At 43.4% G+C, this 144,179-nt stretch overlaps 2 long non-coding RNA genes across 2 annotated transcripts in view; both read right to left on the reverse strand.

Moving 5' to 3' along the window:
• Nucleotides 1–159, reverse strand: part of LOC116582413 — a 1,002-nt gene extending 843 nt beyond the window's left edge. Inside the window, exon 1 of the long non-coding RNA XR_004282422.1 lies at nucleotides 36–159. This is a non-coding gene — a long non-coding RNA (uncharacterized LOC116582413). The remainder of the gene's footprint in view (nucleotides 1–35) is intronic.
• Nucleotides 160–219: 60 nt separating this feature from the next.
• Nucleotides 220–3,715, reverse strand: LOC116582414. Its single transcript, XR_004282423.1, has 4 exons — nucleotides 2,609–3,715; nucleotides 1,207–1,324; nucleotides 669–782; nucleotides 220–256 (listed from the first exon to the last, which is right to left on the reverse strand). It is a non-coding gene; the product is annotated as an uncharacterized LOC116582414 (long non-coding RNA).
• Nucleotides 3,716–144,179: the final 140,464 nt, after the last annotated feature.

Here is a 144,179-nt window from a genome sequence, read left to right on the forward strand (position 1 = left end):
TTGATTTCTGAGTTTCTAAGAAAACCAGTCATTACCAGTAGGGAGTGTCGGTCCTCTGGAAGGAGTGATGTCTGGTCAGTCTAATATTGTTTTAAGATAAAATTACAGGGGCGTTTGGGTGGCTCAGTCTGTAAGCATCTGCCTTCAGGCCAGGTCATGATCCCAGGGTTCTGAGATCGATCCCCACATCGGGCTCCCTGCTCAGCAAGGAGTCTGCTTCTCCCTCTGTCTGCAGCTCCCCCTGCTTGTGCTCTCTCTGTCAATATAAATAAATAAAAATCTTTTAAAAAATAAAATAAAAAATAAACGTACTACATTGGAAGGAGAACAATATGAGAACATCAGGGAAAAGATAACTAATCCATCACCTTACAACCAACAAACACAATTCAAAGCTACTTCGACATATATGTAGCTTCCTACCAGTCGCATCTAGGAATATAATGCAATGCATAAAATATTATTTTATAGTAAGCAACACTAATGATAAAAATACGTCCTGTTGAAATATATATATATATATATATATATATATATATATATAATATACACACACACATATATATATATAGTTTTTTTTGAGAGGCAAATTGTTTGAAGACCTAAAAAGTGACAGAGACAGCAAGTGGATTGTAGATGGAAATGACAATATTGTCGTGTGGACTTACTAATTATGGCTTTTGGAAGTTGCGTTTAGTGGCCATAATACAACTCAGAGCTCTTTTCGGTGATGATCCACTGGATGGAAATCATCCTGGAAATCCCACTGGTTCGGTGTTTTTCTTGGAGGTGGTGGGGAGGAATACCACTGGTGTAGTTAAACCAATTGTTCCCATGCCCCCGACCTCCCCACACGTGACCGCCTTAGCAGTGGAAACATGTGGTCAGGGACTATAGGAACTCGTGATAATGCGGTCTGGGTGGTTATTCTATTTATAACAAATTTACTAACAAGGCACATGGGATCTGTGATCTCTGCTTAAGTCTCAGGAGAAGTGCTGAAACTGAAAAATAACCTCAAACAAGAGCCCTTTCTCTCTCTCTCTCTCTCACTCACAGACACACACACAGACACAGACACACAGTAGATAAATAGCAGAACCTAATTTGTTTATTTCTCCAATACTTTTCTCTTTCCCCCAGACTCTGCCAGCTCCCCCACCAAGGTGGTTAAAATAAACAAACAAACACAACTGTAATCATTACCACCACTCCATCCCAAGCAGTGTGTTTCTAGAACCTGGAACTCCACAAAGGTTGTCTGAGGTTGGTGTCCGTTTGAAAGGCGCTGGTTTCTGTATCTTTGTAATATGCGTCTGCCTCCCTGCAGGAGGAAATGATCCCTATGGCGATTAGGATAAAATATGCGCAATATAGCTGATTTTTCTTTGTCTACGAACTTCTGTCCAGTGCTCGTGGCATTGACAATAGGCTCCGGGTGGGAAAGGAAAGTTAAGTACTCGGGGAGAGACAGACTGAGGAAGCAAGAAGGAGGCGTCTGGGTGGCCACCACCACCAGATTCCATTTCATTTCTAAAATTGGAATTTCTGTGTTCCTCCATTTGTTTGCATAGGGCTTTCTCATTTTGCATTATTTTCTCTTGTTTTTGTTCTGGAATCCAATGCCAGCCCACTGTGAGGGGGAAGCTTCTAGATAGTGTTTATGAACAGCCGAAGGCAAGCATCAAGTTAAATAGCATATATAGGGCGCCTGGGTGGCTCAGTGGGTTAAAGCCTCTGCCTTCGGCTCAGGTCATGATCTCAGGGTCCCGGAATCGAGCCCCACATCGGGCTCTCTGCTCAGCGGGGAGCCTGCTTCCTCCTCTCTCTCTCTACCTGCCTCTCTGCCTACTTGTGATCTCTGTCAAATAAATAAATATAATCTTTAAAATAAATAAATAAATGAATGAATGAATGAATGAATGAATAAATAGCACATACACCTCCAGAGGGATTTGGCTCTTCCTGCTTTGCAGTCTTCACATCGCTGAATGCCCTAAACCCTGTTCGATTCCCTCTGTAAGAATGCATTTTTCAGCACTGGAGGTCCTCTGACTTTGGCGAGAGGTTCAGCGGGCAGTGCTGACCAAGGCACTGCCAGAGCAAAGTTCAAAAAGCTGGAAATGTGATTTTTTATGCAAATATAGGGTAAGCATGTATCAACAACATCTGATTCATCAATTCATTAATGAGCAGGGCGCCCGATGTGGGGCTCGATCTCAGGACCCCGGGATCAGGACCCGAGCCAAAGGCAGACACCCAACCGCTGAGCCACCCAGGCACCCCAGAAACACACTTCTGTAGAGAATTGAATCCCCTTGGCTTGAGTATGACTTGGAAGGGGTACACAGCCATCCTTTATTTACTTGCAAGCATTGTACAAGTTTTACTCACAGGGCCACACAGAAGGCATTCGGGCTCAAGTTTGGTGGCAAGGGGTTTTGATGGGTGTTGGTGTCTGAAATTCCCTCATAATTCTCCCAAAACTCTATGTCATGAAAAGCTTCAGCCACCACAGGAAAACCCCGATATTTCAAAAAAAAAAAAAAAAGAGAACTTTTGGGGGAGCTTGACTCTGTGCATTTCTCAGTATTGAAAATCGTCTCACCTCGGCCAGAGGTTCAACCGGCGGTGCGGACCAAGCAGGCAGAAATGGAATCAATCACAGCTCTGGACACAGGCTTGAAGGTGTAGGAGTCAGAGTCCAGTTCTGGGCTGACCATGTTCACGCAGCTGCCCCTGCTGCAGGCTCGGTTTTGCAGCCATCCAGTGGGGGTGGGGAGACTTCTCTTGCCTGCTCCACGGAAGTGCTGATGTCAAGACAGGTTGTGATAATGAACAGAGCTGCTGTTATTATCAAAGCTACCCTGCGTGGGACGCTGACTGAAGCAGGGGCTTTCTATCCCCAAAGTCAAAGCCTGTAGCAAGCCACACAGCTCTTGGTTATGGCAACGTGCGTCAGAAATACTGTTACTTGCACGCCGGTGCCCAGCGACCCCTTTTTTGGTGCTAACGCTGTCTCAATTTTGTTTGCGGCCACAGACCACCTCTGTCCCACAGATCCTGTTGTACTGGGAGTTCTCGTGGGACCTGATTCTGGGCGGGGAGCCTTAAGCAAAAGTCTTCTTAGGACAGGGGTGAACTCTGGACAGCTTTTGCTTCCAGGACAGAAAGAAACTGGGCTGGCTGGTGGGATCTTCCCCTCTTCCAGTCCCATTTTCCCTTGGATGCAGAAGCGATGCTTGGAATCTGGAACATGAAAGAGAGACCAAGGGAATGGCAGGCATATGGGTCCAGCTGTGATAGGGAGGAGTTGTTCGATCTGAACACACAAGGGCCCGTCTCCGAACTTCCTGTTCCGTGAAGAAATTAATTCCTCTAGGCTGAAGTCACTCAAGTCTGGTTTTCGACTACTTGCAGCTGAACACAACACTGAGCAATGTATAGGCAGCAGTGGGAGAGCTGAGTCTTCCGAGGTAAACTGTAGATTTTGGGCGATGAGCTTGCATCAGTGTACGTTCATACCTGGTAACAAATGTTACCTGATGCACATTGTTGATAACAGAGGATGCTGTGCTTATGAGGGGGAGGGGCCGGATGGGAAATCTCTGTACCTTCCACTCAATTTTGTTATGATACAAACCTAAAACTTTAAAAGTTCTAGTCTTGGGGTACCTGGGTGACTCAGTTGGTTGAGTGTCCAACTCTTGGTTTCAGCTCAGGTTGTGATCTCAGCATCATGGGATCAAGCCCCGTGTCAGGCTCTACTCTGGGCGTGGAGCCTGCTTAAGATTCTGTCTCCTTCTCCCCCTGCCTCTGCCCCTTCTTTGCCTGTAAAAAAAAAAAAAGAGAGAGAGAAAGAGAGAGAAGTACACCAAACTTGTGATTCGCAAACTTCCGATTTGCAAACTTCCTTTTCAGCATTTCGTGTGAGAAATTGCTCGGGAACTTCCAGACACGTCTGTACTCAGCTAGTGGTGTTTTGCAGGAGGCAAGTGAGGCCTGTCTGGTGGGCCTTTTTGGAAAACACCAATCTGTGTGCTATCCAAAACATGTAACATTCGTGCCGAATGACATCCAGCTAGCACACTGCACAGGCGGGAGAACATGCTGAAGAATCCACTATGATCAGGGCACCCTACTGGTTCAGTCGATAAAGCCTGTGACTCTTGATCTCAGGATTATAGGTTCAAACCCCACGTTGGGTGTAGAGATGACTTAAAAATAAAATCTTAAAAAGAAAAAAAAGGAAGAATCCAGTATGATGGAAAACATTTCATTCTTTTAAAAAATTTTTTTTTATTTTTAAAGATTTTATTTATTTATTTGACAGAGACACAGCAAGAGAGGGAACACAGCAAAGGAGTGGGAGAGGGAGAAGCAGGCTTCCCACTGAGCAGGGAGCCTGATGCGGGGCTCGATCCCAGGACTCCGGGATCATGACCCGAGCTGAAGGCAGATGCTTAATGACTGAGCCACCCAGGTGCCCCAACATTTCATTCTTTAAAAAAAAAAAATTCTCTTCTTTTTGTTACTGGTAGTTCTATATGTTAGATTTTTTTTTTTTCTCCATGGGGTCAAAAAGTACCTAAGTGTATGACTACAAGTGGAAAAATAGGAGACAGAAATAGGGTACTGGCAGTTTTTCCACTTTCATTTGTGTGTACATTTTTATTTCTATTTATTTAACAAAATTTTGTCTTAATTTTTATTTTCTGCATGTGTATGAATTTTTAATATAAATGCAGGGGTGTAAAGCATTAGTGCAAGTCAAAATACTTCAGTGAACCTGTTTCCACAGCTCAGATTTACAACAATTACAACTAAGCCTGTTAAATTCTTCTGGACCATGCCACCATTTGGGTTTTTTACCAAGTACATTTCTTATGGGCGGCAACTAAATGGTGTTTGTGGCATCTGGATTGTATGGTGGATTCCATCCGTTCACTACACTTTTCTAACTGGGTTGGTTGTCCTACAAGCAAGCACATGTTTTTAATGTCTGCTTTCTGGGCTGTTCCTGTAAGTTTGCTACTAGAATACATTAAACCATTAAAAAAAAAAAAAGTTAAAGTCTAAAAAGACCTGTATCTGTAGGAGTTTCAAGTTTGATTATTCAACTAATGCCACTTTCTTTATGAAATCCCAGACCCTCTCATTTCTGGGGCCTGGCTTTTCTTATGGAAATGCAATGGTTTTCATAATCCTCTAGGCCCTTCCTCCTAAAAAAAAAATCCTTAAAGATGATCTTCAAAGACCAACTCTTCAAAATTGTGTATGTGATTATTACCCTAAACTTGACATGGGGTTACTGTTTTAAATCACTTTGCCTTGTTAGTCCTATAAATTATAGAAATACCTTGGAACTGAAAACATTTTGCCATGCAGATTTAATTGATTCATTAAATTAAAAATAAAAAGAATATTGGCTAAGTTCTAGGTGTTGGGAAGATAAAGTTTAGGGAAGAAGATAGAGTTGGAAAAAATTAATTTCAAAAAGACTGGAAGAAAAGCGACCAAAATGTCTTTGTTGTTATCCTGAATGAGAAGGATCCGTGAGCAATTTCACTTTTTGAGGGAGGGGGTGGTGCTAAAAAGTGGTTTTATTAAAGGTATGAGGATATGACCCGTGGGCAGAAAGAGCTGCCCCAATTTTACTTCTCTATGTATTTTTAAACATTTCAGTCTTTTTTTTTTTTTTTAAAGATTTATTTATTTATTTATTTGACACAGAGAGAGAGAGAAAAAGAATTCAAGCAGGGGGAACAGCAGAGAAAGAGGGAGAAGCAGGCTCCCCGCTGAGCAGGAGCCCGATGTGGGACTCAATAGTAGGACCCTGCGATCACGACATGAGCCAAAGGCAGACTCTTAACCAACTGAGCTACCCAGGCGCCCCCATTTCAGTCTTTTTATATTGACCATACATAGTGGTAGGAAACCCAGGCAGCTCCTCAAACATAAAATATATATATATATTTCATTGTATAATAACCTCTGCATTTTGGTTTGAAAATGGCTACTAGGTCTGACATGGCCCCTGGCACGAAGATAGATAGGTATGGGTCACATTTTTGAAGCCAAAATTACATAGACTTTTGTCAGACTCCCCCCCCCCAACCCCACCCCACCGCAGCTCACAGACTGGCAAAGTGAAAGGGGCCTTGGAAATGACCTAGACCAATTCCCTAACTCTCAGATGAGGAAACAGTCCCAGACAGATGAGTGGCAGACAAGGATTTGACCCCAGGGCCTGGGCTAAAACTGGTAGTCCCGAAACTGTCAAGTAGATTCCTGACACATGGACACAGCATTTCAGGGTTAAGAATCCTGCTAGGAGGAGACCAGCCCTGTGCTAGGTGGGGAGCGGGCAGGGGCGAGGGTTGGCGGGGAATGGCCAGGTTAGCAGCCATTGTTTTACAAGTACTTTCTGAGTGGCAAGGACTCTACTGCAAAATGTTTTAAAATCAACTTTACTTTTTGAGCCGTTTTGGGTTCACAGCAAAATTGAGGGGAAGGCACACAGATTTCCTATGTTCCCCCTTCCCCCCACCACATATCAAGCCTCCCCCAGTAGCAACATCCCCCACCAGAAGGGACATTTGTTACCAACTCATGAACCTACACTGACACGTCATTATCACCCAGAGTCTGCAGTTGATGTTACATTTCACTCAGTGTGGAACATTCTATGGGTTTGGACAAAGCTGTAATGACATGTAACCACCATTATAGTGTCGTACAGAGTAGTTTCACTGCCCTAAAAGTCCCTAACCTATTCATTCTTTCCTCTTCCCAACCCCTGGCAGCCACTGATCTTTCTACTGTCTGCATATCTTTGCCTTTCCAGAATGTCATCCCGTTAGGAATCTCAAAGTCTGTAGCCTTTTCAGACTGGCTTCTTTCACTGAGTAATAGGCATTTAAATTCCCTCGATGGCTTTTCATGGCTTGAAAAGTGCAGAATAGTATTCCCTTGTCTAGATATATCACAATGTATCCGTTCACCTACTGAAGGACATCCAGAGGCTTCCAAGTTTTTGGTCGTTGGGAACGAAGCTGCTACCAACATCCATGTGCAGGTTTTTTGTGTGGATTGAAGTTCGTAGGTTAAGAGTGTTCGGTTCTGTGAGAAACTGCTAGACTGTCTTCCAAAGTAGCTGGGCAAGGACGGCCCAAGAAGGAAGAACAGTGTCCCACCCCCTACCCCAAGAACCCGAAAGTAAATAGTCTTTGTTCCATCAGCCAAGGCACAGAAGGCCAACTTCTTGCTATGATCCAGTGTACACGAGTGTTTGAGGTCCTGGAGACATGTTATACAAACAACACACAAACAACACGGGGGAGCTCAGAGCTCAAGTTTCAGCTCAGCACTATTCTGCTCATGGAGAAAGAATCCCCGGAGCTATGGTTGTGTGCAGTGGGGGAGGTCCCTAGGATACGGTTTATCTGGGCAGAGCCTGGCTTTACTGGGTACAATCTGCCTGGGTTCCCTCTTGGCCAAACTTCTGGCTTTATCTCTTGATAATACAGTGTGTTTACTCAACCTGCCCTTGTACCTGGGAGTTGTTGTAGGCAGTGGCTGTGTTTTACTGCTCTTATTCCAATCTCTGGGCCTCTATAAAAAGAAGGAAAGTGGGAGGAAGAGGAGGAAGCTGGATCCAACCTTTCAAAAAACAAAACTCATAAAAATCCAAGAGAAAAGAAAAGAAAAAAGACGTAATTCTTATATTTTAGAAGGAGATCATCTTTTACTAGGTATTGAGGTTTTACGTTTCCTGGCATTTCTTGAACTTGTGGAAGAAAGTTGTAAAAACACCCACCAAATGTCACTGTGAAAAGAAAGAAACACAACTCATGAGACAGGGGTCAATAAAGACCAGGGCAGATATAAATTTTATGTTTCCACAGAACGGACTGCTCCTATCTAAGTGAAAACTATGGCGGAAAGGGAGCCGACATCTTGAAATCCGATGAAAGATAGAGTCGACCCTGCCGGTCCTCTACCACGTCATAAAAAAGATGGTTAACTTCAGATTAAGATGCCATTTACAGACCACAGAAGTCACTCTTTTTTTTCTTCAAATTTTTATTCAAATTCTAGTTAGTTAACATATAGTGTAATACTGGTTTCAGGAGTAGAATGGAGTGACTGACTTCATGTTTCCATGGGTTTGCCTATGCTGGATATTTCATGGAAGGGGAGTCATAGTATAGTATAGTATGGATTCTTTTGGGTCTTCATATGTACTTGTGTATTTATGTATATTCTTCATATATTATTTTCACTTAGCATAACATTTTCAAAATTCATCCACACTGTGTACTTCTTTCTTTTTTATGGCTAATAATTCTCTGCTGTAAGGACACACCAAAGCTTGTTTATCCAGGATGAGATAAGCAACAGGAGGTCAGTGACTCATTTGCCTGGATTGTCAGTGGTGTTTATGATATAGTGTAAAAAAACAAAACAAAACAAAAAAAACCTTAGTATATTAAGAGCTATATTTAAACAATACAACCTCCTTTGAGCCAGGCCTCCAGACACCCACCTGGTCACCCGAGTGCCAGTTTAGTCATGACAGCTAAAAGAATTTCCCTGATGGGAGTGTGCACGTTGCGCTGTTTTTCAGGTGCAAAATGTCACTCAAAGCATATAGAGATGTTTAGATATTCAGGGACTGGAATGTTTAAAGTTCTGGCAGAACCAAAGAAGACATACAGATGGCCAATGAGCATATGAAAAGACGTTCCCCACTGTTTAACACAAAGGAAATGCAAATTAAAACAGCAAAGAAATACCACTACATACCCATTAGAATGGCCAAAACCTCAAACACCAACACAGCCAAATAAATGCTGGGGAAGACTGTAAAATAATGAGAACTCTCACTTTTTTTTATCCCGATCTACTTTCAAGCTTAAGATGCATCATTTTTTTTTAAGATTTTTTTTTTTTTTTAAAGTACTAATCTCTACAACCCAATGTGGGGCGTGAATTTACAACACTGAGATCAAGAGTCACACACTCTACCGACTGAGCCAGACAGGTGCCTTGAGATGCATCTTATTTTATCATATGGATACAGTATATTTTATATTACCACTTATTTTTTAAATAAAATTATTGATTTAATTATTTGACAGAGAGAGAGAGAGCGTGTGCGCACAAGCAGGGGGAGCAGCAGGCAGAGCAGGCAGAGGGAGAAGCAGGCTCCCCGCTGAGCAAGAAGCCCGATGCAGAACTTGATTCCAGGACCCTGGGATCATGACCTGAGCCAAAGGCAGATGCTTAACCAACTGACCCACCCAGGCATCCCTATATTACCACTTCTAAGAAATCTCTGAACTGTTGTTGTCATTACAAGAATTACAGTGGTAAACATCCTTAAAATCAAGCCTTTGGGAGTATCTACAAGTATTTCTCCAGAGTAAATGTATGAAATTCAATTGCTAGGCCCAAGGATATGCCCAACTCTAAGTACCCATGCTCTTTTTTGCTAGAAGATCAAAGGGTCAGCACCAAGTTGGAGTGCAGTCTGGAGCCAATGTCTTCTGTATGCCCAACTCCACGATGCCCTTGTGCCCGTGACCTCATCAAAGATGTGAACATTCAAATGGGAGAATTTTGAGCAGGCTCTGGATGTCCAGATGCCAGCGTAGGAAACCAGTAGATTTTGAGAAAGGTTCTGAGGCTTCAGCGAGTGGTGGGGAAGGTTAGATGAAAAGCCAAGAGTGCTGTCCATACATAAGCAAACAGTGGAGGCATTTATCACAAATCCAGCTCCTGAGAGTATCAACTGTGATTAAATGCAAGGGAAGTATAAAGCCAAATTTAAACTTCACAGTGATGAAGAATTTCATATTAGCTATTAAATGAAAATGGCTCGCTGCATACAGATCAGGAAATTATTAAAACAAAACATTCCAAGCATTGTAAATGTTTCCAGAGACATCTGAGTCATTTTATAAAAATAGGTTATTTTTCTCTTATGACTAAGAGTTGGTATGAAATGTTAGAAATATAAACCAGAAACCCCTCACTGGGGCCGGTGATACATGACAAGGAATTTCAAGTTTCCTTGAGCAAGGCCCCGATCAAATGGGGGTACTTGTTTGAACTTTATAACTACCAAGCAGAAAAAGGACATAGGATAAAACCCAGTCCATGACAAAGAGCTGTGCTCAACAGTCATCAAGCACAAAGGGCTCAATCGTAGCTTGCAATTCTCAGCTACATCTTCTGACCTGTAGAAATGGCACCCCATGGAACAAGGCTCTGGTCTCAACTATTTTATTTCCAGATGTTATGACCTCAGCCAGATCATTCCCTTATCTTCCGTGTCAAGGGTTTGCCAATCTCTACCCTTGTCTATCTCCCAGGATTATAGTGGGCATGAAACTAGGGAACAACTCTGAAAATGTTTTCTCAACGATGGCGTAATGGTCGGTGTTGCTGTTATAAAAAGTGGACGTAACGAGCCAGTGGCAAGGCTGAAAGATGGATGGCCTTTTGTCTTGACTGTGTACCAACTACTGTGCTAGTATGTAGCTTTGGGTAGCAACTAGAATAGATACCGGTGGTGTCCCACTTGGATCCCCAAGTGCCGACGCGGAGGCATCGTCCCCCAGCGGCAGACAGCTGTCCCTGTCTTCAGGGAACCGCCATGGCCAAGGGGAGTTGCCTTGTCTGGGAGGTCATGCTCCGCCCTCCACCACCACAGCTCCCAATGAGAGGGATCCCACAGGGAGCTTCTCTTGCTTCAGGGTGCAACTCAATGGCGTTCTTCATGCCCTGGAGCTCCCCATGGGGTCAGGCTGGAACTAAGCTGAGACTGAATCCTTGCTTTCCTCCTTTCCCTTCTCTATCGTGTCTCCCATGGTCCTTTTCTTCTAAGAGCGCTACTTCGATAATTCCCATGTACCTAAATCCAAGTCACAAGTTTTGCTTCTAAAAAATTCACTAAAGACATTATACTTTCTTATCTTCCCTCCACGTGTTGCTCTACAAATCTTCCTCAACTTCCAGTGGGGTTCCATCCTGATAAAGCCATCGTAAACTGAAAATATCAGAAGTCAAAAACGCGCTGACTACAGCTAACCTCCTGAACATCACAGCTTAGCCTAGCCTACCTTAAGTGTGCTCAGAACACTTGTAAGCGGCTTACGGTTGGACAAAATCATCTCACACAAAGCCCATTTGCTCATCAAGTGTTGACAATCTTATATAATTCATTAAATACTGTACTGAAGGTGAAAAACAGCCTGCTTTCCTGGGGACACAATGGTTGTCAGCGTAGCATTTGCTCATTCTCATGACCGTGAGGCTGACTGGGAGCTGTGGCTCACTGCCCTGCCCAGCATCATGAGAGAGGACCGGACCACATGTCGTCAGCCTGGGAAAATATCTAGCCTCAAAAATCCCAAGTTCAAGGGCCTTGGGTGGCTCAGTCGGTTAGGCATCTGCCTTTGGCTCAGATGGTGATCTCAGAGTCCTGGGATCAAGCCCCATGTTGGGCTCCCGGCTCAGCAGGGAGCCTGCTTCTCCCTCTCCCTCTGTGATCTCTCTGGCATTTGCTCTCTCTCAAAGAAATAAATAAAATCTTAAAACAAAACAAAACAAAACAAACAAACAAAAACCCTTCCAAGTACCATGTTCATTGAATGCATATCACTTTTGCACTATCATGAAGTTGAAAAACTTATGTCGAATCATAGTTCCAGGACGCTCTGCAGTTTTATTTCAGAGCAATTTCTCAACACAAAGAGTTGAAAGTTTGGTCAACGGGCTGTTCTGTGGTTCCTGTGCCAAGACTAGTTAAATATTCATTTTTACACAAAATGTTGCTCTTTATGATGACCTTGGTGGTTCTCACGTTACCCCCGTTCTGTTACGTTGTACTTTTCATGCAAATCGCCTCCCAAGAAATGACTTGAGAATGAACTCCCGTTCTCTCTCTAGATGAAACACAATTCTTTCTGAGCAACTCAGAGCTGAACAGTGAGTTTTGCTGATGCAACTAAGTCAGAGCCTTGTTGATTCTTCTTCCACTGTGCAAACGAACAAACGTCCTGGGTTTTTTGTTTTGTTTATAAATTGGTTTTTCTTCCTGGCTACCAGGCTAACTTTCTTCAGGTTGGATGAAATCCCCCGGGGCCAGGTCCCTGAGCATAATAGAGTTGCTCCTGGGACCTGCTGGGCTACAGACACGACTACTATTTTGGTCGGGAGTGCTTCACCTAGTAACATAACCTTCACATGGGATCTGGTGAAGGGGAAGATAGGAAAATGGTCTAGGCTGTAGCATCTTGTCGATTTCCCACAATTACCTTGCAATGGCCCATGATAAACACAACAATCCTATCAACGTGTTAGCACATCACATCGTTTCTTCTGGGGACTTGTGAATGTCCTTTGTGCAGTCCAAAGACGGGCAACACAAGCCTGTGGGGCTAGAAGTCTCTCCTTCGCTGGCTGTTGGGCAAAGGGATTCCCCAAGCCTCTGAGCTTCTTGTGAATTTGGCTTGCTTGTGCAAACATTGTTCTCTCTGCTGACAGTCACAAACATTGCTGCAATCCTCTGTCCCTAGGCCAAGAAAGCACAGAATGGGGGGGGGGGGGGATGGGAGAAAAGTAATTCAGAGTTTTATACTTCTCCTGAAACCTAGAGTCACTTCTTCCTTTGTCTCTTTCTTCCTCCAAACTCCAGTTCTGCATGTATTTACTTACTTTACTGTGGTGCTCAACGGGTTAACACAGAGGAAACCAAATGGAAAGCTTTGCCTGGGCTTTTCTGCTGCAAACAGTCAACTTGGAGAGATAAGACCCTGCTTGGTTGGATATTGTTACGCACAATTCTTAGATAAAGAAGCCGAGGCTGGTAGAGCTTAACTGATGTTTGGGGTCACCCTGTGGCTACCAGAGGTCAGGCTAAACTCAAATTCAAATCTGATTCCTGGTCAGCCCTCTTTCCACTGCCCCCATCCCCTCGATTCATGAGTAAGGCCTAGGATTGAGAATAGGGAGAATCAGAGTCACAAGAAAAGTCCAGCTAGTGACAGGGGATCTAGAATATGACTGCCTCACAGCTATCAAAGATTAGTATTCAAGGCAGTTTTTCTAATCAGTGAATAAACCAATTCTACTGTCCAGGGATTCTGTTGTGTCTTTCTTTGAGTCAGAAAGGAAGTATACAACAGCTGGACCTCAAAGAATTTGCACTCTTCTGGAAAAGAAGTTTTCTAAAACTAAAACAATGGTTTTAGTTACCAGGTTTAGTTTAGTTTAGTTACCAGGGAGAATTCCCCAAATGCCCAGAGCATTTGAAGCCTAATCACACCACTCATATCTGTACAGAAGAGAATTAAAGAGCTATTGCAAGGTGGCGGTGGGGGGCGGGGGAGGCAAGCAGGGGGTCTTGTGTGTTGGCCCAAGTAAACTCTTGGGAGGGTTGTTAAATGCAGGTCGGAGAAGCACATTACATGCGCCTGCCAGCAAATCCATCGTGTTTTTTTTTTTTTTTTTCTGAAGCAAGAGGACATTCTTCCCTGGCATTTTTATTCTAGTGGATGATTTAAGGTCAAAGGGGCAACTCAAGGTCAAGTATCTGAATAATTAGCAGGAGTTGCTCTCTGAGTAAGATGGGCTAGGGAGGTTGGTATTTATGCTGTAAGATGTCTGGGCTGGAAAGTACTAATCGGAGGGAACAGAACGGCTCCTTCTTGCCATTGCACCAGCTAAATATTCAGCGAGCAATCATTCTATCCGGTACTTCGTGAAACGGCTTCTTAGAACATTTCGTGCTACAACACCGGTACACTGGATTTCATTCCTTCAGGATTTATGCTACAGTGTTTTTGATTTGAAAAGCTCTTTATTATTTAGACTTAATTCTGCGAAAAATAAAAAGAATGCAGGACTAAATATTGGCGGAGCTGGACTGACAGTGTCTGAAATGTTCTGTGAAATTTCCTCCGGTCTTGCCCAAGCATGTCCGTGCAATAGCCACTCTTCTTTTCCTATCGTAACTTTCCCCCTCACTTCCTTAGGTGCTACATAAATGCAATGAGCAGGCAATACATTTTATCAAAGATGAGCTGGGTCATGGTTCCCAGCAGAGGCTGATGATTCCTGCTTATTCTGGTTTGGGCGAATCCCTGTGTTCGACTCCCCCCACCCCCACGCCCCCGCCCCCAGTTCCGAATCCCACTCACTGTAGGAGCCCCGGCCCACTGTTCAGAAACATCACTGGACCCAGAGTTAGACAAAAGGGTCTGGAGGCTAGGACCCCCAGTTTACTACATAGAGTGTGAGGCCCTGGTATTTTTTTTTTTTTTTAAATTACAATATTTCCCAGGGGATCTGATGACCAACCAGGGTTGGTAACAAGTCGTTTGTCTTATCAAAGAGGACTAAGGCTTTAACCTCCCCGGGAACTTGTGGTAGATGCAAATTCTCAGGTCTCCACCCCAACCCCTCTGGATCAGAAACTCTGGGAGTGGGGACCAGCATTCTGAATACTAATGAGCTCCAGAAGATTCCAGTCTGAGAACCACTGGTTGATCACTAAAGGGGCCTTTTTTCTAGCCTTAAGGGATATTTAGGTTTTAAGTATTCCATAGACATCTGTGATGTCCATGTGGTCTGGGAGGCACTTAGCAAAGAAAACCAAGACCTAGAAAGTTGCATGGCATGACCAAGTTCATAATCATGCGGTGACCCAAACACGGACTAGAAGCCAGGCCTCTCGATCTTCAGAACTAGGGCTTACTCTGCGTCCCCCAGCCCCCACCCTTCAGCCTCTGAGGGGTCCAGACGGGGAGAGCTTTCCCATCTCTGAACTCTAAACATTTAGCAGACTCTTAATCGCCAGTTTGAGCGCCAACCAAATTCTGCCTTGCCCTAGTGAGTAACCTTTCATTGAGGCAGGGTGTGGCGCCCCCCCCCCCCGGGGGGGTTGGGGGGGGGCGAGGCATGCGTCATTGTTTGTACCCTACCACGCTTGCGGCCTTCTGGGCCAAGCAGCTGCCCCAACTACCCCTACTTCTGCCACCGTGTTCCGTCCTCACCACAGCACTGCTGGTTTAAAGCATGGCTCTTTGAGATGAGACACAGAAATACCACTTAGTGTTAATAGAATGAATTGAGTACACTTGCCTGCCAGCCTGCTTTTTTTTTTTTTTTTTATGATTTGATTTTTTTGAGAGAGAGAGACAGAGAGGGAAGAAGAGGAAGAACACGCACAAGACAGGAGGAGGGTAAGAGAGAGAAACAGACTCCCCGCTGAGCATAGAGCCCCATGCAGGGATTTATTTCAAGACCCTGGGATCCAGAACTGAGCCAAAGGCAGAGAGCCCAATGTGGGGATTGATCCCAGGACCCTGGGATCATGACCTGAGCCAAAGGCAGAGGCTTTAACCCACTGATCCACCCAGGTGCCCCTAGTTTCTGTTTTCTGATTGGCTATCCTGGGTACCAATCACCATGGCCAGGTAGGTAACATATTCTGATTGGCTATCCTGGGTCATGTGTCTATCCCTGAACCAATCACCATGGCCAGTTGGGTATTGTATTCTGATTGGCTATACTGGGTACCAGTCAACATGGCCAGGTAGATAGTGTATTCTGATTGGCTCTTCTGGGTCATGTGCCCATCCCTGTTTGTTTGTTTGGGAATGGGGGAGGGGGACATGATTAATAGAATGACAGCCTTACCTGAGGAGGAAGGTATAGTTCCTAAAGGAGAAGATGCTAGGAAAAGTAGCATGTCAAATGCATGTGTACAAGCATTTCCCTGAAAAAAGAAACCTCATTTTGCAAAATAATACACTAAAATTAACAAGACTTATAGAAAAAAAGAGAGAGAGAGTTGGGGTAGATCACTCAAAACTTTCACAACTTTATTAGCAGAGCATTGAGAAGAGAAATAAAAAAAAGCATCAGGGACAATTACTTGAACAGCCCCTACACACATCTTTGTATGCTTAGAGGTTACCTCTGGGGATATTAAAAATGCAAGGAACCAATAGAGAGAAAATTCTGCCTTGGTAGAACTGAAGTGGAAGCAGTGTTCAACAGTGGGCTACTATTAAGCTGGTCACAGGAAGAAGCACCATATCTGAAGCAAGAACCCGGCAAGGCTGGGGTGTACTTTCTTGGGAAGGAAATCCTGGGTAAGAACCCTCACCTTTAATTTTTTTTTTTTTTTTAAGTAAATCTTGAGAGGTTCCTGACTGTGGTGCCTGGGTGGCTCACTGTGTTAAGCGTCTGTCTTTGGCTGAGGTCATGATCTCAGGGTCCTGGGATGGAGCCCTGTATCAGGCTCTGCGCTCAGAGGGGAGTCTGCTTCTCTCTCTCCCTCTGTGTGTGCACATGCTGCCGAAAACTAACCACTTTCAAGCATACAGTTTAGTGGTATTTCATGACTCTTTGGGGCTCTATCTCAGGACTATCAGGCTGAAGGTGGGCTGAATTTGGAGGAATAAGGAGAAAGTTATACCTTGAGATATCCCCTCACCCCCAACCCCCATAGCACATGTTGTGGGTTAAGATGCAACAGTGAGACTCTCCGGTCTCAGATGTGAATTGACCTCATGGTGGTTGACCTGAATGTGAATTTCAAAGTAGACTCTTTGCTGGGGATGCAGGGAGATTTGAGATGCCATTCAGACAAGTGGTGGCTAACCACCCTCTTCTCTATGCCCTTAACTCCTCCCCTCTGACTGGACCTGTAAGAGGATGTCGTGCAATGTTGTGCACTGTCACCACTATCTACATCCAGAACTTTTCATCACCTCAAAAGAAAATCTCATTCCTATTAAGCAGGTACCCCCAGTTTCCCTTCCAGCCTCTGACAACCATCCGTCCACTTTCTGTCTGTATGGATTTGTCTATATTTCATATAAATGGAATCATCCAGTATGCAACCTATTGTGACTGGCTCCTTCCATTTAGCTAGCTTAACATTTTGGGGTCCATCCCTGTTGTAGCATGTGTCAGGACTTCATTCCCTCTTATGGCCGAATCACATTCCATTGTGTGGCTAGATCCCATTTTGTTTATTCATTCATCCATTGATGGACATTTGGACCGCTTCCCCCTTTTGGCTGCCATCAACAGTGCTGTGTAAACATTTGTGTACAAGTATTTGTTCATCTATTTTCAATTCTTCAAGGAGCCCGTTCACTTTTCAGTGTAGAGCAGCTCTGTATTTTGGTGCGTGATAGAGGACAATAGGCTCCTATTTCACGAGAGAGGCAAGCCCCAAATGGGCGCTTTAGTGCCATGCTTGCCTTTACAGGTATGGTCCCATGTTTTGGTCCTCTTTTGGGGAGGTCTCATGTCATTATCCTTCTGCAAAAGTCCAAAGGGCTACCATGGGGATGTTTTATGGCCCAGCTCATCTTCTGTAACTGAAGGCTAGGGACCCTGCCCAGCTCTCACCTTGGAGGAGAAACTCATCCCTGGTGAAGGACCTACAGTTACAACGAATACAGTGTTGAGGGGAAGGGTTTGAGGGTTCCTTCACTTCCTCACAACCTCCTGTTTCTTCAGAAAGATAAAAAAAGAGGCTTGTTAATAGAAAAAGCCACCAGATATTAGACAACAGCTAAGAAAACATGTTCCGAGGATGATATTGTTAACAGCTGAGGAAAACTGTTTCAATCTGATATTGCCATTAGCTGAAGAATCCAGACCCAGCTGTGGTAAGTCACCATCTCCCGAGTGTGGCAGTGTATGAAGATGACACCGGGTATCTCCAGTAGCTACTGAAAGGAAACAAACCCACATGGACATGGAAGCTGGGGACTGCCAGTATCCCTTCAGAGACTTGGAGTCATTTCTAGAAGCTCATGCTTCTCTTTGTAGTCTGGTTGCCAGGGCTCTTTGTTGTTGGAAAATATGGTCGGTTCTACTCCAGTAAGTGGTTAATGAAAGAGTTGATAACCACAGCGACATTCCAGATCCCGATCTTTCAGGCTCTCCTCCCAGCCCAAAGCTCTCTGACTAAGCCTTTACTCCCACCTTCTTTTTTTTTTTTTTTTTTTTTTTTTTTTTTTTTTTAAGATTTTATTTATTTATTTGACAGAGTACTCCCACCTTCTTATGGCTTCTGGAGCTGCTGGTGATTAAGGCAGTGCAGGAAGAAATAAAAGAAAGCGCCACTCAGAACACAGCAGTCAGTTCCCGCTGAGGCTCTCAGGGGCTCTATGTGACACAATGCCAAGCTGAAGGTGGGCTGAATTTGGAGGAGTAAGGAGCTTAGTCCTTGCAAATATTACCCCCTCACCACCATAAAACACGTTGCAGGTTAAGATGGGACAGCAGAAGCCTCCTGTCTCAGATGTAAACGGACCTCATGGTTGTTGACCTGAATGTGGATTTCAAAGGAGACCCTTTGCTGGGGACAGTGATGCAGGAAGAGTTGAGATGGTGGCTAACCGCCCTCTTCTCTCTGCCCCTCCCTTCTCCTCTCAGAATGGAGCTTTAAGAGGAATTCCTCTTCCAGCCCCTAGAAACCCAAGGAGCTTCCCCTACATCTCTTTGTAAATCACCTTTCTGAAGTCTAACTTCCAATACAGTAAGAAACATCCATTTAAAGTATATGGTTTGTTCAGTTGTGACACCCTGAAACCACTGCCACAATCAGGATACAGAATACTTCTACAAAAGCTCCTTGTACCTCTTTGTTATTCATTCTAACCTAGGCAGCAGGGATTTACTTTCTGTCACTCCAGATTCCTTTGCATTTTCTAGAATTTCATGTGAGTGGAGTAATGCGGTGCGGGCTCCTTGTTGCCTGGCGTCCTTCACTCAGCGTTGCGATCTTGTGATGCATCCAGATTGTTGCACGTAGCGGTCAGTCATGTCCTTTCCTTACTGAGTTGTGTCGTGGTGTATGGATGCACCTTTTTTTGTTTCTCCATCTTCCTGGTGGTTGGGTTGTTCCTAGTTTGTGACTATCATTTCTCCTCTATCCTTAATTGCTTCCTCTCTCCTGCCTCTACCCCCTACATGCAGAGATATGCACAGTCTCTTCCATCTTTAAAAAAAACACTCTCTTGGCGCAGCAACCTTATGTGCCCAGATGGGAACAGGAAGGAATTGGGCTTCTCTGTCATATTCTGAGGATTTGTAGGCATAATCCAAACAAACGAGACAGGTAAATTTTAAGTGGCCTGTCACAGTTGTGGCATAAGCCAACCTTTGCAGGTATAGTTTATCCAATCTGTACATTTCTCAGGGCTGGCTCACAGTCTCTACAAGTGGCCACTTTAGACTGGGATCCCCCTGAGACATTTTTCTTCCTCTTTGGTACCAAATAACTATTCTGTGCCTCAGTTTTCCCCTTGGAAATCAGGAAGAACCTTCATTTATAATTATTTAAAATTAGTGAACCGAGTAAGAGTCAAAGAATACCGGCTTGGGTAGGGAAAGACATAATGACTAAATGGTAGACAAATATCTCTGTCTTGCTTGTGTGTTGTAAATACACTTGCATTAGGGTCAAGGATAATTACTTGTTTTAAATCATAAAGCATAGGACAAGTTGTTCTACTAAAACTATAAGGGCTGTAGATGGAGTATCAGCAATATACAGAATAGTTTGAGATAAAATTGGTAAGCTGCCAGGGCTTGGTCCCATGCCTAGTGCATGGTGGGCACAGAAAAAGTGTCAAGTGACTGGCCCCACCCCCAACGAGGCAGACAGCTAGGCTAGGTGCTGTGTCTGTCACCCTTACCCAAGGAGCTCCTTGTTGCACATAGGGTCACCAACCAGACCTGGGGCCTACACCAGAGCTTTCACCAAGAGACTAGACAGAAGGTAGAAAGGTGAGGACAAGGCGTTTCCACAGCCCCAGCTGGGCAATGGCAGTAGTAATTGTGAGAAGCCGCACAGAATTCCCTGACAGTGTTTAAAGTCATGGCCTTTGTAGGAAGAGGGGACTGTATTCGAAGCAGTGGGCTCAGTAAGTCATTAGGCCATTCAGTTACCATGTGTAAAATGGGTTTACCAATACTACCCTCCAGGGTGGTTTAATGGAGTACATGAAGTAATGGACATAGAGTTTAAACCCCTGCGACAGTCTGGGCACGGACAGCGCACACTCTATGTCCATCACATCATGTCCTCATATTTCAAGGAGGCTCTTCTTTGTTGTGTTTCTGTAGTGGAATAATGGCCCCCAATGATGTCTGTGTCTGAATCTCTGAAACCTGTGAATATATTACCTTAGAGGACAAAGGGGATTTCTTAGATTATTTAAGATCTTGAGAGGTGGAGATTATCCTGGACCCAGTATAGTCACAAGGGTCCTTTTGCAGGGAAGATAAGGAGAGACTAGAAGATGGAACTCTTTGAAGAAGGATGGGGCCACACACCAAGGAATGCCTGTAGCTTCTAGAAACCAGAGAAGGCAAGGAAATGGATTTTCCCCAGAGCTTCCATAAGGAACAGCCTTGCTGACACCTTGGTCTTGGCCCAGTGGGATCCATGGCAGACTTCTACTCTACAGAATTAAAAGATAACAAATCTGTGCTCTTTTCAGCCACCAAGTCTGTGATAATTTGTTACAGCAGCCATAGGAAACCAATACAGTCTCTAAGGCAAAACCAGTGTGATTAGCTAGGATTCCAATTCTTGAATACTTTGCCATCACCATTTCAGGTTCCACAGGGGACACAGAGAGGATATTGCAAACAAGTAGATAATATTTTTTTGCTAGCTATGCTATAGCCCTACACCTCTGGGTGGGAACTCCGGCTTTGGCCAGCTTGTCCAGGCTCTGGGTGGCCCTTCAAAGAGTTGAGTAATCTTGAAAATAAGGCTCTAAAGCAATCGGTGTAGAGTTGGCCTTTCAAGGGCCCTGCTTTGCCTACAGCTTTGACTTTCCATTTTCATTTGCTGAGAAGGTCATTCAAATTGAGACACTTGAGAGGCAAATTATTTCTGACCTTCTCTGAAAAGATACTTCCCTGATACCAAAACTTATAATGATCTAATATATCACTGAATCTTCTGAAAGCATGTTAGGGTAGAAAATTCTTCTGGGAACCCTAGGATACTATTAAGGTAACTTAACCCTTATGTTGGGAGCATTTACTTGGATATAATTTATGGAATGAATCGTGGATGCACTCCAGAGAATGCTAAACATGAACAGGATTGTAGTCATTTCTGTATACTTAATCTCTTGCTGACCTAGGCAATATATTTTGAATATAGACCTATGATATGCACTTTAATATTTTATTAATTGGATTCTTCCAAGAAACCATGTGCCAAATACAAACACTTAGAAAAAAACAGATTGTTAGCAAATGGAATTTAAAGTACCATATGTTTAGTATGTAGAAAGCTGACAGCCATGATAGCATGGTCATTTATTACTCACTGAATTTGCTTAAATAGTCTTTGGATCCAATGCTACACATGCAGTGGGCTCATAGTAGTCATAAATTATAGATAGTAAAAATGTCTATGCTTCCATCATTCTCTGGCTTTATGAATATGGAGAGTTCAACATAAGCATAACCAAGTGTCTGACTTTCCAGGCCCTTTGCAATAGATCAGAGACCGAGCCAGTGCCTAGTTTAGCAATATCCAAGGGGTGCACAATGCTAAAAGCAAGACATATAAATTCACAAGTGAAGCCAAATTTTTTTTCCCTAATTCATCTTCTCACATCAATAGGGTAGCTTGTGAATTTTGTTTGACACATGTTCTATAAACTATCATCTCCAGCTCTGATGATTTAAATCACTATATCTTAATTACTCATAATCATCTTCTGAATTCAATCAACCAACACAGGCATCCTAATGTAAAAATATGAGTGTTTAAAGTATAATTGGGAAATGAAAATATAGGCAGAGAAAAATCTCAAGGTACTATATACTATCAAGCGAGTGGAACAGATAATGTGGCTACAAAATAAAGATGATCTTTTCTTCGACAGCAGGGATCTGATTTGGCCATAATTTTTTTAACAATTTTATTGAGATATAATTCACATACCATACTAGCCTCCCATTTAAGAGTATACAATTCACTGATCTTTAGCATATGCACAGGGCTGTGCAACCATCCCCACAATTTGAGAACATTTTCTTCAGTCCTAAAAGAAATGCTGTACCCATTACCAGTCACCCCTCATTGCCCCCATTCCTTCAGTCCCACCCCAGACCTAAGCAACAACTAATCTACCTTTTGGCTCTATAGATTTGCCTTTTCTGAACACTTCATATAAATGGAATCATATAATATGTGACATTTTGTGTTTATCCATTCGTGGGTTGATGGCCATTTGGGGTGTTTCTACTTTTTGTTACTCTGAATAATGCTGCCATGAGCATAAGTATACAAGTGGTCGTGTGGGCGGACTTTTTCATTTCTCTTGGGTCTGTACCTAGGAGTGGAATTGCTGGGTTATATGGTAACTGTAGGTCTACCGTTTTGAAGAACGACTAGATTGTTTTCCCAAAGTGGCTGCACCATTTTCCATTCCCACCAACACCATATGAGGGAATGTCTTGTGCAGGAGAGAGGGACAGATGCTAGAAGCATTGCAAGTGGGTCAGTAATCACATTGGGATGCTGGTTTCGCATGAGGGGGTGACAAGTAGAGGCTAAGGTGATCCTGAGAGTGACAGCCTGGGTTCCTGGGAAAATTCTGGTGTCCTAAGAGAAGTAAGGAAGTTAGGTGGAGCAGCTATTTTGTGGGCTGGATAAAGGACAGGGTGATTTTCATATAATAGATGTCAAGTGTGGTGGTGTGTTAGACAATAGGAGGAATGGAACATGGAGAGAGGTATTGGCTAAAACAGGGGTCTACAAACTCTGGCCCACAGACCAAATCTGGATCACAGTCTGCTTTCATGAAGGTACGTGAAGAGTAGTTTTTACATCTTTAAATGGTTGAGGAAAAAAGTCTGAAGAAAAATAGCATTTTGTGATAAGTGAAAATTACATGAAATTCACATTTCAGTGTTCATGAATACAGTACTACTGGAAAACAGACAAGCTTATTCATTTACATGTTGTTTCTGGCTGCTTTCATCCTGCAAAGACAGTGTTGAGCAGTTTCAACAGAGACCATATGTCCTACAAAGCATTAAATATTTATTATCTGGCCTTTGGCAGGAAAAGTTTGCCGACCCTTGGGTTAAAGAGAAATTGGGGAGGTGTGGCCTCCTAATTGTGAAACCTACAGCTGGAAGAGTGAGAGTGACCCCAAGTTGAGAAGGTGTAGAGGGAAAAGCAAGCTGGGGCCAGTCCTTGGGGCTGCTTCTATTTAGAGAGCAGAGGGAGGTAGGAGAATCTGTGAAGAGAATAGGTAAATAAGTTTAAGTACACCTCAACTTAATTGAACATGTCAACTCCCAGACTATTTTATTCCTCGGTATTTTAAACACATTCCCAAGAGGAAGATCAATGAATAAGGTGGCAAGCTGGAGGAGCCATTCAGCTGGACTCAGGACCAGCTTATAACAAGGAGACATTTGTCTTCAGCAAATCCCCACCTCCCCTCTTTTCCTTCCTTCTCCCTCAACACCCTGAGTTGTCTCACTCCCACTTTGTTCTGGGAAGGCCTGGCTACCCACTAACTCTCTCAGGAAGGGGTATGAGGAAGTATATCCCACTGAGGTAGATGTTTGATAAAAGCTCAAAGAGCTATTCCTGCCCTACCATTTGGATCTCAGTAGGGGAACTTTTAAGACACTGTAAGGACTCTCAGCTCTGGAAATTTCAGGCACTGTGAAGGGGTAAACAGGGAGTTGTGTAAGAATACGGTATCTGGCAGACGGGGTTTCACAAGTGAAACCAATTTTTTTTTTTTTTGCACTGTTGCACCAACCAGGCCAGTGATGAGTGCTAGCCATGTAGCTGTTGAACCCACAAGATTGCCAGTGGCCTTGGGTAAGTCACTTCAATACTCTGCTCTGGTGACTCATGTGGAGGTAGGGAATAAATTCTAAGTCACTTTATAAAATAAATAAATAAATAAATTTGTTTATTTTAAAGATTTATTTGTTGATTTTAGAGAGCGAGCAAGCACTGGGGGAGGGACAAAAGGAGAATGAGAGAGAAGCAGGCCACTGCTGAGCGTGGAGCCCAATACAGGGCTCAATATCACGACCCCAAGATCAAGACCTGAGCTGAAACCAAGAGTTAGACTTTTGGTTTCAAAAAAAGAGTTGTTTTGCTTTTTTTGTTTTTGTTTTTCTTTAAAAGATTTTTATTTATTTATCTGACAGAGAGAACAGGAAGCCATTCCTAGGAGTTGCCTCTCCCTCCCACCCCTGAGTACACGGTAGGGCAATAGCTGTGGCTGACTGCCCAGGCCCAGAACCACGAGTACTAGCCTGTGCCCTTGAAAGCAGGAAACACATTGTGTTCATGGACTCTGATCTTTGGGAGCAAACACCACAACTCTTATAGGAGGCCCTTGTGGGCACAGAGTCAGTAGAGCATCAGCTCTCTCCAGTCATTGCTCCATCTTATGTTTGTTTCTGGGGCTATTCAGGAAGTACCAGCTGGGGCCAGTCACCCCATGAAGTACATATGTAATAATTTATCCTCTATCCATAAACATATACCCCTGCTCCCTTGGCTTATCTCACCCAAGGAACTAGGAGAGGTATAGAGGAACAATATTAACAGGGTTTACAACTTTGCTTGGGGAAATCAGACCCTGATTCTCCCTTGACTGACTACCCAAATTAGTATAGACTCTGTACTCTTCTGAGCGTGTGCCCATGGCAAGTTGACTGGTGACTGGTAGCTGATGAACACGTCTGAAGGTCTATCCAATATGGAGCCATCAAAAGCTTCATAATACATTGCAACAGCTGAGCTGGGAATGATCTCAGCAAGCATCTGGTCCACTAAACATTGACTCCCTCCCTTTTATAGAGAAGGAAACTTAGGGTACCTGGGGGGCTCAGTCAGTTAAGCATCCCACTCTTGATTGCCTCTCACAGCGTGATCTCAGGGTCATGAGATCGAGCCTCGTTTTGGGCTCTGTGCTCAGTGCAGTGTCTGCTTACATTTCTCTCACTGTCTCTCTCTCCCTCTGCCCCTCCCCACCTCTAACGTAAATAAATATTTGTATATAGGGAAACTAAAGCACGAAGAATTTAAGTGATTGTAAAGGGTAATAGTTGAGACAAAACTTGGAACAGAATTCACGGCACCTTGACTCACAATCCAAACTGTCTTTCTACCAATCCCAGCTGAATTAATGAATATAAAAAACTTTTTTTGACCCTGGGATCATGACCTGAGCTGAAGGCAGATGCTTAACAACTGAGCTACCCAGGCATGCCAATATAAAAACCTTTGTAAATAAAATTATAACACCGATGAAGATGGTAACCACCATTACTTATAGCTACTAGTCATAAATCATCTGTCCTTCAAGATGAGGATCTTGACAGATACACTTGTAATCCTGTACTAAGAAACAAGCTCTCTGAGACTCAAGGAGTCACCAAAGCCCACATCTGGAGAGATGAGGGAATGAGCAAAGGGGATGCTGTGGAACATAATTTTGCCGGCAGATATTGACAAGAAATCTTTAGTAAAAACATCTCTGATGCCATATGATTTTATGTTTTTGTTTTAATGATACTAAGAGAAGCAAGTTCTTGATTGCAAAGAATTTTTTTTTTTACAAAGAATAAAAAATTCCCATGCACCACCCTGCCTAGAATAGGGGCCAAGGGCAGCCTGCCCCAAATGTGCCACTTCGGTATATTGATTATTTTAAATAAGTGACCTACGGGGCAGCCTGCCCAAGAAGGACTCTCAGACCATCTTCTTCCCCCACCCCCAAAGCAGGAAATGAATCTCCGCTGTAAAAATTGTCCTCCCTGTACCAGGAGGTAAAGAGATTTTCTTATCACCAGAGATAAGGAATTTACAGCTGACAAGGCTGTATAAACAATCCTTATTACTTCTTACTAATTTATTACTCCAGCCCAAATTCTGTTTGGAATTCCTTACTAATTGAAGCTGTCAAAGTTAGGTTTGTTTCTTTTCTTCCTTTCTTTCTTTTTTTTAAAATCCTGTCATTTCCTCACAGATTTATGGTCTCTTTGTAAAAACATACAAAAACTGCGTGCTTGGTCACGTCTCTAGGATTCAATTTCGTTGTTAGGCCTCTTTGTTAGGGCTCTGTAGGCACATAATAAAACTTTGGTTTATTTGCCTGTTAATTTGTCTTTTGTCAATCTAATTCCTAAACCAGCTGGAAGAGGCTTAGAGAGAAGTAGAAAATTTCTTCCACCCTACATTAGAAAAGCCAGAAGGCGCCCTGGGTTAACAGGTTTTAAGTTAGAGAAGAAGAGTCAAAACAGGTGAGGGGTGCCTGGGGGGCTCAGATGGTTAAGTGTCTGCCTTTAGCTCAGGACATGATCTTGGGGTCCCACAAATGAACCCTGCCTTTGGTTCCCTGCTCTGTGGGGAATCTGCCTCCCCCCCAACCCAGCCCCACCCTGCTTGTGCTCTCTCTTTCAAGTAAATAAATATAATCTTAAAAAGAGTCAAAACATTTGAAACTAAGTAACAATGCAAACTGTATGACAGGCCATGGGGTCTGCAACTAGATAAGGAAAGAGAAGTAGCTGGGTAGAAAGAGCTGTGTGGGTAACAGGAGGGTGGAAGGATGGACGGATGGACAGATGGGTACAAAGGAAGGAAAGCAGGAAGGAAGACACCAGGTTAGAATGTGTGTTATGGCTGATCTGTGCGTGGCAACTTTCATTTCCCAAGTTTTACTTCTCTGTATTTTAGAAATTCTTGTGCTTTCTTATAATCAGTCAACAACAGCGATAGCAACTCTGAAATAGCTGCAGTTTGGTAAAAGGCTTGGTTGACAGTGACAAACACAGACCTCTTGAAATTTCCAACCAGGCTTGCCAGAAGTTCTACCTTCCCTGGGGCTCCTTTCTGGCCCTCATCCGCATCGAGGTTTCAAGAAATGCCACTAGATGATGTCCAGACCACATCTAAGACAGGACCCCATACTCTTAGACTTTTCTCTGATGCTTTCAGCTACTTGGATCTGCTGGAGATAGAATGATGACAAATCTGCTGTGTTGTCGGCCATTAGATTCGGTGGGGGCAGTCCCGTGCCCCAGTTCCGGCATTTGGTTTTCGTTGTACTGGTTCAATTCCCCTGGTTTTCGGTTTTCGTTGTACCAGTTCAACAGCATTAAAATGAAGACCTTCACTCAGTGCCCCCCAGATTAACTTCAGGGTAGGGACTGAAGAATCTGAAACCATCTGACAAACCTAATTTGAATCGCAAAGAGCTCTTGGCCCAAATACAAACCTTATCTCTTGGCCCTCAGAAATAGCTGTTTTGATATGTTAATCATTTAGCTATTAAGATCTCTCCATTTGCTGTATTATCTTTTATGGACTGATTGCTTAACAAAATTCTTCTACAGTACTTTCTTAGTATTTCTTTTTTAACGCTACAGTACTCTTAAGGCTAAAATATATGATATCTGTCCCGGCCACCAAACACATCAGGAAATCATACACTTGGACTCTAAAGAATGTGAAAACAGGAGAATGAAGGTTTTCATGACATTTGGATAAAATCCATTTTTAAACCCAGATCAAAGAAAGGCTACTTATCCCAGGAAACATACATGTTACCCAGCATGTTCTGGAAAATTAATTCTAGGGTCTTAGAAACGCTTAGGTGGGATGGTAGGAATCTCTAAGAAGTATGAGTTATCATTTTTTAACTTCTGTAGAATTTATGACAGTTGTGTTTAATTTTGTTTGGTTTCAGAGACTGAAACAATAGATATTTTAATTTCTAAACATGTGTTTTGCTCTTCACTGTGTGCTTGGAAATTTTCTATTGTAATAAGGGAATTAAAGTTGAATATGATCTGGCCCAGTGTGTGGCACATTATAGAGACACAATTAATCATTGTTCAATGAATGAATGACAAAATCTGGTCTTGTTCACACAAGATTGAAAGTGTTACCCACCCTATTCAGAGTAGGGCTTCAAGATTTGTACATCAGGTTCTTGGCAGTGTCACAAGCCACATAATTTCTTGTAGAAGATCATCTAACTATAGTCATGGCTCAATTATGGTGTAATGAATGAGTGTCTATGATAAGAAATTTTAATGTAATAACAGTCATAATATCATCAAGCATTTATCAAATGCTTACTTCTTGGAAAGTATAGTCACAGGTTTCCTTTCTAGCTCATGTAACCCTCCCAATACATGTATTTGTTGTTGTGGTTACAGATGAGGAAGTTGTAGCTACAGATGGGTTAAGTGACTTCTTAACACCCAGCATGACAAATTGTTGTAGAAGAACTCTGTCCATCAAGTAGAAAATGGACTAGCGTTCTAGGAGACTGGGGGCGAGGCGAGCAGCATTGTGACTATGGCAGGAGTGCAGGGGACAGAGCAGAAGAATCTAAAGAGAGAGCTTCGAGAAAATGGGGCTGATTCAAGCAAGAATCCCAACAGAATTTGGTAAATCCATTGAAAGGAGAAGAGGAAATGTCTAACATTACTTCAAGGTTTTTAGGGCAAATGCCTGGACAGTAGTGGCGCCACTTTTTGAGAACATTGGAAATAGGATGGGTGAGAAGAGGGAGTTTGGGGATGATGGGCACAGGGTGGCAAGAAACCTGGTTTGGAAGGAATGTCTCTGGGAGTGATTCTCCAATGAAGAGGCGGGATGCACAGAATGCAATGGGAATGCAGAGCTGGGGGATGAGGGCCATATTGCCTACAGAGCGAGAGTTCTCTCATCCCAAGTAGCCTTTCCATCAGGAAGTAGAAGATCGTCAAGTCTACTAGATTGTGGAGTTTAAAAAAATTAACTTTCAGTGACTCTAGGTCAGCAAGCAAACTGAATGCTAGAGTTCAGTGCTTTTCTACCCACTCCTATTCCGAAACAATGAGCTGCTTTCCATCAGCCTGGAGTCATACAAAAGCCTTTCCTGGTGGTTTTGTCTGGAATGTTTTTGCAATTCCTCCTCTGAAGCATCCACTCTCCCAGATTGGAATAAAATTTCTCTCCCGAGGGAAAGGAGAGTTTTAACCTCCCGAGGTCTGCCTGCTGGCTACTCTGTGTCCCCAGCCCCTTTGCTGCTGCATTATGGTATCCTGTAATTTGGACTTAAATTTAAAATTACAGTGTAGGTTGCAGCTGCAGCCTGGGGCTTTGTGCAAAGCCTGGCACTCGGGCCCTTTTCTCCATGACATCATCGGCCTTCTAATTACAGAGAGTTTCGCTTTTATTGAAGACGAGTGACAAAAAAGAACAATGGGCACTGGCAACAGCGAAGCCTTGGTATAGAGCAGTCAAATGCCAGCCTTCGGTGGGCAGAGTGCAGTACCCCACCAGGGGCTCTCCAGAAGGAACAGTTTTCCTTCATCCAGTCTAAAGGCCCAAAAGCCTGGTTTTGACCCTCTGTGCATCGTGATGCATTCTGGCTCCTACTGGAGCTGAAACTTCCCTCAAGTCCCCTGGGGGCAGCTGTTTCTCATTAAGAAGAACCCATCCCTGACGAAGGTGATAGTGTTTCCAGCCAAGCCTGTGCCCGACTCCCTCTGCAGTGAACTTGTGAACCCTTGGACTTCCTGCTCCGAGAGGAAGTCTGTCCTCTGAAATGCTCTGATGTTTGCCCTCTTTACCTAGCCGTTCTGTTGACCGTGGAGACTTTCCAGAGTTCTTATTCGTTCTGCAACTACCCCGCTCTCTCAGCAATGGCAAATGAGAGAGGAAAAACCCACTGGTATTTTTACAATCCATTTAAAGTTATAGCAAGCCAGGCATTCACAGCTGAATTTCCACATAACTCCAGGGTTTATAGGGAGACCAGATGTCAGTTTGGGGCAAATATTTTTGGTGTGCGTCACACTATGATATAATAGCAAGGCCATCAAAAGGTTAAAATACCTTCATTTGTGTCTTGGGTGGGCATAAGAAATCTTCTGTCTCCAAAAATTCCTTACTGTGTAGCTTGTGGTTTGCTCCCCTCGCTGTCCACCCCCATTGCATCTCCCTGCAGGAATCTTCTGTGGAATGATCAGTTAATGAGGTCACAAGAAATCTAGCTGGATTTATGGCTAGGAATCAGGAGATGAGGCCTTCTCCCAGCAAAGAATAAGTGACTCTAAATAAATAAATTCTTTAAAAAAAAAAAAGAAGAAGAAGAAGTTACTCAAGATAGGGAGCAACTAATTGAGAATAAGCAAGGAATTTTCTGTTGACAGATACAAGAATTTATCAGTTTGAGGAACAGTTATCCTTTTAACGCTCTCAGGGCATCCTTCCCATCTCGGGGCACCTGGGTGGCTCAGTCGGCTAAGCATGTGCCTTCAGCTCAGGTCATTAACCCTGAGGTCCTAGCATTGAACCCTGCATTGGGCTTCCTGCTCAGTGGCGAGTCTGCTTCTTCCTGTCTCTTTGCTGCTCCTCCTACTTGTGCTCTCTCCTGCTCTCTCTCTCTGTTGAGTAAATACATAAAAATACTAAAAAAAATAAATTCCCATCTGGCTTGGGATAGTATGGACTGTTTTTATTTGTTTGCTACAAAATAATTTAGATATGTCTGAGTTTTTAATATACCTCAAATACTTGGATAAAAATGCAAAATGTGACAAGGTTTAAGATGCTATAAATTATTTCCAGTGAAGGAAAACGGAGAACAGGTGAACTCTAGTTCAAAGGAAAAAATATATGGGGTTCTTTACAACACACAACATCTAAGAATACTATGATGGAAGATGTCTTCTGAGAAAGGAAGATTTTTATGAATAATATATTTATTACAATTTATGAAATTGTAATAAAAGTATTACTCTATGGTATACAAGGATAGAGAGAGAAATGACTGTTTCCACAGCTCTGCAGGGGAGTCAGTGGAAATGTTTGGGCTAAACAATGGATGAATGGGTTTGCCAAAAGGCCACTGGTTAAGGGAGAATTCCCTGCAGAGCGGAAAACATATACCAAGATATAAAACTATGAAGAAGCAAGATGTGTTCAGGGAAAGCCTAGAATTTGAAATGGCTTCAGCACAAGGTATGTGGAAGTTGGCTGTGAAGGGCCATGTTGAATTTTATCCATTGGTCAACCAATAATGGTTGGGGTTGTTTTTTCCTGTATAGGTCAATCAAGCATATCTATATTTCTTTGGGTTTTAATTTCAGTGGAATAACAGAGAATGAACAGAATAAAAAGTCATGGGGATGTATTTAAAAATCAAATGGTATTATAAAACTTAGGAGACAAAGAGTTCCTTGCCCAGCCCTTCCACATCCTCAGTCTTATCCCTACAAGCAACTGTATTCAACTATTCTGGCTCTTTCTTCTCTTGTATCCACCTTCCACCAAATGCTTAATCCTTATGTGTCATAGTAGGAAGTCAGAATAATGTGTCTAAAAATCAGCCTCCTTCATTATATCATCCCAGTTCTCCTAACAATGGTATCACAGTTTTTAGTTCAGTCTGTAATAATACCGTTAGAATATGATATATCATATATACATTTAATGTAAAATAAACATACATTTGCCCCTTAGAGTCAAAATCACATCAGTTTTCACTAGTTCAGTTTTTTATGTACCTATTGCTAATTCTTCTCATTTATTCCAACATATATATGGTCAAAAATACAATATAGCAAATTTATTTATTTGTTTCTCATTTATTTCCTCCCTCCTTCGTGTCATCCTTCCTAGAATCTTTCGTCTTCCTGCTTCAATCCGAACTAGTTGCTTTCTAGACTTGGTGTATGACTGTACTCCTAGGATTGTTTCTTCCTACTCTTCTCTGTTGGATCCCCTGATTCTCTGATGCCATGTGTAGTGGCTTTAAAACATGATTGCAGATTCTTTGGCACTCTTCCCACCAGTGGCTGTATCCATGTCATATCTGCCCCCACCTCCCCAACCTTGAATCTGGGTGAGCTTATGATGGCTGCAAAAACAGATAGTAGCAGAAGTAATGCTATATGAGTTCTGAGGCTAGATCATAAAAAGCCTCTGCCCTCGTTCCTGGGAACACTCAGAGTCCTGAGTTACCATGTAAAAAGTCCAACCACCCTAGGACCACTGGCAAAAGAAAACATGTAGAGGCCCCAGCAGACAGTCCTGTCTCATCCTAAGTGCTAGATGTGTGGGAATGACCTGATTGGATTAGAAATAGATCCTCTAGTTCCTGCTCTTCCAGCCTCCAGCCATTCAATGCTCAGTCACCCAAGCCATCCCAACGGAGACCTCAGATATCATGGAAGACCAAAGAGCCATCCATGCTGTGTCCTTTTGCATTCCTGACCACATAATAATTTTTTTTCATTTTATGCCAAGTGGCATAAAAAATCCTTGGGTGGTTTATTACACAGCAAAATATAAACAGCATACCATATTTGCTTTCTTCCTTCCTTCCTCCCTCCCTCCCTTCATCATGTTTGCTTGTTTATTCCCTTCTTTCGGTGGAACGTATCCACCACAGCTTTTCTAAGAAAGCTATGGAAGGTAAATTTTTCAGTGTTTTTCTGTCTGAAAATGTTATTTTAACTACTTGTTTTTTTTTTTTACATTTTCTTTTCTTTTTTTTTTTTTTTTTTAAAGATTTTATTTATTTATTTGACAGAGAGAAATCACAAGTAGGCAGAGAGGCAGGCAGAGAGAGAGAGGCTCCCTGCTGAGCAGAGAGCCCGATGCGGGGCTCCATCCCAGGACCCTGAGATCATGACCTGAGCTGAAGGTAGAGGCTTAACCCACTGAGCCACCCAGGTGCCCCTTAACTACTCATTTGATTGATGCTTTGACTGGGTATAGAGTATCTATTTGACATTTTAAGACATTGCTTCTTTGACTTCCAGCATCCTGTGTCCCTACTAAAAACAAGATCAATTCAATTCTCAGTCCTTTGTTTGTTATCTGCTCCCATCCACTGCTTCCACCAGGATTCTTTTATACTTAAAAAAAAAAAAAAAAAAATTCCCACTGGTAGGGAATTTCACAATGCCTAGTTGTCCCTCATGTTTCTTATTTATTGTTGCTCTATTTATTTATTTTGCTCTCAGTTTTAATCTGGACATATTTCTATTTTAGAATATATTCACATGTTATTTTATGATTTCCCTCCTCTGTTTTCCCTGTTCTTTCTTTCTGGAACTTCTATGTATTAGATAGTTGTCCTGCTAGACAGGTTTTTCTTCATCTTTCTCTCACATTCTCCATTTGTTAGTGTTTTATTCCCCTTTGGGCCACTTAGTTGTGGCCCATACACTGTAGTGTATGGGGCACTAGATAGCATCAGTGGTTTTCCACGAGACCGTTGGTAGGACAGTATGGCTGGGAGTCACTGTTACCATCTGAACCTCTTACTGAGTTTTACATCTGGACTATAGGAACATTTTCTTCTGTTCCTTCTAATATATCATGCTAATGTTTCATATACAATCTTATTTAATATTTACTATCCCTTATGATTCTAAGAAAATTAATTTTAATTTCATTCAACTTTTTCTTCTTTGTGATTTATCTTTGTCTCCTACAAGCTCCTTTACTTGTGTGGGTTTTGGTTTCTGTCCTTCATATCGCAGGCTTTCCTCGGTTATGTGTTCCGGTTTTTGGCTAATGCCTGAAGAGAACAATGAGAAGCTTCGTGAGCAGGGATGGGGCTTGATAACAGTTAACTTTCACTGTGGGTGTGCAGTGATTTTCTGTTGAGTTAGAGTTGATGTTGGTGGATCTCTAGGTATTAGCATCTATAGATTTAGGATTTATAAATAATTATTTATAGATCTATGAGACATTTGCTTTCTTCTGTTATCACCCACAATGTGTTATCCAACTTGCAAAAAAACGTTAGTTTCTATATGAATGAGTTACTGCTATAACCACAACCCCCGCCCCCCCCAGATCCTCAGAAGCAATGGCTTCCAGCAACACTTTTTTTTTGCTCTAAGTTACATGAGGGCTGTTGTGGTTCCATGAGGGTTCTGCCGGGCTTGGCTTCATGTATTTTTAAAATCTGGGACTCAGACTTATGAGCAGATACCATCTGGGGGATTTTTGTGTTTCTAGTAAAGGACCGAATCAGAATGAAAAGACCTGAACCCCAGAAGGACACTAAGGCTTCTGTTCAGACATGTGTTAGGATTTATTTGCTCACATTGCAGTGGCCAAAGCAAGGCAAATGGCTGTGCCCAAGGGACATGGGGTGAAGTTTTTCTACCTATAAGAAGGCAGCGCAGGTACAGGCAAGGAACAAATACGCGTGAATAAATAATAAAATCTCTCACGGTATCTCGCGTTGACGGGTTTCACTCTTCCGGTTTTCTGTATCTTTCGGAGTTTTACTCTTTTTGTCTCTTACTATCATTTTAATGGGCTTGTGGGAGTATCAGAGAGCAATGTAGGTGTTTAGGCTTAAATATTTAACTAAAAAATCTCTTGATAAATTCAAGGTGCTATTAGTGTTGTTGGACCCAACTTAGTGTTTGTCAGAAACTCTTATGTGAAAGCGTGGAAGTAAGCATCAACATTCCTATTTGTTTGGTTGAAATTCTGGGGAGAAAACCGCATACAAAACAGAACACAGTATTTACCTGGGGGTGGCAGTGGGCATCTGAACTGGATACGGCAGACAGGAATGCTGGGGACCTTTCCACTGCATGACAATGGTACATTCTTGTTTTTCTACCATGTGAATGCATTCCCTCCTCAGAAAGTGTTATTTACCAGTAAATTCTAGCAATGCTAAACCTTAGAAGAAACAACATACATTTTTAATATTGTTAAGGCTAAACAACAATATAATCTCTTTCTTTTACCTACCTGAGTCCAGGTGCCTAAATCGCAAGATGAAAGTGTTTTATTTAAGCTCAACTGTCCCTCCTCTTTCCTATTGTTATACTTGGAATTCCTTGTGGGTGAATAATAGATTTTCAGTTCAGAGTAGTGAAGTAAATCCTTCCCTAAACTAACTCTCAATCCTCTGTTTGAAAGTAGGCTTTAAAAATTCATATAGTGCCATTCTTCTAAGTGAAAAAATGTGAGAGAAAAATCCAGAAAGAGAAAAGAAAAGAGAAAGAAACCTGTTTTATTGTTTCCAGTACACTAGTGGGGAGCACTAGAAGGCAAGGGGAACTTGGGGAAAAGACTCACTTCCAATGTCATTTTCTGAAGACTTTCTTAACCTATCGTCTACCCACTCCTACCCCAGGAGAACTAATATTTTGTGTCTCTGCAACAGCACAGCTTTGCTTCTGCACTAAAGCCTTCATAAATCTCTAATGAGATCATTGATCTGTATGTCTCTCTCTACTGGAGTGTGCTTCTTATGGCTGCATAATGCTAGGACCTAGCTTGGTGCCTGGCACTTAATCAAATGTCAGTGAATCATTAATGAATTAGTATACACTCTATATTTTTTTCAGAATCCAATCTATTAAAACAAATAAAATACTAACAAAGGAAACCACTGTCTTTTTGTTTCATGATACTTTAAAGTGTCAATGCTAACTTTTATTAAAAAAAAAAATCCATTTCATTACTCCTACCTATGTATTTTCTGTTTTATTTATTAATTTTTTAAAAGATTTTATTTCTAAGTCATCTCTATGCCCAAGGTGGGATCCGAATTTACAATCCTGAGATCTAGATTCACACACTCTGTTGACTGAACCAGCTGGGGACCCCTCTTTCTAGCTGTTTTGTTTTTACTGAATAACCACAGGAAATCAATGTCAGTGATGCATTCTTTTGTTCAAAATAAAATTTGTTTTAGATTCTAAAAATAACGCATGCTTATTGAACAATACAAAACAAAATATTAAAATGGTAGAAAGTGCATGAAGTGGAATGTGAATAAACTATGTCATTATCCTACCAAAAAGTAAACAGCTATTAACAGCTGTGGAGACAACTGTAATTAACAGATATACACAAGCTCACATATGCACACACACATGCACACACATAGTGAAAATTAGGAAATAAAAATATAGCCATTAAAATAAAAACTTGGGGCACCTGGGTGGCTCAGTCAGTTTAGCGTCTGCCTTTAGCTGGGGCCATGATCCCGGAGTCCTGGGATTGAGTCCTGTGTGGGGCTCCTTGCTCAGTAGGGAGTCTGTTTCTCCCTTGCTCCTTCCCCTACTCATTCACTCTCTCTTTCAAATTAAAAAAAAAAAAATCTAAGAAATAAAATAAAATTAAAACTCAATAGATATACTGGCTTTCTGGTTAAATGTAGGAAATTGAACACTCCCATTTACGTCTATCCCTCATAAAACCCTACTAAAATGGAAACTGAAAGGCTATTTTTAAAAGATAAAAACATATAAGACAGAGAATCGGATGAGAGATGAAAGAAAGGGACATTGTAGGGGCACCTGGGTGGCTCAGTCGGTTACGTGTCTGCCTTCGGCTCAGGTCACGATCTCAGGGTCCTGGGATTGAGCCCCTACATTGGGCTCCCTGCTTGGCGGGAAGCCTGCTTCTCCCTCTCCCTCTGTCCTACCCTTTACCCTACCTTGCTCTGCTTGCTCTCTTTCTGTCTCTCTCAAATAAGTAAATAAAATCTTAAAAAAAAAAAAAAAAAAAAAAGTAAAGGACATTTAGATGGTGAACAAGGGTTACATGAGTGTAAACTGACCTAAAACTCCCAAACACTGGAACCTAAGCTTAGTAGTGGTGCAAGTCCCCAAAGAACATGGCTGTTGTTCACAAGTCCACATGGGCTCAGGGTCCAAGCTACCAGCTACTTCCATGGCTGAAGCCGCGATGCAGCTGAGTGAGAATCCAAAGCCCCTCCCCCTCATGACAGATGATTGTGGGTAAAAACCAGAGGGATTTTGAACTGGGATATCAAGCAGAGCTAAGAAAATGATGGTAAGATACACACACGTATACACACACACACATATATATTTTTTTTAATAGGGGAGGAGGTTAAACATCTGTGCAGTTAACAGTGACATGTCCAGCTCCCTCTCTCCATACTTGGAGCCCAGAGTTCTGCAAGCGGTATCATATACCCCAGACAAGAAATGAAAGAATTCTTCTCGGGAATCGCTGCAAATACCTCAAGACACTGATTGCAGGGCATTTCACAACTGAGTGAGTCAAAGAGAATGTGCTTTATCCAAGTCGGCAAGCAACAGAGAAACTTACTCATCAGCGGATGTTCCACCCTGCCTTGCCCTTGAATATGAGCAGACAGTCAAAGGTCACCAGATATTTGAGGGAAGCCTGTAACATGAAAGTCAGAGACCACAACAGAAAAGGAACTTGGAAGAAACAGAGACAGTGCAGGAAGAAGAAAATACCAGTAATAGCAAATCTATAACCATAACTAGCGTTGTCAAAGATATAAAAGAAGGTATTACAGTCATGAAGCAAGAACATCACACTATAAAAAAGGAACATTCACCACATGCTTAGAAATTAAAAGCAAAAATAAAAAAATAAAAATAACAGTTAAATTTCTGGCAGATAAAATCAAGGAAATCTTCCAGGAAGTAGAACAGAAACATAAAGAGATGGCGTGAGGCCAAGAAAAGATGAGAACATCGGACAAGCAGTCCAGGAGACGTGCGTTAAACCACGGCCATCCTAGGAACAAAGGACACAGAAAATGTAAGGGAAGAAATCCTCAAGAAAGTATCATGATATTTCTCCCAGAACTGAGAAAATATGTGTCTCAAGATTGAAACGTCTCCCCTAAGTGAGCAGCATAATGAGAGAAAACCCACCCAAACCAGTGCATATGGCTGTGAAATTTTAGAATACCAGGATTAAAGAGAAGATTCTAAACATTTCCACACAAAGTTATAAAATAGGTCATATAAGCAGACAGGGAATAAACAAGACAGTGATCTTCCTCGATAGCAACCCGTAAGACTCTGATGGAGCTTCAGAATGCTGCACGGATGTCACGGGTCAAGGACCCTGCCATCAGACAGTCAAGCGTGAGGATGAGAAAAACAGAGTTAGACCTGAAAGTGTTTGAAATTTCACCTTCTCTTTCTTTGAAAGCCACTTGGAAAGAAGCTGCACCAAAATGAGGCAATAAACCAAGAAAGAGGAAGTTATGGAGTTAGAAACCACTGAGCCTGCCCGAGAAGGAGGTGAAGGCAGTCCCCGAGGTGAGGATGAAATAAGGTTCTGGGCTGGTGATGTGCCGAGGACCACAGGGTGAGAGTCCACGCTGATGGCTGGTACTCCATGTTTGAATTTACTGAGAAAAGAGTCATCTTCTAGCAGAGGTCTGAGGGGACAAATCAGTGGCAGATACATGTGCTTTCTTCTTTGGTTTTGTCAAAGCAGCACAAAGCTACACATGGATAGTTAATTAAAAACATCACTTCTCTTTTCTCATCCTACATGCTCTGCCAGAGGCAGCCATTTTCTCCCTCGCTCGCTCCTACCGTCTCTCTCTCTCTCTCTCTCTCTCTCTCTTTCTTTCTTTCTGTTTTATTTATTTGAGAGAGACAGTACACATGTGAGTGTGCAGGGAGGGGCAGAGGGAGAGGGAGAGAATCTCAAGCAAACTCTAGGCTGAGTATGGAGCTGGACTCAAGGCTCGATCTTGACCCTGAGATCATGACCTTAGCCGAAATCAAGAGTCAGACACCTGGAGTGCCTGGGTGGTTCAGTTAGTTGGACGTCTGCCTTCGGCCCAGGTCGTGATCCTGGCTTCCTGGGATTGAGCCCCAAGTGGGGCTCCCTTTAGGGAGCCTGCTTCTCTCTCCCTCTACTGCTCCCCCTGCTTATGTTCTCTTTCTGTCTCTGTCAAATAAATAAAATCTAAAAAAAAAAAAAGGGGGGGGGTGGGTCGGATGCTTAACTGACTGAGCCACCCGGGCACCCAGCCCTTTTTATGTCTTTCAGATGTTTCCTCTGCTATTTAATTCCTCATTGCCAATAAAAGACAAAATCCTGATTATTTGCTGTTTGTTATTATTCAGCTTTAAGTATTATCTGTTCATTTTCCAATAAGAAAATTCTCTGTTCCTCTCCTATCCTCCTAACATAATTACATGATAATTTCTTATCCATCCATATTCACTGTTAATATTTTTATGGCTATATACATATTATTCATAGATAGCATTGCATCTCCTTCCTTTTGTACTTATTTCTAGAGTTAATACTTGCCTTCTTTTATTGTTTAGTTTTTATTTTTTGGTTAGAGAAAGAGAGGGATTGAGGTTTTTAAAACAATTAGGGAAATTTTGATTATAAACTAGGTATTGGGTACTAATTTTGTTCAGCACGAATGGCGGTGTGGTTATATATAAGAAAATACCTGTATTTTTTGGAGATGTATATGAAAATATTTAGCGGGAATATGATAAAATATTTGGGATTTGTTTAAAATAGTCAGCAAAGAGGAAAGGGAGATATACAAAGCAAGTGTGGCAAAATCTGTTAATTGTTGAATCTAGGTAGAGGGTACGTAAAAGCTCAATTCTCTCTACTTTTGTGTATCTTTGAACTTTTTCCTAATTAGAGTTTGGTATCTTGGGGCACTGGGTGGCTCAGTTGGTTAAGCACATGACTTCTTGATTTCAGCTCAGGTCGTGATCTCAGGGTCGTAGGATCAAGCCCCACAGCAGGCTCTGTGCTCAGCATGGAGTCTGCTTGGGATTCTCTCCCTCTCCCTCTGACCCCTCCGCCTGACCTCGCTCAAATAAATAAATAAATAAAATATTTTTTTCAAGAAAGGTGTCTCTTCATAGGGTTACAATAGAACCACATTGAACAGAAGCTCATCAATAAAGTTTAGAATTGCAAAGAGTGTCTATGACGCAGAAAATACAACGTGAATTAGGTATGTCTATTGCCTAAAACTACACCCACATATGGACTAGCAATACTGAAGTTCAATATCACAATCTCAGTTTCGCCACCCCCAGAATACATGACCTGGGCACCATGAATAAAACTGGACCTGGTCTCAGCCCTAAAATGGGGAGGATGGGCAAAATGATTGTTGGGCCTTTTCTGCTCAAAGCATCTTAACTATGGAGAGCTCCATCTAATATATTTGCCTCCGTATAAAAATTCTCCCTTGGGGATAGAAATAGATGCCAAATGGCAGACTGAAGATGTCAGAGACTCTGAACACTTCGATTCCAACAGTACGTTGGAAATCACACGGTTTATATTTGTACCCAATGCAGGAATCTTCTCTCCAGTAGATATCCAGCTGGACTTGAATTCTCCCAGGAATGGACATCTCACTATTTGGTGAAGCTGTGCATTCTTCTGGCAATTGCTTTGATCCTTAGATGAAACTTATAAATTATTTCTTTCTTGAATTGTTTCCACAGGAGCCCTTCTCCTGTTGGATAATAAATACCATCGTTTCATTATGCTAAAGAATTTTTAAGGGTTTTGGAAACACTCACTGAGTGTCAAATACTGACAGATAAAAATCTTTTTAATGCTAAGAAACTCACTCTATCTGTACAAAAAAGATGGTGGCAGTCTTCTTTCTTCTGATGGTTTCCTTCTCTTCAATTACTCTCCTGCTGTCAGGGAGGAAGACCTTCCTCTATCCTGTGATCCTTCTCACAGGACTTGGAATCAAATTGACATGGGACAGATTAACAGGAGAAAAATCAAATTTAGTAGCTCATGTAGGTAGGAGGAATCCACACAGACATGGAAATTCAAAAGACAATGAGACAGCAGGAAGCTTATATGGGCTCAGGAGATGGGCAGGGGCCTGAGGTCACAGAGAGGAGAAAGCTCATTAGCAAGAAGGTGACAGATGTTTGGCAAAACAAGGTTGCCCTTTTATACAGAGGAGTGTCTTAGATAAAGGGGAGAGTCTCTTAATAGCTCTCTTCCTGGTACAGGCTCTTCTTTCCAGCATAAATATAGGCAGTCAGTGGGGGAGACAGAGAACTTTTCTGGCATCTGTTGGGTTTTGATGACTGGAAACAATATGAAAATAATCTTTATGCCAAAGTGGCACATTTTGGGGCATCTCATCCTTGTCTGGTGGTGAATCAGTTCACCACCAACTGATTTCCCCCCGTCCTTGTCAGTTTCTGAATTACGGAGAAGCTAGGTGTGGATTTAGAATTCCTTTCACGGTAATTCCATCTCGGAATGCTGTACCCAGTCTATGTTCTGGGTGTCTTCCATCTGGTTGGGCCCAGACCTTCGTCTATCCTGTTTTTAGAAACCGAAATTCTCTTTTCTCCCTCAATTATGTGTTCAACTTCATTCACTGGTTAACCCAGTTTCATTCATTGCCTATTTTCTCCTTTGGATTAGAAACCTGGTTTTCTCGGCTCAGTATTCTCCATGAGGAGCAGGCAGGCTTTAGGAATGTCCGTCTGTAATCGACAGTTGTTCTAACCCTAACACTTGCAGAGAGATGTGTGTAGAAAAGCATTCACCCGCTTGTAGCTTCTTTGGTCATTTTCAGCCTTTGGCTCCATGAATGGAGATAGACAGAGGGCTCAGTGATACTGCCGGCTCATGTAAAACTGTATTATTATAACCTTGAAGATCAAGCTCAGTATAAAATGCCTGCGAACAGAGCAAATCAGGCTTATTTTGTGGGGTTCCCCTGAGCGCTAAGTGGCCTGTATTTGAGCTTTGGGCCATCCCTTTAGCTATAGATTAGAATAGTCTAGAACTCTTTGCTGAGGGAGATACTGACCTTTTCCACAGACACGCTCTTTTTTTTTTTTTTTTTTAAAGATTTTATTTATTTGACAGAGAGAGATCACAAGTAGGCAGAGAGGCAGGCAGAGAGAGAGAGGAGGAAGCAGGCTCCCCGCTGAGCAGAGAGTCCTATGTGGGGCTGGATCCCAGGACCCTGGGATCATGACCTGAGCTGAAGGCAGTGGCTTAACCCACTGAGCCACCCGGGCGCCCCACAGACACGCTCTTAATTCATCTTCCCCACACGATGGCTGTGAGGACATTCATCCCAACACCTGTCTTGAGTTAGCATTTTGTGAGTTTCCCTAATTGACCTAAACTCCACCCTCTTTTTGATTGGTTGAATGACATGGATCATCCGGTATTTGGCAGCAAAAAATGTTCACATCAGAGACACTAACCTTGAACAATCTCCTCTGCTAAACTTATCAAAACCACACGGACCATGGTATTGTTGGAGAGTTGCTTCAAAGAAATGAAGCCCATCCTTGGATATTCTGAGGTTTTACCCAACTTGAGGACTGGACCTAATTTACCCTTGGACCAATGACCTTCATTGCTCAAACCCTGCACAGATCACTTAGTGAATGGCCTTTTGCCTTCTGCTTTTCTTCTACCACAATGGACCCTTCTAGGAAACAGCCTGATGAAACTTACTGGCAGGTGTTTGAGAAAAGCTGTCAAAGATGACTTCCGTACTTACTTTCCGCAGTGTGGTCCTGGGAGCAGCAGTTTGGACATCACCTGGAAGACATCACAAAAGCAGCCAGGTCTAGGGTGGGAGCACCTACATGTCACCTCTCCACACGGCCCACCTGTCCATATGGCCAAGGGCAAGGATCCCGAGATAGGGAAGAGTGGGGCAAAAGCTGCATTGCCTTTTACAACCTGCTGTTGAAAATCAAACAGCATCACCCCTGCGGCCTTTCTTCTTAAGGACTGTCACATGGTCGTTCCCAATGAAAGGAAATAGATTCCATCTTTTTAACTAGGGAATGGTAAGATTCTGGAAGGGAGGAGAAATATTGCTGTGGCTGTGTTTTAGAAAATAAAATGTGCTGGGGTGCCTGGTTGGCTTAGTGGGTTAAAGCCTCTGCCCTTGGCTCAGGTCATGATCCCAGGGTCCTGGGATCGAGCCCCATATTGAGCTCTCTGCTCGACGGGGAGCCTGCTTCCTCCTTTAAAAAAAAAAAAAAAGAAGAAGAAAAGGAAATGTGCTACAGTAATCATATTTTTTAAAAATTTTGTTTATTTATTTGAGAGAGAGAGAGGGAGAGAGAATGAACGGGAGAGGGGGCAGAGGGAAAAGGAGAAGCCGACTTCCCGCAGAGCAGGGAGTCCTAAATCCGGATGTGGGACCCTAGGATCATGACCTGAGCCAAAGGCAGATGGTTAACCAGCTGAGCCTTTCACTCATACTGCTCATATTTTTTTTTTAAGATTTTATTTATTTATTTGTCAGAGAGAGAGAGAGAGCGAGCACATGCAGACAGAATGGCAGGAAGAGACAGAGAGGAAGCAGGCTCCCTGCTGAGTAAGAAGCCCGATGTGGGACTCAATCCCAGGAACGCTGGGATCATGACCTGAGCTGAAGGCAGCCGCTTAACCAACTGAGCCACCCAGGCGTCCCTGCTCATATTTTTAAAGCTATTTTAAATTGTTTTGGAAGAGAGGGGGGACATACATTCATAATAATGAAGAATATTTATTAGAATTCAATAGTCCTTGGTTCTTTTTTCCCCGCTGAGCCTGTTGAACATCCTTGCTTTCTAGGAAAGTGAATAACCTGGGAGGAGCAGGAAAACAGTTAAAATTGATGGAAATCAATTTCTTGCTCCTGATGTTGGGGGCTGATCTAATCCCAGCAGCTTCAACCCAATGTATTATTTTGAATCCAAATTAGAGACCAGAGGGCCTGCTTTGCGGTCTCAAGTTTCAAGGGCAGGGAGCTCTGTCTGGAGAGTCTTGTTAAATGCAGATTCAGATCCAGCAAGGCTGGGGCTTAGGGCCTGAGACCTCCTGACTCACAAGCTTGGGGCAATGCTGAGGCTGCTGACCTGCGGACCACACTTTGAGCATCAAGGCATTCGACCGAAGTATCTCTAAGATGCGTGGCTATGGGAATCTCATTTGCCAGGACCTCTGCCCCGTCCCTGGATGCTAACCACAAGGAAAGTTCTATTTAGAAGACTGAGACCGGGGTGCCTGGGTGGCTCAGTGGGTTAAGCCTCTGCCTTCAGCTCAGGTCATGATCCCAGGGTCCTGGGCCTGAGCTCCATATTGGGCTCTCTGCTCAGCAGGGAGCCTGCTTCCTCCTCTCTCTCTGCCTGCCTCTCTGCCTACTTGTGATCTCAGTCTGTCAAATAAATAAATAAAATCTTAAAAAAAAAAAATAAAAGAAAGAAAGAAAGAAAAGAAAAAGAAAGAAAGAAAATTTAAAAATAAGAGGACTGAGACCAATTCCTTAATTTCTTTTTTTTTTAATTTAAATTTAAAAATAAGAGGACTGAGACCAATTCCTTAATTTCTTTTTTTTTTTTTTTTTTTAATTTAAATTCAGCCAGCAGAGTACATCACTGGTTTCAGATGTCCTTCCTTAATTCTGAGAGCGAATCAGAGGCCCATTGGAGATGGCTGATTCTACCCTAAGTCTACCTGGAAAAGGAGGTTCTAGCTTCCTGTGCTGACCTCAAAGCCCCTCGGCCTGGGTGACGTCGCTTGAAGCTCCCCGAGACCGACTATAGGTCCTTCTTGGATCTTCTCTGTGGCTGTAAATCTCATCGATGCTGGGTTTTCGGACCGCAGACTGGCAGCTGGACTGGCAGCTCTGAGAACCTTGGTCTTTCCTGGAATGTTGTGTTACCCCTTTTCCTAGCCCCCCAAACCACGCTGACCCTACCTCCAAGCTTTTCGTCTGTGCCTGGAGCTGTGCTACTCTCCCCTCATGTTACCCACATTCTCTACGGAAGACAGAGACAAGTCTGATCTAGTCCCAAGGCATTCTGTTCTCAAAGACCCAAGAAATTGTGTGGATTCTATACATTTGCACTTTCTTTGCACGAGCTGTGACCTAATGGGGGCAAAGCGCTGACCATGTGCTCGGGAGGTCTGGGTATTTATCTTGGTACAGGGAGCTTGGCCATTTATTACCACACAGGAAGTGTTGTGAGCCTTTATCGTTGCCAGAGAAGTGATTATACACTTCCTACCTCAGAACACTGTGGGAGGAAAATTATTGCAAATCATAGTGCAAACGTGCTTTTAAGATTAAAAATGCTAAACAAATGGAAAGGTCCAGGTTGGTGGCCTAGCCGCTGCTGTGGCCCTTACAGGCACGATAATAAGGAAGACATCATTTTCCCTTTTTGAGCCCAGTCTTTCTAGAAGCATGGTTCAAGGACCCGTGCATCAGAATCACCTGGAAGGTTTTAAAAATGTCAGGTCCCAAGCTCTGTTTGGACTTTAAGTGAATCTGAGTTCCTGAAGAGGGGGTCCAGTAATCTGTCCCACTGGATGTCCCCCAGTGATGCTTAGGCGTACAGAAGGTTTGAGAAGCAGGCTGTGATCGCCTCTGCCGGGTGAGGCTTCCTGGGGCAAACTTACAGACAACCGGGACTTTTCCTGCTTGTTCCCGAACCTCAGAGCCTGATCTGAGCTCCAGCTGTGGCTTGCTTTCTCACAGCCTGGCCGAGCTCTGTTCTGGTGTGTCTCTCTCTGGCTCTCATTCTAGAGCTTCTCCCAGCTTCGAGCCTGCCTCCAGCTTCCACTGCTAGGGTGTGCCCGCTGGATCCCCAGACGGAATTCTCAGGCAAGTTTCTGCAGCCCCCCGGGAGTCATTAGCACAGCCTTCCCCGTCGGAGCCAGCTCTGTGGCCGTCTTGGCTACGATACACCCCATGAGTCAGCCCTGCCAGGGGAAAAGGAAGGCTCACCAACAAGTCAGGTCCTGTGGGAATTGTCTCTCCCCTTGGAGAGACGTGCGGTGACAGCCTGGGCTCACCTCGGGGCTTGCCGGGAAGCCAGCGCCTCTCCAGCAATGAGCGCAGAGGTGGCTCTCGGCACTTCTCTCCTGACTCATTTCGGAGCAAAGTCGCAACATCATATACAGGGCGTTGCAAAAATCGAGCCAGTGCACAGCAGTTCCCATCGGGCTTCGGCGCCCCAAAACCAGGGAAAACTGGCGGCCGTTCCTTGGGAGCAAGTTCACTTCGGGGACCATTGGCCACATCAGGCCTCAGTGAGGCTCAGCTTGCTTAGCTTTCAGAGAAAGCAGTATAGGTTAGGAAAGCGAGGCTTTGTGTCCTAGAGAAGATCCAAGCCAGCTGCCCTTGGCCTTGCTAGCAGATGTGTGCATCGAGTTCTTGTCCCAGCCCCGAATCCGAGCACTGAGATAATTCTACTTGGCTTTTTGTCCTGGAATCAATTCTTCACCCGTATATATGTTCCCATGGATGAGAGAACGTTCGAGATGTAGGTTTGATTCCAAATCACGCTCATTCCTCTCTTCCTTTCATGGCGTCTCTATAGGATAATACGATCAATGGTCCTTGTCAGACTTTGCCAAGGGAAAGGGCGGTAGAGTAATGGAGGAGACTCTTTAATCGGTTGGCATTTAAAATGCTGACCTGTTGGGTCTGTTCAGATTCGGGGTTGCTAATTCAAGCTGCATAGCTGTTTTGTCCATGAAGTTCGATTGGCTCAGAGCCGTGCGCACTTATTTACATATGGTCTATGGCTGCTTGCCCCCCAGTGGTAGCAAGAGTTCAGTAATTGGGACAGGACAGCAGGACCCTCAAAGCTCAAGGTATTTACCACCTGCCTTTTTACAGATAAAGTTTGCCCACCCCTGGTTTGGACTGTAAGCTTCTAAAGGTCATAGAACAGGCATGGTTAGGTTACTTGTAAGGAGCTGAGCCCAGCTCTGCGTGCCTGGCAGATCGATCCTTGAGTGTTGATTTCCAGAGCTGAAGTACATAGGACTTCAGAACTTTGTGGAGGGGGTAAAAAAATGAAGAAATCAAAAATGTTAATCATGCTTATTTTTGATGAGTAAGATTATGGATTGGTTTAATTGTCTTCCTTTTCCTTTCTGGATTCCTCAGATCTCCTTCAGTGAGTATTTCCTACACACACACTGTTGGGGAGGAAGACCTTTCTCCGCCTCACTGTCCTTCTAGGCGGACGGAGAATCAAACTGACACGAGATGAACAGGAGAAGAACCAAGGTTAATAGGTTGACCGACAGGGACTCCACACAGATATGGAAATTCCGAAGACAGGGAAGCAACTGTGAGGCTTGTCTGACCTCCCGAGCTCAGGCAGGGGGCCCCAGGACACAGAGGGGAGACCCTCATTGGCAGGAAGGTGAGAGGAGGGGTTTGGAAAAACAAGGTTGCGCTGTTGTGCAGAGAAGGTTCTTAGGTAAAAGGGAGTCTCTGTTAAGAGCTCTCTTCCTTTCCAATGTAAATTTAGGCAGTTCTGGGGGAGGCAGAGAACTTTTCCTGCATCTGCTGGGTTTTGATTACTTATAACTCAAAATAATCTTTATGCCAAATGGTCCATTTTGGGGGGCAACCTGCCCCGGGTCCCTACGACATATGCTCACACACACTCCAGGGATTACTCCTTTAAGCAAAAAAGATCTAAACAACATGGAAATTATTTTTTGGTAAGTCAGCGTGGAGGCAGGAATAAAGGCGGAACTTTTTTCCTAATCAAATTCTAATTAAATGAAAACAGTAAGTCTCTCTTTCAGCCTTATGTCCCTGTGATATCTGTGAGAGTCTGTTAATCACAAGAAACAGTCATGACTTAGGATGATTCTACGAGGTAGTAGACATTCCTAAATCCAGATCGCAGTCCTTAGTAGGTGCCAGGCAATGGTATTTGCCAGATGGCTATCACTGAACTGGGTATTAGTCAGCACTTCGTGGTTGGAAGTGACAGAAAGCTGACTCAAATAACCCAAGGCAAAAAGAGGAGGCACTTATTATCGCACACGCAAGCCCCTAGAAGAATATAGAAGCTACTGGAAGCAGCTCAAAACCCAGCAGCTGTGCCCATTTTTACCTTTGCTTCTCTCTATCCATGAGAGTCATTTTTCTCAAGCCCACTTACTCGACCTTGTGTGAACGATCACAGCGGGTTCCCCTAGAGGCTTGGCTTTTGAGCTCCCTCCTGGTTGGGGGAGGGGAGGCGGAAGAATGTTCTAGTGCAGAGAATGGCGGGAAGGGTGCTGAAAAGAAAGCAAGTATCTGTCATCAGAAGCAGAGGAGGTGGAGGCGTCACAGTCCCTGGGGGGATCGCTTTGGGACCGGCAGCCACTGTGATCGGCATCTACCTATGATAGACATATGGCCCAACTGCACTAAGCGAGCCCGGACGTGGCCAATAAATGTGTGTTATTTAAATCCTTAAAAGCCGTTCATTAAATGCCCATAAAATCTAGGCCTCCTCTCCCTTCTTTCCCCTCTCATGGAGGAAAACCGGAGTAGGCCTCTGGTGCTCTTCCTCCAGCATTTTGCTGTCTACCCTAACCGGTTAGAACCCCGACGGTTCTCATTAGTCATCACCTCCGTTCAGGAGGGCAGAAGCTTGAAATGGTCCCCCAAGAATCCATCCCAGTGCTGCTGGGCGTCATTCACCCGGATGGCCTTCTAAAACGCTGATTCCTAGACCCTATCCCTGCAGCGTCTGAGTCAGTAGGCCCATGAACTTGCATTTCTAACAAGCTCCCCTGTAGCACTGGTGCTGTGGGTCCATAGAGCATATTTTAAATAGCACTGAAATAGTCCGTGCCTCAAAACCCATGTTTCCATAGTAACCGCAGAAACTCAATGATTTTCACCTGGGGGCAATTTTGCTTCCTGGGAGACCGTGGGCAACATATCCGGCACTCGGCACTTGTAGCTGTCTGGAGATACATGTTATTGCCACTACTTGGAGAGTGGGTGTTGGGGCTATTGGAATCTAGTGGGTAGAAACCTGGGGTGCTGCTTAACATCTTTTTTTTTTTTTTAAAAGATTTTTAAATTTATTCATTTGACAGACAGAGATCACAAGTAGGCAGAGAGAAAGGGGGAAGCAGGTTCCCCGCTGAGCAGAGAGGCTCGATCCCAGGACCCTGGTATCAGGACCTGAGCCAAAGGCAGAGGCTTAACCCACTGAGCCACCCAGGTGCCCCTGCTTAACATCTTATAAAGCACAAGATAGCTGCCCAAGAAAAAATTATCTGGCATAAACCTATCAATAGAGGTAAAGAAAGCCTACTTTAGTCCTTGGGGTCAACCCATGGACGAAAGATGAAATTTGCCAGCGGTTTTGTGAATCTTTTACCATTCCCTAAAAGGCAGCGTCAGTAAAAAGGTCCCCCACATTGTAGGTCATCAGGGAAATGCTGATTAAAACAACGGTGAGATACCAGCACGCACCTATGATAATGGCCAAAATCGAGAACACTGACAGCACCATATGCTGACGAGCATGTGGAGCGACAGGAATTCTCACTCGCTGCTGCTGTGAACGCAAGATGGCCCAGCCACTTTGGAAAACAGTTTGACAGTCTCTTGCAAAATTAAGCATACTCTTGCCATATGATCCAGCAATCACGCGCCTTGGAATCCACCCAAAGGACTTGAAAATTTATGTCTGCACAAAAACTTGCACACAGATGTTTATAACAGCTTTCTTCGTGATCGCCAAAACTTGGACTCGACTTCCGTAGGTGAACGGATCCATCAACTGTGGTATGTCCAGACGATAAGAGTATCATTCGGCTTTAAAAAGAAATGAGTTCTCAGGCTGGGAAAAACCATGGAGGAACCTTAAATGCACATTACTAAGTAGGAGAAGCCTATCTGAAAAGGCTATATACTCTAGGATCCCAGCTATACGATATTCTGGAAAGGGCAAAACCAGGGAGCCAGTGAAAAGATCAGTGATTGCCAGGGGTTGGGGGGAGAAAAGGATGAATAAATGGGATGTAGAGAATTTTTAGGGCAGTGAAACTACTCTGGTACTATGATACTACATATGATACTATGATGTTGGAGGCTTGTCTGTTATACATTTGTCCAACCCCCTAGAACGCACACCGCCAAGAGCAAACCAGAATGCTGTAAGGTGAACTGCGGACTCTGGGTGACAATGACGTGTCGCTCTACATTCATCATTTGTAACAAATGTCCCACTCTGGTGGGGGACGATGCTCCTGGGGGAGGCTGTGCATATGTGGGGGTAGGGGCTATGGCAAATCTTTGCTCCTTCCTCTCCATTTTGCTGTGAACCGAAAATTGCTCTAAAAGTTGTACTATAATCTACTTTCTTTTGCAGTCTTGAAATAAAGGCTGCATAAGAAAGTAGATTATAGTGCCATCGGCTGAACATCTGTTGTTTTATATTGTGCTTACCTGCTCGTGTTACCAGCCCAGCCCCTGGAGGCATCTGAATTTGCAGCCATCTGACCTAAGCCAACCTCTTGATGGGTGAGAGAGGAGTGAGGAGTTGAGCCAAATAATTTGCCCAAAAAATCCAAGCCTGTGACAGCGGTCACAGTGCCAGTGTGAATCAATAGACACATGCCAGCCCTCTCTAGTACATTCAGGTAACACCATATTATGCATTCATTCATTCTTTCTTTCATCCGTCATTCTCCATACACAGCATTTTTACTTGCGTGCGCGCACACGCGCACGCACACACACACACACGCACACTCAATTAAATGCTTCAATACATAAATCAGAGATTCTCATGTATTACCTAATAACAGCATCGGACACGTGACATATCTGGCCCGTGATATTTACTTAACATCCCTTCCAAATGCTTAAAGATAGAGATGTTCCAGCAACAAGTTCTATTTTGGAAATACCAAATTGAAACTTGGAACTTATTATGAGACCGGATGGCTCTTCCATCTATCAATACAGAGTAAAAACAGCTGCCTTCCTAAAAATGTGTGAGCTATGGCCAAACCGTTTCTCTTCCGTTCAAAGACATTTGACACTATCTAGGGTTGTTTTTTTTTCTTTCTTTCTTTTTTTACCTTTATCATTTTAGCATTAAAAGAATTGTAACAAACAAAAACAAAAGCAATGAGCTGGGGTGCCTGGGTGGCTCAGTGGGTTAAAGCCTCTGCCTTTGGTCCAGGTCATGATCCCAGGGTCCTGGGATCGAGCCCCGCATCGGACTCTCTGCTCAGCAGGGAGCCTGCTTCCTCCTCTCTCTCTGCCTGCCTCTCTGCCTACTTGTGATTCCTGTCAAATAAATAAATAGAATCTTTAAAAAAAAAAAAAAAAGTCCCATAGTTCCAGGAAGCTCCATTTAAAAAAAAAGAAAAAGAAAAGAAAAAAAAAAAACAATGAGCAACAACAAAACCACAGAACAAAATATTCAAAACATTAAAAAGCATAGAAAGACGCTAAATTACACTTGAATGCTGCCTCCAAGAAAGGGGTTGGCAAACCATGGCCTGCACGTCAAAGCCAGCCAACCACCTGTTTTTATAAATAAAGTTTTATTAGAAGACAGCCATGTCCATTCCTTTACATATTTTCTGTCACTACTTTCATGCTACAGTGGCAGGATGGAGTAGTGGAACAGAGACCTTATGGCTGGTAAAGCCCAAAATACTCATGATCTGGCTCTTTGTGGGAAAAGTTTACCAAACCTGCCCTTGATGCTGTATTGGGTTGTACCGTATGAAATTGCCAACATTTGGCAGTTTTGACCTATACTTTCATATGGTTCATTCTCTCTCTCTCTCTCTCTTTTACTCTCTCTCTCTCTCTCTCTTTTTTAAAGACTTTTTAATGTATTCATGTGAGAGAGAGAGAGCACACAAGTGAGAGTATGGGCAGGGGTGAGGGTCAGCAGGAGAGGGAGAATCAGACACCCCACTGAGTAGGGAGCCCAACATGGGGCTCCATCCCAGGAGCCTGGGATCATGACCTGAGCTGAAGGCAGATGCTTAACCCACTGAGCCACACAGACACCCCTTGTAAGGTTCACTCTCAAAAGCAAAAGATATTATTCAACTGAAAAAGGGCATCTTTTTCTTACAGGCCAAAGTTTGTAATGACTCTTAGACCATGAAACAGAATTTCACATGGCCATGCTTATCAATAAAATCACTTCCTCATCTAAAATATAAAATAAAATTTAAAACATCCTTCCTTTTCCCAGAAAATGGAGAAAGACTAGACTACCTCACTGGCCTTGAAACAGAATTTTCTAGTGAAAAAGTTTGCAGCTCTCTGTAAACAGATCCGCTCTTCCTCACCTGTAAAATCTCTCTCAACGGCAGTTAGTCATTCCTAAGGACTTGTTCTTCACTCCCTCTGCCCATGCCATTTTATGCAATTGCTTATGTCTATGTTTCACTTAAGAGATGGCACTAATATGTTTGCATAATGTGGGTCGCTACAGGTCATGGCTCACGTAACAGAGTAAGCCTCCGCTCAGATGGCCTCAAGTTACACCACACCCATAGCTGTCAGTTTCCATCTTCCTGTAGAAATACGCAGCATGGTGAGAGGGAACGAGCTTAGGCATGTGACTTAGGTCAACTGACTTTGGAATTCTGGCACTACCTCTTACCGCTATATGAACTTCGGCAAGATTTTTTAGCTTTGATGAGCCTCACTATGAAATGGGGATGGATGCCTATTTTGCAGAGGTTGTTATAGGGCTTAATAATTATGTGGGGGGCACCCAGGTGGCTCAGTCGATTAAGTGTCTGACTTTTGATTTTGGCCCAGGTCATGATGTCAGGGTTGTGAGATCGAGTCCTGCACTGGGCTCCATGCTATATGTGGAGCCTTCTTAAGATTCTCTCTCTTTCTCCTCCTCCCCCCCTCCCTCCTCTTCTCTCTGTCCCTTTCTCTAAAAATAATAATTGTTATTATTTTTATTATGTGAGCAAAGTACATGCCAATGAGCAAATTAGCTGAACCACACAAAATCAGTACTTCCCAAAATGGCCATAGCATGTCATTTGACTTAAAGTTGTCCTTGTTGGGATTGGTTGCCATTATTGTATGTACATGAGCCAAGCCCAGATAAAGTAGACAAGGCACTGTGGCCACCTAGAGCTTCTAGTCAGGGTCTGGGCTAGGGTGAGGCCGGTAAGTCACTCAAGGCACAAAATTTAAGAGGCACTCACTGTCAGGCGCAGCGCCTGTACTACCACGACTCTGAGAGCGTGTGCTTTCTTGTGTTTTCCTCCTGAGGCATCTTTCTTGACCCTCCATAGTGCCAGCTCTGAGAAATTCCTCATCTCCTTAGCTCAGGTGCTTTGTGCCTCTCCCTAACCTGAAAACCATCTCTTGGGTGACCCTTTAATAACTAAGGGATGAATGAGTCACAGCAAATTGTAACATGACACCCTCCGCAAGATGCTTGCTTTAAGAGAGGATTAAAATCTTAATTAAAAAAGAACTAAGGCAGGATTTAAGCCATGACTTAGTCGGTGGAACAGAATATCACAGGAGACCAGCAGCCTGCGGGGATCCTGAAAACTCTCTCACTTGGCAGATAGTGTTTCAAGGCACCCCACAGGTCCAAGCACATAAACATGTTGCCACAGGGAAACTGATGCACCAGGGACTTCAAATGTGTCTTGAAGAATGGTTATGTGGTCAGCTAGATGAGAAGGAAGAGCATTTTAGCATGACTGAAGGCATTCCAAAGGGTCTCTTCCTCAGTCTTTCCGTTCTTCCTTCTCCAAAAATGACTTGATATGACAAAGGACTCCTGTGGTATCCAACTTCCAAGATGGCCGCCGGTGATTCTCCCCTCCTGGTATTCATGCTCCTATGTAGCGAGTCCCCTCCCACACTGTATCAGGGCTGGTCTGGGTGACCAATGGAATATGATGGAGGTGAGCGTATGTGACTCTTCAGGTTAGCACAGAAAGGAGATTGTGCCTACTACTTTGTTCTTTTAGAGTGCTCACTCTTAGAGAAGCCAACCACCATGTCATAAGGGTTTTCAAGCAGCCCTTTGTGAAGAGGACCACGTGCGAAAGGAGCTGAAGCACCATTCCAACAGTCAGCACCAACTTACAAGTCAAGTGAGCATGCCATCTTGGAGGTGGAGCTCCCAGTCCCAGTCAAGCCCTCATATGACTGCAGCTCCGGCTGACCTCAGTCTACAACTTCCTGAGAGACCTTGAACCAGAACTAGCCCAGTCTACTGTTCACAAATTCCTGACCCAAAGAAAATCTGAGTTAATAAATATTTCTTGTTTCAAGCTGATAAGTTTGAACTAACATGTTACATAGCAATATGACTAGGATCCAGACCAAAAAAAAAAAAAAAAAAAAGCCAAACCCAAATCCCTCCTTAAATGAGTCAGAGAAGGACAAACAACACGATAGAACAATAGGCGAATGACTTGAAGAGACACTTCACCATAAAGAAATATCCAAATGGCCCGTAATTGTGTTTTTATACACTGAACATGTCCCCCTAAAATTCACATGTTGAAACCTCATCCCCAACACGGTAGCAGTTGAAGGGGATAATATTTGAAGGGCTTTGAGAAGTGATTAGGTCATAAGGGTGGAGCCCTCATGATTGGTGTTCATGCCCTTGTAATGGAGACCCTGGCGAGTTCCCTCACACCTTCTTACACAGGTGCACACCGTGAGAAGACGGCTGTCTATGAACCAGGAAGCCAGCCTTCTTCTCCAGACATCAGATCTACCGGTGCCTTGCTCTTAGATGTCCAGTCTCTAGAACCATGAGAAATAAATGTCTGTGGTTTATAAGCCATTCAGTCTACGACATTCTGTTATGAAGGCTTGAACTAAGATCAAAATTGGTCCCGAGAAATGGGGTTGCTGCTGTAGTAAATACTTTAAAATGTGGAAGTGGCTTTGGAAGGGATGATGGGTAGAGGCTGGCAGAGCGTAGTGTGGCCTGCTAGGGAGAGCATGGATGGTCAGGAATGGGCCATTTTGGAGCAATGCTGAGCACCCGGAAAGGAAAGAGGAGCAGTGTGCAGAAAACTTCAGACTTGGAGAACCTCGAACCCAGAACAGAACGATGGCAGGAATATGGATGGGAAAGGCTGATGGCGTCTTGGCCAGAAATGAGGAATGTGTTATTGGAAACTGGAGGAAAGGCTCTCGTTATAAAGCAGCGGAGAACGTGGCTGAGTGTGTTCATGTTCAAGTGTTTCATGGAGGGCAAACCTTGCCAGCGACGCGAGCAGAGAGGTGGCTGAAGCTATCGGTAAGGCAGGCGTCGAAGGTGCTGCAGAGCTCCTCCTGACACCACTCACAGCACCCCACCAGCAGAGGGAAATGACTTCAAGACAGAATTGTTACACGAAAAGGAAGCAGAACCTAAAGACTGGGGAAATTGTCAGCTCATCCATACTGCAGCAAAGGGGAATGTGAAGGGCATTCCCAGGTGACCTGGATAAGGTCAGTGTGACTCGGCCTTCTCTCCAGAAACTGGGAGCTGCTTCCAAGACAGCGGAAGAATGATGCCCAGGGCAATTCAGAGAGGCTCAAAGTGGCCGCTCCCAGAGCTCCCCCAATACCCCACTGAGTGTCGGGGGTTGGGGGGGACCCAGCACCTGCAAGGCCCTCAGCACTCACTGCCCCAGGCTACCTCACCTGGCAGGCTGTGCTCCCCTCACTCTGGCGCCCTGTTCCTTGGCTGCCTCTGTCTGGCTCTGGCACGGGGGCAGGGGGTGGGTGGCAGCAGCTGTCCCTCTAGAGGCTGACGGCAGCAGATGTGGTGGCCTCTCCCAGAAATGCCCTTTCAACCAGTTTGGAACCACCTGTTACTGCTGGTGAGGGATCCACCCAGCAGACCCTTTCTGTCCCCTGCAGGAAGGTGACCTTGGCTGAAACAATCCACTTTTTTGCTAGAAACTTCCTTTTCTCACCTCTTTCTGCCTATGAAAGCTTCCATTTTGTACAGCTGCCTGAAGTTCCTTTCTATCTGCTGGAAAGGATGCCGCCTGACTTATGTATTGTTGAATAAAGCCAATGAGACCTTTAAAATATACTCAGTTGAATTTTGGTTTTTAACACCGGCAGAGCCTCAGGCCTGGGACAGAGGTGGGGACCCAGACCCTGAACTGCCGTGGGCGGCGTCCCCAAGCTGTAAGGTGATGCTCCCCACACACGGAAGCCCTCTGCGGCAGGACCCTTGAATGAGTAGCCGGGACACACCGCGACGGGGCGGTCTCGTCGCATAGCGTTGAACTTCAGTGGGGAGGGGAGCTGGGGGTGGCATTTCTCTACTTTGTAATCTGGATGCAGATGACACGGATGTGTTCAGTTGGTGCATAGCAGCCTCAATGTGAAAACAGATTTTGAAAGCACCCATTTTCCATGATGTATTAGAAGGCAAGAACCTCCCAGTTCAGACCCCGCCATCCATAGTTCTGAAGTCCAGGTTTAAGGTGAAGTCACATTTGACTGCCTGTTCCTCTAATTCAGTGGTGAGCAAATTTATAGTTGGTAGGCAAAATCCAGCCAGCCACTATTTTTTTGTAAATAAAGTTTTATTGGGGCACGGACACATCCATTTCCGCATGTGCTATCCGTGGAGCTGAGTGGCTGTGACAGAGACCATTTCCTTGGCCCACAATGTCAACAGCTCTGATTGATTGAGAAGCTTCTGATGGTGCTGCATTTCTCACCTCTTCATCCCCCCTTCCCCTGGCTGGAGGCTGTGGGTGGAATGCATGTTATCCAAGTGCAGACAAGTCCCCGTGATGCTTTGGACAAAGAACAGGTGGGGCCAGGACCTTGCTGGCCATTGTTCTGCCATTCCATTGCCACATACCCCAGGTTTTCCTGCAAGGTGCACCCTGAGGTGGAACTATCAGACTGTTCATTTGGCTCATGACTAAGGTGCTCCCCGGGGCGTGACTGAATCTGACAACAATGGCGATTCAATTCAAACTCCTAAGCAGAAAGAGAGCTGTGAGTGCGTAGTTTTTGAAACAGGACATCTGGATGGAATCGTTTTGATCGCTAACTTCAACTCCACTGTAGCATGGGATCAGAAATGGGTTCTGGGTTCTGACGGCTTTGTTTTGTTTATAGCCAAGAGTTTGTGACACACGCCAGGTGTTTGGCAATTATATCTTCCTGAACGCGGTCACCTACATGGAAATATAAAAATCATTCACTGAAAAACTGTCACTGCCAGACAGGTTCCAGACGTTCTTTCTTCTGAAGTATTTTCTCTCCCCCGTCTATAACCAGCTGTCTTTTCGGCATCGTTTTTTCCCTTAAGAAGGGAGTCATTGGAATGAAAGAAAACACTTTCATGAAGGATCATCCTGTAGTTAGAACTGTGAGTTTCAGCTGAAAAAGTTGGCCAGCTTGTCTGCATTCTTCCAAGGCTTTGCTCTGTGACCTTGGGCTTGCTTAGCCTATCTGGTCTTCCATCTGTACAAATAAATGTTTTAGTTCATGCTCACTGGATGTTCTCAACTGATGTAGGGAATGATAGTTGTCCATGAAGTTCTTTCAGCTGTCTAGGTGGACTAGAGATGGAATTAGCCCCGGTGACAAGGGCCAGTACAATTCTACTGCCAGTACTTCGTGATAAAGAAGAAAGATTAGTGTCTAGACTTGGTCTTCACTTGCGCAGTCTTGCGGAGTGATAGTCATTGTGTGACTTCACATATCTAGGGGAGGTGAAGAAGAGTCTGGGTCAGGAGAAAAATCCACTTCTGGGAGAGAGAGATTGTACAGAAACACAAAGGGAAAGGCCTTCTAAAAGTATTTGTTTTTTTTTTCTTTTTCTTTCTTTCTGTCTTTCTTTTTTTTTTTTTTTTGCTTGTATTGGTTGAATGTTCAATTAAACCAGAAACACATATTAAACAATATATCATATTCAGCCACTATTAGAAACCCACCTTGTGAGATACACAAGCTTTCAGATGAAGAAACCACAAGGGGTGGGCGCCTGGGTGGCTCAGTGGGTTAAGCCGCTGCCTTCGGCTCAGGTCATGATCTCAGGGTCCTGGGATCGAGTCCCGCATCGGGCTCTCTGCTCAGCAGGGAGCCTGCTTCCCTCTCTCTCTCTCTCTGCCTGCCTCTCCGACTACTTGTGATTTCTCTCTGTCAAATAAATAAATAAAATATTTAAAAAAAAAAAAAAAAAAAAAAAAAGAAAGAAACCACAAGGGCAAAATCTCTCTATACCTGTTACCGGATATGTGATCCGGGGGAACCTACTTAGTTTATCTGAGCCTTAATTTTCTCATTCAAAAAATGGAGATTATCATCCATTATCCACGCATCCCTTAGCACTGCAGGGAGAAGGGAATGAAATAAAGGAGCGCCTGGAAAGAAACCAGCAGTAAATCTTAGCCATGTGATTGTTGTTGTTATGTTAAACCGGGTTTCACAATTGAATCTACTTTTGTTAAGAAACAATTTCCAAAACATAGAACACAGAAAGATTACAGTGTGCCCGTTCAAGGCTGCTAGAACATTACCTACAGGCCCACCTAAGGAGCAGCAAATGTAGGCAAATTTGCTTATTATTTATTTGATTAGATCCAGGTCTTTACCAAATTAAGTGGTAACTTGTAGAAAGTTGGTCAACTGAAAAAGGTTTTTGTCAAGTGGAGATGTCAATGGTTTCTAACAGAAAAGTATGGTTTTAGTACTCCGTCAGATATTAACCATGCTGTCTCTAATGTGGAGATCTTCTGGCATTCTTTCAGAGACTACAAATACACCAATCTTTGGTATCCTCTTTTTGACCTGCTACACCATCCTGCTGGCTGAAACATGCTTATTCACTGTAAGTATGTACGCTTTGTTTTTAGCTTTTCAAAAATTATAATCTGATGGTTTATAGCTTCATCTTTTTGCTCTCTTCTTTGAACTGAGAAGGAAGGTATTTGAATCGTCCAGGATGCTCACTGGAGTTGCTGAAGTTGTTCCAGTATGAGAGGGCTAGAGTCTTTCGTAACGAAAGATCCATAGTTAAGGCAAAAAGTCACTGTACCTTGGTGCCTGACATACAGTAGATGACATGTGTACTCGTCCACCCCCGACACCTACCCCCATCCTTACACATTGACGTACCATCACATTTTGAATCTAAACTGTTTCTCTTGTGGACAGCATAGAGTTAGATCTTGTTTTCTTGATCTCATCTGACAATAACTGCCTTTCGACTGCATTGTCGAAGCCATTATAGTTGTTATCAATACGGTTAGATTTATGTCCGCCATTTTGTTTTGTTCTCCAAACGTCTCAGATATTTTCTGTTCCTGTCTTCTACCTTTACTACATTCTGTTGCAGTAAGGGGGTGTTTTCTAGTATATAATTTTCATTCTCTTAATCATATTTTTACCATCTCTCTCTCTCTATCTTAGTGGTTGCTCTAAGATTTACAAAATATATTTTATCATAATCTGCTTCAAATATACTAATTTAATCCCAGTAAGATATACAAACTTTATTCCTACACAGCTTCATTCCTTACTCCAGTAACGTGTGCCATTACTGCTCTACATATCATGTCTATATATGTTAGAAACTAAAACAATACATTGTTACAATTATTGCTTCATATAATTTTATGTCTTCTAAAGAAGCTGAGAGAAGAAAGGAGAGCAAGTATATATTTACAGGATTTGTTATATTAACCTTATTTACCAATGTTGGATTTCTTCCTTCCTTCCTGTGGATTCGGGCTAGCATTTGGTGCCATTCCCTTACTCCATACCCTCACAATTTAACTTCTTTATAAGAAATAGACTTTACATTCTCAGCTCTGTGTGTGTTGCGGGGGAGGGGTTCAAGAGAAATGAACATGCCTTCTCCGATGCAGTGTGAGATCTTTGTCAATAAATTTTAACCTTATATCTTCACATCTAGAATATCTGGATGTTAGCTCTTCTACACACAGGAAGACAAATAAAAACGTTTCTCATTACTTAATCCCACCCTAAATCCTTTCTTTTATAAAATCTGTTTAAAACATGAAGAAATCAGAGGTCTTTTTATGGACACTGGCTTGTTCAGACAAACGAATGATGGAATGTCCTTTGACTTCAACCTAAAAGCTTTTTCCTGGGAAAAGACAAAAGTAGTTTTTTGGAGGCTTTTGCTTTAATCTGTTTTTCGTAAGTTGCTGGGAGTTTTGATAGGTGACCACGCTGTCTCTTAGCACACTGTGCATTTTAATTACAAAAAATCTAGCTCTGGTGACACATTCTTGCTTTCTACAAAAGAAGGTCTGCACTTCCTTGCACCGCTAGCTATGTTTCTGGTTAGATGAAGAGGTAAGGCAAGGGAAAAGGTGTCTCTTCTTTGGGCTAAAATATGGGAATTGATCCTAGTGTCTCTCCTCACAGAGAGGCCGCGCTGAGTCCGTTTTGAAGCAGGTCTTCCAAACCTCCTGCGAATGACCTGATAAAATGCAGGTTCTGATTCAGTGCAAGGAGGGTTTAGCCCGGAACGCGTAACTGGAGTTAGCTCGCAGACAATGCAGGTTTCCTAGCAGCTGGGAGACCACAGCTCCAGCAGCAAGGGTTAGAGCACGCATCCTTGAACTTCCAGGGCCTTGTAATCCCCTGTGGAGTTTTCAAAAAACTCCTGGGGCCCATGCTCAAAGTTTGCAATTTGAACAACTGTGATTGTGATCAGAGTGTGAGGACAAGTTTGGGAAACTCTTGGGAGTTGCAAGTCTAGCAGCCAGGGAGTGATGGTCAAGCCAGGAGTATCCTGTCCCGGTCCCCGTGTAACCCGCCCCAAGCTGGGTATGCTTCCAGGGTTGAGTCTCTTCTTAGTGGGCAGGTCCCACCCTTGGCTACCGTGTACATCTGCCGTGTCTTTGTCTCTTTGGGGAGACAGCTCTCTTGCCCCTGAACTTGCTGCCTGTTGAGCCCACTGTCTCCGCACCAAGGGGCTCCTCCGCGTCCTGAATCCTTCCTACAGCTGCAGCCCTATTCCAGATCACATCCCTCCCCCCTCAAGAGGTCGCAGCCTCTGACTCACTCCTCTCCCCCTTTCTTCCCAGCAGCACCCCCCCCCGGCCCCGCCCCCCCAGAGACCAGCCCAGGGAGGGGGGCGGGGGCAATGCTCCAAACCTCAGCCTTTCACTTGGGTTTCTGTTGTTCTCTTTCCTGCCAATTGATCCCTGGCCCAGTGAAAATTAACATTTTCAGCCTTGTGTAATTTACATGGGATAATCTAAGTGGCTCTTCTCTATGAAAATACTCACAAAGTATGTAATTTAAAGTCAAAAATGCAGGTCAGGAGCTGCTTCCAAACCAGCTGACTGGTTTCTCTGTTAGGGTACATTAAGCCTATAGTTATGTGTTTTGTGTTGTTTTTTTCTAAGCCATTTACTTTTGTTGTTCCGGTTTGCCTCATTCTCCTTCCCCAAAGCCACCTATCCTCACCGCCCCCCAAACCCATGTAAATTCTTCCCATTTCTGGGGTGTGTTGAAAACTCTCACATCGTGAAAACTAACTCACCAGCACATTCTTCCCACCATCTTGATTCTGCATCAATGCAGGAGAGAAATAATGTGTAAAGTGTTAAGAAAAATGATCCAAGTCTCAGCAAAAAGGCCGGGCGCGGTCAGGATCTCCTTTCAATGTCATCGCGGTGCCCTTTTCAAAGAGCCCAGCCCAGGACCACGCAACTGGCTACAGAAGGTATCTTTGTTTGACTTGCTCCTTACTATTTGTTACACAGGAAGCCCAGACTCTGTGAAGTTATGTGTTCACGTGTGTGTTTTGTCTGGAAGGCATGCAAATCACTTCTGGCTGGTGGAAAAGATCACCCGAAGGTCATGGTGGCATAGGCCCATAGGACACAGAGCCGCGTCGCATGCAACCCGGCGAACTCATTCAAACATCCTTCTTTTTTAATGCCTCCAAAATACACAGTTCCTCCCGGGCTCCTTGCGATACCTTGACTGTCTCATTGATCCCATCATTAAGGAAGAGCAGAGAGTCTTTGATGGGAACCGTGTTTTTAACATTTTGGAAATTACACTTTGAAAAGAGTCCAAAACAGCCAGCGAATGAACGTCTCGTGGCATCCAAGTCCTTCAGTGCAGCTGTTCAAACCCTCTCATCGAGCCCCCCTTGCAGTTTTGTTTTGTTTTTTTTTTCTCTTCAACCTATACTAGTAACATCCCTCCAGGGAACCAGAGCCCCGGAAAAGCTTTTCCACAACATTAATTAAAAGGGGAATCTGAACACGTAAATAACATTTGTGGCCTCCACTGTGCCTGGTAAAGCATTTCTGGCACACAATGAAAGAGCCCCAGAATACAGTGGGTTTTCCAGCAAGCGGCCCACCAGCAACTAGCGCGAAGGGGGAAAGGTAACTGGTTTTCCCAGAATGATGAGGGAGGAATAAAGCAGAACCCACTCAGGGCTAAGCATCAGCCACAAACACGCGTGCTGGAGCGGTGACAATTTCACAGCAATCTGGAAAAGCCTAGGCCCCCAGCGAGTTCTGACAGCAAAGCCAGGCCAGACGGACAGACCCTCGCCTCCGGGAAGGGACCCAAACTTGCTTGGGAAAATCTGTTGGCAATAAAATATTTGAACAGCTGGGGTCCCGCGCTGAGTTCTGACACGAGCTGTTTTACACAAAGGAGTCTTTTTTTGTTCTTTCCACTCCAAAAACGGAAAGGTCTTTTCATGTTTGTGTTGAAAAAGTAGCCAATCGTCCCAAAAGGTCAGTTGGGCTTTTCGTCTTCTGGCTTCTTTAACACAATTCCTTTTATTAGCTGTGTGTTTTCAATCACCTGGCGTGCGTTTAAGTGGATTTTACGAAGATAAAAGGCGTTTTGCTTTTTGAAGATAATAGAAGGCACGTTGGTCTCTTTGTCGTACTGGTGGTATTTGGGCGTTGTTGGCACTGTGGGCCAGCGTTTCCTGGACTATTTCGTATCCATCTGCCTCTAAAGGGTCAGATGTCAAGGACACGGCTGCTAGGGAGAGACTGATACTGTTGATCTCAATCATTCAGCTCTCAGATCTTTGGGTTTTTCCATTTTGTTTGGGTTTGAAATATTAAAGTGACCGAGTGAGAACATACGCTTATTTGAAAAAGCTTATTTGAAAAATAGTCTCCTTCTCTAAAAGTACCCGGAATCCTTCCGTGCTTTTTATTTATTTATTTATTTATTTATTTGAGAAAGAGAGAGCATGAGGTTTGGGGTGAGGAGGGCGTGGCAGAGGGAGAGGGAGAAGCAGGTTCCCCACTGAGCAGAGAGCCTGAAGCAGGGCTCTATCCCGGGACCCCAGGATCCTGACCTGCGCTGAAGACAGATGCTTAACCCACTGAGCCACCCAGCCTCCCCCATTCCCTGCTTTGGTAACTCTTTGGTGAAGCTGTTTTGTCTTTATTAGCAGAAACACAAAAGGATTAGCCAGGGCCTAGGACAGTGCCCTTGTAATTGCTGGTTGAATTTTCTTAAATAATAAAACAACCTAAATGGTCGATTTGTATGTATTTCATTTTGCCTTAGTCTAAGAAAGTTTCTGTGCCCAGATAAATCTAGAAAGCTGAGCCCAGGAATAGTGTAGGTCAAGGGTTTTACTGTTACCCTTCTGCAGGGCGAAACAGTACCTTCATCCATCCTTGGACCTGAAAAAAGATTTTTTTTTTTTTTTTTTTTATTTGACAGAGAGAGATGACAAGCAGGCAGAGAGGCAGGCACAGAGAGAGGAGGAAGCAGGCTCCCTGCTGAGCAGAGAGCCCGATGCGGGGCTCGATCCCAGGACCCTGAGATCATGACCTGAGCTGAAGGCAGCGGCTTAACCCACTGAGCCACCCAGGCGCCCCCTGAAAAAAGATTTTTTTGATCAGGGGTTCCCTTACCCCCATGGCTAGTCCCCAGATCAGTGATGTGTGATGTTCACTGTCTTCCAAGCTGGTGACAGGCTGCGCTGTTTGCTTTTGGCTTTCCCTGGCTCCCCCTCCTCCCGTGTAGTATGGCTACTTGTCAGGAAGGAAACACAGGGAGTTATACAAAGATCGCAAACTTACAGCCTTTTCCTTAAATGACTTTAATGCTGCTTATTTTGCAATAGATTGAGAAGAGCTCCCTGAAAATGTGCTGCTTCCTTTTGGTGGTATCAGCTCAGGCTTTGCCCTTGCATTTTCCAGAAAATTCCATCTTCAAAGAGTTGAACATTCTTGCCCCGTCTATATAACAGGTTCAGGTTCGGGGTCTGCCTGACCCCCTCTGGCTTTCGTGCTGCTTTTGATACTCAAATTACTTGTTCTTGGAGATCTTCACTTACTGCTTCAAATCGGATTTGTAAAGGCTGTATTTATTCAAGAGGAGGAACTTGTCTGTTTTTTCCTTTTGCCTTGCCATGAAGCTGAGATTAATGGCCGCACATAAATTGTTGGTCTGCTCCTTTATCTGCAATACCTGAAAAGTTCTGACCCCATAATACAGGTAATGAAAGTCAGCGGTAGCAAATAAATCAGCTTCAAGGGGGTCAGTCCATTAGAATAGCTGGCTTTGCTGCATGTGTCTTGAACCCCTGAAGTCTCGGCTCTACCCTTTCTGGTTCCAAGACACTGTCAGGATGTCCTAGCCCCCGCCCGTGACCCTCCCCCTTCCTCAGGGCAAGCTGCTGTTGGGTTTGGGGCCGGGGGGGGGGGGGGGCTCCGTGCAGGTTAGTGGCAATCTTTTCCTTTGGCCTATTCTCCTTCTCACAAGCCTCTTGGACTGTCGGGGGGACCTGGCATCCTCTCACTGCCCGGAGGCCTAAAGGAAAGACTGACCTCCTTCCAGGGGCCACCACTTCCGTGGCTCCGCTCCTTTCCACCATGACAGCCATAAGCCACACTGTGGCTACGGGGCACTTGAAATGTGGCCTCTCAGAACGGAGATGTGCAAGAGATGTTAACGTTCATACCAAATTCCAAAGACTTCATACAAAATAAATAAGTAAATGGAAGACTAGCAGATACTGCAATAATTTTTACAGATCATACATTGAAATGATGATATTTTGCATCTATCAGCTTCAATAAAATGTATTATTAAAACTAACCTCATCATCTTCTTATACTTTTTTTTAAAAATTCTTTTACTTTTTTTAAAGTTTTTTTTAAAAACTTCTTATACTTTTTAAAAAATTATTTATTTATTTATCTATTTATTTGACACAGAGAGAGGAAACACAAGCCCGGGGGATGGGAGAGGGAGAAGCAGGCTTCCTGTTGAACAGGGAGCCGGATGCGGGGCTCCATCCCAGGACCCTGGGACCATGACCTGAGCCAAAGGCAGAGGCTTAACTGACTGAGCCACCCAGGCACATATATATATATATATATATATATATATATATATATATATATATATGGTTTGTTGTTTTTTTAATGTGGCCACCAGAAATGTAAAATTCCATATGTGGCTTGCATTTTTGGCTCCCATTCCATTCCCATTGGGCCACACTGCACCCCTCCCCCATGTCTCTGCCTTTGCGGGTCACCCCCTGTGGTGCAATGGCTTCTTTCCACCCGCCGCTTGCCCCCCCCCCCCCCCCCCCCCGGACAGTCCTCGGTTGTCCTCTGAGCTGGGATTCCTGCTCTTCCCCATCCAGTTCCTAACTCTGGGCCAAGACGATTGTAACTGTAGCTACGGGAGCGTTCATTTGGCACTTACTGTAGTCAGGAGCTTTCAGGCTCTGGATCTATATTTCCTTAAAGAGTAAGAAACAGATTTTAAAAAAAAAGAAAGAAAGAAAAGAAGTAAGAAACAGATTGCAAAGAACATACCACCTATGGAGAAAGAAGGGATTATGAACCAACAGGACAAAATGGGAAAGGTTCTGGGACACGTCTATGTATAAAGGACTATCAGAAGTGACAGGAGTGCAGTTAACCCGGCCTGTGGTTATGGGGGGAGAGGGAGCCCCAGGAGGAGGCCACGGTCAAAGCAGACCAAGGGAGACAGAGGTGGAAAGTGCCTCGCAGGACCAAATGAGCGAGCTCCAGGAGGCCAGGATGGCAAGGCTGCGGGGCGGGGAGGGGGCCAGCTACGCTCTGGCCGGTACACTGGGTGGTCTGCCTGTAGAAGAGCAGATGATGGCGGGAGAGGAGGATGGGCTGAGGGGGCCGCAGCGGGGAACACAGCTACAGTCCTGCCGGCTCTGGAGGCCGCAGAGGAGTATTTGGGTGTTGAGGCTGGAGCAGTGCACGACACTGAGGCCCTTACAGGAGAGGGGTGGAGGCCTCTGTGGCCTCAGCACCCAAGCTGGATCAGTGCTGACCTGGTCACGCGTCTTTGTGAGCATGCACCGGGCACTGGTGGCAGGGGGAAGGGCCTGGAGAACTTACTCATGGGTCACGGCTTCTAGAAAGGTCTGCAAGTCTCCTCTTTGACAGGAGAGCTGCTTTTGCGCTCCAAAATTGAGCAGAAACCATGACTTAGTTTGACCGGTCAGTGCAAAACACCGATGTTTATTAAAAGTGAAAACTCATTTTCCAGGAAACGCCTTACTTGTCAGGACCTTCTCCCCACCTCTAGCTGACAGGATATCCAGGGCAATGAGCAGTGAATGGAGCCCGTGGATTTTCTTGAAACCAGAGACAACATGTTGGAGGATCCACCCTCTCAGCTCCGGATCTTGCAGACCCTTTGCTGGGGGCGGGAGCAAGACTGAATTTCAGGCAGCAGGAAGCTCCAGGTCCCTGTGCCCAGGAGGAACACCCCCAGCCCTGCTGGCTTTCCCTGCCACATGCAGACAGGGTGCTCAGAGGAGAGAAATGTCTTGCTCCCCCAAAAAAGTCAACACTGGGGTGAAGTTTATTTTATAACAAAAATTAAGGCAGAATCTCTCCATGAAGCCAAGGCCAGAGCATTGCTTAGAGACTTTCAGCTCATGGGATTACATGGGGACTTTAATAAAACAACCAGTGCAGCAAAGAGCTGCATCCTGCCCCTGTTCTCTGATGTCATTGGCCTGATCTGGGCTTTTTTTTTTTTTTTCTTTCCTTTCTTTTTTTTTTTTTTTGTTTTCTTTTGAGCACTCCCAGGCGATTCCAGTCTGCAGCCAAGGTTGAAAAGCTGAGAACCCCTGAATTCGATTTTAAAAGTCCATCTTTAAAAATTTATTTATTTATCTTTATTTTTATATTTTTAAAATTTATTTATATTTTTATCTGATTTATTTTTTAATTTTATTTATTTATTTATATACACCTTTATTTATTTAGCACTTTACTCGGTTCTGATTTTCTGCCTGAAGTGGGAAATTCTGAGGGGAAATTGAGGTGGTTGATTCAAGGCTTGGGAAACCCAACGGAGCAGTCCAAAATGCTGGAGAAAGTCCAAGGTGTGTCCAGGCGGGAGAAATCAGGACCGCAGCTGGAAAGCTCACCTGGAGCGGGACTCCCCACTTCCTGGACTTTTTTAGTGCTCAGCAAAAGCCACGGCAATTGTCCTGAAAGAGCCAGAAAGACACAGTTGCAGATCAATTTCTCTAAGGCGCCTGGTGCCCAAGTAGATCCCCGCAGAGGGGCTGGAGAAAACACTGATCGCTCCATCCCACGCCCAGAATTGCATTCTCTATCTAGATGGGCGAAGCCAGAAAATGTGAATTTCCAACAAGATCCCAGGTGATGCTGCTGGCCCCTGGAAGGCAGAGGGAAAAGAGAATTATTTGGAATGAAAACTCAGCAGAAAGCAGCAGACCTTTGCACTGAGCACCCGCCCTGTCCTGGCAGCATGCCGCACCCGGAGGTCCGGAGCCAGAGCTCGTGCCCCGCCCCACCTTGACTGTCTCTAGTCCCGGGAGGGGACTTCCACTTTCTTCTTGGAGATGGACAGGGCTAGAAAAGGCCTGGCTCACACCCTTGCAATATCGAAAACCCAGACAAACTGCCAAGTTCAAACTTTCCTTGACTCTCTCAGACAACTGAGGCTGCGGGCCAACCAACCAATCCAGAACGGAGCAATGGACAGACACCCGCAGCAAGACACAGGACACAAGCCCTCACCCACTTCCTTGGGGGCAGATGCTGTAAGAATTTTCTAGATTTTTTTTTTAAGTTTGTTTTTAAAATTATTTTTGTGGAGGTCCTCCGTGAGTTTTGGGCCCCAATTTGAAATTAATTTTGAGGCAAGGTCCCCAGTTCTGCCACTTCCGGTTTCCCCAAATGACAGCTAGGCCATAGGGTAGGAGTGACAGAATATGGAAAGCCCCCAAACTTTCTATTGTATGAGGGTCCTTCAAGCCAGGAATGAAACAGGATGAGTTTGAATAGTTGAAGAAAGCCCTTAGTTTGAGGGTGCGAGAAAGGCCGGCTGGAGGCAGCCCAGTTAACAACGCCCACACTAAAAAATGGTATTTGTGCCGACAAGCTAGGCAAGTAGGATCAACAAGGATTCTTTTTACTGGCGATGTCTACCACCGGTGGGCTCGGCCCCTTGCACCTGGGGGGACATCGCTAGAGCTTTCCTCTCCTGACAGTGTTGGCTTTCTAGCACCATCCACGCACGGCCTCGCAGTAAATCCAACCTGCGTCCTTATAATAAAAGAAGTTGACTAAGTGCAGTCTCTTAAAAATTGCGAACTGCTGGGCAACTCCTGTAACTTTTTCTAGATATAAAGTTTTAGCCTTGCATGTCTGAGATACATCTGGAATGTTATTGGAAGCTCTGAAATCTGAAAATATTTTTACTGGACTCTGAATCCTTTGACATAAAGCCCATGAAAGTATATCATTTTTCTTTTCTGGGGACTTTTGCATAACGTAAAAGAATTTCATGGGAAAAAATGCTCGTCTTCCAGAAAGCACTAATAACCAGGATTTGCTGCTTCTTTATGAGAGGCCAAAAGAAGTCAGACTAACTGGACAGGGGAAGGGTAGTTCTTCACCTCCTTTTTGTTCCTTATTTGTTCTATCTCATTCTTCATAGCTTCCAGGATTTCTCCATCTCTCTGTAGCCCATACTCACTGGAAAGATGCCCGACTCAGTTCTTCCTCTCAGAATTTGTGTGGACAATTTTTGCTTCCTGTGAAGCCTTTATTGCCTAAACCATCCTTTCTGCAACGCACAGCTTGGCCCGTATACCAGGAACCCAGGGGGTAGGGGGAGAGATGTAGGCCCTAAATTAAGAAATGTTCTCTCTTTCGTTGTCAACATAAAATAAACTTTCTAGAATTTCCAGGAATTCATCAGGAATCTATGGTGAATCCTTGGCATTTCCTGGAATCATTCGCTTTCACTCATCCTCCCTTCAAGCTAATCGCATCATTTAGAGAGGAATCAAACTCATCTTCCAAATATCTGATGTTGTGAGTCTTCTACATTCTATGCTTAAACGGAAATATTGACTAACTGTCCCGTACATGGTCCCTGGTCTCGCTGGCCTTGGTTTGGACCTGCTAAAGGAGTCTCACATCTACAATCTTTAAACTGGACAGTTGTGACCCTGATTCCCAGTTCTATATTCTGGGCTCCACATACACTGCCCAACATACAGATTGACATTGGGTTTGAGAACTCTCTTGCAACTGGCCAACTTCTCCCCACCAGTAGTTAACCCAGGTCCAAATCAGATCTCCTGAGCTGCCATCGACCTCAAGCTGACCCCTTGTGTCTACGCTTACCTTAAAGCCGGTAGTGTGTTGGTATGCATGACCGAGGTGCCGTGAAATAGGCTTGGGCCAAAAGCACCTGGACTAACTCCCCACCCCGTTTCCCTGGCAGCTGGCTTACCATTTGGGTTGAAGGAGATGATCTTTGTGAGTGACCAACCAAAGCTAGGCATGAGATGAGATGTCTTTCACATACATTTTCTAAAAGTCCTTACATACCCCCAGAACCAAAAGCCTCATGTCCCAGGAGAATAAACACATCTACCCACCCACCCACCCACCGCCGACACAATCACTCACACACACTCACAAATAAGTCACGGAGGAGTATCACCACACGGGAAAGGGATTACGTTAATGAAACGCTAAACCAAGGATCGCTCCATTTGCTCATTCTTCTTAGGATTAAACTGAAAGCCGTTTATCTGCCGCTAGTCGCTCAGGGATAGATCTTGGCTTTACTTTTGAAAGAGCTTCTTGGCACAGTTTCATTGTTAGGGATACAGGATCCAAGACAAAAAAGAAATTGTCCTGAAGGAGTATAAAAGAGTTACGCTCCTCAGATCTTTATCTGTCTTGATGTTTGGAAAACTTGCTCCGAGAGCAATAACATGGGGCTGGAGAAGGATGGGCAGGAAGGGGAAGCCGAGAGAGCCGCCAGGAAGCGGGGGGCTAGCCCCTCTTCTCTTTTTCTTAGGGGAATACAATTAGAGAAGAGCTATAAATACACGAGCGTAAATACACAGTGTGTCTGAGCCAGAGGAGGGCGGTGCTCAGTCCATATGGCTCATGCATGAGGGACAGTTGAAATTTGTTCCTGGAAATTCCATGAAGATGACTAAAGTTACTGCGCTTAGCAGGGTGTTGGTCCCTAACATGGGCTTCCCCAAGTTGTATCAGGTCTCTGTCTCTGTCGATTTCCACTGAACCAGCAGAGCGAGTACCAACTTCTCTTGATTTCCACTTTTCAACATTAAACTGAGGTGTGCTTCGTGGTGACAATAGCTCTGAAACCAAGGCCGCACGGACAACCTTTCAGGTCTCAGTGGTGCATCCCCCTGGATTGGTCTTTATATGAAGGTCTTCATTTATGCCTTTCTTCTTGGCTCTTGGTCCAAACCCAGTAGTCTCTGTAAACTACACAACGTGGCTGTTTATATTTCACTTTTTAGAATCAGAGTAAAGGCAGGGGCGCCTGGGTGGTTTAATTGATTAAGCAGCTGACTTCACCTCAGGTCCTGGGATGGAGCCCTGAGTCGGGATCCCGGCTCAGTGGTTGGAGTCTGCTTCTCCAACCACCCTCCCCCCCCTCCCCAGTCATGCTCTCGCTCTCAAATACATAGATAATTAAGAATCTCAAAAGGAAAAAAAAAAAAAAAGAGTCAGAGGGCAACAGCCATCTTAGACATTTGCTTTTTCAATATAGATGTCCTAAATATGCACTCCCTCTTGCGTTTGTTTGCTTTTCGCTCAGGGCCTGTCACTGTCCAGATGTGTAAAGAGTATGTCTTAACGGGGAAAATTACTACTAAAAAGAGTCTTCTTGTCGATTTTTTCCAACACCCGATGGATAAAGGGCTTGGACTGCATTAAAATCAGTTCGATCATTTATCAAAATTATTGAGTCCATGATATATACTAGACACCATCTTGGGCACTGGGCACCATGAAGCAAATAAAATAGGACAGAAATCTCTGTTCACCTGAAATTTACATTCCAGTGGTGATATAGGGAAAGATGAAAGAAGGGAAGTGGGTAGGAAACGCCAGTGTTCACGGGAATAGGACGATTTTTATAGAGGTCAATCCCCAGAAGCGATGTTTGCAGAGATGTTTGAACAAAGAACAGAAGGAGAAGAAGAGTAAGAGAAGTGGATGCGTGGGGCAGCAGATCGCTGGAAAAGCAAGTAGCAAGTAGGAAAGCCGTGCAGTAGAAGGCTGCTGGGGACACAGAGGCCAGGGGGGCTGTAGGGAGTGAGGGAGGAGGGGAAGTAGCGAAATAATAATTAATATTTCGAAAAAGTGTTTTTTCTCAATGTGATTCTTAACCAAATTACTTTTCTAATTTTTCCTTCTTCATCATGACAAGATAAATGACTTGAGGAGTCGGCTGTATTGTCACCAGAAATATTAAAAATTATAATAAGGGTGTGCTATCTGATCTGCTTTCCTGTATTACGTTGTGTATTAGAGTGTATTACATGGCATTGATTATTATCCTAATCACAATAATTTCCACTGTGATCACCAGTAATGCAGTGGCTGCACGGTCTACATTGTCTCGTTTGACCCTGCAGTAATGCCTGCATAACGGTTATTTCCCATTTTGCCGATTGAGAAATTTTTCAGACTCATTAGGTGACTTGCCTAAAATCGCTCAGCCAGTAAATGCTGGTGGATTGTGGACTAGAGATTCATTGTTATTTTTGCTTGGTACTACATACTGCTTCGATGCCCACAGCATCCCGTATACATGGTCAGAATATCTTTACCTTCTATAATTGTTCCTTTCAAGAGGAAAGATTTATAGCTGGAAAAAATTGGTTTACCAAATAAGGAAAAAGTAAACTAAAAGACAACATTTATTTCAGTGTTCTAGTTCATAGTGAAAAATAAGAAACAACCTGCAGGTCCAATAATGAGAAATGGAGAAGGATGGTAGGCAGGATAATGGCCAGCCGAGGAGGTCCACGTTCTAATTCCTGGGACCTGTGAATGTCCCCTCACACGGCACAGGGGCGTGGGGCTGGGCTGAATTAAGGCCATGGGTGGATTTAAGATTACTAATCAGAAGATGATCGAGCAGCCTGCTACAAGCATGAATGTCCTTAAAAGTAGAAGCGGAAGAAAGGCACAGAGGAAGGCCATGGTGCTGGCGTTAAAGATGGAGGAAGGGCCACAAACTGAGGAATCCAGGTGGCTTTTAGAAGCTGCAGAGGACAAGGAAATATTCTTTCTGGAGCCTCCAGAAGGAACGCAGCCTTGCAGACTCCTGGGCTTCAGCCTGGTGAGACCCAAGTTGGACTGCTGAGTTGTCAGATAGTAAGTCCATGTGTTTTTGTGGTCTGTTTGTTTTAAGATTTTATTTATTTATTTGGGAGAGAGAGAGAGAGAGAGAGAGAGAGAGAATGAGCAGGGGGAGCAGGAGAAGGAGAAGCAGACTCCCCACTGAGCAGGGAGCCTGATGCAGAACTCAATCTCAGGACCCTGGGATCATGATCTGAGCCGAAGTCAGACACTTAAGTGAGCCCCCCAGGCACCCCAAATCCATGTGGTTTAAGCTATTTTATTTGTGCTAATTTGTTAGAGCAGCGATAGAAAACTACTACAGTAAGTCAATAAGGACTGTGTACTTAAGGGTCTATCGTGCACACATTTCAATATGTCTGAGGTCTAGGTGGTAACACAGAAAATTTTTAGGGTCTACATTTAAAAAGCATTACACAGACATGTACACACAGTGGTTAAAGTTACACTTGAAAAACATAAAAACTAGTTCGGTGGATGAAAAATCTGGGAGAAAATTGGCAAAAATGTGAAAAATGGATAATGTGGGTGGTGAAATGATGCCAATTCAATTTTCTTTCAAATTTTATATATGTTTCAAATTTCCTTTACTGGCTTGTATGCAAAAAAAATATGAAAGTGAAGTTTTAGGTTGATTTATGCGAGTAAAAATCTCATTCAGAAAACTGTAATGATGTATGTCGCCCGGACAGAGCACTGTCCATCATCGCATCTGTGGGAAACCAGTATTCCTTCCTATTTTATCTAGGAAGCCATATGGAGAAACAGTTATCATTTTAGCAGCTGGTACCAGAATTTCTAGGTAGGGAGAGACCTGCCTTAATTGAGAAGTTGAAAAAAAGCTTTGTCAAGGGCACGAGAGAGAAGGCCGTCCTCAGGCCTGTGTGTTGGGCTAATGCTTACCTGGCCGAGTAGAGAAGGAGCTGGAGGAGCAGGGGACCGAGGCTGTTTGGGGACGGGGTCCGAAGAAGGTGGGGTTGGAAGGTCTTTGAAGGAAATCATATACCCACAGTGTGTTTTCAAAGGAATTCGGTGTGTTGTAGATCGGGCAGCTTCTCGTCGGCCCAGATCTTCAGCGAAACTGCAACTTACCCGCACTGGATTGGATTTCAGGGGGAAACGCTAATATGGTGTGTGTGGCCTGTGTAGATGGGGAGAGAGCTGAGATCTGAAACATACAGGCCTTCAAAATGAGGCCAGACATCCGCTGGTGGTGTGCCTACCCTGTGCCTTCAGTGTGGCTCAGTCACCAGTGCCGCTGAGGGGGATGTCTCCCCTTCTCAGGGTCTCTCCTGGGCCTCCCGTCCCACACGGGGCAGGACAAAGTAGCAGGTATGTACAGAGCTATTTCACCGCCTCGAGTTGCATTTCCTATGTTAAAGCCATCTTAGAAACCAGCCCTTGCATTACCTGGGATTTGTACCAGCTTGTTGTAAAGCAACCACTCATGGGGTCCCCTAAGAGCCTAAGGCAAGCTCCTCACTACTGTTCCCCAGGCATCAAGCTGCTACTCATTCCCCAGCTTCAGATGGTTTCAGGGCAGGGAACCTGCTGTTACTCCGAGGAGTCATGGCGCTCAGGCTGTATGCAGAAGCCCAGAAGGTGCTGGAAGGGGGAGGCTGTTAGAGAATCCACTGAGGGCTGTAGAGCTCCCAGGGTCCTCTTGAGAGCTGAACCAACTCAACTCCCCTAGACGCTCCAGAAACAGTTCAGAACTCCTGAGGCGCCCATGGCTGAAAACAAGGAGCCTTCCCTAGAGGTCCCTTGGGTCAAATCCGTCTTTGTTCACACCGGTCTCTCTAGAGTTGCAATGGCTTCTTAGGTTTTCTCCAGTCCTGTTTGGAGGGCTCAATGCCCCAGAACTCACTGGGGATTAGATGGTGTCCCAGAGGCCTAGTGTCTGCGGAGGATGGCCAAACTTGTTGCCAAAATGTGGGGAAGTAGCAATGGTAATGCCAGAGTGTGTGTGTGTGTGTGTGTGTGTGTTCACTAGCAAACACATGTATACACTTAGGCTGACTTGTACCTGTTAGGCAGATAGGGGCAGATCCAGACTTCGTAGGCCTAAGACATGATTTTGAGGGCCCTTTTTTAGAAAAAAGAACACGATGTGACAAATTCAAGATTAAGTATAAAAAGTCAAATGCATATTTAGAACGAGAAAAAAGATTGCAACAAATGACAAATATCAAAAAAAGCTCGCAAATACCAAAAGCATCACAAAATCTGGTAAAATAACATATGTTAATGAACTCTCTGGCACACCTCTATGATATTTTTTCCTACATTTTTAGCTGCATTTCCTTTGATCAACTCTTCAAATGACAACGCTTTTTTTTTAAAGGTTTTATTTATTTATTTGACAGAACATACACATGTGCACACACATGTGGGGGAGAAAGGGCAGAAGGAGAGGGAGAAGCAAACCCCCCCCTCTAAACAGGGAGCCCAATGTGGGGTGGGATGTGGGACTCGATCCCAGGACCTCGAGATCATGACCTGAGCCAAAGGCAGATGCTTAACTGACTGAGCCACCCAGGTCTCCCAACAATGCTTTTGTAATGCTTTCTGTAACAGGAACTGAAAGGCTTTCCTTTATCTAGCATGATTGATTTTTTAAAAATTATTGATAATATAGAAATGGATTTCCAGTTTCCCAATTCATTTTCAACTTGAAATGACATCCATTGCAAAAAATGTCACTTAAATTTTTAGAATCTGTTGCCAAGCTTGGAAGACCTATCAAGTTTCTTGCATGTATGAGCTCTCAGATTTCAGGGCATTAAAGTTTCCTTACACAGGAACTAACCTTAAACATTCTTTGAACTGGTGACCCTCATTAAACAATGTATCACCACTGATGGCCTTGTTTACTGTTAATGGTTGTCGTTATCAGTATTTATCAAAATGACAAGAAATTCCATTTTCTTCTTCTGTGTTTATATGATTCACTTTTTTTTTTTTTCATGAACTGGATTAGCGAACAATCCAAGGGCCTATTCACTGCTCTTCTTCAAAATTTATTTCTTCCTCTTCATGCATTATTGATTTTGTTAGGATCTAAAAGGATCCTTCAATTGTAATTCCTCTCTCTGGGAGAGAGGCAGAGGGGGAGGAAGAGGCAGGCTCCCCGCTGAGCAGAGAGCCCTGTGTGGGGTTCAATTCCAGGACCCTGAGATCATGACCTGAGCCAAAGGCAGAGGCTTTAACCCACTGAGCCACCCAGGCGCTGTTACAGGCGCTCCTGTATCAGTGTAATTTCTATTGATTTCAAATATATGTCATATACATGGTATATTTTTCTATTGATTTCATATATATTTTACTCACACAGTGAAATTATATATATGAGATATATACATAGTGAAATCTATATCATATGAAAGTATATTTCATAGATTTGAAAATAAATATGTGACATGTTTCATATATACATATGATTTCACTGTGTAACGAGTTTGTAACTGTATACACTGAGCCGCCATAGTCGGCTCCTGATGGCAGAGAACTTCCATTTCAACTTGAGGTTACTGAGAACTAAGTCTTCTGCTTGTAATTCAACTCACCTCATGATTGGAAGGTTTTCCACAGAGCCGCTTCTGGCTTTCTGTATTTCAAAGTTGCTTTCTCCTCTACCCCATACTTCTGGTGTTTCTAGGCATGACAGCACACATTAATATTTTTGGCCTTTGGCCCTAAATGTCATGAATCTGGGTTACTCAGGCCGGGAGGAGATGGAACTACTCCTGAAAGCCCTTCCTACATTAAGATGACTAGAAATAACTTGGGTATAAAATACAAATATTTCCCACTAGCCCCACTCTCTCTTAGTCAGGTTTCAAAAATGCCATGGCCATCTCCAGGGCCACCCAATACAAGGACGGGGAATCACAGTGGAAAGAGACAGTAGACTTAACTAATTGTGGGTGAAATGTATTACTTTTGCAAATTTTACCACAACACATGAACATGTGGAGACGTTGCCTTGGAGGGGACCCAGGTGTGCTATGGAGCCTTTAAGCTTCATTAGTTTTCTGACTGATCCACTTCAGGGAATAAGAGTAGGTAACTGGATGATGCATTCTACTAGAACCTTCTCTATCCCCTATTGTTGAAGCCACCTATGGTTTTGCATATGCATATATATATATTTTTTAAAGATTTTATTTATTTGACAGAGAGAGAGAAATCACAAGTAGGCAGAAAGGCAGGCAGAGAGAGAGAGAGGAGGAAGCAGGCTCCCCGCGGAGCAGAGATCCTGACGTGGGGCTCGATCCCAGGACCCTGGCATCATGTCCTGAGCCGAAGGCAGAGGCTTTAACCCACTGAGCCACCCAGGTGCCCTGCATATGCATATATTTTAATTACATACTCATACACCCCATATCTCTTTTCACTCATTGTTCCAACATTTCCAAAGGAAACAGGTATGTTAGAACCAGAGTTCAAAGCAAACTATTACGGGGTGGGGGGGCCTGGGTGGTTCAGTCAGTTAAGCCTCTGCCTTCTGCTCAGGTCCTGATCTCGGGGTCCTGGGATTGAGCCCCGCACCCCCCAAATCAGGCTCGTGCTCAGCAGGGAGCCTGCTTCTCTCTCTGCCTCTGCTCCTCCCTCCTGCTCACACTTGCTCTCTCTCCCAAACAAATAAATAAAATCTTTTTAAAATGTTTAAAACCATCTATTACAAACAGAACCAATTTTTAAGTTATTTTTCTCAAATGAAGGAAGTATCATACTTTCAAGTTGAGAAAGAAATTTTTATGTGGTGATTTCAATAAAGCTAATACTTTGCCAGGAATATAGGAGACTTTAAAAGAAATAAAATTATTCCTACACTACCACAATGATAAAAGTTTTCGCCTATTATGGAAACAAAACTTCTAATAAAGAGTAAAACAAGCCACCAGAAAGTTGTTTAAAAGGCTTTATTCTTTTGACTAACCGTATTTGCCATTTGAATAAGATTCATGTTTTCTTTCAAATCTCATTTACAAAGCTTTATAGAATGAATCTAGATTTATTAATCATCTCTATATCTTTCATCAGTAGCCTGAAAAATCTTAATAAAGACGCTGCTGACATACAGGGAAGAAAATAAATCTGTGTCCCCTTGGTTCTTAGTGAATTCTTTCTGGTCTGTGTGTGTGTGTGTGTTTCTCTTACACACAACCCAACCAAACACTTCCTTTTGCAAATATTATGATTATCATTATCTTTGTAGCACCAGGGGAATTTTCGGCATGCTAAAAATAATTTCAATTCTATGGAGTCCGAATGTTTTTAGTTACTGCTGCGCCAACAGTGGGGTTTCACATCAGATCCATTTTGAAATACTATTAAAGACTCGGAAAATGATAAAAATATGAACAGTGTTTTGAAAATTAGGATAACTAAACCTGATTAAAATCAACTTCTACCCTAGCGCAAGAGTAAAATCCTAGTGTTCATGGTTGCGCTCCAAGGCCTGATAAAAACCCGTTTCCTTTCTCTCTTCCTCATCTTCCGTTTGCTTCCTTTCTCGCTGTCTTTTTCTCTGTTCCACATTAACAGCCTCTAGGACTGGCTTCAGCCCCAACACTTAACCCCTTGTCTGCCAGCCTTCATCAGAAATCTTGGAGTAAGGAGCCAGGAAGGCTCGAGGCCTAAGGTCCACTTTAAGGCAACTGATTTCCTTCTTGTTTTCTTCCCAAATCACCCGCTGCTGAATTTAGATTTTTGTATAACTGGATGAATGTTTCCTCTCTCACCTATACACAGTTCATGATAGAGATAAGCAATTTGTTTTATTATCACCTTCAACCAGGCAAAATTAACTTTTTCAATTGGATTCATTTTGCATATCAATGAAGACTAGTTACTGAAGTCTAAAAATTGCTCAATTCTTATAAAAAGCTTGAGTCATTGCTGACATTAGATATTCATGGAATATCTAATTCCATGAATTAGAAAGGGAAAGGACCTTTGCGGTAACTGGTAGCGTATGTTCGTTATTGCTGCATAACGATAGTTCAGGGGTTTACAACAATTATCTATTTCTTCATGCATTGCTCTGGGGGTCAGCTACAGCTTGGTGGCACTCCTCTGGGATTGGGGCAGGCTGGTTTTAGGTCTGTTCCATGTGTTTCTTCAATTTCCTTGAACCAGAGCTAGTTGAGGCATATTTTTCTCATAGTAAATCACAGGGGCCTAAGAGGTCAAGCTCAACTGTACACGTGCCCTTAACATTTGAAAGTCCAGTCAAGTTTGTGAGCTTTCCGCTGATTAAGCCCAAACTCAGAGGCCAGGGACACAGACTCAGCCTCCTCTATGGCAATGCGAGGCCATGTGGCACAGGGGAGAAGGAAGAATTAGAGACAGTGAGCACTGACCATTTTTTGCTGTGACTTGACATTCCCATTTGTTAAGTAAAACAAAACGCAACAAAAATGGAAAACTCTACCTTCTAGAGTTGTAAGGATTAACGTACTTAAAACAGTGCCTGGCATACATATTTTAAAAAACAAAAACTTTAAAAAAAAAAAGATTTATTTGTTTATTTTAGAGGGGTTGGGGAGGACAAGTGGGGCAGAGGGGGAGAGAGAGAGAGAGAGAGTCTTAAACAGGCTCCACTGTGCCCAGAGTTGAGCCCAACTTGGGGTCTAATCCCACGAACCCTGAGATCATGACCTGAGTCAAAACCAAGAGTTGGACACTCAACCGACTGCATCACCCATGTGTCCCACACCCCCCAAAACTTAATAAAGTTATTGTTGTTGTCATGTCCCAATTATCCAATAAGAAGGAGAAGTTAACTCTTATGAATAGTCGTGCCTTCAACCATTATGCAGTTATCAAAAACAGCTGTGAAGAGATGCAATAATTTGGGGAAATGTTTCTGCTTTCATAGTAAGTGAAAAAAATGGGATGTACAAAAACATGTGGATAATGTCATCCCAACAACGTAAAAAATCTATATGAATCAAAGATTTAAAGGAAATACACCAATCATTAAATCAGCTGACTCTGGGTGGTGATGGTTTTCTTCTTTCTAGTTTTCTGTAATTCAAAATTTTCTCTCTTTTTTTTTTTTTTAAGACTTTATTTATTTATTTGACAGAGAAATAGAGAGAGCCAGAGAGTATGAGCAACAGGGAATGGCAGAGGGTGAGAGAGAAGCAGGCTCCCTGCAGAGCAGGGAGCCCGATGCGGGACTTGATCCCAGGACCCCGGGATCATGACCTGAGCTGAAGGCAGATGCTTAACTGACTGAGCCCCCCAGGTGCTCCCCTACCTCCCAATTTTCTATAATAACGTGTATTTTTCTCTAATAACAGTAACTTTGGAAAACATTGTTAAAAATAGAAAGAGAGGGTGCCTGGGTGGCTCGGTCAATTAAGCTTCCAATTCGTGGTTTCAGCTCAGGCTGTGATCTCAGGGTCTTGAGATCAAACTCCACATGGGGCTCTATGCTCAGCAAGGAGTCTACTTGGGATTCTTTCCCTCTTCTTCCCTCTCTCCTTCTGCCCTTCCCCCCATGCATGCTCTCTTTCTCTCTCTCTCTCTCTCTCAAATAAACACATAAATACATACATACAGAATGAATTAATTAATTAAAATCTTTTAAAATAAAATAAATAAAAACAAAGAGACCTAGGGTTTGAGCCATTATATAAGCATCTGATCCTGGCCATTAATTCTTTGTTCTGTGTTTTGGGGTAATTCTTGAGCTCTTTGACTTTCATCTTTTTGCCATGGACCAATACTATTAGCTTGATTGTTCAGTTTTTCAAATAATCCGGCTCCTTCCCATTTACATCTGGCTTTGGATTATTTCAAAGGTTAAATGAGGCACTTTCCATGATTGGACAAATACACAGCAGATGTTGGGGATGCTGTAAACTTAAGAATGCAAGGAGATGAAACTTCCCATAATAACACAATTCATCCAAACACCTGATAAGTTCTGGGGGGATAGCTCTAAATATTAATAGGTTATTTTTACATTTTTTGGTCTGTTTTAGTTATTTGCCTTTTTCTTGAGTCTTTGAGAACAATGGTACTAACTGGGAGCCTGACCCTTTTAGAAAAACGCTACACTACTGTAATTATATTTTAGAGATACAATATTATTTGAAAAGTCACCTCAATACTATTCAGACATACTGTATTATGCCGGGGACTAAGAGCTTTGACGAATGCAAACTCTTCTGACATAACTCGTTATGTTTAGTGTAGATAGGTTGGCTGTGTGCATATTTTTTGCTCCATTAGATAAATTAAACTGGATTGTGTTTTTTATGTTTTGGAATTTCCAGACCTTCAGTATTTTCTGAAATCCAAAGTCTGCTTATGAGGTAGCTTGAAAATATGTCTACCAATTCTTTGGGATTGTTTCCTTAAGAGGTTGAGTCTAATTCCTCTCCCCTTGAGTGTGGGCTCTATTTATGACCCAATTCTAACACATAGAATGTGACTAAAGTGATGGTATGTGACTTCCTAGACTAGAAGATAGAAGTGTGGCCTCCTTGCTCTTTCTTTGATCACTCATTCTCAGGGAAGCCAGCCGCCATGTTGTGAGAGCACTCACACAGCCCTACGGGGGGGCCCACTCAGCAAGGCCCAGAGACCTCCTGCCCGCAGCCATGTGTGCACACCATCTTGGAAGCAGATTCATCGGCCTAAGTCAAGCCTTCAGACGACGGCAGCTTTGCCGATGTCCTAATTGCAAACTCTCAAGAGACTGTGAGTGGGAATCTCCCGGGTCAGCTGCTCCCAAATTCCCATTCCACAGAAACTGTGAGGTGTTAAATGCCGATTGCTTTGAGCCACTGTTTTGGAGTAATCTGTTAGCACCAATAGATAAGTAAACCAGCTTACCACATAACTTGACTGCTGGAAAACTCTCTTGAAAGATTTCATATCCACCCCATGTAGTGCCTACCATAAGTAGGGTGTGAACTTCGTGGTAGGTTTATAGTGGTGAGGAAATCTAACCTAGGGAGCGCCTGGATGGCTCAGATGGTTAAGCATCTGTGTTTGGTTCAGGTCATGATCCCAGGGTCCTGGGATGGAGTCCCGTATTGGGCTCCCTGCACACGTGTGGGGAGCCTGCTTCTCCCTATCCTTCTACTATTCCCCCTGCTTGTGTTTTCTCGTTCTCTCTGTCAAATAAATAAATAAAATCTCAAAAACAAAAAAACACAAAAACGGAATCTGCTCTGGGGCACCTTATCTTTGAATTCCACAAACATGGAGTGAAAGAAAAGGAGCCAAACCTTTGTGACGTTGAGGAAGTTACTTAATATCACTTGCCCTTGATTTATGAAACAGAGGATAATATTTATTTTGCATCATTGTGAGGTTGAGAAATGATTCTAAAGTACCTAGCACGAGTTGTCACTCAGAAGTGCTTGCTGTTATTAGTACAGAGGTGATTTTAAAAACCAGGTTTTTGTTGATTTTTTTTTTTTTTCCAGACTTCAGGTTAGAGCCCCTGCCTGATCCTGAAAATGTCTAATCATTGCATGCGTGTGGACAGCGCCATGGTCACTACTAGTTCTGGAAAGTTAGCGACTTTACCAGGAAGAACTCTCCGCCATCTTTCTCAAAACTGTTGGGTTGAAAACCTCTCAAGGAAATGATGGCGCCATGGTTTATTTTTTGTTTTAAAGATTTTATTCATTTATTTAACAGAGAGAGAGACAGCGAGAGAGGGAACACAAGCAGGGGGAGTGGGAGAGGGAGATGTAGGCTTCCCGCAGAGCAGGGAGCCTGATGAGGGGCTGGATCCCAGGATCCCAGGGCCACGACCCCAGCCAAAGGCAGACACTTAACAACTGAGCCTCCCAGGCCCCCCCCAGGGGCCATGGTTTAGATTTGACTCAGTACCTCTTAGAAGCTGGTTATAAATAGATCTTCTCATTACGAATCACTTCAAATAATAAATAAGCCAAGTTTTCACTCTGACGTGCCAACATACTAAATGCCATCAGCCATTTTGTTGAAAGGTAGAGGAATATTTCTCCTGCTAGACCACGCGTGTGATATTTTATTCCAAAGCAATCCTTTCATCATTTAGATAAGTACTTATACACCATCGCATAATTTAATCCAAAATGGCATGGGTTCCTCCTTTCCTTAATTATACTGTGGCTTCAACTCCATCTCTTCCATGATGATGATTTCTTAAGCTGTTGAGACAGAGGGATCTGACACGTGCTCACTTTATCCTCCTCTGCTCTAATATTCTGGGAATTATCAAGAGAAAAAGCTCAGAACCTATAGTTCAGGTAGACGATCAGTGATTTTAAGAGCCCAAATCTAGATAATCGAAGTGTGAGGTGAAGGAACTAGATGGCAATGAACGAGACAGTCGCTTCTGACCAGAGAGCAGCTCTCTCTCCGGCTGCCATTTCCTTATAAGCACGATCAGAGCCCCTGGATCGTTCTGTTGTTATGGCAACCACCACTGCATATCACACTAGAATCTGGTATTGAAATGTACTAGAAGCACAAAGCATACATTTTTCATATTTTTCCCAAGTTCTTTTTTCATGGTTTCATGGAGCATCCAAAATGAAACATTTATTGGAGCTTTAAAAATCATAAATCCATCATCTCCCACTCTGAGATTTACAGCTACCTTCTATGACTGTAATAGCGATTCCCCACCAAACGGATCGAATACATTTCAAACCATTAGACTTTGTTCTCGAAGAAACAAGGGGAAGGATTTGCCGTTGGCGATCTTCTGTGACGCGCACCTACATCGCTCCCTGATTGATAGAAGCAGAATTAGTCTTCAGATTCCAAACTGCCGAGAGAGATGATGTGGGGAGATTTTAAATGAGGAGTGACATTTTTGCCTCTGTTCTACCAGGAATGGGTCGATGTCGAAATTCTCAAGGTGCTCTGTTTAATTCCTACGGTGAAGTCAGAAGCTTCTTGAACAAAGACTAGTTGCTTCTCTCAGAACAGCCACTAGCTACTTCTGATTGCTACTTCAATGAGACACACTGTTATTATCAGAATTGCTAGCATTCAAATAATGCGAAGAAGCCTGTAGATTATAGTTAGATTCGGAGCACTGAAACTGATTAAAAAGAAAAAAACCTTTCAGTAACCTAATTCAGGAACTACCAAGGATGCCTCCTAGAAAGAAATTGCATTAAATGTTCAGATCAAGAGAAAGACCGACATCCATTTAGCTGACACATTTAATCTACAACATCATTCCTCTTTCTCTAGGGAAAAGATTATATAACCGAAAATATCATAAAGAATGGAAGTAGGACACAGGAAAACCCTGTTGTCGAGTACATTGCTGACCTGATGTGAGTTCTTGCAAACATTTCTTAGCTGCAAACTTCACAGCTGTTTTCAACATTAATATTGTTATAATACTCATTGCCAAGATTAGACTATATTGCTAAGAATTTGTAAAGAACTCAAAGATTTGGAGTTTGCAATCTGCTTTTTCAATATTGGAGATAATCCGCTGGTTGCAACGTCCTTACCTTATTGTTTTTTTCATGGAAAGGCCATCTTTCCATGGAAAGGCAGTCATCTGGACAATCTCATCAGAATACAGCTTGAGAGGAAGGAGAGATTTTTCTTTTAATAGCTAAACAGCCCTAGGATTGCATTTATAAACTTTGGAAATGGAAATAAAAGTAAAGGTTGAGTGAATTAAAATGTCTGTGAGCCAGAAAGGAAGACAGGATGGAGGGGAGGTTGTCATCCGATTTATTTTGCCTCCATTCAAATACCGTAAGCAAACTCCAGCCACTCAGAGGCCTCATTAAAGAAATACCCCCAACTAGAGGCCCTAGAGAATGGGACTAGGCCACAGCAAATCCCAATCAGGCCACTGTCCAGGAAGTTGCTGAACTCGTCAGTTTCTGGAACGAGTATGCGGCATCGTCAGAGAAAATCGCCCTCTGCCTCTACAGTTAGCATCTGACTTTCCTCTTGAGGACTCACATCAATCAAGCTCCTGATTAAACAGTTTCTGCATTCTTGCTCGGTCTATTAAACCAGGGACTGTGTTCTTGGTACCGGGGCACCCAACCGTGATATCAAATCACTGTGGATCAAGGCACACCCTGGACAGGGTATGCTAGGGAATTTTCATCATGGCTAAAAGTTCTGTTCTAGAAGCAAAGCAAGCGTTGAAAATTAATCAAGATGATTGGGTTGGCTTTAGAAAGATTTCTTGGGATAACATGCAAGCTTCAGATGCTTTAAATTCTACGACATCTTAGAAACGAAACATAAAATGCTTTGGTGGCGAAGGGAAGAAATCAATAAGGAAATAAAGGCTGCCTCTAGTCATAGAACCTATGAAATCTTTTTCAAATTTTTAAAAAAATGTTTTCAATGAAAATGCATGGCTCTTCCGCATACCAGAGGCTGTGCTAGGCATGCATTCAGAACCAAAGAGATACACATCTTAGCCTTATGGTGTGCTCTAAGAAGGTCAAACAACGAGATATGAATGAGCAATATGGTTGATCAAATCTCACAGGCGTGTGTGTACCCTGGGTGTACAGAATTTCCCTGGACCCCTTCGCAGGAAGGGGACATTGACACTGTGGCTTTTGGGAATGTTCCCTACTAATTGCTCTCAGCTCTTGACCTCCCCAGCAGGGGAGCACCCCAGCTTAGCCCTGTTTTTGCATAGTAAACCTATCCAAAGAGAAAATGAAGGATTTCCTCCCTTCTCTGTGACCTCTCAGAATTTTCAGGAGACAGAAGCCACTGGGCAGCAGTCAAAAGCGCAAAGAGAAAATTCAAGGGAAGCAGTGATTAATGTTTAAGAGCAGGAGGTCATACCAAAGCAGGTTTTCCTTATTTAATGTACCTGATTTTGTGATGTTTGGGGATTGGGATTGCAAAGGAAACAGAGTTTAGAGACATAGTGAGTTCAGAAGGAAAATCCAGTGTTGGCCAGAAAGAGATCGGAGGCTAAGCCAGGGCGGTTGGAACAAGGCGCTCGTATCCCTGTGATGGAGGAAGGTCTTCCTTTCTTTATTTTTAGTATTTTATTTATTTATCAAAGAGAGCGCACAAGCAAGGGGAGCAGCAGGCAGAGGGAGAAGCAGGGTCCTGGTTGAGCAAGGAGCCTGATGTGGGAATCCACATCTGAGATGGGGCCCAAGAATGTGTGTTTCCAGCCCATTCCCAGGTGCCGCTTGTGCTGCTGCTGGGAGGGTGGGGGGCCTCGCCCTCTGACTAGCACACCTGTAACTCCTTGTCCTCACGGAGTGGGGGACCCGGGTTCCTTTCTGCCACTCACCCGCGGCGTGATGCCGGACGCTCTCCTGACCCCTCCCAGCCCAAGCTGCTTTTCCTGTTCCACGGAGTGCTACTAACTTCATCGTGAGAACGCGAAGACGGTTCGAAACGCCAAGCACCTCCCCCAAGGCCGGCCACAGAATATGCTCTTCAAACTGGGGTCCGCAGACCAGCAGCATCGGAATCCCCTACGAGCTTGGCCGAACGGCGGTGTCTGGTCCCACCCCAGACCCGTGCAGCAGAATCTGCAGCTTCACGACACCCTCAGGTGAGAACTATGAGTGTTAAAGTCGGAGGAAAGTTCCACAAGGCCATGGCTCCTCATTCCCCAGGGCCAACTGAGGGTACTGAAGCCCCGAGAATGGGGGTTTCTAGCCCCAGATCGGACATCGGAAGCTTGAACCCCGAAATCGAACCCCAGTGTCCGCACTCTCTCAGATTCCAGCCGCACCCTGAGGGTTTGACTCCTCTTATAGGGCGGGGAAGGCTCACCCTGACTCTGGGCACACGTTTGCCCAGAACGTGCGTCCACAGTGAACTTGCCCCCTAACTTGGGGCTTCGCCAAGAAATAGACACAGCCTGTGAGGAGAGAAAGGTGATTGTTGGTTTTGGCTTTTTCACACCGAGGTTCTGCATGAATCCTTGTGGGCAGGAGAGGAGTAGGAAAGAGATGGGATGAAAGCAAAAGCCACGCAGGGGATAAAGAGTCCCGCGGGGAAAGAAAGAGTCTGGGCTGCCAAGGAGAGTAACTCGCTCACAGGGGGAAACTGGGTTCTGTTAGAACACACGGTGCAGCCGAGTTCCCACCACACGTCAGCCCCCTCAATGTTCTGGTGTGGGATTCTTTGTGAACAAAGTGCTGTTTGGGAAATCATTACCATTTGTAGCTCTTTTATTGTGCCAGCCAAATGAATCCTTCCTGAACATTCTAATGAGCCCAACAATATGAAGTGACTTTAGCAGAGCTGGAAAGGCGGCGTTGCTTTTTTTTGCATACTGATGAGTAATGACATCTGAAAAATAATCTGACAGGAAGCAGAAAATAACCAAATTTATCAGATAATGAATACAATTTTGGAAACTGTCCCTCCCCGGTAAGTGTATGGCTAATTTCGTCATCGAACTTTCTCTTCGACACCTCTAGCGCTGTCACTGAAGGAATCTGCTTTCATTTCGTGGGACCTCATGGACCCAGACTCCTTGTTGTTCCTTGAAGCTGAAGAAGGCTGCATGGACATAAATAAGCCATCATCCCAAATACCATGGCTGCCAGATTTACACTGCCCATTAGAGTGGAAATCAATACAGCAATGCTCACTTTATAGCTGGAAGAAGTTCAGAGATGGGAAGTGATTTATCCAAAGTCATAGCCAGTCCAGGCTGGGGATATGCTTAAAATTTAGCTCCCTAGTCTGAGGCCTTTTCATATAAAGCATAGACATAAAAATGCTGAGTTCCAAGGAAGAGCTAGATTTCAAATACTTAGTCTTGATTTCTTTGCCTAGCTAGATTTTCTCCTCCCTCACCCTTAAGTCCTGACATCTCCTGGATTTAGCGCCAGGGTCATGTCCGTGAAAATAGAAGCTTATCTTTGGGGAAAATGGACTTCAGCTAGACCTTAATCAAAAGCCCACTTGTGAAAATTCGGCCCCCAGTTCAAGACTGGGCAGAATCGCTTTGGATGAACCCCCAACTTAGCTCACTTAGAAGGAGGGATCTCAGAAGTTTGCCTCCTCTCGCTCCAATCCCCAAATACACTTCGAGATTCAGTGTGATGGGAGAATCCAACATTGCCTGCCTCGAAGCAGGAGAGGATAGTGATTTTTGGCTGGGAAGGAAGGAGTAAGGGGGAGTTTTCTGGAGGGGAAGTCCTGACCATTTTCACTGGGGTTTGGGTTAGGTGGTGTGGCACGCGATTGTCAAAACGCTCCAAACGATACACGGAAGATTTGTGTGTTTCATTCTGTGTAAATGTCAGCTATCATCAATCCTTGGGTAGCGAAACAAACTCCCAGGGAAAATACTTGGGATGGTGATAGGGTTAAGAGCTACATGTATTGAATTTGTGTTTTTATCATCTCTGTCCTCATCCTCAACCAACCACAAAATACAAAAGTCTTTAGACCACGTCTTGGGGAGGAGGGTGCGGCGTAGGTGGGTGAAAGTAAGAAGCCAAAACCTGTATCTGAAGTACAGGATGCAAGTTCCCAGGGCGATCGTCCTTCTGGCAGCACTGCCAGAAAACCAGACCTTTGCCCTGAACAGAGCCTGCTTCCTTTAGTAGCCAATCCTTAGATAAAAGTAACTGCTAGAGTTGTGGGGGTGTGTGGAGGGCGGGGAAGCTGAAGACTGGCAGGAACTCCATTGTGAATCCCCTGGAGGAGACCCTGCGCTGGGTGGTGGAAACTGGGCATCTCCTGTTCTCCGATGTCTTCCTCTAAGGAAATGTAGAAATGGGTCAAAAACTGGTAGGGAGGAGAGGCCCTCCTTCAAGATAAAATCCATTACGTTATAGGTTTGGGAGAAATTTAAAAAGCATGTGGGTAAAGAATAAATGGTACTAAGATTGTACTGTTTGAGGGTCTTCACCCTGTTGTTCCCACTTTGAAGATCACTCTCTTTCCCCAGCTTACCAATGTGGTGTGTTTCTTTTATTATTATGCAGATTTCAAGCATAGAAAATACAGAGAATAATATACGAAGAGTAGTGTATCCATGATCCAGTCTGGGAGCACTTGGCTGGCTTGGCCCATGGAAAATGCAACTCTTGATCTTGGGGTCCTGAGTTCGAGCCCCATGTTGGGCATAGAATCCACTTAAAGAAAAAAAGTGTATTTCCATGATCCAGTCTTGTCAGATTACTGTTTTTTTTCTTTTTTAAAGATTTTCCTTTTAAGTAATGTCTACACCCAACATGGAGCTTGAACCTACCACCCTGGAGATCAAAGGTCACATGTCGCACTGACTGAGCCATTACTTTTTTTTCAAGATGGCAAATGTGTTTTACTTTGTGATCAGTGGTTATTAATAACTAAGTAGTTCAAATGAATCAGAGTTGTCCTCCTAGGAACACTTACCCTCTTGACTTTTTCCTCACCTTTATGTCATATGTACTTGGAAATAGACGTTTGGATACAATAATTGGTAATTGGATACCACTCCTGTTTTCCTAAACAGGTACATATAACTGTACAAGTGACAGCTCTTAGCTTTTGTGATTTAAAATTGATAGAGTGTTGTTTTGTTTTGTTTTTACTTAATTGGACTTACTGTTAAAGTAATTGAGGTGTATCTGCTTTTCTGTCTTTACAGAGTCTATAGTCTGGTTGCTTTATAATTATATATTTTTCTGCTTTATAGAGATGTAATTGACATTTAACAGTGTATGAGATTAAGGTATACAACGTGATGATTAATACACATATATCGTGAAATGACTACCACAGTAATGTTACACACCTGCATCACCTCACATAATTACTTTTTGTTGTGGTGGTAATACAAGAACACGTCTATTTTCTTAGCAACTTCCAAGTATGTAATGCAGGATTGTTAACTATAGTCCGCATGCTGTGCATTAGATCTTTAGAACTTATTCATCTTATTACTGTAAGTTCATACCCTTTGACCACCATCTCCCCATTTTCTGCACCCCCAGGTCCTAGGGTGCACCAACAATCTACTTTTTTTTTTTTTTTAGATTTTTTGAAATTTATTTCTTTGAAAGAGAAAGAAGAGCACACACACGAGTGAAGGGGCAGGGAAGGTGGGGAGAGGGAGAAGCAGACTCCCCGCTGAGCTGGGAGCCTGATGCGGTGCTCGATCCCAGGACCCCGGGATCATGACCTGAGCCGAAGGCAGATGTTTAACTGACTCAGCCACCCATGTGTCCCACCAACTACTCTCTGTTTCTGAGTTTGGCTTTTTTAGATTCCACATATAAGTGAGATCATAAAGTATTTGCTTTTCTCAGACATATTTCACTTAATGTGATGACCTCAAGGTCCATCCATGTTGTTGCAAATGGCAGGACTTCCTTCTTTCTCATGGCTGATTAATACTCCATTGGGCATTATATATCCATGTGGAGATATATATATATCTATATATATATACATACACATAATATAATATCCATTTAGAAACATCTTCTTTATCCATTCATCCATCTGGGGACACTTGAATTGCTTCTGTACCTTGGCTACTGTCAATAATGCTGGAATGAATATAGAAGTTCAGATATCTCTTTGAGATCCTGATCTGATTTCCTTTGGATACGTACCCAGAAGTGAAATTGCTGCATCGTAAAGTAATTCTATTTTTAATTTTGTGAGAAACCTCCATACTGTTTTCCACCATGGCTGCCCCAAGCCACACTCTCACCAAGAGTGCACAAGGGTCCCTTTTCCCCACGTAGCGATAACAGGTGTTATCGCTTGTCTTTTTGATACTAGCCATGCTATCAGGTGTGACGCGGTAGCTCATTGTGGTTTTGACTTGCATTTCCGTGAGGATGAGTGAGTGACATTGAGCATCTTTTCATGTGTCTGCCGGCCATCTGGATATCTTCCTTGGAAACATGTCTATACAGGTCTTCTCTTCATTTTTTTAAAAAAGATTTTATTTATTTATTTATTTATTTGACAGAGATTACAAGTGGGCAGAGAGGCAGGCAGAGAGAGAGGAGGAAGCAGGCACCCTGCTGGGCAGAGAGGTTGATGCGGATCTCGATCCCAGGACTCTGGGACCATGACCTGAGCCGAAGGCAGAGGCTTTAACCCACTGAGCCACCTGGGCGCCCTTCTCTTCATTTTTTTAAATTGGATTGTTTGATTTCTGTTATTGAGTTGTATGAGTTCCTTATATATTTTGAATATTAACCTCCTCTTACAACACTATCAGTAATTTAAAAATTTTTTAAATGGAAATCTTTATTTATAACATAAATCAGTTCTCCAACTGGAGAGGACCAGTCTCGGGAGTCATTTAGTCTTAAGAATCATTGAGGACTCCAAAGAGCTCGTGTTTGCATGGATTTTATCAATTGGTGTTAGTGGGTTAGACATTGAAGTGGAGAAAAATTTTCAAATATTTATTAAATTTATATAAAATCACAATAACAAACCCAATATATGTTAACATAACACATTTTCATGAAAATATTTTCTTAAGTAAAAAGTATATTAGGAAAATGGCATCATTATACATTTTATTTTCTTAAAGATTTTATTTATTTGACAGAGACACAGCAAGAGAGGGAACACAAGCAGGGGGAGTAGGAGAGGGGGAAGTAGGCTTTCTGCTGAGCAGGGACTCCATGCGGGACTTGATCCCAGGTCTCCGGGATCATGATGTGAGCTGAAGGCAGACGCTTAACAACTGAGCCACCCAGGTGCCCCTCATTAAACATTTTTGCGATCTTTTTAATATCTGCCTTAATAGAAGCAGCTGCTTCTTATTCAACAGATTCTTTTTCTTTTAAAATTTTGTTTATTTATTTTGCAAGAGAGCACAAGATGGGGGAGGGTCAAAGGAAGAAGCAGATACCCTGCTGAGCGGGGACCTCGATGTGGGGCTCGATTCTGGAACTCTAGGATCATGACCTGAGCTGAAGGCCGTGGCTTAACCAACTGAGCCACCCGGGAGCTCCTGTATTCAATAGATTCTGAAACACTGTTTTGTTTGGAAAATATGGAGAAAACCCAGCCTCCCACAGATACGTATTTGGAAACAGGAATATATTAACAGCTTTTTCAGGTAGATGTGGATATTCTTCTCTGGTTCTACACCAAATTGTGATGAGTCGTAATTTCTTGAAGAAAATATGCATTATGAGATTTGAAACCATAATAATGATGTTTTTGTACTCTTACATTAAAATTCATTGGTTTTACATTTTGAATGAATATTTTATCCATGCATAATTTTGTAACATCATGTGTTGATCACAAGGGAAATATTGTTTCACTGCGTTATGCAGATCTTCCTTATATAGTATAAAATAAAATCACACTCGTTAATACCACTGATCTCCTCAAAGAAGTCTTTACGTGATGGGAAGCTGTCAAGCCCATGAGGACACATTCAAGTTTTCTAAAATTGTAATCGTCACTTGAAAAATCAAGCTCAAACTAAAATTTTATTACTGGCAGAAAATACCATCAATTGTTTTCCTCAAACTGACAAGCAATCTTGTTCATTTTGGAGAAAATGTCCGCCTAATCCTCAACTCTGTAAAAATCCCTGGTTGTCAATTAGCCTTTTCGGTTAAAATAGTATCATGTGAAAACAGCGGTTAGTTTACCTGGCAACTCAAAGATTGACACTTTAAACAGTCACTAAGTGCTTTTCTTTCCTTTCCTTTAAAGATTTTATTTATTTGAGAGAGCGTGAGAGTGAGAGCGAGGGAGAGTGTGAGCGGGGCGAGTGGCAGAGGGAGAAGCAGTTTTCCCACTGAGAAGGGAGTCCGCCTGACACAGGACTCAATCCGGGGACTCCAGACCATGACCTGAGCTGAAGGCAGATGCTTTACCGACTGAGCCACCCATGTACCCCCAGTCACTGAGTGCTTTCTCTTGAGACAATATACAAACATTGGTAGGCTGCAAAAAAGATTCAGACATGCTTCTCACTTTGTCACACAGAATTTAAGAAGTTGTGTACTCAGGGATTGAAAAGTAGTAAAAGTAATAATTTTACTGGCATTTGTGTTTTCTGCAAGTGTGTGGTGGTGAAGAACACATCACCCGCTAATACAGCATGGCGCCAATTCCTTGAATCAAGTTCAGGTGCCAACAGCTTTACTCTCCACTGCTTTGTAGCACTAGTACAAATATCAATATGGTGAGAAAGACAAATAACATCTTTGGGGCATTAGGAGAATAGTTTTGACTTCACAGAACCCTTGAAAGGGTTTTGAGGACCGGCCCCCCGACCCCGCCCAGGTATCTGGGGACTACACTTTGAGATCTACTTGTAAAGGCTCCCAATACTTTTTATCTCCTTTAGGTAAATTTAGTGTCAGAATTTTACATATTTAGCATTACAGATGAATTTAGCATTCTTTTATTTAGGAATTACATGCGTATATACACCAAAATGTGCTGGCAATACAATGGTGAGCAGAAACAATGTCTTTGCCCTTATGGAATTTCTATTCTAGTGTGTGAGACAAACTGTAATCCAATCATCAGGTAACTGTAAATGGATAATTGTCATAAGTGCCATGAGAACCACAGTAGGGGCGGGTGGCTTCATCTGTGGGTGGGAGGTTAAGATACAGTGTTCCTAAGGACCTATGTTTGCCTTAAAACCTCAAGGGTCCGAAGGTATGAGTATGTGGAGGAGGTGGTGATAGTGTTCCAGGCAGCAGGACCAGCATGTGCGAAGGTCCTGAGGCAGGAGGGAGTTTGGTATGTTGCAGAAATGGAAAACAGCTCTGAAAAGGAGGGAAGCTGATGGGAGATAATGCCAGAATGGAAAGTAGACATGAGAATATTTCATAGTCTCCACTAACATTTTGGCTTTTATGCAGAGAACTGAGAGGTGCCATTGAAGTGTTTCTAGAAATGGTGGCTTGATCAAATTGGCAGTATGAAAAGATCACATAGGGTTGAGAATCAATGGATGATGTTGGGGGTTGGGCAGATGAATGCAGGGAACCATTTTTCAGATGGGGAGGCTTAGAAAATGCTGATGTTTGCCAAAAATCACAGAACTCCCAATCTTAAAAACTAGAATTTCCACACTGTTTTTATTTTTCAGCTTCATTTAGGTATTATTGACAAACAAAAAATGTAATATATTTAATTGCACTATTTTGTTTCTTCAAGCAACTGAATGGTATTTCTGATATAGAAGCTTCTATGTTTGGGGAGAGGGTGCAGTCATGGACACCTGTGGGATTCTATGGACAACCAAAACCTTCTCCCTAGCCACGTTCACATTTGGACACACACAAGACTGACACGTTTCTAGAGGTTTTCAGGTCTTTTGAAACCCATCCAGAGATTGCCCAAGACCATTTGAAACCCAAGATTAACAAGGCTGATCCTAGGCCCTTTCAAAACTATTAGTGGTGTTAAGTCTGGTCACTGGTGGGTTTTTTTAAACAATCCTCGAAAATACCAACCACATTCCGCCTTAAAAATGGGCTCCTATTCATGGAATTACCATGTAACCCAGCAATTCCACCTCCAGGTTTGTGTTCAAAAGAACTGAAAACAGGTGTTTAAACAAAAACCTGTACATGCATGTTCACAGCAGCACTATTCAGAATAGCCAAAAAGTAGAAACCACCAAAGTGTCCTTCAAGGGATGAATGGATAAACGATCTGTGGTCCTGGTCCTACAATGGAAGTATTTGGCAGTAAAAGGGCATGAGGTCCTGCTGCATGGTACAACATGGATGAGTCTTGAGAAGATTATATTGGAAACATGTCTATGCAGTTTATGTATGTATATAAAGATAGAAAAGGCCACATGTTGTGTGATTCCATTGATATGACACATTGAGAATAAGTAAATCCATAGACAGGCAGAGAGTAAATGGTGGTTGTCTACGACTGGGGAGGGGGCAAAGGGAATGTCTGCTTCATGGATCCAGGGTTTCTGTGGTGATGAAAATGCTCTGGAATTAGATAGAGGTGATGGTTGGACAACATTGTAAATGTACCAAAAGCCATGAAGTAGACAGTAATCGCTGGGCTTTTTGAAGACTTTAAACCCAAAGCATCGTTCTTTGTATTTTATCTCTTTGGCCTCTTTCCTGAGTTGCTCTGGGTCAGCTCTTCCTGCCTTGTTGACTATAGCAGTGGTTCTCAAATGTGGGGGCAGGGAAGGGAGAGGGTGGATTGTTGGGACTCCCAGGGGACATTCCGTGATATCTGGAGACACTTTGGCTGCCGAGACCTAATGCTATCCAGTAGATAGAGGCCAGGGGTGTTAAATATCCTGCAATGCACCAGACAGCCCTCATAACAAAGAACTCTCTGACCCCAAATGTCAATAGTGCTAAGGCTGAGAAACTCAGGAGTTTAGTATTGATACCCTATAATTGAAAATGCCAATAACTACTTCCTATGGGTGTTCTTAGGGATACAGCTCCCATTCTCTGGGTCTCTAGGGCTTGGGATGCCAATGGCTGAAACAGCCCCAAGGAGAGAGTTCTAGAACTCTATAGGGAAATCAAAGACCCCAGCCTTGTTACTTATGGACCCCACAAAGGCTCTATCCCATAAGGTCCTGGGGACATCATGGAGCTAGAAAATTGAAGTTAACCCTTCCATGTCCGGCCGTCTGCATACTAGCCACCTGGCAAAGATGAGTGGGTAAAGAATAAGGATGTTTTCCACAGCGTAAGAACAACATGATCTATAAAAGGAAGGAAATGAGTATATTATCATTTTTCTTTATCGTTTCAGTTATTCTCACTAAGAATTGCATTGTCAGTGATTTCATTCTGAACCAAGGTTTATTTATTGGTTTTTTTTTTTTATTAGACTACTTACAGAATGTTGGTCCTTTTATCTTACAAGGGAAACACTGGATATATGGAACAGTATCATTCTCCTTAATATTATTCGAATATCAGTAAAAACAAATGCTTTTAAAACAGGCATGGTCTTGTATGAAAATCAGATCCTCCATTTTAAACATCTTGTCCCTGCCTTTCTTGAAGGGAGTAAACCCAGACTGCATAAAACAGCAACAGATTCTTAAATATTCGCCTTATTATTTCGCAGAGAGATGACATTTCAAAACACCCTTAACTATACTTACCCATACTACTTTAGAAAATACCTTAGGGAAAACCTTCAGTAATTATTTACCTGCTGGAAATTTACTCTCCAAAAAATTATGCCTGGTCTCTCCCTAGCTGCTGAAAAATGTCACAACTAGGAGATATCAGATTGAGCACATTGTTTGACAATTTGAGGGTCACACGGGGGAGGGGCTTCAGTATGGCTCCTCTCTAATGGGTTTGCCAAATGTATCTGTACCTGCCCCTGCAGTGATAAACTTTCCAACAGTGGCCATCCAGAATAAATGGAAAAATCAGGTTCGAGGACAAGGAGCACTTGCTTATGTGAATTCACTCATACTGAAAATGCCAGGAAGTCAAATTCACATTTTTCTTCCTCTAGGGGTCTGGCCAACCCTTTCTAATAACAGTGCACACTTCCGTGAGGCCACAGAGGCCAGGACTTCATATGTTTGCGATTGGAAGACCATTGCTACAATAGGAAGTGACGTATTTGAAGGAAATTAACAAATACACAGGAGGGTGAGTGTGAGTTTCTTAGTATAGAAATGGATTCTGTCCTCAAATGGTTGCGTGGAAACATCTGTTTCAAACCATTCTGAACTAGGAAGAATGTGGGGACCAACCATATCGTTTGCCTGGAAAACGCTTACCTCACCCTCTTGACCCAAGGGATGGTGTCTGGACAGGGGAGGAAACAGAAGTGGCCTTGGAATCACATCCTTTTCAAAACAAAACAAAACAAAAACCATGTCCTTATGCTTTTTTGAAGGGTTTCTTCACAGCATAAAATTCCCCAAATATCCTCTTTGTGTTTATTTTTCTAACCCCTTACACAGTTTCCCCACGGTTAGTATCTTTCATGACCGTGACACATTTGTCAAAGCAGGGAAACTGAAACTGGAGCATTATAATTTAACTAAGCCCCAGACTTTATTTGAATTTCACTAGTTTTTCCATACTGTCCTCTTTCTGTTCTAGGATCCCATCCAGGACTCTATACTACATTTAGTCATTATTTCACCTACTCTTCCTTCTTGGCTTTTGATGACTCTCTCTTCTTTTGCCTGAGACTATAAGCTTCAAAATGGGCTCTTAAGAAGACCTTCTAAACATACCAGGGCCAACTTTTCAATTACACCTATTGTAAGGGAGAAAAAAAACCCTTTTCCTCTACCTTCTCAGTTCTGCAGTTGGGTTCCTGGAAATTAAACTGACAAGAGACAGGTCGACAAGAGAAAAACTGAGTTTATTAACATGAGCGGAGTGCATATGTGTGGAAGAAATTCAGTGAAAACTCAAAGCGATGGTTAGAACTTGAGCTGTTATGGCATCTTCACAAGAGCAATAGATTTGCAGAGAAGTGACAAGACGAAAGGAAAAAAGGCTTAGGCTTTTAGGGTTGACAAGCCATGGTAAAGTAAATATATGGGCTGGGGGGCTAATGGGAGATAATGGTTAGCTAGTGAAGTTTGTTATGGAAGATCCCTCTCATCTATGGGCTGCTAAGAGGCTAGCTTTGTCCCTGGTGCTTGGGAGTCTAAGAACTGTCCTTCTCTTCGTGGTACAAGAGAGAGACACCTATACAAATGGAATTTTATGTTCTACTTTGAGGCAAATGGGGGGACAGCAGAGAGCTTTTTCTGGCATCTGCTGTTTCTCAGTTTTCTTCAGCTCAAAATCTTCTGCCAAAATAGTTTATTTGCAGGTGGCACATTCTCATCCCCACACTATAATTCAAAATACAAATAAACCAAAAACCACCACCACCAACAAAAAAATTTTAAAACCCAATCAGAAAACCATGGGAAAATTTTAAAATTCAGCCAAAAAGCTCTCCTGGTGGCCATTTGGCCTACATAAAATCAGTCATCATCCATTTAATTAATTTATTTTCTATGATTTTAGTGCCTGTTCTGACATAACTCAGCATATAGCTGGATCTATCTCATGGGTCGGAACAAGAGGTCTTCAGGCAATAGGAAGGACTAGACTAGGCAAGGAAGGTATTAGAAACTAGACTTCTGGACTGGGAAAGGACAGAAGTTTGGACCAGACCACACCTAACCATATGAGGGAAAGTGCAGACAGCTGGACTATAGAACATCTGGGAGACCCCAGACAGGCAGTGTAAGACCCGCGGATCCCCTTACCCAAGAATCCAACACTGCCACTGGATGCAAACAGCAAGAGGTTTATTGGGACGCAGGTACCGGCGGGTGGTCGGCAGCTCCAGCTAACCGAACACCTCGACCGAAGGGAAAGCGGGGTTTTTATAGACAGGTACAAACAAGTTTTGGGTGGGGACGGCGCTGATTGATTGATCCTTTGAACAGGCATACTTGGCGTCAGTGGATTGGGTCAGGGGACCCCGCGCGAAAAGCAGACAAAGCAATCTTACAGAAGCAGAACTGGCCGGTTAGCCCACACATGCGAAAAAAGCACTACCAGGATATTGAAGGCCTGGTTACTTATCAAGTAAAGACAATTGGGAGTCTCCTGGTGGAATGTCACACTCCTGCCATCAAGCATCCTTGTTAATGAGATTTAGGTTTAGAAGAAATTCAACTTTATTTACTTTTCCTTCTACTTCCACCTCCTTCGGTTTTTATGGAGGGGAGGGTGACATTAGGCTTGAGGAACTGAGTTCTGTGTCTTTGGAAATTGGGCTATTGATAAGGTAACTTCTTTGTTCAAGGAAATTTGCAAACCAAGGGAGACTCCTGTCTTGCAGGATTGCGATCTCAGCAAGTTAACTATTTATCATTTTATGGCAGTCAGGGGTGCCTGTGGAATGTCACACATATTACCAAGGGGAGTGGGTGGAGAGGAGGTGCAAGGCATCAGCCCCTTCTCCATCCTCAGCCAGCCTCCTGCTCCCTCATTATTTTCCCCCTGAACAATTTTGACCCTTAAATCTTTAAGGTGGTTGAAGGTGGAAGGTCTCATCTTCTGTAACTTCTTCCTGCTGAATAGGGGCGTAGAGCTGTCCCTACCTACTCAGGTCAGCATTGATCAGTGGAGGAATGTATAGGGGAGTTACGAAAGGTGGAGGCAGCTGAATCCAGTGCTGACAGTGAAGAGGCGTCCTCGTGTGCGATAAGGATCGTCTGCCGTGGTGTAGTCATTGTAGCAATGGAGTCTCGGCACCAAGTAGAGAAACATGGAACAAAGCAACATATTAAGGTTAATAAGGCGATAAGAATGAGAAGCCCGAAAAGGAGATTCGGCCATAGTCCTCCTTCAAACCAGGAACTTAACCATTCACTGAGAGAGAGAAGGATCTTGTAGGGCCTTAATTTGGGTATTCATATCCTTTATTAGTCCTGTGATAGTCTGGGATGTACACACAACATTCTGTCTTGATAATTGCACATGTGCCACCCTGGGCTGCTGTCAGGACATCTAAAGCCATCCTATTTATCTCTTAAGGGAGGGGACTCTCCAGGGCAGGGGTCTTTCAGCATCAGAAATTGGAGCAAATAACAGGAGCATGGGGGTTGGAAAGGGATTAGGAAAGGTGGGCAGGCAGATGGAGTAGCAGTGAGGGCCAGACAAGGTTAGGTGATGTGCCAGAGCCTCTCAGCCGTGAGCAGGAGGTTGACCAGAAAGAGCAAAAAGGACATCAGCCTGGGCTCAGGCTGCCTGTGAATCAGAGGCAGGATCCTGGTTTGAGATCTCAGAGCTTAGGTTCTTAGTTATACCTCTGGCAGGGTTTGACCATGCAGGAACTACCCGGAAGCAAGATAACCGGGATAGTGAGGTAGAGGGGTGAGCACAGGATTCCCAGCATTAGAATTAGGGCAAGGTAAGAGCAAAATCAGAACACAGGTTAACCTGAGATTGTATTAACTTCCCTGCCCAACAAAAGATACTAAATTCCCTCTAAATAGAAAAAAAAAAAGTCATCACTAACTTTGATTCAGAGTTTCAACCTGGCGCCCATGAGACTTTGGACGGGATAGCTTTGATGCAGGAGACTGTCTGGTGCCTTCGTAGAATGTTTAATAGCATCCCTACTCTTGACACACTAGGTGCCTATCGCGCCTCCTTCCCCTGCCAAGTTGGGACGCTCAAAAATGTCTCCAAATGTTGCCAAACGTCCCCTGGGGACAAAATCACTCCTGTTGAGAACCACTGCTCTAAAATGAGCCTAACCCGGCAAGAGGCATCAAATGGCCTCAATTTTAGTAAAAAAATGTCCAGGGGAAGAAAAACCAGGCCAGTTCTTACAACCCAGAATGGGAATCAAGGGAAGTGATACCCCTAGAAAGGCCGTGTGGATACAATGGCTCCTTCATGGAGAGCCACCCAATAGGCAGGTGTTAGAAAATGTTGCTCTTCATTGGAGGGAGTCCGGGACCATACATTGCCTTTCTCCGTATAAACAACATATATCGTAGAAGTGGGTATGTATTCACTGATTTAATGGGTCAAGTGAAATTGAGTTGTGCTGAAAGCAATGTTTGACACCTAAAGCCAGAAGAAATGAAAATTGCCATTGTGTTTTCATACCATGAAAGATGTCCTAGCCTTAAAATGCCTTTGTCCAAGAAGGGACGTATTTTACTGAATAATGCCCTTTTGCACTCCTAAGTGGTTTTTTTGTTTTGTTTTGTTTTTTGTTTTTTTTTTCCAGTTGAGTCTTATAAAGACACTGCATTAAACTTTTTTATCCCAGGGACGCCTGGGTGGCTCAGTTGGTTGAGCGGCTGCCTTTGGCTCAGGTCATGATCCCAGCGTCCTGGGATCAAATCCCACATCGGGCTCCTTGATTGGCAGGGAGCCTGCTTCTCCCTCTGCCTCTGCCTGCCACTCTGTCTGCCTGTGCTTGCTCTTGCTTCTCTCTATATAACAAATAAATAAATAAAATCTTAAAAAAAAAACAAACTTTTTTATCCCAGAAAATAGCGGTCATTGAAGCATTTTGGTGGACTTATTTCCACTTACAAACAGTTTTAGCCTAGATTTCTCTGATTTCCTGTGTGGTATTGAAGTTTGGGAATAAACTGGAAAAGAGCAATGATTTCCATATACTTTGCTGCTTAAATCCACACGAATTTCTTAATTTCATGCCATGTTGCACCACTACACTGTGGTTGGCAGGTTCCAAAATGGCCCCCATGATCCCCACTTCCTGGTAGTTGATGTGGGAAACAAGGCAGAAGAAAAATTATTAAATTTCCTAACTACCTACAGCCCATTAACAAGTCCTTGAAACAGGCAGAGTGACATTCCTCTTGGGACTCAGCTGCCGTGGTGTTAACACTTTGAGGAGGGTAAAAGGCTCAAGCCCCAGGATCCTGTGAGTCTACTTAAACATATAAAAATTCCTTTAGAAACTTCCTTATGGGGCGCCTGGGTGTCTCAGTGGTTTAAAGCCTCTGCCTTCGGCTCAGGTCATGATCCCAGGGTCCTGAGATCGAGCTCCGCGTTGGGCTCTCTGCTCAGTGGGGAGCCTGCTTCCTCCTCTCTCTCTGCCTGCCTCTCTGCCTACTTGTGATCTCTGTCTGTCAAATAAATAAATAAAATCTTTAAAAAAAAAAGAAAAGAAAAGAAACTTCCTTTATCTCTATCCCCCAAGATACATGTTGGCAATCATCCCCGAAGCGTATGACTTACCGATACACATCTGAAGGGTCTCATGACTGAGTTTGTACTAAACAGTAATAAACGACATTTCCCCCACAATAGCTAGCCCCCTCAGGATCTTGGAAATCTTGTTTCTAAAATACCTGGGATGTTCATGCTCTTCCTGACCGCCTCCCAACCTGAAAGTATATAATGGGCCATTCCTTGTGACCTCAGGGAAGCTCTTTTCTACCCATGGGTTCTGTCCCTGTGCTTTAATAAAACCACCTTTTTGCACCAAAGATGCCTCAAGCATTCTTTCTTGGCTATGGACTTTGAACGCTAACGTCTCTCCTATATCAGTAGTCCTACCTTGTGTAGTCCCCTCCCTTTGCGTGGCAGCCAGACCTAGTGACCTTCTCTTGGCAAATAGAATATGGAGCAAGCGATAGGATATGGCTTCTAAGATTAAGTTCTAAAGATCATCGCTTCAACTTTGCTTTTTTTCTGGCTCTTCTTGCTTGCTTCCCTGATGGAGCCAGATGACATGTTGCAAACTGGCCTACGGAGAGACCTGTGAGTCAAAGAACAAAGAAAGACCTCTGGCCAAAATCCAGCAGGGAGCTGAGGCCTTCAGTCTCATAGTACATAAGGAACTGAATCATGCCCACAAGCTCCTGAGCCTTGAAATGACTATAGCTCCCAGCCAACACCTTGAGCACAGCTTGCGAGGGACCCAGCTGAGCCACTCCCAGATTCCTGACCTGCAGAAAGTGTAAAATCATAACCATGGTTATTTTAACTTGTTGTATTTTAGGGTGGTTTGTTACGCAGCAATAGATGACTAACATGTACACTAAGGTCAGTCTGCACTCAGATCGGTGGCCTGTTCTTGTGTCGTCCAACGTAGCAACACACAGCTAGGAAGACAAAGCAGTGAAACTTGAACTCCAGCTCCTGGCGGGTAGTGAGGGGGTCCTGAGGTAGGAGGACAGCAACTGACCATGACACACAGAGTTTAAGGGCGCTAATGAAAGAGAAGCTACCTGTCGCGTGGAAACAAGAAGTCTGTCATTTGTGGCCATAGGACAAAAAGACCCGAGTGTATTGAATCTGCCCAACAGGGCAAAGTGGGAAGAAACAGAAAAGCAAAGAGGAGCTCTGTGAATACCAGGCAACGTCTGCACTACTCAGTGGGGAAGGGGCTCCGAAAAGAAGCAGATCCGGGCTTTGAGGAGCACCAAGGAGTCCCGGAAGAAAATGATGGTGGTTTTAGGGGAAATGTGAAGCATGTTTAAAAACAGATTTCTAAAATGCGATGTGTGATAAGAAGTGATCCCTAACAACCATGAAAGAAGAGGCCCCAGCCTCCCAGCCCTCTAGGTGACTAAACTATATGGGGTTTTCTGGACAATTCCATAGGCCCAACAGACAAGAAAGGAAGGAGAGAGTCAGGGATGTGATAGTGCATTCTTTGTAACTGGACAAAAACACTTTCAGACAATAATAATAATAATGCCCCGAAACACTTCCTAGTTTCTTGAAACTTCATGTTTTGCAGCTGAGGAAACAAAGCCCTTGTGATGAGGCGTGTAGCCTGGCGGAGCCAGTGGAAACCCAGGACGCTTGATGCCACAGCGTGACCTTTACCTACTGGTGCTGTTGGCAGCTGTAACCACTATGCAGCACAAGGTATGAGCAATTTGAACAGGATGGCCCTTGAGCTGAGCTACCCTGAGGACCCTTGCTGGGCCATGGCGGCCGGATTGCGGGAGGCTAGTGCGGTGACCGTGGAAGGAGCGGACCCGGCGGTTGCTCAGGGCACTGTTGATTGAGTATATGTTTATATTCCAACTGGTCCTGCAGTTCTGTCCTTTGGTACTTAAGTGTCCCATCAGATGTACCGGTTCCTGTGGGCTGAGAGCAACTTTGTTCCCAGCGAGTCTGGTCCCAGGCCTCCTTTCTGCAAGGTCCTGTCTCCACTTGTCACACAAAACCTGGACGTTTATTTCCAGAACAAACTGACTAAAAGTGAAGGAGAAACCAGATTGTCTGTTCCCTCGAGCATTTGTAGACAGACAACTTTTAAATAGAAGCGCACACATGGGATTCTGAAAGCTTCGCTGGCACAGTGAGTTCTGGTCGGAGATTCCTCTAGAAAGAGAAACTTGAGCTACTGTCTTGTCTCGTGTAAAGGGATGGGGGTAGGATTTGAGTGTTTAGGGAAAAGCTGGTCTCTTCGTCTCATGTAAAATCACAGGACCGTGGTGTAAATTTAAGGTAGTCATAGAGTCGCCCTTCTCTGGCCTGGCTGGTTCATTTATGCTGAATGCAGATTTGAGGAAGAAAGCCGTGTATGTGGCCTTAGGCTGGAGGACGCCACTGACCATGGAATGGAGAGAGGTGCTTCTCCACCCTAAAGTCACCCTCCAGAGATTTTGGTAATCAGTCCACAGCGTGGCCTGGCAATGAGATTAAAATCTCCCCCAATGATTGCCACGTGCAACCCAAGGAGGGGATCTCTGATCTAGAAGGGTGGTAGGACGTTTGTAGGCACCACAGCTTGCATGGAGTGCTACTTTTGCCACTTACGAGTTGGAGCGAGTAAATGACCAGATTAACCTAGTTCGTTTTCCCCATAAGCCCCCTAGATGTTGGCCCAGCTTTCCCCCTCTGATGCGCAGAGGGAACTGAGTTCTGGTCTTCGTGACTTGCGCCTCCGTTCTTTTATCCCCTGTTTGCACTTGAAGGGAGAATGCTTCTGTTTTATCGTCCTAGAAGTGAGAATAGTCTCTATTTGATAGGGCGGGCACTCAGGGATTGGTAGCAACTAGTTTTGTCGCCAGTCATCCAGGGACGTAGCTAATGAACCCGCAGGGACATGGTTGGAGTTTTCGGTGGCGAAAACTTGCAGAACCGGGAACAGTAGCAAGGGTGGGAAGCCCCAATGCCTGGGGCGTTCTAGCATGGCTGTGCTGGATGCGGGAGAGGGGCCCACAACCTTGGGTTAAGCGAGAGGGTTAGGGAAGCCCGGCCCCCTCTGTGTACGAAGCTTTCTATAGAACGGTAATATGACAGAGCACAAACCTTCCTGCGCAGGTATATGCAAGAATACTTGCCCAATCACGGCATTATACGAGGGAAGATGGAATCATTGTAAGTCTCCTGTTTTCACGCACACTGCAGTCCTACACGTCTTTAACGTTGCCCCATACTGGGATTTTCTGGGGCCGTTTTCCAGATAGCGCCATATACCATTTCTCAAACATCAGTGCACAGACCAGTCACCCAGAGCTCCTCGTAAAATGCAGATTCTGATTCAGCGATCTGGGCAGGGTCTGAGAGTCTGCATTTCTGTTTTTTCAGCATCTCAGTGATGCTGATGCCTCTTCTATGAAGAAGAAATCAAGCACTCTTTCAGTTGCTCCGTCTCAAGGGATACATTCGGCCATCAAACATTGCCCATTGCCATCTTTCTCTGGTGTCCTGGCCTCTGTTTAGGGGTGCCAGATGAAATATGTATGTCCTAAACATACTTAGTTGAAAGTTAGCCCTTGCTTGTCTGAAATTCATACATAACAGGGCTTCCGGCTAAATCTGGCTACGCGAAACCCCACTAGCCTCTTCCCCCTTATAATCGGCTGCCTCTTATCTGCTGGGGCAGCGGGAGTCGAAAACCAGAGCTTGAAATGAGAGCTGCCAAGTCTAAAAAGTTCTCGATTTTTCTCCCTGTCTACACTTGCTTCCCCATAGCATCACACCAGCTCCAATCTGACCAAATCTGTTTCCCCAACTCCTCCCTCCTGAATTCTGAGTCTCTGACACCCAATTGCCCCCTCGTGGTCTCTGCCAGATGATCTAGCAGGATCTCAAAACTAATGGGCTCATAACAGGACTTCTTGGCCCACCTTCTCCCTGGCCCTGCCTGGGTCCCACCAGCCTCTCCTCTCCCACTTCCCCGTGCATGGTGGCCCTGAGGGCCAGCAACCTCAGAGCCATCTGGAGTCCTCTTTTCCACACACCCCATTTGCAGACCATCGACTGGCCCTGGTGGCTCTCTCAGAACATTCCTCCAAACCATCCGCTCCTCTATTGAAAAATGAAATTCAGCTGAGGAAATTTAAAAGACCCTATTGACTTTATTCACGGATATTCATGACTCATTGAATAAGCAGCATCCGTTCTAGCAAATAGAATGGACCTCCGAGAGCTGCACAGTATGAAAGAACTCTCTCGTAGGCAGAAGGGGGCGGGACAAGGAAGCCTGGGGAGGAATGGATTGCTTCAGGCAGTCACCTGCCTTTGGGGGAGACAGCAGGATTCCGTCAGGTCCGGGACCTCCTCAGTGCTGGCCGGGTTTTTCCAGGTTGATCTGCTTGGGATACCATTCCCAGGACAGGCTGAAACTGGCAGTAAGCCGAGTGATAACATCTCCGTTTGGTGACGTGGGCTTCACACAAGTGACTCCATTTGGGGCCTGCTGTCCCCCTTGGACCACCTCTCATTCCTGCTGCTAAAATCCCTACCTAGGCAATCAGCCCTTCTTGCTGGGACTAGAGCGTGGATTTAGCTGATCTAGAATCTCTTGTCGTTTCCTCCCAGTCCCCACAGACCAAATCTCTCCCTCACCTCCTCCCTCGCCAACGCCCCGCAGCAGTCTCCGGTTGGAATTATTGGCTAGAAGCTGGTAAGTCGCCAACAGAGATTCTGAACTGGGGGCGACTTTGCACCGTGTCCCACCCCCCCACCCCCCCGCGGGGCAGTGTTTAGAGACAGTTTGGGCTGTTTTCACTAGGGGCATTACCTGTATCTAGGGGGTGGAGACCAGGGCTGCTGCTGGGACAGCCCACGGATGCCAAACAGTGTCCAGTCCCAAATGTCAGCCGTCAGGAGATGGGTACAGCCCGCCATCCAGAGAATTTGCAGAGAACTAAGGCCTATGAATTTTTCTCCCCAAGCTGTTAGCCTTAAATGAAACAAGAAAAGTTCCTGTCTCCTGACAATTAAAGGATGATGTAGGGAAAGTGTTTTGATCTCTCACAAAAACCATGAAAAAAACTTTTTCTTCCATTGAAACATCTTTGCGACGACATTTCAACGAATTAACAAGGGCAGCTTCAAAATGTGTTTCCTCCACCTTAAAAAAAATGTGAAAACAACTGTTGTTCTTTTCCACTTCATTAAGCTAGACAGCTTAACTCGAGATAAGGCCAGCCTTTCCTGCTACTGAGTAATCCCACAGAGGGAATAAAGCCACCAAAGAACTAATAGTTGCTAATGATCTCCCTCCACTAGCTTTCCTGTTAGCCGTGTTTAACTCTGGGTTTCCCCTGCTGGGCAGGAAGCACTCTATGGCGTGGTTTACCAGAGAAGCCCCTCTAATGCCCTTTCACTTGATAGGCAAAACCCAAACCTATCTTTGTCTGACAGGTCTCAGGAGCCCCACAGTGACAAATAGGCAAGGCAACATGGCGGCTGTCCGCGGGGAAGATGGCGATGTAGAGGACTCCGTGAGAGACACAAAATGGGTGTTTTTAGGAATCAGGTATTTAGCAGTTTAGGATGGTGAAAGAGTTCTCAACTCTGGCTGCGTGTTAGTTTCAGATTCAGTTGGCCTAGGGAAGGCCCAGGGCATTGGGATACTTTTTAAAGTTTCCCAAGTGATGCTAGTGGACTCTGAGGGCTGAGAAGTACTGCCCTAGACCAGGATTTCTCCACCATAGTGCCGAGGGTGTTTTGGGCCAGATCCTTCTGTGCTGGGGGAGAGGCTGTCCTGTGCGCTATAAGATATTTAGCAGCATCTCTGGGCTGTACCGACAGGAGGCCAGTAACATCCCCTCTTCCTGTGGTGACAACCAAAAATGTCTCCAGATATTGCCAGATGTCAAATGTCCCATGAGGGACAAAATCGTCCCCCCGCTCCATCCCCCACCTCACGAATCACTGTCTTGGACACTGTGTGCAAAGCATAGCTCACTGATGACCACACTGATGGTGTGGCTCGGGGAGTGGAGGTGGGGGGAGGTTCTGCTCTCCAAAATAAAAATCTAGGGAATGAAAGAACTGTTCACTGTCCCATCCTCAGCTTCAAGGTGGGATCAGTGGTGCCGTCCATAACTCTACGCTGACATACCTTTTCTCCCCATTGCAGACATACAGACTGTGTCGACCCTATAATACATTGGTCTATATATTGAATATACAAATCCAAAATCAAGATTGTTTATATAACATTAGAGATCTATCTCTGAGAGAAAAAGAGGACCATGCATTCCCTCTCTAATGGAGTCACTTGTTCCCATAGGAAGCCACCTCACATCCATTCCCTGCTGCTCCCGGGATAACTTTCCCCTTTGGGGACTCCAACGTTGCTGCCTCCAGCCACCAGTCACACGTGCCTTGGTAGACTTCAGCTTAAATGAATATGAAGGAGATAAAAATAGAAATTCAGTGTCTCAGTCACACAAGCCACATTTCGGGTGCTCAGGAGTCAGGCACGGCTAGTGGCTACAATATTTTAATGCCACTGGAGAACATTCTGGCCATGGCAGGGAGTTCTGTAGGACAGCCCTGTTCAACTGGAGAGCTCTGGTGACATTCTCATGCTTACCTGCCCCTGCTAGCACCTTACTGCTTCTTGGACCAGATTAGTGTGGCATTTAAGATGGTTCACGACATAACCCCAGCTGTCCCTTTCAGAGCCGCCTGTGCCCCTCCATCTCCCGTGTAGAGCTCACCACTGGATAGAAAGACCACTGCACTCTTCCACATTCATGGCTTTCCCTGTGCTGTTTCCTTTGCTACGAATGCTATTTCTCTAACTTCTTCACTGGGAAAACTCGCTCACTCTTGATCTTCTGATTCAGTTCAGAGTCATTTGCACGCGTGTCCTTATGCGCATGGCAGAGCTCCTCAAGGTCAAGGAGGGGCTCTGGTCCTCTTTATATCACGGAAGGCTAGCACTGTGCGGGCACCCACATCTCCAGCAAAGGAATTCGCCAACTAGCTAATGAATGAAGGCGGCATGATAGACACATTTAACATCACAGGAGTCCAACCACCCACATTTCCATGAAACTGATGGCACCTTCTTGGGAGAAGAACATCTGCCTTTTCTCTTCCCGGCAGAATGAGCAGATCTGGTAACTTCAGGCTCTTGGTTGGGATAGAAGATAAATGCGCTTAAAGCTTATATCTGATGTGTTGATAGTCACGAAGAGTAAGGAAGGAAATAAAGGGGGAATTCAGTGCTCTCCTCTGAGGATTTCAACTCTTCTATCAGTGAAACAGAAATATCCCAAACAAATATTAAATCGTAAAAAACCAAACCAAAAAAGGCAACAGCAACAGAGAGGATCAGCTTAGCATTACAGCTGCACAGTGTTTCTTCCCTGGCCGATTTCTGACTCTCTCTAAAGGGTAGTTTGTCTCTATGGCAGACCCCAGAGATGTCACTTACACTTCCTTTCCTTTTCCCTCACCGCCTAACACAGTATCTGGCACACAGCTTCCCCTCCTCCGGGAAGCCCTCCTTGAGTTCCCCTGACTACCCCTCTTCTATGAGCCGGAAACACCACATACACTGCTTCATCATGTACTGACCTTATGGTTTTACATACTGTCCCTTTAATGTCACTATGTTTTTCCTCAGGTCAGAAACTATATCGTACTCTTCTTTGAGTTTTCATGGCCTTTAGACTATCTGACACCACAATAAATCTTTGATCAATGAATAAATCTTGGCAGCGGACAATCCAGGTTTTAAAGGAGAAAAGCAGTATTTCTGTGCAATAGTTAACAGTATTAGTAGAAATTTTTAGAATTTGAAAGGAAGAGTGAGGGAAACTTTATGAGTGTGAATTTTTTTTTTAAGATTTTATGTATTTATTAGAGAGAGAGAGAGAGATCACAAGTAGGCAGAGAGAGAGGGAAGCAGGCTCCCCGCTGAGCAGAGAGGTGCGGGGCTCGATCCCAGGACCCTGAGATCATATCCTGGGCTGAAGGCAGAGGCTTAACCCACTGAGCCACCCAGGTGGCCCTTATGAGTGTGAATTTATTTAGATTTTAAAAAACCTTTGATGGCACCTGGGTGGATCAGTCGGTTAAGGGTCTGATTCTTGATCTCAGCTTGTGTCTTACTCTCAGGGTCGTGAGTTCCAGCCCCGCATTGGGCTCCGTACTGGGCATGGAGACATCTTTTAAAAAATTAAAAGAATTTGTTAAAAAAAAAAAAACCAAAAAACCAGAAACAACCAAACCTTTGGCATTACTTGGTCTGGATAAAGACACAATGATCATTAAATAATTCTAGAAAGTAGAGACACTTCTAGAAAAAGAATCCATGCAAGATTCCTTTTAAACCTGTTGATTTCAATCCAATGAATAAATATTGAAGACTTGGGATGAGCAAACAACCCTGCCAAGAGAGAAAAAAAGAAAATACTTCTGCCACTTAACATTTCATAATTCTGTGACCTTATGATTCTGAACGCCTACAGAAGGTATTTTTAAACCTTGGCAGTCACATGGGGTAGATTTACATGAAGAACCAGGCATGATGGAGTCAGAGCTTGCACGGATTTTTCTCATCAAAGTTTCACTACGGGCTGCTGCCAACAGGTCATTTTCAGACCCAGGCCATTGGTTTATGGCCTCACCCCAGAGTGGGCTAGACAGTCACGTGTCACTTGGCAGTTTTCAAGGTGTGCGTTCTTGCTGTTTAATTTTCTGTCCCTTCCTCCAGCAGCCAGATGGTTAATGGCCCTTCCTTAAGCGCATGCACATTCATAGAAAACGTGCCGAGGAAGAGCCCTGGGAAGGGGAACCTCTCACACAGTCCTGCCGAGTCACCGGATTGTTGACCCACTGATGGTGCCTGAAAGCCTTTTCAGCCACACAAAACCCTGGGTTTCTTCATTAGCATATCAGAGGGGGTGCGGTGGTGGGAAATGCCACCGGTGACAAAGGACACAGCTCAGGGGCATTATCGCATTGGTGCTTACAGAAGCAGAAAAAATGATCTTCAGGCCAGGGCTGCAGTGATGGACAGATGTTGACATATTTTCTTGGATGACTGATGTCTGCCCAGCACCCCTCCCTCCGCTTGATTTGTACTCAAGGTTGCCCAGCCCCCTCCAAGACCAGTATACCACGAGGAAGAGCAGTGTCCCAGTCAAAACCTCCCTCCAGCTAAATTGAAGATACAGTTTCAGCTCTAATTTCATTGTGGCTAGAAGGGACTTGCCCCCCCCCCCTTTTTTTTTTCAGTCTTGAAAGCCTTAGCAGAAACATGATGTGATGATAAATAGGAGAATCCATTGTCAGTTGCTAATACCACCCTCAAGACTGAATCACTGTTTATATCACCGTAACTCTTGTCAGGAACCCACCATCTTACCGTTTCATATGGGAAGGGAGAAAGGGCATTTACTAACAAAGTAATTTCACATTCCCGTTGTTAAATGATTTTCCCTTCTGTAATCTAGACTCTCTAGCAATGGTTCTCAATTGGGGGGGGGGGGCACCAGAAGTGGACACTGGGCAGTGTCTGGAGATATTTCCAGTTTTCGCCCACAAGGGTGGGGAGGTATGCTGCCAGCATCTTGTGGGTCAAGATGAGGGGTCCTGCTCAACATCCAAAAATGCACAGGGCAGCCCCATGCAACAAAGACTTCTTTGGTTCAAAATGTCAGTAGCGGGGCGCCTGGGTGGCTCAGTGAGTTAAAGCCTCTGTCCTCAGCTCAGGTCATGATACCAGGGTCCTGGGATCCAGCCCCATGGCGGGCTCTCTGCTCAGCAGGGGGCCTGTTTCCTCCTCTCTCTCTGCCTGTCTCTCTGCCTACTTGTGATCTCTCTGTCAAATAAATAAATAAAATCTTAAAAAAAAAAAATGTCAGTAGTGCTGAGGCCGAGAAGCCTTGCTTTGTGGCCTCCTTTGGGAATATAATTTACAGATTCCTATCCAGACAAATTGCTACTGACCGAGGGGCACCTAGAGTGACTTAGGTTCCCATTTTGCTGTATTCATTTAGAATATAGAACCGTTTTTGACAAAGTAACAGGACTTAAATGATAACTTCTCATCTTTGGCTCCATCACTGGAAGCTTTGATCTAAGCAGTGGGTGTAAAATTTTAGAAAATTGTATATTGAGCACAGAGGGGTGAAAATTTTCCTACGCGCAGTAATTTTGCTTGCTTACAGCCAACAACATGTCTTTACTTCATGCTCAGCTGAGTCTTAAATATACTCCAAATGGCATGAAATGTGATTAAAGAATTCTTCCTCCTCACTTGGAAATATTTATAACCTCTTAGAATATGACACATTGGGGTAAAATACACATTGTTCGAATATGCGTGCATATTATACACACACATAATTAAATCTGTATCTAAAATCATATGTTGCAGTAGGTTTATGTTATTTAATATAGTGTTTTCCCGGATCAAAATTTTTTCAGTTCAATATTTAGAAATCAGAATATCAGTAATCTCATATATACACATATCCATTCGCATATATACACAGATATAAATGCATAGAAAAACATATACAGCTGAGCCTTGAGCAATGTAGCTATGAAGGGTGTTCACCTCCTGTGCAGTCAAAGATCTGTATATAATTTTTGACTCTCCCAAAACTTTACTACTACTAGCCTGCTGTTGACCAGCAGATGTGTCGATACCATAAACAGTTGGCTAACACATATTTTATATGTGCTGTGTACTATATTCCTGCAAGAAAGTAAGCTAGAGGAAAGAAAGTGTGATTAAGAAAATCATAGGGATGAGAAAATACACAGAGTAGTGTACTGTATTTACTGAGAAAAAAAATTTCCCATGTACGTAAACTCAACACAGTTCAAACCTGTGTAAGTCAAGGACTAACTGTGGTGTTTTCCTCAGACACCGATTGTTCTACCCAAGTAGCTACATGCTGACCAAACCACTCCGGAAGACTCTAAGGACTATCGATCACTAGTTATTATATACATTGCTTCACAAGTTAGCTAAGTGCCTTCTTAGTAGTGTCAAGTAGATGGTAGATGCCAGGGAAAAAAAATGGCAGATAAAGAGGGACATAAAATGGAGACCAAAGTGAATTGCCTTAATCCATCTTCAATTATCTTATAATATAGTCTGCAGAATATATAGTTTTTTACCTTAAAAGTTCCTAATTAAAAATTATTCTAGTGTTTAAAAATCACGCAGGCCTGGGACCCTGGCCAAATCAGAGTATGTGCTCCAGTGAAGATATTTCATAATTTACCATTTGTAAAAATAATTTTACTTTCTGTAAAACACAGTGGTTCGTATTAGACTCAATTGAGCCTGGAAAGCATACTCATTTCTTATGCTCCACTCAGACTGATTGCATTAGGATAACTGAGGGTGACATTAAAACAAAACACACACATACACACACACACAAACGTGCACACACATCAGGCCATTCTACCGTGCCCCCACAGTGGGAAGACTGACTGGAAACCCAGGTCTAAAGCTCAGACCACCAGAAACCACATCAGCAGGTAAACTGGGTAAACATTGCCCCGTAGAGACGGTAAGGACACGTCTCTGTGTCAGTCTAGTAGGGGCAGGCAGTGGGAATCGTCCAGGAGAATACATCTGGCATGGTAACAGCTTAGCAATGATTCATTCTTTTTTTTTTTTTTTTTTTAAGATTTTATTTATTCATTAGAGAGAGAGAGAACAAGAGAGAGCACAAACGGGAAGCAGGAGAGAGAGAGAGAACAAAGCATACTTCCCACTGAGTGAGGAGCCAGACGTGGGTAGCGGTCTCAGAACCCTGGGATCATGACCTGAGCCGAAGGCAGATACTTAACCCACTGAGCCACCCAGGCGCCCGTGATGATTCATTCTTTCAACCGCCATCTTGAATGAGAAGAGCACCTTGGTATAAAGTAAAGAATGCTAGGGCCTCCTGGCTGGCCCAGTTAGTAGAATGTGTGATTCTTGATCTCGGGTTTGTGGGCTCCATCCCTGTGCTGGGTGTACAGACTCTTTGAAAATAACTAAAAAAAGAAAAAAAACAGAAAGATTGCTAGAACCCAGGCAGTGTTGTTAAATCTGACTCTTTCTCCGACTAGCTGTGGGTGAGCTCTGTCAAGCCCCTCGTTCCGCCTCATTTACTCACTTACGGAATGAGAGGGCTGGGTTACATGATTTCTACTGTTTCATTTAATTGAGAAAGAAAAATAACTGTAAGCCATATAAAGTTAATATTTTTTATAAATTTATAAAGCATTATATGACAAAATAACATAGAGTTTATAAGGGAATTTGGGACAATCTGTCAGAAATATATCTCATCCTATCAGAAAAATAGGCCTAGTGTTTTGGTTATGTGATATTTCTGTAGTTCACTGTATCTTAGACTGGTGATCTGCAAATTTTTCTGTAAAAGAGTAGAGAGTCAATATTTTAGGCTTTGAGGAGCAGGCTCTGGAAACTTTCTGTTGCACCATCTTTTCTCTTTAGTCATTTAAACACGTGGAAGACAGGGAGTGGGCAGGATTTGCTGACCCTTGTTTTAAAGGATAAAATTTACATTTGCATAAAAGCAAAATCACTTGCTTTATAATAACAACGACATCACCATCAACTAGAAGCTCCCGTTATATGTCGTTACATGGGCACTGAACTTAGACAAAAAAGAAATCCACCAAAGTTGATCCCTAATGCCTACTGGGGCCAACCATCCATCTGCCAGCTGGGACTAGTTTAAGCCCTTGAAGTCCCCAGTGCCAGGGGACCTGGCATGACTGGTCACCAACCACATAAAACCCTTGGACAGGTTTCTTTCATGGGAAATCTGGGACCAAATTGAAAGGTAAAAAGCTTGAAATGGAAATGCTTTCAGGAGCTTCAACACATAAACAGCAGGCCAAGACCCCAGCTGGAAGACTCTAAAGGGAAAATTACAAGAGACTATTTCGTAGTCCTTTTTTTGGATTAAGCTTGATTGAGCCTAAATCTGCCTCGCAGTTATAAGTCCCAACCCAACAGGCTGCAGATGAGGAAAGGGCTTATTCACAGGCATGGCAGGTGGTTTTGAACACAACTTTATACATCCTCCAGAGATGATAAATGCTAGATGTTAGGAAAAACACAGCCCAGGCTTATTACTCAAAAGCAAATGAGTTTATAATTACTTCCTGGGTTAGTCTGAAGCGGACATGTGACCCAGACCTAGCTGTGAACCTAACTATGAATACAAAAAATTACTAGTTGGGACTGCTTTGGAAACAGCCAGGAGTAAAAGAGAGAACAATATTGTCCACATGTTTTCATTATGTGCATTATTATCATTAATTTGAATCTTTAAGACTGCAAACTTGAAACCCAAAGGCGATCTTTCTCTTAGGAACTTGACTTGAAATTAGGTACACTGACTCCGAGGGAGCTTTGTTATTACTACATGGCTTTCCATTTGTACTTTGTAAAAACAGGAAGCTTTGTTAAGACATAAATATTAAAAAACAGATCTGATAGCTTAAAAGATGATGTCATTGAGTAAAACCAAATCAAGGAGATAATTTTGAATCTTTTGCAACATTTTTTTTCATTGTCATCGATTTGTGCCAGTTCTGATCTTGTTTGGAGCTGTGGTTCTATCTTTACGACTCATCCCATTTGGGTCATAAAAGCATCTTTTTTTTCTTGGCATCAAAACCTCTTGCATCTTTTGGAAACTATGGCTATGGGTAGTTCTCCTTAGAATCTACTTTAGCAGAATCAGTGACACTGGAAAATAATCACACATTTCTCTAAATGGATCTTCCTACCCCCTAAAATCCAAGGGAAAGAGGGAAGACCCATTTAGGTAGTGGTTTGATGTGTTGATTCTACAAGAAACCTGAGAATGAGTGTCTTTCCCTAAGTGGAAATTTCGGTTCATTGTAAAGGGAGAAGGATGGGGTGTTAGAGCCACAAACTAGGTAAGTTGCAGGGGGTCATGGGTGAGCAAACAAAGACCAGGATGCATTGAACATGGCCATGTGAGGTCTGAGTGGTAGAATTTGAAGGAAGCGCTAAAGTAGTACTGCAATAAAACATTGAAAAAAATAAAGCACAGAAGAAAATATATTAAAAAAAAATATTTTTTTAATTAAAAAATTAAAAAAAAAAAAACCAGGGTGGTGGCTCAGTCGATTGGGCTGCTACCTTCAGCTCAGGTCATGATCCTGGGGTCTTGGGATCGAGTCCTGCTCCTTGCTCAGCAGGGAGCCTGCTTCTCTCTCTGCCTCTGCCCACCACTCTGCCTGCTTGTGCGTGTGCTCTTTCTCTCTCTCTCTCTCTCTGACAAATAAATAAATAAATAATCTTTTAAGAAATAATAATAATAATAATAATGGGGCACCTGGATGGCTCAGTCGTTAAGTGTCTGCCTTCAGCTCAAGTCATGATCTTGGAGACCTGGGATCAAGCTCCACATTGAGTCCCTGCTCAGTAGGAAGCCTGCTTCTCCCTCTCTCACTCACCCTGCTTGTGTTCCCTATCTCACTGTGTCTCTCTGTCAAATAATAAATAAAATCTTAAAATAATAATAATAATAATAATGAAAAAAATAGAGTAGTACTTCACTGGGGTGCCTGGCTGGCCCAGTGGGTGAAGAGACCCAATCTTGATTTCAGCTCAGGTCATGATCTCAGAGTCGTGGAGTTGAGCCCTGTGTTGAGCCCCTCATGTGGATCTACAGTGGGACGTCTGCTTGAGATTCTCTTCCCCATCACCCACCATACTCACTCACTTGCACTCTCTCTCAAATAATAAGAAATAAATAATTCTTCAACGTAGTACTTCACCAGCTCTCTGCCAAGGCACATAAATGCATATTCCTCTACAAAGTGTGATACGTGTGTCAGAGGTTCTGTTACTCACCCACCGCCATTCACTCAACCCCAGAAAACATGTGGACATCCACTTCCTGTTTTACCTGGTGATCAATCAGGAAACTCTTAGTCATGTTTCATTGGATTTTAATACCTCCCTTCCAAAACCACTGGATGAATGCAAGTTAACTGTCTCAAGATGAGTTTCTGAGCTTCACCTAAACATGGGAACTGCTTTTTTCCCAAAGCTTGTATAAGGGAAGGGTGCTAGCTGGAAAAAGAAGCACAAGGGACAGAGGACACAATGGCTTCCCATTTGATTGCTGGTCCTGCCAAGGTCACCCTCACCGTGCTTCCTTGCCCTGTAGCTGTTTCTTCCAATAATAGTTGGTTCCAATTTCCAGGATCCTTCTCCACTCCCTTGAAGGTACCAAGGCCAGCCAGCTAGCAGCTGCTTCCTCAGCAGTCTGGAGCCTGGCTCTACAGGTCTCTACTCATAGATTTGGGGTTCTGAGGGCCCCAACTGCTATTTGCTCCCGTGGGCCTAGGAGTGACCACTGCTTCCAGCCGCCGTGACTGCTTCCGTGTCACTATAGTCTTCCCTCTATGACTTCTTGGTCCTCTAATACCTATTTCACTGAGTATATTAAATTCTCTCTGTTAAAATAACTGGTGTGTTTCCTCCTAGTTTAATTGCTTCTCTCTCTCTTTCTCCCCCTTTTTTAAAAAGTTTATTTATTTATTTGTTTTAGTAATCTCTCCACCCAATGTGGGGCTTGAACTCATGACCCCGAATTCAAGAGTTGCATGTTCTTCTGACTGAGACATCTGGTCACCTCTTTTTGTTGCTTCTTGATGGAGACTCTTCTCTGTGAGCTTCTAAGGTTCAGATTTCTCAAACATGGCATGTAGCAATAGAAGAGAGCCTGGAAACATCCTTTCCAAATTATCTAGGGTTGACTGTCCCCCCACTGGGGTCTATGTGCTTACATAAAGTGGTCCCCAAATGGGGCTCCTCCTTCTCAGATCCCCATCACCCCCCACACATGCAACATATACATTCCTATTGCAGCTTTGTCCCTGCTACGTGGATTGACATCACATCAATGGTTCTGCTTAAGAGTTCTCTTTCATCTTTACTCAGAAGAGAATCAACCTGCCCGCTAGGGGACCACAACAAATAGCCTGGATTCCAGAACATTCCTCTTATTGATTCCCTCCATAGCAGGATGGCCTATAACTTATTCAGGGTCAGTCTGCTTTCCATTCTGACTATTTAGAACGGTCGGCCCCTCTTCAGAAGGCCACACACTAGGTGATCAGAGGGCTTCTAGACAAGCCCTTGACTCCTCCTTTTAGGCCCATGAGTCCCTTCTTAGATACACTTAGAGTCTATAAAATGGACCTTAAAAATTATCTATCATCTATTCCAACGTTCATTTTAAGGAGGATCTATACATTCTATATATATTTTTTAAATGACAATTTTGGACAAAAAACAAAACAAAACAAAACAAAAAAATTGGCTGAATAGGTAATTCACAGAATACTAATATTCTTTTTGCCCGATGCTATAAAGCAGCCAAGATACTCAAAGGAAATCCGATAAAATACATTTAGATTTCATTTTGATCTTAAACCTGGGTCTGCACATCTTCAGGCCATGGGGTTACAATCTCAACAAATGCTGGCTTTGGGAATATGTAGATTTTATGGAAGAGCACTAGAGCAATTTTCCTATCATTATTCAGCAGCTGCCACTCCTGAAAATTGTAATTGCAGAGAAATAGAATGTTCTCAAATCATGATGCGGGGAGGCAATGTTCTGTGATCTGGAGCGTGCAGTCCTAGCGAGGAATACAGCATAAAATCTGAATATTTTGAATATAAAATGAAAATATTGCTCGCTCTTGCTGGGGTTCATGAGGCCAGCATTCTTCAGTTTTTCAAAATAGTTGACAATATTTTGGTCCTTCAAACACCAGTCAGTGGTCGTGTTCTGATGTGGACCCACATAATCTTCTGTGTGTTCCAGTTCTGATATTTGATTATGACATTCCCACTACTATTGAACAACCACACTCATGTACATTTAGAAAGCACTTTAAACAATGAACTCTTTATTTTCCCCATAAATGTACAATAGCAGCCCAAGTTGAAAAACAGGGATGGGTCTCCACAGTAATGTTTAAATGTCTTCATTCCATTCACGATGTTAGCGCTATGATTATCCTTTTATTTTGTATTGTTATATAATGAACTCCCCCAAATCATAGTTTAAACCAGCAAACATCTATTATCTCTCCACATCTGTGGATCAGGAAGTCAAGAGCACCTCAGCTGGGTGATGGCTCTTGGACCCTTACAAGGTTGCAGACAAGCTGTTGACCAGGGCTGCGGTCCCTTGAACATGGGGTTGGAGGATCAGTTTGCAGCCTCCCCCATGTGGTTATTTGCTCACCTCAGTTCCAGGGGGCTGTTGGCCAGAGGCTTCAGGTCCTTCATGGGCCCGATCAAAACAGAAGAGATTGTTGCCCTTAGAACACACAATCTTTGAGACCCTGCTCACAGTTCTTTTGGATATAGACCCAGTAGTGGAATTACTGGATCATGTAGTAGTTCTAGATTTAATTTTTTGAAGAACTGTCATACCCTTTCATACTGCTTGGGCCATTTTATGATCTTGTCAACAGGATACAAGGGTTTCAGTTACTCCACATCCTCACTAATTGGTTTCTCTTTTCTTATCTTTTATAAGCCACCCCAATGGGTGCCAGGCGGTATCTCATTGTGGTGTTGACGTGCATTTCTCTAATGGGTGTGTGAGGTTGAGCATCTTGTCATGTTTGTTGGCCATTTGGACAAATGTATTCTCAAGTCTTTTGGCCATTTTAAAATCATATTATTTGTTTGTTGTTAATCTTATTGAGTTGTCATTCTGTGTCCTAATTATTCACCCCTTATCAGATAGAGGATTTGCAAAGATTGTCTCCCATAGGATGCCTTTTCACTTTGTTGATTATGCTCTTGGATACACCAATTTGTTTTGTTTTGCTTTGTTTCGTTGCTTCGTTGGTTTGTTGATGTCTGATCTTATTGATCTGCTACTCTTAGAAAATCCTTTTTGGCTGGACTCCAAGCTTGGAGGTAGAAGCTCTCAGAAAGGACAGCCTCTGTCTCTTGGCAATCTGTTTCTGGTGGGTTTTCTTTGGCCTCCTTCATCCTCTTGGCCAAGAGTTTAGCATGATCTGCAGCCTCTTCCTTATCTTTCTTAGTGTGCTGTTTCTTCAGAGCGATACACCGTCATTTGTTTTGGAGGACATGTGGAGTAAAAAGACGCTGGATCTTGGGAGCTTTTGTTCTAGGTTTCTTACTGTCTTTGTTTAAGGGCTTTCTCACGACATACTGGGGGACATTACCTCTGTGAGACTGAAGAGTTTGTGGATTCTGGTAGCTCTTTTGAGCCCTGGGTGGTGAGGCAGGAATATCCTTATCCCCCCTTTTTTTTTTCACGGTAACCAAACTGAGAACATTGAGATTGATATCCACAACACAACCCTGAGCATACTTGCACTTTCCTTCTCCAGCCCTCCTTGGTCTGTAGCAGGAATGCCCTTACTCAGTTGCAGGTGGACATGACCATGGGTCAAGACACGCTGCTTCCTGGGGAAGCCTTGTTCCTCATTGCCACATAATTTTGGCAAGGACCACATAACCAACCCTTCCATTCTTCAGCCAGAGCATCCGCAGCAACTTCTGTAGCCATATGCTTCTTCTTCTTCTTTTTAAAATTTTTTAAAAATTTAAGTTCAACTAGCCAACATATAGTACATGGTTAGTTTTTGATGTATGTTCAATGATTCATTAGTTGCATAACACCCAGTGCTCATCTGCTTCTCAGAAAAGGTACGGAATTTGTGTTCATCTTTCGCTTCACTGAGTTTCTGGCAGCCAGTAGCTGGGAAGGAGATGTTCAGCTTTATCCTAAAGCAGCCTACTGCCTCCGAGGCACCACAAAAAGTGCGATACACAAAAGCCTTTAAGTTTGATAGAGTCCCATGTGACTCTTATTGCTTTTATTTTCTGTATTTTTGGTGTCATTTCTAAGAAGTCAGTGTCAAATCCAAAGTCACGAAGCTCTTCCTTGATGCTTTTGTCAGGGAGGAAGACCGTGTTCTCTGCCCTTAAAGGTCCTTCGGCTAGAGCTGGACTTAGAATCGAAGGACATGAGGCAGATTAACAGGAGAAAATCAAATTTAATAGCATAGATACAGGGAATCCACACAGACATGAGATTCCGAAGACCATGAGGTGATGTGAAGCTTATATGAGCTGAGGGAAAAGGTAGGGGTCTGGTCTGCTGATACAAAGGGGAGAAAACTCATTACCAAGAGGTTAAAAGGAGATGTTTGGAAAAACAAGATGGTTCTATCATGCAGATGAGTTCCTTCCTAAAAGGGCGCCTCTGTGCATACTTCCCCTCCTGGGGGCAGGCTCTCCTTTCCAATGTAAATGTAGGTAGTCATGGGGGTGGCCGAGCACCTTCCCTGTCCTTGCTGGCTTTTTATTACTTTTAACTTGAAATAATCTTTATGCCAAATGGCCTGTTTTGGGGTGTCTCATCCTACAGCCCTTCATTTTCCTCTGGGAGTTTTACAGTTTTGAATCTTAAGTTCAGTCTTTAATCTACTGTTAGTTAATTTTTGTATGTGGTATAAGAGAAAAAAGTTCAACATCACTCTTTTGCATGTGGATGTCAGTTTTCCCAGTATTATTAGTTGAAAAGACTATCCTTTCCCTAACAAATAGTTTTGGCACCTATGTTGAAGACCATTTGACCACCTATTCGAGGGTTTGTTTGGGGACTTTGTATCCTATTCCATTGGCCTACAGGTCTGTCTTTATGGCAGTACCACACTCTTTTGATTACTATAGCTTTCAAATATGTTTTGAAATCAAGGAGGTGTGAGACCTCCAACTTTACTCTTCTTTTCCTTTTTCTTTTCTTTAATAGTGAAAAATTTGTATTTAGATTCAGCCAGCTGGACTCAGTTTAGACAATCCCAATTTTGTTGGCAACATCCAAAGCATCATAGTCAGGAGCCAGTAGGACATATGCCTTCTTCTTTCCATCAGGCCTGATCAAGATGTTGACCTTGGCCACATCAATGTCATAGAGCTTCTTCACAGCCTGTTTGATCTGGTGCTTGTTGGCCTTGACATCTGCAATGAACACAAGTATGTTGTTGTCTTCTGTTTTCTTCATGGCTGACTCAGTACTCAGGGGGAACTTGATGATGGCATACTGATCAAACTTCTTTCCCCTGGGGATGCTCTTTCGAGGATATTTGGGCTGCCTTCAGAGACGCAGAGTCTTGGGTCGCTGGAATGTAGGTGACTTGTGGATCTTCTTTTTTTTGTGACCATGGAAACCTTTTAGCACCATTTTCTTGGCCTTCAAAGCCTTTGCTTTGGTCTTTGGCTTTGGGAGGGGCAGGGGCTTCTTTCTTAGCTTTTGGTGCCATCTTCACAAAAGGGCTAATCTTCTTTTTCAAGATTATTTTTGACTAATTGTGGTCCCTTGAGATTTCACATGAACTTTAGGATGGATTTTTTTTTTCCCCCTACAAAAAATGCTGTTTGGATTTTGATAGGGCTTGCATTGAATTTGCAGATCTCTTTGGCTAGTATTGACATCTTAATATTAACTTTTTCAATCCATGAACATAGATGTCTTTCCATTTATTTATGTCTTTAATTTCTTTCAGCAATGTTTTATAGTTTTCAATGTGTAAGTCTTTCACCTCCTTGGTTAAGTTTATCCCTAAGTATTTTATTATTTTTTATGCTATTGTAAATATTTTTAAATTTTCTTTTCAAATTGTTCATTGTCGGTGCATGGAAACACAATTGGTTTTAGTGCATTCACTTTGTATCTTGCAACTTTGCTAAATCATTTATTAGTTCTAAAGCTTTTTTGTGGGGTTCTTTAGCATTTTCCCATAATAGCTCATGTCCTACAAACAAAGATGATATTACTTCTTCCTGTCCAGTTTGAATGCCTTTTCTTTCTTTTTCTTACCTCATTGCTCTGGCTGGGACTTCCATTACTATGTTGAATAAAAGTAGCAAAAGAGAGCATTCTTACCCTGTTCATGATCTTAGAGGAACTATTTTGTCTTTTACTACTGAGTATGATGTTAGCTATGGAATTCTCATATATGGTTTTTATTATATATATTTATTATATATCCTGGTATGTTGAGTGTTTTTTATCATGAAAGGGTTTTAGGTCTTGTAAAATGCTTTACCTTCATCGATTGAAATGATCATGTGGTTTTTGTCCCGTATTCTATCAATGTATTATACTACATTGTTGAATTCTCATATGCTGAACCACTGTTATATTCCAGGAATAAATTGTACTCGCTCATGGTGTATAATCCTTTTGATGTGCTCTTAAGTTGGATTTGCTGGTATTTTGTTGAACATTTTTGCATATGACATCATCTTAACTAATTACATCTACAATGATCCTATTTCTAAATAAGGTCACATTTTGAACTGCTGTGAGCTGGGACTTCAACATCTCAAACCCCTGTAATTTCCACCCCAAGTGCCCACATGCTTTATTTATTTTGAGTTCTGCAGTTCCAGAGAATTGCTTTTCATTGTTTACAGAGGCCCTTTGAATGCAAACCATTTGTATCATTCCCTTGATTTCCCCGCCCTCCCCCCCTGCTGTGGACACCAGCCACTTTTGTACAGTGAACTCATTTATAATTCAGGGAAAAAAAAAGAAAATAAATGATTGGTATGTAGGTCAATTCCTAGTTCTGTCTCAGAAAACAAAGGACCAGGGTTCAGCTAGCATAGCGTTCAATTATTTCTTCATATGGCCTTTGTACATATGCTCATGCGTATTTCACCTCTCTCTTTCCTGTGACCCAGAGATAGTAAATTTCCAAAGATCTGGCTCAGATCTAGGTAAAAAGTCCAAATTTATCACATCTTGGATGAATCTTATTTGATGCTTTTGAGAATCTTTTGACCTCACCAAACTAGACTGGTTTCTGTACAGAGGCATGGATTGTTAAAAATGAACTTCATGTATTTTTTTAATGGAACTGTGTTTTTCCACCAGCTGGGTTAATGATTACTCTAAGATTTTAAGTATATTGTTGAGACTTTAGTAAAAGGTCTCTCAAAACACTCAAGGAATACATAGGGTCTTTGGTTGCTTTCTGGTATCTTTCTCTTTAGGAAGTCTCCCTGATGCCCTGACCTTCCCATGCCACCCTGGAGCTCTGAGCAGTTTCTTACAGATTCAAGACCATTCTCCTATATCTTACCGGTTGAGAGCCTTCTACTCAAAGCTTCGGCATGTTGGAAATAATTTTTCCACTGTGGGAACATTTTCATTTTTCAAATTAAAATTGCAACACAGTGCTATGGTTAGAAGAGTGACATTTCTAATTAAGGTGACACCAAGTCATACACATGATACAGATGAATCACTTTATGGTGTTCACTGCACTTGACAGACAGAGCAAGATGCTTCTGAAAAATTAGGCATTGGCTTGTAGCATCTGTCCATGTTAATCTATTCTTGAAAGATGTGCATATCCAACCTTCTCTTGGGAGATTAAGGAAGTAACAGGATGATTTTTACAAAATTGAATATCAGATTTTCTTATGAATCAGGAAGAAGGTTATGGTATTTCTTCAGAAGGGACTTTTTATTTATAGCATTTTGTCGAGTGGGGTACTGGAGCCAGCTCACAAAGGCCCATAAGATCTCATTCTTAAAAATGCGGGAATTTTGTGAGTTGATTGACATCATGTTGTTCGCTTGAAATAGGCCATGATGGAAGGATTTACACCATGGAAATCAGAAATGCTACAAACAGGGGCTTTTGCCAACACACCACTGAGTTTGTCCCTTCTTCTTCTTCTTCTTCTTCTTCTTTTTTTTTTTTTTTAAGATTTTATTTATTTATTTGACAGAGAGAGAGGAGAGGGATCACAAGTAGGTAGAGAGGCAGACAGAGAGAGAGAGGGGGAAGCAGGCTCCCTACTGAGCAGAGAGCCCAATGCAGGGCTCGATCCCAGGACCCTGGGATCATGACCTGAGCTAAAGACAGAGGCTCCAACCCACTGAGCCACCCAGGCACTCCATCCCTTCTTTTTTAATACAAACAATGAACACTATGCATAAAATGCCTGCTATGCCCTTTTTAAAATGGTGGCCCCACCAAAAAAACCAATATATATATTTCTTTTCCCTAAAGAGAAACGTGTGTGTGTGTGTGTGTGCATGTATTTTTAATGGAATGCATAACCTATTTGAGAAGAGAAAACAAAGAGTAAACATTATCCATGAGGATAAAAGGAGTCCAAAGAAGAGCGAGAAAGCAGCGGGCACACATATGGCAGAAACTTCGTGAACATGTCGGACTTTGAGCTGGGTCTCAAAGTACAGGTAGGAAAGGAAAAGGAGCAATCAAATGGAGAGAAGGTCATGACAAAGAATTGGTAAGCAGATGGAAGGAGTCAAATCTACTGTGCATAGGAACAGCAAGTGTGGAATGAGAGGGCATAGCAGTGTAGGGAGCTTGCAACTGTGTGCGGTGCGATACAGTCTATGAAGACTTTCTTACACATTGTCTCATTCTTTTCTACAAGCCTGAGAGATGAGGGCAACTGAGGGTCAAAGGATCAGTGTGACCCAGCAGGATGAGCCCATGTTTGGAAAAAATAGGAGGCTTTTATGCCCTGCTCGTCTTTCTTCCCACTGTCCCGTGTTGATTGTGTTCATCTATGTTGTAAGGCATGTAACAAAAAGAAGCAGCCATGAGAAGGGATTCTAAACGAGTAATAATGCAGTACACCCTGGTTTGCTTTAAATGTGCAGCTATGATGTTCTGGGTGGCTCTGAATGGCAGTAAGTTCTGACTTCTTTATTTTTAAGATTTGATTTATTTGAGAGAAAGAGAGAGCACAGACGGAGAGTGAGAGGAGAAAGCAGACTCCCCACTGAGCAGTGAGCCTGATGAGGGGCTTGATCCCAGGACCCCCTGATCAAGGCAGATGTTTAACAGACTTAAGCCACCCAGGAACCCCAGTAAGGTCTAACTTCTAAGTATAATTGCTTCCAAGAGTTCAGATACAATTTCTGTGCAAGATGTCCAATATATCCCAGCCCACAGCTTCATTGTACTTAATGCTAACTCTGGACAGGAAACAGAATAGTAATTAGAGTTCAATTTCTAAGAAAAAGCACAGAACAAGTAAAAAATAGTACTATCTAAACCAGGAGGCTTGGATTCTTAGGTCCCCTGAGACTCAACTTTTCTAAAAGAAATATTTTTGTTCTTTTCCCCATACCATACACTAACCTTCAAAAGGGATAAACAGGAATTAAACTTTGGAGCTTAAAATTTTCCAGGAACCCAAATCCCACAAACACTGTTGAGCGAAAGAAGCCAGACACAAATGCGATACTTGACGACTTCACTTCTGTAAAGTATGAGAAAAACAGGCAAAACTAATCTGTGCTGTTAGAGGTCAACCTTGTGGTTACTGTTGGTGGGGTGGGGGGCTCAGGCCCAGGAAGGGGTCAGAAGATAGCTCATATCGGTGATGTTCAGTTTCTCCCTCTGGGTGCTGTTTACACAGGCATGTTCACTTGGCAACTCATCAGGCTTCCCCATATAACGTGTACATTTTTCCTTATGTATGTTATACTTTAATAAAAAGGTTCTTAAATATTTTCTGCAAAAAATATTAAGTAGGATAGAGCCAGGATTACAGTACTTTGAGAGACAAATAATGTTTGATGCTGGAAAAATGCTCAGTGATAAGAGTCAAGGACTGTAAGTCTGCTCCAGCCAATGTTCGGGTTGAGCAGTCTACGGAGGTTCTGTGGGAAGAGGGCCATGTCCACGGGAGCGATGGGACATTCCAGCCTTCCAAAGGGGTGCCAGAATGTGACTGAGGGATACTCGAGAGGATTACAGGAACACTAGGAGGCCCAAGATGGCATGCAATGTATGATATTAAACTACAACAGATAACAATCAGGGTCTGGCCCACTCTGGGGCCATTTTACCATTACTCAGCTGATTGGTTGCCCTTTAATACCTTAATTTAGAAGGAAATTATTTCAGATAAAGATGGCAAAGGCCATATTCATATAGGCAAAGGAAAATGTTTTAGTCACTCAGTGAATAGGATACAATTTCATTTTTATTTTTTTTTAAGATTTTATTTATTTATTTGACAGACAGAGATCACAAGTAGGCAGAGAGGCAGGCAGAGAGGGAGAGAGAGGAGGAAGCAGGCTTACCACTGAGCAGAGAGCCCGATGTGGGGCTCGATCCCAGGACCCTGAGATCATAACCTGAGCTGAAGACAGAGGCTTTAACCCACTGAGCTAGCCAGGTGCCCCAGGATACAATTTTAAAAGGAGGGTATAAGGCCCCTTGAATCCTATTTTCTCATGGCTCTTCATAACTTTAGCAAATACTCAAAATCATGGGATTTTTTTTTTCCTTAGAAGAAAGAGTTTTACAATTTAAGAGACATACTATCTTATCTCCCTTCTAGATTTTCCAAACCTGTAACTTGTAACTTGTATCAAGTCAGATCATCAGAATGTTCTGTACCATGTTAGGTTAGTGCCTTACCTCTTTGGAGCAGGGATCTGATTTTTTTTTTTTTTTTTTTTTTTTTTTGTGCTATTGAGCCCATTGGTGGTCTGGTGAAGCCCATAGGACCTTGTCCAGAATAAGCATTTAAATGCATAAAATAAATGCCAAAATGCATGGAGTTACAAAGAAAACCACTTATACTAAAATTCAGTTAGCAAAATATTTCAGTATAGCAATATATGTGCTTCTTAATTATAGCATTACAAACAAGAGCTGCCTGAGTCCTTTTTTTTAGAATATTTTTATTTATTTATTTTAGAGACAGGAGGGGGTACCCATGTTAGCAGGGGGGAGGGGCAGAGGGAGGGAGAAAATCTCAAGCAGACTCTGAGTGAAGCTCAGAGCCTAACAGAGGGCTCCATCTTGAGACCCTGAGATCATGACTTGAGCCAAAACTAAGAGTCAGACCCTTAACCTACTGAGCCATCCAAGAGCTGCCTGAGTTCTAATAGTAACTGTACTTTCAAAGTAGGAACGATAACATGAACTTCTGAGATACTGGTGATAACTATATCATTGATAAGAAAATACCTGTGATATTAGTTAACCATCTCCATTTTAGAATCTGTTCTTGGCCTATGTTCATGTTAACAGTCATTTGACCATAACATTCTTGATTTTTTGGTAAAACTATTTAAATCATTGCATAACCTGTAATTCAAGCTCTTACAAATAAAGGGTTTAGATTTTAGCAGTAAGAGCAATTGCCTCTGTAAACTAGGAAGCTTCATGTGTAACTGACCTGCTTACATTTTCGCTCTGGTTAAATTTTCCATTTATTGACAGTAAAAGTATTAACCCATGTGGCTTCCATATTTGGCTTCTCTGCCTTTATACAATTTTTGTTTTCTGCTGCTATTGTATGCACCCAAATTTATGTGTGTTTTTTATTGGGAGCTATTGTGTATGTTCATGTGTGTTTAGAGCTATGGCATAAATACAAGAGAAAGAGTCATTATTCCAACACATTCAGGGCCGCCGAGCCTCTTTGAGGATATGGGTGTTGGTCTCCAGACACTGTGATCTTTCCTAGCTGCCAGTATCTGCTTACCTCTTCATTGTTTGCTGACAAAACTAACCAACACATTTGATATTTAAGCTTGGAAAAACAAGGGTAAAGGTTTTATTTCTGGGGACAAATGAAAATGACATATTTTTAGGGAAGAGATTTGGAGCTAAAAGCACATGGGAGCAGGCAGGCTGAAGGAATAGAATCTGCTAAGGATAACATGTACATCAAACCTCATATCACTTAGGTGTGGAAAGAAAGTTTCATTTCCACTCTCCTTGCTAAAGAAAGGGTGAAATGTTTTTCAGGTATAACTGTTTGGCTTTTTATTTAATCTGCCCATCATATGAGCATTTGAAGGTAACTCTGACAATTCAGACACATTAGAATGGTGGCTAGTTCAGGAAAAGACTACCCCCACCCCCGCAACAATCCCCCCCACCACCACCACCAAGAGAGCACCAGTGAGTTTCTTTATACTCTCTGGAACATTCTTGAGATTTAAAATTTCATGTGGATAATTCTATCCTTGATGCCAGTTTGTTTTCTTCTCCCAGTTCTCCTTCCTTCAAATACACACACACACATACCACCTATTGGATTATTCCAGGATCTGAATATTTTGAAATGAATATATGATCAGGAGCAAGAGTTTATCTTGAGGCTGGAGGGAAAACAACAACAACAAAACAGCACAAGCTCTTTGTCAATGTCCTATATCCAAATAATTGAAAACCTTGGTAAATAGCAATGATAAGATTTAGAATTAATTTGCAGTGTATCTGAATGTGGATTTGTTGTTATGTGAGAGAGTGTGGTTTCCAGCAGACAGGAATTGACTTTGAAAAAATATTCCAGTGCGGAGTAGCATTGGGTATGGTGAAGGACAGCGTGCCCATGTCCTGTTGTTGAAGGGCATGGCAGAGGGTCAACCAGAGTTGACCCTCTGGCTATGGTGTAATTTCCTTTCATGCTCTAATCTTTCTACCCCCGTTTAAATGTGATTTTTTTTTCTTCTTGTATTGATTTCAATTTAAAAATTCTATGCTCACAGAGAAAAATTAGAAGGGAGATATATTCTTTTTTTTTTAAGATGTTAAAGTGACACAAAAAGTCTTAGAATTCTGATTTACTAACTTCAAGGTACTGCCTGTGTGATAGATAATAAATGTATTTGCTGGGTCGGAAAGGGACCTCTCATGACAGCCAGAAAGAGTAGATGAATTGCATGATAGTTTTCTTTGTCCTTATTTAGCAAATGCTGTGGGCATGGTTTTCTTCCCTGTTCAGCTTAAGAGTGACCATGACAATGCACGACTCCAATTCAGAAGCAAGGCCATCCTTAAATATGTTCTCCATTTGTCTGCCTCTATGAAAGTGGCAGTGACAGAACCTGACCCCTCCCTAGAGATGGGACCATCCTTAATGGTTCTCTTTATTATTCCACCTCCACACTCATGCAGGAGCCTGGGTCATGCCCCACAGGCTTTTTGGATAACCATTACAGCATCTCCCCAAAACTTTTAAATCTGCATGTCCTCTGTAGCCAGACAGCAAGGGCACAGGATGACCTTCAAACACTTTAAAATGGTCTTCCCTGGGGCACCTGGTTGGCTCAGTCAGTTGAGTGTCTGCCTTCGGCTCAGGTCATGATCTTGGGGTCCTGATCATGGGTGGGATTGAGTCCCATCTCAGGCTTCTCGCTCAGAGGGGAGTCTGCTTCTCCCTCTCATTCTCTCTCTGCCCCTCCCCTGCTCATGCTCTCTCTGTCTCTGTCTGTGTGTGTGTCTCTCTCTCAAATAAATAAAATCTTTAAAAAATTAATAAACAAAATAGTCTTCCCTTGGGGCCAAGGGTTTAGAAACCCATCAGAGTCCCCTGGAGAAGTTCATGACTTGAGGGTAGACATTTTAACAGTTTTGTCAATGAACAGACCAAAAATTTTCTCACTACTGATTCCCCTACCTCTCGTATTTGAAGCTTTTAGAGAAGGAAGGGAGCTGTCATTCCAAAATTGCTATTGTTTGGTGTGGTTTAACATATCTCACTCATTTAACACAATCAGAAAAAAATTAAAAAGAAAATTAGCAAGCTAGTTCCTTTCAAAAACAATTACCATCCATGGAGGGGACAACATGTGTATGTGCCTAGTAGGGAACCTGCTCTGTGCTGTGTGCTCAGTGATGGCGGCTGTTATCATGCCCTTCCTCTTTTAGGAAAGGCTGCCTTATTAACTCACCTCACACAAAGACATCTGGAGATGACCCTACAAGAGGAAATAAGATGGCTTGCCAAATGCTTCCTTTCATTTAAGTACAATCCATGAGATTTCCTGACCATTCATCATAAACAAAGAGGCATTTGCAGCTTTAGGAACTCAATGGATACACTACTGTTGGGAAGGAAGAATTTACTCTGCTCTTCTAGGTCCTTCTTACCAGACTAAGAATCAAATTGACATGAGACAGATCAACAGGAGAAAATCAAATTTAATTTTATGCTTACAAGGAATGCACACACCCATGAAATTCCAAAGACAGACATAATAAAGTATGTATGTCATCCTGAATTAAGGAGAAGGAAGTAGGCATCTGGGAATTCAAAGGGAAGGAATGCAGTTTACAGGAAGATGAAAAGTAAATGTTTGATAAGCAAATGTTTGCTGGGCTACTTAAAAACAGTGGGACATATAGGGCTTTGATCAAACAGGTCTTTCTAGCTTCATCCCTATCGTGCCTAGGTGGTTTCAGAGTGTAGTTATGGCGACAGCTGCCTTCCTGGAGAGGGTCTTCTATCTCAACTCATTTTAGGCTATCGAGTGGGAGGCGAAGAGCTCTTCCTGAATCTGCTTGCATTTAACTCAAAATAATCTTCATGCCAAGGTTGCCCATAGTGGGGCACCTTGCCCTTGGCCCCTACACTACCCATGACACAGACCAAAAAGGACACAATTCTGTTCCACCTTTGCACACGCCATTGGGTATTCTTGTATAATGCCTGCTTCTCTACTTTTCTTTTTTTCCATAAAACACTGGCTGTACACGTACCCCAAAAGCCTTCAGACTGTTCCAGGACTAGCCAGCTAATTCTCAGGTTTAATCACACAACTCCACTCCCACACGGCCCCTTCTCTCCTGGGTTCTGTGAGTCCCCACCTCCAGCTGAATCACTCAGCCACAATTATGTTAATTGCCTCCACCTGGCTGACTTTCTTGGGGCAGGCTGCCTTTATCAAGCAGTAGGCGACATGTATTTATGCCATAGCATTTTAGTACCCATGGAACAAATCAACTCTTCTGATTTTTCAGGCGTGAATTACAGTGACAGCTTTCTGCGTTATAATTACAGCCAAACCTGAATTAACTGCAAATCTCAATAAACGTGTTGTGGAAAACCAACCTCCATGCTTCGGATCCAAACTATAATGCAAAGATGGAGTCTGGGATAAAGAGGAACAATGGCTTTATTGCTTGGCTGGGCGAAGGAGCGAAGGAGGCCGCAGCAGGCAGTGGCCTTCAAAACCTTCGAGCCTCCCGGGAAGAATGGGCTGGGGGTGGTTACAGGGAAATTCAGGATCTAGCCAGTTTCGACAGGGATGTGCTTGTGTCACCAGCCTCCTTAGTTGTTTTCAGGGTGGGACCGTGTTCCTGAAACAGAAGGCTAAAAAGGGAGGCAGGGAAGTTTGTGGAAGTGGGGAAAAAGTTACTTTAAAACTGAGCTTCAAAAAAACAAAAACAAAACCAACTGAGCTTCACTGGAAGCATTAGTGCAGCCATTTTTATTTTTATTTAACTTTCATTCAACTCAGGATGAGCTTTAGAAAATCATTCTGTTTTCAGTCTTTAGTTTCATGCTTTAGTAAGCACCATACATTCATTCAATAAGGTGTTTGTTTTGACAGTTAAGTCTTCCAGTGTGGGATTCATAATTATGATCACAACTATTCATGGACTAGGCCTCCAGGAGTTGATAAAGGAGAAACAGAAAATCGGACCTTCTTGGCGTTGACTGGCTAGCTGTTAAACAAACCCCTCTCTTCTGTCTCTTGAGCACCATCCTAACCAATGAAATACATACAGAAGTGATGAAGATGAATGCCAGGCCTGGCCCATTACAATCTTCCAGGTACGACCTTTTGAATCTTTCCTATTAGCCATGACATTGGAGGCCATATGTTGAAAATGGCAGAGCCACAAGATAGGAGAAAACCAGAATTGGCACTTGGAGGAATGTCACCCACCTATCAGGAATACCCCTTTGGGGCCTTGCATGAAAAAGAAATAAATTTCTAGTTTTTCTAAGCCACTGAGACTTTGGATGTATATGTTATAGCATAGTTTTACCTTAAGTAGTAAAGATTTACACTGTGCATTTTGAAGTAAAGTGTTAGGTTTCTCCCAATAATGGTATGTATTTTCTTTGTCTACTGTTGGAGAATATTCTACACTGACACATTATGTTACCTGAAAGTTGCTTTTAGAAATAAATCTCTGATAATGACTTTGTTTGTCGGTCATAACATCCTTTCTTTTTCCTGTACATGGAAGGTAAAAAAAAACACAAAACAAAACAAAACCAAAAAATAGCCCATCTATTAAGATGCATTATTTTAGTTAATGTTTTAGCAATGAGTGACAAAGGTTATTCTAACAACCAAACTAACTCACAGTGAATTAAGAAATCTTGGGAATAGTACCTTTCTCAGGCCCCAAGACATGATGCAATATTTCAGTGACATTTCCACTTTACAACTAAGATACAGCTTAGGCTGTGCTCAAAATTCTCTCAACATACGTCAGTACATGCGGAAATGGAAACTCGTGCCGTTGAGGCTAGATGTATTCAGTTCTTGTTTCTAGGACACGAGTATAAGAGACGTCCATGCAATACTATGCCAAGCTTTCCATTCAGTGCCACACTCTGTTAGACAACTTGAGGTGTGTTCTTGGCTGCACCGTGTCTTCTCTCCCGCAGCAAACGTTCACGAAGCACTGACCGGCGACTGTCTAAGTGCTTGGGACACAATACCGAGTGAGCAACAGTCTTAGTCATCGAGGAGCTTAGAGGTCTGGGACGAGGGCAGCTAATTCCTGTGAAGAAGAGGCTGAGAAAATCTTCAAAGACAAGAGCCTGTCTGATAGAGATCTGGAAAGGATGGGCAAGAGTATAAGGATAAGCGAAGGAAAGGCATCGCAAGTTGAGAGAATACCAAGGACCAAGACGTGAGATTTTGAACCACGTGAAACCAACCTGTGGGGAATGACAAGTTCCATTTGGCTGGTGTTCAGGGGGAAAGTGGAGAGTGCAGAAAGAGGGGGTTGGGGAGCTAGACTGAGGTCAAGTTATGGAATCTTGGATGATATTCTGTATATCAAGTTTAGGGGAAATCATTCTGGCAGAGCACGGAGGATGGCCTGGAATAGAGATGGTATTCTGGAAGTACTGAGGCCAGGTAGGAGGCTGTTGAAGTGTTGGAGTAGAAGTGGCTCTGGATTTGGGAGATGTTTCTGAGACAGAATTAGGAGGACTCGTTGGCATTTGTATGTGTAAGGGCCAAGGGCAGGCTGCCCTCAAATGTGCCACTGTGGCGTACTGATTATTGTAAACAAAAGTGACTTAAGGGGCGGCCTGCCCAAGAAGGTCTCTCAGACTCTCCTCTGTCCTTCCGAAAGCAGGAAATAAGTCTCCCATGTGAAAGGTACCCTCCCTGGGGCAGGCAGTAAAGAGACATCCTTATCACCAGAGATGGGAAATTTTGAGCCCAGAAGGCTGTATAAATGACCTGTGGTGTCCCTCTTGATCAGATGGGGGCCCCTGAGCATGGGGCAACCTGACCAGGTAGAACCTGGGAGCACAGGCAGTGAAAGCATTCACCCGAGGGAGAACAAAGGAGATAGACGTTTATTGGATACACCGCAAAGGGCCAGGGGCAGGACAGCAGAGGAGAGACTGACCGCCCGGAGGTGGGGCGGTGGGGGGGGGGGGGGCTATTTAAAGGAGGGAAGGGGAGGAGGGATGAGAATGTATGGATTTTCCCTTTTATGGTCCCTGTGCTCCGTTGCAAGTAACACTCATCCTCTAGGACTTAGGGAGATGATGAGGTGGGTTGCCTGATGGACCTGTTTGTATCCAGCTCTGTGGTCCCTATGGGCCATCTGGCCTTGTTCTACATCCCATTGCTCTATCCTGCTGCCTAAAATTGGCCTCTACACAGCCCTTCTTACTTTTTAGTAATCTACTACCCCAGTCCAGATCCTGTCTAGAATTCCTTACTAAATAAAGCTTCCCATATTCCATTTTCTTTGCCCCGTCAATTCCTCATAGATTAATCATCTCTTTGTCTAAAATTTCGAAAAACTGCCTTCCTCGGTCATACTCTCAGGTCTCAATTCCATGATTGGACATGTGAAAAAACTTGGGTTTTTTTAATCCCGTTAATCTAACGCATGTCAGTTTAATTCTGAGTCCAGTTGGAAGACCCTGAAGAGTAGAGAAGAATACTTCCTTCACTTCAGGGGGAAAGGAGAAAAAGAAGTTAAAGATGCTTACGATTTCTGGCTGGGACATCTGGGCAGGTGATGACATTACTAGCAGAGAGAGGAAATCTGGAAAGAGAAGCCGAGTACACAGGGTGAAGCCAAAGAGGTCTTTTTGTTGTTGTTGTTTTGTTTTAAAAGATTTTATTTATTTATTTGACAGAGCAAGAGAGCACAAGCCAGGGGAACAGTAGAGGGAGAGGGAGAAGCAAACTCTCCACTGGGCAGGGAGCCCAATGTGGGGCTCGATCCCAGGTCCCAGGGATCATGACCCAAGCTGAAGGCAGACACTTAACCATCTGAGCCACCCAGGTACCCAAGAGGTTGGTTCTTGACATGTGGTCAAAGAAGCGCCTGTGGAATATTCAAGTTGAAAAAGAACTCAAAAAAGTACACTGTGGTTTACAGTCTCAGAATTTCATAGTTCATACTCATTCCAAATGGGAAAAAGGTACTTTCACTGTGGAGAAGCGTGGAAGGAAGACACCACCTGAACCTGACAATTAGTCAGCACCAAAATGATGTCTCCTGATAGAATATGTCAATAAGGTTACAACATCACTTACGAAATTCTCTTGCCAGAAATTCATAACCTGATTGTAATCGTGAGAAAACATCAAACACCCCCTAACACGGCTTCAGCTGCCTCCAATTTGACCTTGAACTTTCTAGTTGGGTTGTCTCGCTTGACTCTTGGCTCAGGCAGAAGACCCTGAGGGCAAAGCATCCCCTGATGGAAACTGAAACTAGCCCCTTAAGGAACAAGGTTCACCCTGAGCCAGTGAGACCCCCTGCCCCCATGACTGACCTCAAGACCATGAGGGATTTGCCCTTCGCTGCCCACCTGCACGTACCCACCGAGCTTTGCCCCACAGTTTCCTTATATCAACCTGGATTGGATGTATGTCTGGCACTTTGGAGGCAGTCTCTGTGAAACTAGTCCGCTCTTTTCGCAGGTGTTGGTCTCACTGAAATCCCTTTCTCAGTTCACGACCCCACCATCTCTCTGCCTTTGGATTTTGTCCACGCAAGTGGCCAGATATGGTCTCTTTGGGACTTAGCCAGGTGGTCTTGTACCCCTGCACACCGGCTGCATTACAGCACATCTGCCCTGATTCTTCAACAATGTCAATGCGATCAAAGACCAAATAAGGCAAGAACTGCCCCCGAGTAAAGGTGACAAGAAAGAGAGGACAGTAAAATGTAATGTGTGATCCTGAATTAGGGTCTTCGATTGAGGGAGGGGAGAATTCCTATTAAAAAACCTTACCGATGGGCGCCTGGGTGGCTCAGTGGCTTAAAGCCTCTGCCTTTGGCTCAGGTCATGATCTCAGGGTCGAGCCCCTCATCGGGTTCTTGCTCAGCAGGGAGCCTGCTTCCCTCTCTCTTTGCCTGCCTCTCTGCCTACTTGTGATCTCTCTCTCTGTCAAATAAATAAATAAAATCTTAAAAACAAAAAAACCCCCACGTAACCGAGATGTGGCTGCCGGTACTGCCTTATCAGGTGACTCGGGCTGGGTCCCCATGCCATTTCGTGTGCCTGCACACACCTCAACTACATGCGCAACCTGTATGTTGTCACTGCGCGACCAGAGTTCAGGGCTCACTGGGAGCAGATACCGTCTTCTTACTATGCACCTGCAGGAACCCACTGGCAGCCCAAACGTGGCTGGAGGTGGACCACTAGTGGTCACATGTGTCCAAAGGAATTTGGTTGGCACTCCCAGCCCCCATCCAAGTCTATAAAAGAGAGCCTGAAAAACTTCATCTGTCTGCTTTACACATTTTATTGAGATCCTGGGTTAGCAGGTGAAAGGGATAGAATTTGTTACCCCAAAATATGCCTCTTTGGCATAAGGATTATCTTGAGATGGTTGTTTTTTAAAAACAAAAAACAATATCAACAAAAACAAACAACAGCAGACAAGGAAGCTCTGAAAAAAAGAAAAGAAGTTACCCTTTTGGAAGAGACATTTACATTTATAAGGGAAATCTCCATCTGTAAGGGTAGCTCCCTCACTGTAGCAGGAAGAAGACCATGGTCAAATCTCTAGAAAATGTATCAATGGAAAAGTCACTGACAAATCAGCCTATGCTAGGTGACCTCCTGTAACTGACTCGTTCCCCCAAGGTCTTCTTTTGTCTTTAGCTAAAGATAGAATTTAAGGTGGGGGCCTGGGTCCTTTCTGAGAATCTCTCCCATGTGTGTATATATGACACGTGCATGTTATTCAACTTGTGTTTGCTTTTCTCCTGTCAATGTGTCTTTTTATTACAGAGGCATCTCAGCCAAGATCCCAGTAGAATAGGAGGGAAATGATTTTCTTCTCCTTCACAGAGGGAGGGAGAGTTAGCCACTGACCTCAGTGTTAACTGCTGGTGGGGTGCTCCAACTTTGACCTAGAAAATGAACACTACTGGGAAGCTTAAAATTTAAAATAAGAACACATTTATCCTGAGACCAGCGTAGTAGCAGCCTGAGATAATCAGATATGAGACACAGAGACTAGAGATCCAATACATGGATTGTTGACATGTCTAAAAGAAAGTTCCAGAACAAGTGGAAGATATGCAGTATTTGGAGAAGAGAATACAGTTTTCTTGAGCTGAAGATTAAAGTTTCCTCTCCCTAACCCTATGTCAAAGCCAAATTGACTAAAATTGTTCAGTACTTGAAGGTGAGCAGCTAACGTTTTAAATTTCAAAGATAGGGCGCCTGGGTGGCTCAGTGGGTTAAGCCGCTGCCTTCGGCTCAGGTCATGATCTCAGGGTCCTGGGATCGAGTCCCGCATCAGGCTCTCTGCTCAGCAGGGAGCCTGCTTCCTCCTTTCTCTCTGCCTGCCTCTCTGCCTACTTGTGATCTCTCTCTGTCAAATAAATAAATAAAATCTTTAAAAAAAAATAAAATAAAATAAATTTCAAAGATAAAGAATGACGTAGATTTTCAGAAACGGGGGGGGGGGGGGGGGGGGATTGTCCACAAAGTACGAAGTTGGGCTTTTCCTGAATGTCACAGAGTAACAGTGACACAGGGAAGCCAAAGGCCGAAGTGGCTCCATGAGAAAAACCTGCCTTTTTCCTCCTTCTCCTGCTTCTATTCTTGCTAGGACCAGCACACCCCCCTCGGGTCCTCCTTACACGGGTCAAGGAGCTAACGATTTCTTTGGAGTCTTCCAGCACAACAGGTAACACCCACAGAGTGACCAGGCTGGTCACTGTGAACTTTTTCCAAGACCACCGACTCCAGACACCTTGACACCAAGACCCCTGGTCCTGGGGCATAAGTGACTTATGGAGGACACCAGAGCCCTGGTCCTTGTTCTGACCAGTTCCTGGATGCCTGAGAGGACAGGGGCACCAGGCCATCGTCTTCACTGAAAACCCCAGATCCTGAGCAAAGACGAGACTCACTCTCCCTCCCTTCTGAGTCTCCCAGCTGCTCCGTCTTTGTGTGCTCTCCCTCTCTGTCTTCAGTCAGCTCTGTTCTTCTTGGCTCATAGTTGATGTCTATCATGTCCAGAGCCAGGTCCCATCATGGCTGCTCTTGTGGGACCCCCTCTGGGTCCTCGGACCCAACCAGCCTGCATCAACAGGATACCCAAAACAGAATATGTAATATTTTGAAGGGGGAAGGCTGTGTGTGAATCCCTGATTCCATATCAAGTCATGAACAAAAGCCAGCTAAGTCATTCTCATTTATACATGCTATCTGAAGAGTCCACCCTTGGTGTGACCATTTGGCCAAGTTGATGGAGCACACAACTCTTGATCTCAGGGTCGTGAGTTCAAGCCCCACATTGGGTTGTAAAGATCACTTAAAAATTTTTTTTTTGTTGGGGGGTGCACCTAGGTGACATAGTTGGTTCAGAGTCTGACTCTTGGTTTCAGCTCAGGTCTGATCTCAGGGTCATAAGATCAAACCCCATGTAGGGCTCTGCACTCAGCAGAGTCTGCTTGAGTTTCTCTGTCCCTTTCCCTTTGCCCCTCCCCCTGCTCTTTCTCTCTCCCCCAAATAAATCAATAAATCTTAAAAAAAAATTTTTTTAATCTTAAAAGAAATAAAAAGATTCCACCCTAAGAAAATTCACTCACAGATATACTCTCTAAATGACTGAGTGTTTAATCAAGATAAAGACTTATGAGGTAGAAGTGCAGGGTCTTAGTCTTGACGGTGAGTGGGAAAATCAATTAAATTAGAAAGTCTGAATGATTACTGTAATTATGGTTTAAAAGCACAAATTGACTAAAATGTTTTTCAAAATTCAACTTTTCACCCATTTTGTTTCTCTAAAAATATTTTAATAGAAATAATTTGGTTCAATTAACACTGATTGGCATTTGGGAAAATTTGAATCAGAACTGCATATATATCACTGTTATATTTTCTAAATTTGAGAATTGCTCTGAGGTTACATTAGAGAATGGCATTGTTCTGAGAAACTATGTTGGTGTCCCTGGGTAAAGGGATACATAACAGCGGGGAAGGAGGGAGAGGAAGAGAGCCAAGGAGGGAGATGGGGGGCAGGGCGCGGGGAAGAGGGAACTGGGAGCGGAACGCAGTCAAGCAATGGGGAAGTCGCGTAAATGACGTATGGGAGTGCTTTGTACTATTCTGGCATATCTTCTGTCCATTTGAAATCATTTCAAAGGAAAATGTTTAAAAGCAGTTTTTTAAAAATGTAGGATCAGGATGTCACTAATATTCTTCTGAGAGCCATTTCCATGTGGTGGCTGGGGCAGAATCCAGTTTGACTGGGTTGGTAGAGCCAGAGATGAAGTAGAGAAAAATGGTAGGTAACTCTTTTTTTCTTTTTAAGATTTTATTTATTTATTTGAGAGAGAGTAAGAGAGCACCAGCGTGGGGAGGGGCAGAGGGAGAAGGAGAAGCAGACTCCCCCCTGAGCAAGGAGCCCGAAGCAGGACTCGATCCCAGGTCCTGAGCTGAAGGCACACAGACACTTAACTGACTGAGCCACCCAGGTGCCCTGATAGGTAACTCCTGATCCTGAAAGACATATATCTTACCTGCTTGAGTACTGGGTTTTCGTAGGCAAATCACAGGTGTAAACTCCGGGATTAATGTGCCCACTTCCATCCCATACCATAATGTAACAAAACGTAAATTCTTCAGGGATGTTCCTGTTTTATTATTTTTTTAGGACTTTATTTTTGAGTGACCTTTATACCCAACATGGGGCTCTAACTCATGACCCCGACGAGATCAAGAGCCGGGTGCTCTACCAACTGAGCCAGCTGGGCACCCTGGGGCTGTTGCTGTTTTAAATAGGGAAGTCCAGGGGCACCTGAGTGGCTTGTACTTGTTAAGCGTCTGCCTTTGGCTCAGGTCATGATCCCAGGGTCCTGGAATCGAGCCCCACATCAGGCTCTCTGCTCAGTGGGAAGCCTGCTTCTCCCTCTCCCACTCCCTCTGCTTGTGTTCCTCGCTTTCTGTGTCTCTTTCTGTCAAATAAATAAATAAAATCTTAAAAAAGAAAAAAAGAAACAAGAAAGTCCAGTTAAGCCATACCAAAATTGGGATTCCAGCAGAGCCATAGGCCCTGAGGACAGAGAAGTACTAGCATCCCTGAGATGCTGAGGTTTGTACCCCATGACCAGGAGCTGAATTTTTACCAGCCCGTTCCCTCCCTCAAGAAGATTTAGTTCCTGCAAGCCTAGGCAGGGTTCTTGGGTAGAGATGAGAGTGATTGCTTTATTGGCTCTGCCCCTCGATGGCTGCATAATTATACCCTTTACTCATGAAGGAAGTGATTGTGTAAACACATTATAGGTCATTACCGAAAATCGCAATGTGCCTTCTTCCTGGCTGCCCAGCTTGATATCTGCATTACCTACTCCACCAAGAGGGTAGAAGGCTGGACCCAAGAAAGAGAATCGGCTATCACAAATAGGAATGTTTGCAGAATCTTTTGAGATTAAAGTGCTTTTAAAATATATGAGGGACATTTAAAATACGTACATAATTCCAATATGCCTATGGCATAATGATCTTCATTTATTTGGAGCTCTTTCAAACTTTTATCCATATGGCCATATTGTTTCTAATGTCCGTCAAGCTGTATAGATTTTATATACCTTTTAAATTTTTATACATTATATAACATTATTTTAGAAACATTTTCTCTTGGTTTTATATTTTTATCATAAATTTTTAATAACCATATACCATCCCATTTTATTTATATACAATATGTCTACTTTATTTAACCATTTCTTTATTATTGGCTGCAAATGCTGGTTTTTTCAAATTATGAATAACTCTGCTGTAAATATCTTCATACATATGGATTTTTCTCCTTTTGAATTTTCATATTGCCTCAATTAAACTGATGCTGCATCTTAAAATTGATACTGCCTTAGAAATGGAGAAATACAATAATTCTATAATATAAAAATCAGAGTAGAGGGTTTACTGAGTCAAAACAGATTTATGATACTTGATATGTATATCAAAATGTCCTCTAAAAAGATTTTGCCAATATCATCTGCAGTATATGTGTGTTACTATTTTCCTACAGCTTTGCCAGCATATGAGATTTGACTTTTCTGTTGACTTTTTAGTCTAAATAGATGCAAATTGTTTCCTCATTATTATTTTAATTTTAATATATTTAGCTATTTTAGTAGTAAGAGGAACCATCTTGCTTCTTGGCTCTTCCCTTTCCCTGTTTCTTATCAGTTTTGCCACCATATGCAAAATTGGGAGAAGGCAGTGATATCTTTGTAGAATCATAGTTTTTAAGCTAGAATCCTTAAGGATCATCTGGTTAAAACCCTCAGTTTACCATATGATTAGATAAAAACCCAGTGAAATTCAAATTGCTCAAGATTTTGCAACTAAGAAGTGGCAGGGTTAAAATTTGAGACCAAAATTCTGGACCTTTCTACCAGGCACACTGCCTCTCTGGTGCGAATTCTATTTGAACGCTAATGACAGATCTATCAGTCCTTGACGGTTAGGCTGGGCAGTATAAAACTTAGGCTTAAAATATTACTCATTTGTACTAAATAAATTAGTCAACAAAATGAATCTTCTGGATCTTAGATTTAAGATTATAGATCCAAACACAAAAGAAAATGGACTCTACCTGAATACGCTTCACCAAACTATCAGCACCAGTCATGCACTCCCTGGAATTGGCTTACGTAGTAAAGCCTGAGGGAGATGTCTTAAGTCTAGTAATTCACATTTGTCGGTGATTAAGCCCTCCGAGGAACTGAATCACCATGCTCTCAAATTCTTCTCACTGTAAATTCAGTCTCATTGCTATTAAATATTGATGCTGTGCTTCCTTTTCCAAACCAAATCAGCACTCGAACTTAACATCCGAAGAATGGCATATTTTTAGCCCATCGGCTTTGTTATTTTCGATCTTTCCTGATTTTATAAGATGTGCCAACAATTGTTAACCCAAGTCTTGGGCTTTATCAGTCTGTGACAACAATATTAAGTCACATTTCTGTCTCATACCCAAAGTATGTCTGGAGCTCAAGTCAGCAAAACTGCTGGAAACTGGCCCTCCTCAAATTGTTTTTTTCAGCATTTCTGAGGGCCCCAGCATAACGCCTCGTCAATACCCAGGAGCAGTCACCATAGCTTATCCCTGGCCGTTGGTCTTCCCTCTGGACAGTAATGCTGCTGGCCACCGCTCTCCTCCCTTGGTGACCAAGTTGACCCACCTTCACTGTGGTCTCAAAGCAAAGGTTAGTCCTTCTCCAAATTCCTCATATTGAAGCTGTTATGAAACTGTACTTTTAAAAAGCCTGGGTGGCTCAGTGGGTTAAGCCGCTGCCTTCGGCTCGGGCCGTGATCTCAGGGTCCTGGGATCGAGTCCCGCATCTGGCTCTCTGCTTGGCGGGGAGCCTGCTTCCTCCTCTCTCTCTCTGCCTACTTGTAATCTCTCTCTGTCAAATAAATAAATAAAATCTTAAAAAAAATTAAATTAAATTAAAATAAAAAGCCATGTCAGGGGCCCTTAGGTGGTTCAGTCTCACTTAAGCATCCTACTCTTGATTTCAGCTCCTGGCATGATCTCAGGGTGGTGAGATCGAGCCCTGCATGAGTCTGCTTCTCTCCCCGCTCCCTGTGATGCTCCCCTCGCTTGCTCTCTCTTTCTCTCTAAATAAATAAATGCATAAACCTTTAAAAATAAATAAATGTTAAAATTAAAAAAATAAAAAGCTACATCTTGAAGGCTCCAGAGGAAGAAAACTCAAAACAGAGAGTAACTTACAACATCCAGGAGAAGTAGCTATCTTTAGAGATGACTAGTCCAAACTCAAAGCCTGAAGACTTGCCTAATTCTCAGCAGTCCCTCACGTGGCAAGGAGATGGCTCAAAAAGAAATCAGCAACTCCGGGTGTTGCCCTAGCTTGGAGTTCAGTCCGATTGCCTGCCAACTTAGAGAAAGAAGAAATCCTCCAGACTTTCTTAAGCCCTAGTCCAGCTTTATTTTCCTGCCCCAGAATTGTCTTCACTCAGAATGACTGACAAGGAGAATACCCATTCCCTTTGGCAGGGGACGGGGGCAGGGACGTGGTAGAAAGCCTATACCCACTCTGGAGCTGGGCTTCGTAGCTTAAGCAAGATAATTGTAATAGTACACAGTGTATTTTCCGAAGACTGGCTTATACAGTCTTAAAATTACCACATTTGGGGGGGAAAATTTGTACTTTGGTGGGAAACTGGATTTTTCTAGAGTATAGGGCACCTCTCTGGGTTATCCAGTTCACAGGAGCTATGTTCCGACTCTGTAAATTGTTGGTAACTGACAGCAATGCAAAATACTTGTTGTTTATAACAACAAATTATTTCCTGTCTGGTAGAGGGGTAGAGTTTCAACTGACTTCTCTCTTCTGCTGTGGAAGAAACCAGTTGTGTCTCAATGGACATATTCATTTCACTCTTGCTCATCTATAACTAATATTCTGCACTCGTTTCACTTCTGATTACCAACTAATGAGTTTGATTCCAGTTCTGATGTGTGTAAACTGTGTGTTAGGGGAGGAGTTCTTTATACCCCTAAGCAATTCTTTCACACCAACTGGTATCCTACAGTTCGATGTAATTTGACCCCATCTACCAAGAGATAACGTCAGATCCCACAGGTTAAGGGCTCCGTCGTGCAGGACTACCCCCCTTCCCAACCTCAGACACCAATGGCAAAGTCCAGGTTTTTGCCTCTGCTTCTGACCAAGCATAGATTGGTGGTTCCAAAGACCACGTCCTTGGATTTGATTAATTTGCTGGAGCAGGTTATGGAAATCAGCTCACAGAAATATTTTACTTAGATGATCACTGGTCAGTAGCCAGGTGGAAGAGATGCAGAGGGCATGGCATGGGGAAAGGGGGTAGAGCTTCTATGCCCTCTCCAGATGCCACTCTACCCAATCTTCATGTAGTCACCAAGTCAGAAGCTCTGAATCCCAGAGCTGAATCCCAGCCTTTTTTGTTCTTTTATGGAGGCTTCTTTATATACAGAGGCATGATTGATTAGGTCATTGACCACTGGTGATTGAGTCAACCCCAGCCCCTCTGCCATCTGGGAGGTCAGGCAGGTGGGACCAAAAGTTCCAACACTCCAATCATTTGGTTGGTTCCCGTGGGAACCACCCCTCTCCCCTTGTAGACGCTGTCCAAGAGTCATCTCATTAACAGAAACTTAGGTGTGCTTGAAAGGGGTTGTTAATGAATATCAAGACACCTTTATAACTTTGATGACTTAGAGCATCCCCAGGGTTTTTGGGAGCTCTGTGCCACATACAGACGAAGACCAAATATATATGCATTATAAATCACAACATCACAATGACTGTATCTCTTCTAAAATCCTTCCTTGAACTGGCTGTAAACCCTTAGCATTTTCCTCATTAATGAGTTGAATACGATCTTTAATGCATGTTCATTTTTATATCTCTGTAAGTCATGATTTTAAAAAGTTATTTTTTAACACCACGAATAGGACCTTAAAGCAAGGTTAGTTTTTGCTAACTCATATCTAGTTTATTTCCTTATTATATTTTTCTACCAAAATGAAGAATAGGCATGCCTGGATGGCTCAGTCGGTTAAGTATCTGCCTTCAGCTCAGGTCATGATCCCCGGGGTCCTGGAATGG

The sequence above is a fragment of the Mustela erminea genome, chromosome X, assembly GCF_009829155.1.
Source record: "Mustela erminea isolate mMusErm1 chromosome X, mMusErm1.Pri, whole genome shotgun sequence".
Taxonomy (NCBI): domain Eukaryota; kingdom Metazoa; phylum Chordata; class Mammalia; order Carnivora; family Mustelidae; genus Mustela; species Mustela erminea.